General features: G+C 45.9%; 3 protein-coding genes, 1 non-coding gene and 1 pseudogene across 9 annotated transcripts; 3 read left to right on the top strand and 2 right to left on the bottom strand.

Moving 5' to 3' along the window:
• Positions 1 to 2,853: 2,853 nt before the first annotated feature.
• Positions 2,854 to 2,926, bottom strand: Trnaf-gaa. The gene has a single exon. It is a non-coding gene; the product is annotated as a tRNA-Phe (tRNA).
• A 12,272-nt stretch (positions 2,927 to 15,198) lies between these two features.
• On the top strand, positions 15,199 to 35,898 carry LOC8025457 (inorganic pyrophosphatase). 6 transcript variants are annotated; one of them, XM_029976521.3, is made up of 12 exons: positions 15,337 to 15,541; positions 16,058 to 16,382; positions 20,002 to 20,117; positions 21,516 to 21,635; positions 21,739 to 21,825; positions 22,243 to 22,369; positions 23,919 to 23,959; positions 27,000 to 27,086; positions 28,000 to 28,082; positions 29,924 to 30,033; positions 30,618 to 30,785; positions 35,788 to 35,898. In XM_029976521.3, the coding sequence occupies exons 1-12, from the start codon at positions 15,479 to 15,481 to the stop codon at positions 35,817 to 35,819; spliced, it is 1,359 nt and encodes a 452-aa protein (XP_029832381.3). In that variant the 5' UTR covers positions 15,337 to 15,478; the 3' UTR covers positions 35,820 to 35,898. The 6 variants fall into 6 exon arrangements, with proteins under 6 accessions (XP_040356138.2, XP_002409166.3, XP_029832382.4 ...); XM_029976523.4 differs by having other exon boundaries at positions 15,338 to 15,541; positions 16,058 to 16,232; XM_040500204.2 differs by lacking the exons at positions 15,337 to 15,541; positions 30,618 to 30,785 and adding an exon at positions 15,199 to 15,320 and having other exon boundaries at positions 16,058 to 16,232.
• Positions 35,899 to 36,839: 941 nt separating this feature from the next.
• On the bottom strand, positions 36,840 to 46,016 carry LOC8025454 (annotated as a pseudogene).
• Positions 46,017 to 46,349: 333 nt separating this feature from the next.
• On the top strand, positions 46,350 to 75,132 carry LOC8025455 (germ cell-less protein-like 1). Its single transcript, XM_029976520.4, has 14 exons — positions 46,350 to 46,684; positions 47,481 to 47,604; positions 48,553 to 48,649; positions 49,556 to 49,653; positions 50,290 to 50,336; positions 53,160 to 53,297; positions 53,987 to 54,071; positions 56,000 to 56,087; positions 56,848 to 56,979; positions 58,258 to 58,327; positions 59,539 to 59,614; positions 61,084 to 61,145; positions 66,369 to 66,543; positions 73,400 to 75,132. The coding sequence occupies exons 1-14, from the start codon at positions 46,395 to 46,397 to the stop codon at positions 73,529 to 73,531; spliced, it is 1,614 nt and encodes a 537-aa protein (XP_029832380.4). The 5' UTR covers positions 46,350 to 46,394; the 3' UTR covers positions 73,532 to 75,132.
• Positions 75,133 to 108,693: 33,561 nt separating this feature from the next.
• LOC115317376 (sulfotransferase ssu-1) lies at positions 108,694 to 112,480 on the top strand. The gene is made up of 2 exons (XM_042292726.1): positions 108,694 to 108,794; positions 111,359 to 112,480. The coding sequence occupies exons 1-2, from the start codon at positions 108,694 to 108,696 to the stop codon at positions 112,242 to 112,244; spliced, it is 987 nt and encodes a 328-aa protein (XP_042148660.1). The 3' UTR covers positions 112,245 to 112,480.
• The last annotated feature ends 7,454 nt before the right edge of the window (positions 112,481 to 119,934 follow it).

Here is a 119,934-nt window from a genome sequence, read left to right as displayed (position 1 = left end):
AGACACAGCCGGCCAATTTACGTCATTGGCGCTAGGTAAGTTACGGTCCAAGACATCGAGGTCGAAGTTTCCGACACATAGGGACAGCATTCCCGAAATTTGAAAGAAAGCTACCTGTAGCGAAATTTTAGCTCTAGAATACGGGGGAAAAAAAGAGAGAACAGTTTGGAACAGTAATTTAGATCAAACCTAAAGTAATAAAATAAATAAACGTTCACACTTTAACAAATCCAATAATGCATAATTGTCTTCTTTTGTATTAAAGATTTTTAAAAAAATAACACAAGCAAAAGAAGCCAGTGAAGAAACCTCGTCGTCGTCTCAACCAAGACACAAGACCAAGAGGCACAAAACTGAATGGACGTTATTTTAATATACGCCATTACCTGATTTTATACTCGAAAAAAGCCCGCTAATAAAACACAAGCTCCGCTGCCTCCCTGTTTTTCTTTGTTGATCGGCTTTAAAATCAAATGTTCTTTCTGGTCATATTAGGTCCTATTTACTTATTTTTAATGGGTTTAAACATGTTATACCGACTGGTGGTGCAGGTAGAGAGACAAGTTTTATTCTTTCTCATTTTAACTCTCGCTTAGAAAATGCAAAATGTAGCGAACCGGGGTGGCTAATTTGTTGCCCTCCTTGCTTTTCCGCGGTGCAATGCACTGCAGACATGCAAGAGGAGTGCGAAAAGAAGGCTCCTTGGCGACGCGTGGTGTCTGTTAAGTCGGAACCACGAGTCGGAACCACCGTGGTCGGAACTCAAGTTCCAATAAGACGTTTCCGGTCGTGAGCAAGACACCCAATGGTTACACAGCTGGACGGCATGTGCGTGCATGGGTTTAGTCGGAGCCAGTCTGAGCTTTTTGATATGCACGAGGACATGGGACACACATGCCTTGAAATGCCCGTGCCGTCTACTTTCTCGTAGAACAACTATTTATGTATTCTCTTTTTATTCTCTCGTACTCCATGTCCCTATCCTTTAATATTGATGCTTTTGTTTTGGTTTTATGAACGGCCGAATGGTGAGTTGAATGAAATAGCGCTGCGCAAATAGCCTCCCCAGTGCCAGACAAAACCATGACGGCCGGCACTCTTTGCATATTCGATTCAAAGCAATATTCGCACACCCGCATTATAGTTTTTTTTTAAAGGTTATTATAGTATCTTAGAGATAGGCGAATCGTCGTTTGAATCGAATGGCGCTACGTCATTCATAGTACTTCTGGTAGATAGCGATACCCATGACATGCCCAAAGAAATGTTATCGCATTTAGTATCGCATTTAAAGGATTACTTTCCATTGCCGAGATTTCTCGCGGCATCAGTGCGTATGTGACGGGTGCATGTGAAATGCCATCACCAACGCCTGACTAAACCTTTTTTTTTCGGGGGGGGGGGGGGGGGGGGGGGGGGGTAGGTGGAGCGTTTTTAGGGTCATTCCATGCCAAAGGAGACCCTGTAATTTTTTTCATGTCTGGGATATCTACGAAAAAATTAATTTTGATAAAGACGCCTCTAAAATCTAAGAAAAGTTTTTTTTTTTTCTTCTGAATAACATATTTTTTTTTTATTATGCTTTACATTTTTGAAATTTGTTTAGTTAAGAAAAACATTGTGAAAAACGGTTGGGTATCACACAAATTTAGGTGGACGCCTAATTACTTAATAGCATTCCCCATCTTACAGTAAAATACAGACATTGAAAGACGTCATTTTGAGTACGAAGAAGAGACTTTATAAGAGTTCTTTCTTTTTTTTTTTATTTTAGTCAACTTGGAGTTGGGTGCTAGCTACAATACTTTTTTAGGTTTTTCTCGTGGAACTAATAATTTAATTGCACGTGTTAAATTTTTAAATCCTCGTTTTGTTGCGTTTTCATGAAATGACAAATTGTCCTGTTTATGCAGAAACGGTCTTATTGAGAGCCAGAAAACGCAATGTGGGTGTCGGTGCCCGCAACTTTCGAAATAGCCAAAAGTTAAATCTATCTCATCTCTTGAACACACGAAAAAATTAGAAAATTACTTTTTGTTGTTGGTGAAAAAGTATTTTTTTTTTTTTTAAGTCTTTCCAACCATGCCTCCAGGCGCCCGCCTCAGAGGCGACGCCCCACTGGTGTTCGCGAGCGAAGCGTCAGCGGTATGAGACGCCGCCGCAAGGTCTTCAACGCTCTCCTGAAAACACGTTTTATTCAATTGAAGTGGACGTTATCCTCACTTGCATGCATCCGTGTCCTCTTTACGTTACGCACCTCAAGCGAGCAATATGGCAGCGCCCTGAAGCAGTGCTTGCAAATGTATATATGATTGCGGGCTGCCTCTGGAGTTTGAAGACTCGGAGCTTCCTCCTCTCGCGTGGAGTTTGACAGGACGCTGCTTTCCGGCGATGTTGCACAATGCCCAGAGTCACTTGCTTGGACCGGATACAGCTCTCGCCGCAGGCATGGATCAAACGTCATGGTGTCTGCGCTGACGCAGATTGATCATCAAGGTATCGAGGTAATGTCAGTATTGCACCTTAACTGTTTTTCATGAATGAAGTGGGACTTGGAGGAGGACTTGCTAAATGGCGGCGGCGGCGCGATTAGTGGACGTCACGGTGTGGTCGCTGAACACTTTAATGTGACAAAACCGTTTTTTTTTTTTAAATTATTATTTAGGTCTTTATTCAAGCTGTCGCGCGAGAATGGTGCCCCTGATGGAGAGAAGAAAAGAATGAAGAAATTCCGAGGACACCTAAGCACTTCTTATGACGAAATTAATCCCTGGAGAAGGGGAACAAGAGGGACAAAGGACAAACATAAATCTCCAAACACGGCTAGGTGACTGGTGAGCGACCGAAAAAATCCGCCTGGTCCTTGTATCGAACCAGGGACCTCTCCATTTTCAGTGGAGCGCTCTACCAACTGAGCTAACCAGGAATTAGACGTCAGTAGAGCAGACGGGGTTTATCAGCTGCCACCAGTCTTACACCAACAAGGGTGAAGCTTACAAATTTAAGGTTATAATTATAATGCAATTAAATGCAAAGGTGCAAGCGAGCGGGACAAGAATGACGAAATTAATCCCTGGAGAAGGGGAACAAGAGGGGAACAAGAACAAAATTATAACCTTAAATTTGCAAGCTTCACCCTTGTTGGTGTTAGACTGGTGGCAGCTGATAAAACCCGTTTGCTCTACTGACGTCTAACCCCTGCTTAGGTAGAGCGCTCCACCTGTAATGGAAAGGTCCCGGGTTCGAGACCCGGACCAGGCGGATTTTTTCGGTTGCTCACCAGTCACGTAGCTGTGTTTGGAGACTTATATTTGTCCTTTGTCCCTCCTGTTCCCCTTCTCCAGGGATTAATTTTGTCATTCTTGTCCAGCTCGCTTGCACTTTGCATTTAATTGCATTATAATTATAACTTCTTATGAGTTGTGAATGCGAAAGCATGAATGTCGTTCTTCCGCTCCCTTAGTTCGTCTGCGGTGTACTGGCTTGGACTGCTATGCTTCGCTATTGCCGAGGTTGCGGCCGATGACGACATAGATGTCTCAGGCGATGCGATGTTCTTCGGCGCCGAGAGGAGCAGAACCAAATGAAGAAGAAGCAAACCCACTTGAAGCCTAGCGCGTTCGTCAGGAAGACGCTGCGTGGCGATGAAAAGCACTAGATATTAGCCCGTCTGACCGGTGCATTTATCAGACGTTGGTCGTGCTATTCCACCATGTGCGTGCTGACCAGAAAGACTGGGACCAACGAATTCCGTATTGTATGTTTGCATAGAACACAGCTAAACATGAAGGTACCGATGGGACGCCTTATTTCCACTTATTACGTTAGGGAGTTGACGCTGATTTGCCGGATCTCTTATATGAGCCACCACCCATCAATTACGATACACCGTAGAATTACGGCCAAGAACTACGTCACAGACTTGGCTCATGAAACAGCACGAGAAGAGACAAGCTAAATCAGCTGGACACAGAAAGGATCTAAACGATCGAAATTCCCGAAGACAAAATTTACAATGCAGGTGATCTCGTGTACATTGAAGTAATGGCCGTTAAACGAGGAATCTCAAAAGAAGCTGTTTCCAATGTGGGAAGTGTCACGTGATTGAGAAGTTATCAGATGATCGTCTCTCGAGTGCCCGCACTGTGTAGCAGAAAGCGCTCCGTGTAGGCAGGCTGAAAAAACAAAGGCGGCAGGCGGAACGCGATTTTTAAAGTTAACGGACAACCACTATTCAAACGCCTTCAAGACAAGGGATGCTCTTTCTCCTCCAAAACGCCCCATTTGGTTCCACAAGGACCTGTCGAAAACCAAGGGCCATCTGTCGGGTACCCATGTAAGGAGCAGATCGTACTGTTGTTTTTTTTTTTGTTGTTTTTTTTTAGAAGAGCTTGAAGTGACTGGAAGAATACGACCCCGGTACTTTCTAGTATGTCCTATTCTTATGCCCTCCACAGTCGGGGGACCAGTGTGAACCGTGTTCTCTTACACTGTCAGATATTTATCCGTGGGTGTTTTAGGTTGTTTTTTTTTCTCCGTGAAATGGGCAACATACATATAGTGTTGAGTTCTTTCCGTGAAAGCTGGTTTCCCACTGAATCTAATTAAATATTTAGGTGATTAGCTGAAAGTACAGGGAAATTCTTATTTCTGGACCAGTAAATAGAATTTTACAACTTTTCTAGAAAAAAAAAACTTTTTTTAAAGATTGAGCAAGTGTGACAAAGCCGTTTCAAAAAAAGTTATTTAAGTTTCCATTAAAGGCCTTGTAAAAAAAAAACATGTTTTTAACAGTTGGGACACTCGTGTTAGAAAAAGAATTTTACGCGAAAAAAAAAAAAAAAAAAACTCAGCCTTTTTTACTCTGGTGAAGAAGGAAGAGCAGCAGAGCTGTAACTAATTCTGTTCTCGGCGGTGGCTTTCCAAGCGAACGATCTGCTCTTCTTTCGCAAGGGAATCTGAAGCGCTCGACGAAGTGGAACTTGAGGCAATAGCGGCGGTTGCGGAACCATTCGCGCTGCTGCGCACGTCGCCGTCCTTCGTAGATGATGACACCAGCCGGTTGTCTGGTTGCCACCGTCGTTCATAGATGGCGGCAGCTGTCCAGAGTTCGGTGTCATCATTTCTTTGCTGGTGGACACGATCCTGGAGAAACTAGCCCTTTAAAGGGCAACTCCGCTTCATTTTTGATATTTAGAAAACTATGTAGCCCTCTTCAGTATCATATAGGAAGACCCCATGTCAAATATTACGATCTAATTCCGTCTATATATTTAATAAACTGGCCAGCAAACCTTCAAGTGAGCCAAGTCGCCGAAATCTGCCAACTCTAGCGTGCGACGCGAGGCGCAATCGTCAGCGTAGTCAATGCGACGGAGTTGGAGCGGCAAACGTTGAGCCACTACGTCAGAGGCATGTGTAGGTCATTCTCACGTTTTGTTTGTTTTTACTTCTCAGAGCGAAATTGAACGATGACGTCATGAGTTTCTCCCCCCGGTGTTGGCTGACTGGGCGTTCACGTGGTCACTGCCCCGCGTGCTTATCGGTTTGTTTCTCTGCTCCCTTTCTCTTTCGTCTTCTCTTTTTCCCCCTCTCGCCCGGGCCGTCACCGTCCACGCCCAACTTCTAGGAGGTGTTGCCACGCCACGCGAAGCGACCTGCGCGCGTCGCGTGTCCTGTCCTTCGCCCCCCTCCCGAACGTCACAAGACCACGTGGTTCGACGTGACGTGCCCATGACTCTGACAACACGAGACCAATGTTGCCTGACGCAACCAAAGTTTCGGTTTCGGTATCAGCTGGTGTTTAAATTAGGATTACACAAATAATATTTCCCATTTCGCGAATTCGAAGACGTAGAGTTGTTTAGCTTAAATTTTTCGGAATTGAGCGGAGTTGCCCTTTAAAGCTCTGCTGTAAAAAAAAAAAAAAAAGTATATATATATATATATATATATATATATATTAGAGTAATATTGACGGCGCGAGACGCGAGGTTGTTCTGTCCTTTCCATTTGTTTTCTCTCTCGGCATTTAGGGCGCGTGGAGAAGGGTGGATCGGATCGGCTTCGCCTTTAGGTTGAGGTGGAAAGAGCGAATGACCATTTCATGACGTCATGGACTTTGAGCGCAGAATTTCAAATAAACCTCGCCGTCAATATTGCTCTAATTTTTTTTTTTTTTCGCGTAAAATTTATTTATCGACACGCGTGTCCGAACCAAACTGTTAAAAACAATGTTTTTATTCTTTTTATATTGAGGGGCCTTTTAAAGGCCGGTTCTCACATGCAGCGAAGCGCTGATGTAGCGCTCCTCACGTGCCATCAGCTACTTATCGTATGCCTTGAGCAACAATTTTGACGGTGCGATACAAAGCTGGTGAACGCTGCCGTCAGCACGCGCTTGGCGCGAGGTTAGCGCTATGCTTGTAGCGCTCCGCTGCATGTGTGAACGGGCCTTAAAGCTGTGTGTTGTGCGCGAGAATGGTGCAACTGTTGTGGATAAGAAGAGAAAGAAGAAAGAAGAAAAAAAACGAGCGAAAAGGCCGGTTGGGCAGAGCTACCTTCAGGAAGTCAGGACAGACGCCCTCCCCAACCCTGGAACTTCAAGGCGATCCAATCGACGTGGATTGGATACCCCATTCTTCCCAACGACGGGCGGTGTCGGCAAGAAGACGGCCGGCCGTGAGTGGTGCAGACGAGAACTACTTGAGTCACCTACCACTCCCGATATTCTCGGACTTTGACAGTCACTCTTGCCTCGTGCAAATAGCTTTTGCTCTTCATTTATACAAGTTTACTTTCTTATTTTTCCTACGTTTTTCTTTTCTTAATTAATACCGATCTCTAACATAAAACTCGTTAATTTCATACGGTCTCCCAATTTGAAATGACCCTCTACAACATATGAATAGTATGCAGGCGTTGTGACGGCTAGAGACGCGTCACACTAGTAAACACAAGGTGTAGCTTATTAAGCTCACGCTTCTTGAGTCGTTGTTCGCAGTCGACTGATGCCGCAACCCCATTGACTACGTAGCGATAATAAGATGCTTGGTTCTCGCCACACACTGCGTTTCTTAAGTTGTCAGTGACTCTAGTTATATCATTATATATAATTATTGGGGATGGAGACTGAACAGCTCCGCCTGTGCGGTCCACCGCAGCTATGTTAATTATGAGAGAAACAAAATTACACTATAGCTTAGTCATGCTGACAAAGACCGGGGACTACAGAATGTGTTGTGAATGATCTGGGCATATGCGATGTGTGTGACGTCACGTGACGTCATGAGGTAACATAAAAAAAGTCATGGTGTCACATGACGTCACGGCACAGCGCGAGGGCACGTAACATGTGTGACGTTACGTAGTATTATGACGTCGTACAGAGCGCGGTCACGAAACACCGCGATGTACGTGTCATCATGATCATGAGGCCACATTACTCTGTGACGTCACGGAGTCACGTGACCGAGATCTTTGACCAACGTTATTAGATTGACTCAGTTACGGAACTGCCCATAGACGCTGCTTGCAGGGGCAGTGACCCCTTCAGTCACCACGACTCGCCTCCCGTCGTTCGACGCGCCACACGGCTGCTATGATAACTGCAGCGTATTCTATGGAATACATAGGTTTCGAAGCACAGCGTCCAGAAGGCGCTCCCGCGGGAGTTCCAGACATTAGTGAACTAGGGGAAGGCTCCGAAATAATTATTATGGGAGACATGAATGCCCATATTGAGGGTCTGGATGGGTATACGGACTCAACTGGAAGCATATTACTAGAACTGGTGGAAAAACATGACTTAGTTTTATGTAATACCAGTCAGAAGTGTGACGGGCACATAACTTGGGAAACTGGCAATCTGCATTCAACTATAGATTACGTACTCATGTCACACAAAATATATGGTAAGTTACAAGTAATGAAAATAGATGAAGAAGGTTCTAAAAGTCTTGGTAGTGATCACAAACGTATTAAGCTGAATTTTGCCAGAGAAGTAAATGCTGAAACTACACTGTAAAAAATGGACCGTAAATTTTACGGTCAAATACCAGGCAGCTGATGCTGCCAAACTTGTACAGTAAAAATAACGGTGCACTGTAAATCTGGTTTACGATAAATTTAAACGGGGACCGTAGAAATCTACGGTCGGCCTTCAAATTTACGGTAAAAAGATTTACAGCGCGCCGTTATTTTTATGGTGCAATTTAAACGGCGACCGTAGATTTCTACGGTCACCGTTTAAATTTATCGTAAACCAGATTTACAGTGCACCGTTAGTTTTACTGCACAATTTTGGCAGCATCAGCTGCCTGGTATTTGACCGTAAATTTTACGGTCCATTTTTTGCAGCGTAGATAGTCCGCACAGTCAGAAATTTCAACTTTTAAACATGTATAGTCCGCGGACTATAGCCCGGAAAATAAGGTATTAGTTGTTGTTTTAATCTGAAATTTTTACTGAAAAGGAAGGGTTGGTTATGTCAACACTAACTTTATGCGACCGTAAAGTGTTAAAAACTATGATACTGGACCACGCCATTATAGTCATTTGAACAAAGTAAAACATAGAGCGTAAAAAAAAAAGGTCGGCCGAGTATTTTAAAGTTGTGTTGCACTGTTCAACTGACTTCAATCGCGCATATCTAAAGTGAATAAGCAGTTATGCACAGAAAATTTTGTCTGCGGCGAGGTCGGCTGCTCTTGCAGCACCCGATGCATTATTATTCGTGACCGTGCTGTCAAAGAAAAGTAAAAAGATGTTATATCTATTTGCATTTCCATTTATATTCCGACATGTCAATTAACTCAAGAACCTTTTTGTTTACGTATGTTTCCTTGTTTTTTATTCGGGTTCCTCGATCAGGGTTGATCCCAACGACATCTGTAAGAACAGATATACGAAGTATTTTTTTTACAATCTCAGCTTATAATACGCGTTAAAAAATAATGAGACAATAAATACCTAAATTGGCCAGTGACTAATGCTTTTGAAACACAGATCTTTTCAATATGCCTAAGTAGCCTGGCACTTAATCTTGCAAGTTAATAAAACTCCCCCATATGAACTTCTAAATTCACATAGACACTTTTTTACCAAACCCATACCAGGCTAAGGACCGAACAGCCATTCACCGAATTACATATTTTGTTGACTTGTAAAATGCAAATAAAGAACGAAAGGGAATATCTGCCAGTTCTCAACTATAGTCGTTTATAAAGCAACACATTATAACCTTTTACAATAGTAACTAAGGTTGCTATATAGGGAACCGCATTCAAAACTGTATAATAGATCATTGCTTTTTTTCCTCGTTCTGCGCTAATAAATTACTCTCAAATTAGTTGTTTTTATGTTAAGCAACTTGCCTATCTTGGAATATACACACTGCTATTATTATGTAACAACAATGTTCAATCGAGACACTTTTAACAAGACCTTTACATCTTCGGGATATTGAAAATGTTTAAGTTCAGAATATATATCTCTACTGGATCCAAAGCTGCAACAGCAGCTCTTGGAACTGATTTATATTTTTGTTCTGTAAAAATTAAAAGTGGAAATAAAAGCCTCGTTATTTTGAATAAACATTTTAAGTCTTTTTGAATGAAGACTAGTCGCCAGTGGCGTCGTGAGGCAGGTACAGTCATTTCTTAGAGTATAGCTCATCCTAAGTTATAACAGAGACAATTCTATGAAGAAAAAATTATATTTGAATTTTTTAAACGAAAAGTACCACTCATTAAAATATCGTTTGGTAGCATGTATTCGCACACTACGAAATATATTTGAGTAAGCGAAGGACAGGGAACACGAAATAAAATAATCAGACTTGCTTTTTATTCTACAATATCTCACCATAGCATGCCTCTAGCATTGATAAGAACTCTCGCTGCACAAGTTTTCATGCAAGCAATGGACATTCTAAAACAAGGAGCTCAGTCTGGAGCCGTTGCTGAAACATGTTAGATCAGATGAAGTTTACAAAGGAACAAAAAAAAAAAAAAAACACACCGAATGATGCCAAGAAGCACAAATGAGCTCAGTACCTTTGAATAAACTCCAAGGTGATGCAAATCTCTTCTGTGTACGCAACGTTGAAAACGTAGTACGCGCTGAATAGTACAGCCAGTGCGTGGTCGAACATGTGAATTTCGTCCATCACAGTTATCCCATCAATTGAGATCGAGTACATGCTGGCTGAGTAGATGCTTTCCCCTAGAAAGAGAAAGGATAAAACAAAGGGCGTGAAGGCAGATATAAATTGTAGTAAATTGCAGAACTATAATTGTCGTTCAAAATCATTATAAAATTATAGGTAATATTGATTACTTGGGGTTCGGAAAGTGATCAGTGAATGCTCACTGATCACTTTCCGATTGGTGGTGCATCTTGAATCATCTTAGTTACAGACTGGCCTTACTGACAGGCACCATCACAAAATACCTCCAAAACACCGGGTAAGTGGGACTCGCTGCGAGGCTCGGTAAATACCTGGCCCATAGATTTGTTTTCTAGGGGGTAATTTAGTGCCTCTTTAACGGGGACATACGGAGCAAACCGGTCCTTTTGACCACAACTACGTCCTATGTACATACTCACCGTTTCCACACAAGGAAAGTGCTTTCTCAAATATGCAGATTTCATGTGTTCTGGAAGAAAGGTGGTAGATTTTAGGTTCGTAACATCATTGTATAATGATGTTATGAACTCAATGATGTTATGAGCCTCGACTGAACCAAGCACGTTTTGAAGGCTTTCAGCAAGTGTGCCCAACAGGTATTGTTTGTACAAGAAATGCCGACGTTGAAATTCATAAATGATTTTTAGAACTGTTGATACCGGCATAAGAAGCTTTCCGTTGACTTCAGGCACAAAAAAAAAAACAACAAAAAACAAACAAGGTCGTATTTTACGGCCGTTCTTTTTTCTTCTGCAGACAGAGACATTAAAACATCGTAGTTATCATCAGGGGATTGCATCACGTTAACAGAACCGTCTTCATTAGAATCCGCACTAGTCGACTGAATCGAAGAGTCCTCAACCTGAAGCGGGTCTACAGGCGATGCGCTGTCGCCCAAGAAACCCGTCGCTCGTAAATGCGCCCAGTTCAAATGTGTCGTGAACTATGATTTCACACCTTCTGACAGTTGGAGCACGAACACGAAACCAAAATACCGTCGGTGATGTGGCCTTTTAGATGCTTTAGCAAAGCCTCCTTTGTGTGGCACTCCTCTAAGCATGCTGGCAAAGTGCATTGAAAGCTTTCCAAACTCTTCGAAGCAAACCGTACTTACCCTAGGCGTTCAAATGCCTATGTCTTCTCAAAATATGACACCTGAGAGCATCATACGTAGCAAACTAGCGACAGCATCCTTCGTCCACACACGGAAGAATTCGAGAGCTGAAAACGTGCTTATCGAATTGCGCAACCAGCAAGCGTGCTTGAACAGAAACTACAAATTCTGGAAGTAAACATATTTTGCGGTGTTGTATTTATGCCACCGTTACACTATCCTTGCCAAGCAAGCAGCAGATTGATAATGAAATACCTGTCTCGAGTATCCAGTTGCCTTCCGCTCCAAATTTTCAGGTGCACAAAAATCCGGGAATTCCACGAACGAACGAGGACAAAACGGCGCGGAGACGGGCGGGAAGGCGGGAAAATGAACCGAACGTTCGGTTCTTCCGCTTCTTCCCGCGTTGTCCCAACCAACGTTGCTTTCTTTTGTCGACGCTTCTAGCTCGTCGCATTGTTGCTCTACTGTTTGCTCTTCAATTTTTTTTTTTATTTTTTTTTTTTTTTTTTGTACATTTAAGGCAGTTACGTTTTGCGTTGGCGCGGACAAAGAAAGGAGGTGAAGGGGCGGGAGGAGGCTCTTTGGGTTCCCGCAGCTTCCGAAGGTCAAGCGTGGTGACCAATTAGCGGTGTGCGTCTTTTCTTTCTGTTTTCTTGCTCCATGAAGTTTTGCGTTTCCCTCTCGCTCTTTTTTGCTCGTTTACGGTGCATTTCAGGTAATTCCTCTTCACGGCGTTCTTGCAGTTTTTATTAGCGTATAGCGCCGTAAATTTGACGGTTATTTTTTACAGTGTAGACAACATAATTCAAAGCAAACTTTCTGCAGCGACAAAGAGTTGGAAATAGTTGTTGTTTCAGGGCAACGGCATACAGATTGGACCTATGAGAGCCTAACTAGGCTTTTTGCTCTAGAACTAGACAAAGTTAAGAGTAAACGAAAGGGGAAGCAAGGACATAGACCAAAAAGTTGGTGGGACAAAGAAGTGAAGCAAGCGATACAAAAACGTCAGGAAGCCTCTAGAGAACACAGGTATTCCAAGCGTAGTGGGGAGTCCGAAACGGAAGTAAAAAGAAAATGGGACAATTTTATAACATGTCGCCGAGAGGCATCCAGTTTGATCAATGCGAAAATTCAGAGAAAGGGTGAGGAATGGATGAGTAATGTAAGTAAGAAAGATAGAAACGCTGCCAAGAAGTTTTGGGAGCACTTGAACTCACTCGGTGAAACAACGCAAGCTAGACAGAGGTTCATACTCTCGCATCAGGGAGATCAATTAGAGGGAGATGATGCGATACAATATATAGGAGCAGTGATGGAGGAGAAATTTTGGGAACGGGTACATGTGGAAGATAGGAGAACCGAAGGAAGTAGCAGTCCAGTTTGTGACATCGCGGATTTTGGGCAAAGAGAATGGGAAAAGGCGGAACGAAGAGTCCCTAGTGGCACGTCGACAGGCACAGATGGTATCCCTATCAAGCTGGTGAAGAATTTGGGTCCTAAATCTAAGGCAAAACTAAGGGAGGTAGTGAGTACCATGATAACAAAAGGAAATATTCCAGATGAATGGAGGCTTAGTAGGATGAGTATGATATATAAGGGAAAGGGAGATAAGTCTGATATTAGAAATTATCGTCCTATAACCGTGACACCGGTTATTTACAGGTTGGTAATGTAGATTATAAAGAACAGACTGGAGGAATGGGTAGATTGGGAGGGCATACTGGGCGAGTTACAGAACGGGTTTCGAAAACAAAGAAGGTTGGAGGACAATTTATTTTCTCTAACACAGTGTATAGAAATAGCGCAAAAAGAAAACAGACAGCTCTGGCTGGCATTTCTGGATATCAAGGGTGCCTAATGACAATGTGAACTAAAGAAACCTGTGGGACATAATGGAGAACTTAAACCTAGATGAAGGACTAACAGCACTATTAAGGAACATTTACAAAGATAATAAGGTGATTATAACATGGGAAGGAAAGGCGACAGGGAAAATAGAGATAAGACGAGGCCTTAGGCAGGGGTGCCCGTTATCGCCTTTGCTGTTTATGTTGTATCTGAGAGGATTGGAGGATAGACTAGAGAAGAGTGGGCTTGGGTTCAACCTTTCTTACAGTAAGCTAGGCCAAAAAATTCAGCAATCCTTACCGGGATTGATGTATATGCGGATGATATTGTACTAATGGCTAACAACAGGACATAGTTGCAGGAATTAATGAGCATCTGTGGTAGGGAAGGAGAGGAATTAGGTTTAGAATTCAGTAGCGAAAAATCGGCAGTCATGATTTTTAACGAGGATGAAGTTGAGAGGCTGAAGATACAGAATATTACAGTTGAGAGAGCTAGTAAATACAAGTATCTAGGAGTATGGATATGTGATGGTGCAGAATATCTCAGAGACCATGAAAAGTATATAATAGGTAAGGGCAACAGAAATGCAGCTGTAATGAAAAATAGAGCACTTTGGAATTACAACAGGTATGAGGTGGTGAGAGAGATTTGGAAAGGGGTCATGGTGCCTGGCTTGACTTTTGGAAACGCAGTGCTATGCATGAAATCCGAAGTGCATGCGAGACTAGAAATAAAACAGCGCGGAGTAGGTAGACTGGCTTTGGGGGCACATTGCAAAACGCCAAACCAGGGAGTACAAGGAGACATGGGATGGGCATCATTTGAGAGCAGGGAAGCGGTGAGCAAGGTAGAATTTGAGGATAGGTTGAGGCAAACGGACGGGGAGCAATGGGCACGAAAGGTTTTCAGCTATTTATACATGAGGAGTGTAGACACAAAGTGGAGACAGCGCACTAGGAAATTAAGAGGAAAGTTTTTGAGCTATAGCGAAGATACGGAAGAGCAAGTCTCAGTTAAGAAGAAAGTTAAGGCCACAGAAAGAGATCGGTGGCTAGAGGGAATGCAGACAAAGACGGCTCTGGAAAGCTATAGATTAAACAAAAGAGTTATTGCCAAAGAAAGCATTTATGACAATTCTAGGGGAAGCTCATTGCTGTTTGAGGCAAGAACGGGTGTTCTGCGAACCAGAACATACAGAGTGAAGTACCAGGAAATTGATACAGTGTGCACTGCTTGTGGAGAGGAGGACGAGACGGCTGAGCACTTGATACTCTACTGTAAAGGGCTTCACCCTATGCCTACCGAAGACAACATAGATTTAATAAAGTCATTGGGTTTTAGAGACAGCGAAGGGAGAGTGGATTTCAAGACTGTAGAGATTACCAAGCAAAGATTAAGTGAATGGTGGCAGAAATCGAGAGAAAACTAGGTATTTTCTTATTCACTGATGGCAAGGGGGTTTCATAGCCTCACTTTCTTTGCACTGCGGAGTGAATATAGATTTCACATTTAAATATTCTAAGCTTAAATGGTAAAACAAAATGGCTAGGTGGCGTAAGCTGCCGCCCGATCCAAAGGGCTCAGCTGTATTCATCCATCCATCCATCCATCCAGAACTGACGTTGGCTTTGACATCACAGCGTCGTGCATGTTCTATAGTTCTACAACGCTCTTTCTGAGGTCGTAGGCGGCATTGATTCGTCCAGTGAACTTCACTCTATGGTCGCATATGGGCTGCTTGCGAAGCAGAGCACTTTGTCGATGGACTCGAGCGAACGAAGCCGAAGAATACGTTTTGTCACGTATAATGCGACCAGTGGCGTACCAACTTGTTTTTGACAATTTCTATTCAAGATAGAACAAAGGTGGACGAGAACCGACATTTAAAACAGCGCGGTCTAACGCCGCGCAAGCCGTATGTACCAGTATGTACGAGTTCCTGTACTTGCGTATGTAAACGGCTCTGCGTATGTAGACCATGAGGCGCCATCTCGTGAACATTATAAGAACTAACTTCAACTCTTTTTTTTTTTTTTTTTGAGAATGCATGCAAGCCTGCATGTCCAAGCCTGCATGCCATGTTCTGTGCAAGTGGTTCGGGGGTTCGGGTCTTCCAAAATCTACCGAACTGTCCCTCAAGCTACAGCGTGCGGCTCTCCTTCTGCAAGTGTAACAACGTAGTGTCTGTTTTTAATGACATATCTGATTCGTCCCAGCCGACGTTACTATGCAATTGTGCAGTTCCTGCTATGTGAATTTGAGCGCGGCTTCTAATTATTTCCAAAGCCAAGTTCTAGTGCGCTTCATTTATCGAAGAAGCCATGCTATCTTTGGGAGTCGCAGGAGGGCTAGCTGCAGTAGTTGGAATTTTATTGGGCTCACAAGTAAGTAGGTAGCATGTACTATTTCTCCATTCCGTTATCACGCCCATTCCATGACGCATATTTACGTGAAGCCCTGCCATTGAATGCTTTGCGCGCACACAAAAGCTCAGGGCCGCTGCTTACTTCGCATTATGTCGTAAGCATGTCGATTAATAACCCTGTGTCAGGGTCAGAGACATGCACACACACACACGCACATTAGTTGACACTGCGCTGTTCCTGACAAGCGCTTGTTGAGTCATATTTACGCTGCGTTTTTTTTTTTTTTTTTTTTTCTTCCCCGGTGTAGGATGGGTTGTAAACACACACTGGATTCTTTTTGTGCTGAGGCATAGCTGAGGCCTCCCTTTTACGGTCCACATAATTAATTTTCATGAAGCCCTTACCTATTTTCGTTTTCGCGATAAGCGGGACAGCAATGCGTGCGAGTGCGTTCCAATAATCCGCTACAGTCTAACCACTTTGTGCTGTCATGGCGGCCATTTAAAGCCGGCTGATTGACGTTTCTTCCGCCAGCTGGCGACACTTTGGGACTCGGCACCGATGCTTTCACACGTGGGAAAGATCTTTACGACCAGCTTCCTTCGAGGGACACCGGCCTCCACCGTCCTGGGACCAGTTTGTCGGACCATGGCGTTCTCGACGGTCGAGCGAGGCTCCCCCAACAGCCTGGACTACAGGGTTTACTTCCGTAAGTTCGCAGCGGCAAGGTATTTTTTCCTGGTCGTAGCGGTAGTGGCGGGACTTATGTCGTCCTCCGCTGCTCCGACTGCCGCTACTATGGCGTTCTCAACTGTTGAGCGGGGAAGCCCCAACAGTCTGAACTACAGCATTTACTTCCGTAAGTTTTTGGACACCGAATTTCTGGCTGCTTTTACAGACGTCCGTCTTTCCGGTGCGCTTCCGCTCGCCGTCGTCTTTTTTTTTTATTTTATCTGTCCCGCTTCGCTTGTCTCTGCAACAGCGGCAGGCAATGAAGATAAAATTGCGTGCTTCAATTTTTTTTTTGCTCTTTTTGTTTTGTGTGCACGACAGGTGAGCTTTGGGGTGGACGGTTTGACTTGTGACACGTTTAATAATGACCTTTGACTTGGTTTCTGACTTTTGGCACGTTGAGGAGAGCAACTGGATCAGTACTATATATTCTCCCAAAAATGCACAATGTTTAAATACACAATGTTTTTTTCTTTTGTTTTTGTTTTAAACTAATTTATGTGTGTACCAGGTCTGCCATTTTCACGATGTAGCTGTGATTTTCAGCTACGAACGTACCATATTATTTTCCTAACATTAATTGCCAGGTGTGGTGTAAATAACACTAAGAAAAAAAAAAGTCATTAAGGTTTTGAAAGAAAAAATAAATATTACATTATATTTTTGTCATTTTGTTGGTGACATTCCTCTTGACAGGGGGCAGGGATATGGATTGATACATTTTCTTTTTGTTTTTGAGCGATTTATTTGTTGCACAAGCATTCCTTGACTTTTTGAAGCAAGGCAAGCTGAGCTTGTACCATCTCATCTCACCAAATTAAAGATGTAGAAAATTAATTAAAAAAAGAAGTAAATCAGACCAAAGAAAGATCGGAATGTTGGTGGCCTGCCCTGAGTCGAGGCTTTTTATTAGTACTTTCAACAGTATTGAGGAATATCATGCCGGAGCCCTACACCAAATACATTATAGTTCTAAAGTGTAGCTTTTTTTCTTTTTTTTTTTTTCTGGATTTATAAAGTTTTTTTATGCTGCAGCTGCTGCTGACTAGTTGATGTAGAGGATGCGTGCAATTTTGCTCGGAGCACCTGCTCATCATACAAGCAACCTCTCCATTCTTTATTATTATTTTTTCGTTTTCTCTGTTACAGCTGCAAGCTTATCATATCATTTCCGTTCCTGCTGTGGCCACATCATGTTGCAACTGTAGACGGCCAAAGAGATTATATGTGGCAAAGGCGATTAATATATGGGTCTACACTTTGCTGGTCTTATCACATACATACCTTCGCTTGTTATCAGATTCATTGATTGCTTCCTCTTGCAAGTAACAGTCAGGTTCATTGCCTTCTCGATGGTTCTAGTAATAAGAGCCCTATGACCCCCATCCTACCAGAAAGTGCTCTGGAACCATAAAAAAGTTTATCTCAAGCAGGGAGGCCTTGAGTTCTTGGGCAGTTCCAGTTAGCCTGGAAAGGATCTGGGAATCAGGTGACAAGGCTGCTGGAGTGCAAGTCGCGTGTAAAGATGTGTTTTCTTTACAATACTTTTCTCAGCCCACATACACACATAACCAACAGTCTGCTTTTTAAATGTACAAATTATTCAAGACATATTTAACCTACCTATGTAATTATTGTTGTTAACAAGTTTTAATAAAACGGTCTGTAAATTTGGAAATGCACCTAAGTATACAAGCTGAAAAGCGATCTTACGTGTACAGGAACAGGAAATGTTGTAAGGAATATGGATCCTGTAATCAAAGTATATCTTGCAATGAGTTAATTCTCAAACATTTTGCATATGGAAAACAATTTTACAAAATTGATTATGAAACATATTGATAATGCATTGGATGCATATTCAAGTCTAGCCTTGGTTGTGCAATTCTGTCCTCGCAATATATTGTAATACGAGACATTTTGAAAAATTTGCAAACGCTTAGTTCTACAAAGTGGCTGCAGTTACAGTAACAAATGTTCCTTAAAAGTTTAGCCGTATAGAACCAATGCTCCTCAGCACTCATTTTAAAAAGGCACCACAGGGCAAGCCGTCATGACAGGATTATTTTGGGTGCCTGAAGATAGGCAGTGTGTAGGTGTCAATCAATATGGTGTGTCTTAATTTATCACATCTCCTAGCAACCAGCATTGTTTTTGGGTCATGGAAACGGCATGTCCTAGTTTTGTTTCTCGGAGAGCGTTGGAACCACCTGTGAAAATAGATCATAAAATGGGATTCAGATGTGACTTTTGTAGGAATATGGAGAATACTGCTGAAGTTAGATGAGAGCTAACGATTTTATTGTGGCAAAATAACTTGGAGCAATCATCTGGTGCCATTCGATGGTATGGCTCTTTCTGTGCCATTATAGTTAATTTTGCTTGTTGAACGGTAGTTACATTTGGCATAGTAATATGTAAATAAAAAAAAAAAAAAAAAACCTAGAAATGATTAAAGCAATATGTGTGGAACTCTTTTAGGTGTCTAGGCAATATCCTCTCAAATATGAGATATGCTATAGGGCAGTAGTTCTCAACCATTGGTGTTCTGCGAACCCCTTGTGGATCGGTGGAGATGATCCACAAGGGGAAGGGAAAAGTACAGGTTAGTTATGATGTGTTAATAAGTGGATGTAACTAAAGGCTAGTGTGAAGTGAAGTAGGCTTCTCCCATTGACATACACACGAGAAAACTCGTCCGAAAATTGGAACATTTCATCTCAGTCTGAAAAGGACAAATTTTTTTGCCGGGCTTGACTGACGAGGCAGGGCTTCGTGAACTCCCATTTGAGAGCCAGCGCTGTAGGATAAGATATTCTATCTGGCTGTGAGACCCAGAGAAACTGCTTAAAAACAATTAGTACGTTAGAGCTCTGGCGGGCATTTCCAGTCCATCGTGCATTTATTAGCTGTGATGCATGCACAAGTGCTTTGTCTCCTTGCCAATAACTGAAAATTAAATTCCCTAGGCGAATTGACTCGTGGGTAGTTTCTTTTAAATCTATTCCTAATGAATCTTGTTAGTAGCTTTCATGCTGCTTATCATGTTGAAATCCCAGTTTTTACAATATTCTATTGGATAGAGTCCTCGAGATTTATGCACATATGACTTGTTACTCTTGTGTGATTCCGTTCACAATAGTTGTAGTGACAACAAAATATGTACACATGTGGTGCATAGCAAGGTACCACAGCAGCTTTGGTGTATGCTTTGCATTGTTTGTGCTTGCTTCTGTCATTGTCACTTTGTTCAAGTTCTGGTTTTAAATAGCAGGGTCTTTGAGTTGTTTAAGTTCACATTTGGACATGCTCTGCTCGTCTTGAAAGTGCAGACGTTTATGTCTATGACATCTGGGGCATGACATGACTCAACTAGAGATCATTAGAAACAATTGCCTAGAGCTAAGTGCGGGAGGTTGTACAGTCATGGCAGGCCAGAGATAAGCACCCTTAATTGGTAGGCTGCCGTCAAGTGCTGCGGCATAGACATACCATTGTGACAGCTAGAGAATATATTGCTCGTTGGCCAAACTTTCGTACAGCAAGATTCTAGGCAGTGGTGTAGTCTTTTTCAGTTTAGAAATAGCTTAAAAACTATGTAGGGGAAGGTTTTTGAAGTAATTGATATTCTTTGAACCTGTGCTATGTGCCATTTTTTTGTTTGGTTTTCTGTCATCTGTGAATTTTGTATGTTGGATGAAATTGTGATAAAATGCTTGTGCTTGTCTGGTCAATCTTTACTACAGGGCAAGGAGGAAAGTACATCTCTCCCTTCCACGACATTCCCATGTTTGCGGACCCAGCCAAGCGGGTTTACAACATGGTTGTGGAGGTTCCTCGCTGGACCAATGCCAAGATGGAGGTCGCTTAACTTCTCTCTTTTCTTGTCTCTCTCGGACATAGCGAAACAGTAAACACAAATTTATTTATTTTTTATTTATTTACTTACAATATTGATAGCCCTTTTGGGTTGTCTAAGGACAGCATTTTCTTAACAAAATACAAGAGCGAAAAAGAACAAGAACTGTACAGCAACCGAGAACCACACATACAACTGTCATTTGGGTGATCTCCCGGCTAAACATGAGTGTACACCAAATCATCCCACCTTTTGAAATCATCCCATTTCCAAAGAACTCAACCTTCTTTGGGTACAGATCAAAAAACGCTTTTTTAAACTTCCCTGAATTATCGATCATAACAAAAAGGTTGCCATCCAGACTATTCCACTCCTCAATTATCTTTACTAAGAAGTACTTAAAATGTCAAGGTTTTGGAGTCCAGGGGTTCCCCCTGGACTCCAAACTGGTTGTTCATTTTTGGAGACCTTCTTCCAGTAAGGTGTATATAATCACTCGAACTGATGTTGGCAAATAAATCGGAGATGGGGTCTCATTACTTATAAAAGACCTCATTAATTAAGACAACTTGTTTTCCAGTATTTGAGTTCTTTTGACAAATTTAATGTTCACACGTTAATTTGATATATTTTTTATACACGCATCTTATTTATGGTTTGGACATACAAACTGTTTTGAAAGCAGAAAGTTTTGTTTTGTGCCCCATTTCTTCGAGACGTGCCAACAAAGTTAACATTATTGGGTGAGCAACGGTTTTAAAATGTTAAAAGTGAGATGGGACACTTGTGTTGCCTTTTGACCCTTGCTTTATTGGTGCCTGACATGAGGGCAGCTTAAGAAGCCTTTGTGTCATATTTTTATTCACTCTATAAATAGAATGATTCCAAACCCCACAGAAAAAATTGGCATGTCCAGTGATTTTTATATTCTGCCTTTTCACACTGCAGTGTAATAGAGAGCTTAGATACCAATGTTTAAAATATATTGTGCTGGTAGCATGGATCCTGTGCATTCAGCATTATATTCTTTCTGGTGACTTGCAAGAAGCATTCATAAATATTCAGGATAATACTTTTGCAGCGGCCATGCTGTCAACAAAGAAATCTAATTTGCGGACGAAAGGGCAGGGATATTCACACAATTACCTGGGAGACTGAAGCTACTAATACGAATTCTAGGCTTGGGAGTTTTAAATCAACATAAAGTGGTGGCTGAGCACACTGGTGCTCGTTAAACAAAGCCTGCAACCATTTCCACATCATATTTCAGCTCTTTCCAATGAGTGCTGTCGGCAATAAAAAGCAGAGCAGCTCTAGTTAGTGCGCGACATACGCAACTCGCGTTTTTCTCAACGAGACACTGAGTCCCATTTTCTGTTTGACTTGGTGTTTCCTGTGCAGATTGCCACCAAGGAACCGCTGAACCCAATCAAGCAAGACACCAAGAAGAACAAGCTGCGCTATGTCTCTAACTGCTTCCCTCACCACGGCTATATCTGGAATTATGGTGCCATCCCGCAGGTTGGCTCCAGCACCTTTCTTTCTGGGTGCAGTTCTGCACTAAGCGTCCAGTCCAATTGCTGCTGGCAATGGAGCATGATGTAGGACAAATTTTCTTTTATAGACCTGGGAGGATCCAGGCCACATCGACAACAACACTAACTGCAAGGGGGACAACGACCCCATCGACATCTGCGAGATTGGCTTCAGGGTGAGCTATGGCATCCAGGACATATATGGCACCAGGGTTGAAGAAACACGCGCACACATCTCGTCTGGGTTGAACCACATTCTGCTTGTCATCCGGTCAAGCATCAACTGAACTGTGCCATGTCCACTAAAACTTGGGCACTATGTTGAGAGGAGGAACATCAATATTAGCGAAATCATTTTATCGTAGTATGTGGTGTGCAGTCGCCTGCCATATGAAGCTTAGCCCATATTGGACATTCAATGATACGAAAGTTGTCAGTTAAGCTGCCACTTAGAGAGTGTGTGAAACTCCCGAATGATTAGGTGTACAATCATCTACCCTATCGAGCCTAGCCGATACTGGACATGCAAGGTTACACAAAGTTATGAGTCGAGCTGCCATTTAAAGAGAGCGCGGAACTTCTGAACCATGCAGGTTGCCAAGCGTGGTGAAGTGCTGCAGGTGAAGGTTTTGGGCGTGATGGCACTTGTGGATGAGGGAGAAACAGACTGGAAGCTGCTGGCCATCGACATCAGGGACCCTCTTGCCAACGAGCTCAACGGTACTTTACATTCTTTGTCTGCGTCAGTTGAAAGAGTCGTAGAAAGCTCCTTTCACAGTGCTGTGCTTCGTTGCATCTGCTGATGCCGAGAGTGGCACACACTGTTTTTTTTTTTTTTGGCTTTCTGAGGTTAGTTCAGGACAGTCAAGCCCAACAATATTAGTGAGTGGGGCATAGCTTAGCTGCAGGGATTCTTGGTGTGAGCTGAATGTGTTCATTTTATCGGGCATAATTTCTTCCAATTCGCACTCTTGTTGCTTTCAGCTTACTTTTTGGGGCTTCCTAATCTCCTAGAGTGAACATATGGCGAGCTATACAAAGGCCTTTGGAGGGCTGTTAGTCCTCGTTTCAAGAACTTACTCGCAACGCTCTTGCTTTGGCATTGCCGAGTAAGAACCAGGGAGCTTTAGTCTATTATGGCACGCTTGCTAAGGGTTAAGGATAGGCGCATATGGTACGGCAGAGCTATGTTCTACCGACAGCTTGTGAACCTGAGCAAGCTATTTCAGCTTTTCTCCTCTTGAACCTTTTAAAACATGGAATGCTTATTGGAACCCCCAATTCCAAAATTTTGTCCATCGGAGCATTTCCTGCTAAATTTAGTGGGGAAACTGAATTGGAGGTCAGGTCATGTAACATCGCTGATGTCACGTGACCTGATGCTACATGATCCATAGACAGATTCAGTTTCTCCACTAAGTTTAGCGAGAAAATTGACGTCCGATGACCCGACGTCACTTGACTTATACAGCAAATCAGTTTCGTTACTCAGTGTGCCGGGAACTTTGATATTAACAAAGGTTCTTCACTCCCCGAAATGACTTTTTAATGTCTTCTAAATATTTTTAAATGCTCATGCCTTAAGTGCTGAATTTCATGCACTATGGGACTTTAGAAATAAAGGCCACTGCCAATTTTTTTACATTGTTTAGTAGGTAAGACCACTCTGTTTACTGATAAAAAAAATTTGATTGTAAATAATTTTAGTGAGTGTGCAGGGGTCAGAAAGTCTGGCAAGAAACAACCCAGAGGAAAGAGACAAGGGAAGTTTATTATTGTGCTTTATCGTGTTCCTAGCTTACCAAAGCTCATATCGGTCTTCCAGCAACCATACAAAATGTCAGTTAATACTGCATGTGCAAATTTAAATTTGGTTTATCAGATTACTGTAGGCATGCAAAAGTATATTTCATTCGCGCCATCAGGCATCACCTTTTCGTCCTAGAATTCTTGTGACTTAGCCAGTAAAAATCCTACTCGAAAAAGTGTGAACGGGCTTACTGTTAGAATATTAAAGCGCACAATGACGAGGAAGGAAAAAAGAGGGAGACAAAAAAAAAAGCACTAACCATATCTGATGGCTTTTGTGCTCTAATATTCTAATATGTACAACCAACCAGCTCGCCAGATGATCGCAGGGCTTACTGTTCCATGCCTTATTCTTTAGAGATGCTATCTGACTTAACAACTGTGGCCACTAGATGCGGGTGACCGAACCGCGAAGATTGCTGGCTTTGAATGACCATTGATAATTGCTTCCCCCTCGCAGATGTTGGTGACATCGAAAAGCATATGCCTGGACTTCTCAAGGTAAGCCTTGAAAAATTTGGACTTGGTTGCATGGCATGCTGTGCCCCGTTTTCCCTTTATCTTGTTCTGCCCGACAAAGTGGTTTTAAGGAGGTCGGATGCCAGATTTACAAAAAGTTTCTTAGGTTACGACAAGTTAGCTAAGAAGTTTGTGAGTTAAGAACATTGTAAGAAGAGGAGAAATCGCTATTCACAAACACTTTCTTGTGTGAGAGGAGGAAAGCGACATTCTTGTAAAGAAAAAATAAGAACTTTCGGTGTCCCACAAGCTCCCAATCTCCACGAGAGTGGGCTATTGCTATGGCGAAGGTGTTTCCGACAACATGAGTAACCAATCGGAGAGCTCGGCATGGTCATACCGCTTTTGTATCCATCTCCATTTCAGTAAAACAAATCTACTTCATCCTTATTGAACAAAACTGCTCGCTTCAAAACATGCAGTTTTTTTGTTTTTTTTTTTGCAATGTTTACAAAAAATTTTCCCAATACCTGCTGATAATCTCTGAAAAAGAAAGTGATTCCGTGTTTGAGAATGCATTCGTCTTCGCGTCAACCAACGTCACCTTGCATTACCCTCAACTTTGACAACTGTCTGCTTTTTTTCTCCCTCCCCCTTTCCACTGGAGAGTAGCAATAAAGTTGAAAGTTAAAAGCTGTCCTCTGGAAGCCGCCAAGAGCTATCCCACTAACCTAAGTTCCTTTTTTTTTTTTTTTTTAAGACTAGGATTATGCGTTTATGATCCTTTCTTGTGGCTACCCATCTACATAGCTTTAGCAACAATTTCCCTAACTGTAAAAATAAAAAATAAAATAAAGCACTCTATAAAAAAAGTTGGTAAGGCTACAAAAGGATAGAATTGTGGTTAGGACGACTGCAAACATGCTAAATTTAGCGACTTTCTCGCTAAGTTAACAGCACTGAAAAGAAGTGAGCAGCCCCTGTTTTTACCTTTCATCACTTGGGAATCCAAAGAACTTAGCAGAGCTGTTACCACCGGAATTGGAGAACCATCAAGTCGAGCAATAGACAAGGTGCTGTTCGCTTGGCGAACTGGCAAACGAAATAGACTGATAAACAGGAGGCCAGCACCACTGCCCGCTGCTGCCAACGTAAAGCACCACTGCACCGCTGACACAGGCGCCGCCGACGCAGCACGCAGCCGCGGCAGCCGCTGTGAAACTGTTCTTAACGGTCAAAATAAAAAAACAAAACAAAAAAAAGACCAATGAGAGCAAAGAATGAGGGCGAAACTTTAGCTAACCAAAATATTTGTTTCACTTTTGCAGGGTAAACTTATCTGTAAACAGCAACAATATTATGTGTCTCGCCCTATTAAATAAATTTTAGGGCGAAAACGAGAGGTTCTTAATATAAAACCAACGAATAAGAGATGACGCTCAAATTGCTGACCGGAAGTTTCTTAAAGATTCCGGGTGTTGCCTATATACTGCTGAGCTCGCTGCTCGTTTACGTTTATTCGCCCCTGTATTGAATATGCAGCAGTTGTATGGGATCCCCACCACAATAACCTAATAGAAAAACTGGAAAAAATTCAAAATCAGTGTGCTAGATTTGTTCTGGATGATTACCAATGCGGGGCAAGTGTCACCACCATGAATAATTTAAAGTGGGAATCACTAGTTGAACGCAAAAAAATGTTTAGGTTGAAATTTTTACATGATATATATAACGGTCACCTTTTAATCGGTCGAGAAATGTTTTTACACAAACCTTTTTATATATTGGGAAGGGCGGACCACCAGAACAAAATCCGACCCTATACTTTGTTTCAGCTTCGGTCCGAGCGCGGCCGATGTTATGAGCCAAAGGGCCAATCGAACAGCGCAAAAAGCGCACCGTCATGGCGGGCTCTCTGCGCTTGATAGAACTAGCCGGCGGAGGAGCGCGCACAGAGAGACGGCGAATAGCGGCTGGTCCTATCAACTGCAGAGAGCACGCCATGACGTTGTGCCTCTTTCGCTGTTTGATTGGCCATTCGGCTCATAACATTGGCCGCGCTCGGACCGAAGCTGAAACGAAGTATAGTTTTGTCGTACTGATGTTTTTGCGTTTTCTTTTTTTTTTTAAACTATAGAAGAATAGAATAGGTTGGCTATTGAAGGATGTGTTTAACATATATACAAGTTTGTTTGTGTTTCAATGTTTTTGTTAGAATTTAATGTATTTCATGTACTGTAATGCCCTTCTGTAATGCCAAAAGGCGATGCAGGTCTCTATGTAAAAAAAAACTAGCCCTTGGCGGTTCCCTGGTCGGTGGGATCATTGCCGTTGTAGCTTTTCCCGGACGTTTGTGGATCCAGTGTTCATGTTCGTCATGGTCGGTTTCGAGTAGTATTTTTTTTCTTTCTTGCTGCTTGAAATTGAGACGCGTGAAAAGAGCGCGTAGGAAAATAAATATCCGTTGGTCGTCATGCCCAAATAACTGAGCATTGCTGTCAGGGTCTCTATTGTTTTGTTGAAACTCGTTTCATGGAATTACGTTTCGTAGACATCTCTTCATGGACACATGTCGTCGACACAAACATTTCGACATTTGTTATGCGTATTGCTCGCTGTAGGGACATTTGGTCACGCGTGTATCGCTGACGTGATACACCGCAAACTGACGCTGCTTCGCGGTGTCAGTTCGCGGCGGCTCATTACAAAAATGCTAACCCACCTGGCTGACCCATAAACACGCTGTTTCATGGCGACAGTCTTGTGCAGCTAATTAAAGAAAAAGGCTAATTTGCGCTGTCGATGAAACGATTTGTCAATGAAACATTGTTATGTTGATGAAACAATCTGTCGATGAAACGTCGTTCGATGAACTGATTGCCGCCAACGCTGTTGGCCATGTTGATTTCATCGTAAAAAAGTGCGCAAGACGGCAACGGAGCTGTGTAACCTGCGCAAAACTTGCGATAATTTCATTTCGTGAATACGAATTTGTTCTTATGTATTGTCGTATGCATATTTTTGGCATAAGATTGTTTTGTGAATCTGGCATCTGATTTTATTTTTATTTTCTTTTCTTCAGGCAACTACAGAATGGTTTCGGATTTACAAGATTCCTGACGGAAAGCCCGAGAACCAGTTTGCATTTAATGGCGAGGCCAAGAATAGGGTTAGTATCATCACTCTCCTAGTCGTAGTAATATCGAAACTTAAAATATACCTCTTGCATTCAAAAATAAGTTAAACATGATCAACTCCATCTCCTAATGACAATCATACGCTTGTATTTTGAATGGATGGCTATATTTTTCGTTCCAAAGGACTGATTGCAGCGAGCACTTGAAGATCAGCCGTTGGAGAGAGCAATGAATCGCAGGAAACGTGACGTCAACTGGCCCAGCACGGGCAAAGCTGCTTGGGGGCTGGGTTGTTTATAGTGTCATCAACACATTACAACGTGGCCATTTTAGTTGCCCCTCTCCGCTCCCTGCAGGAATTGAAAAGGGTGGGAGAGAAGGGGAAATCTGGTTCGATAGCCGCCGTACGTGCGCGGAGTGGCGCTGCTTTTTTAAGTTCAGAACGACGTAATGACAATCAGTTTATTCCTTTTAAACAACGTTTTGGTGTCTTTTCGAGAAAAAAAATTGGTGTCCCCATGGTGTGGCCAGAACGTGGTTGACATTTAGACATTAGAATAGGCGTTAGAATTTCGTTGCAGTATCCCTTTAAAGCTCATCCAGCAGTAGTGATACACGACCGCACGCCAATACAATGCTCATCCAGATCGAAACAATCAGGGGTGGGGTTTAAACCCTGGGATCTGCAGCGCAAACTTTCGCTCCACATGTTTTGAGCTGTGGCACGCTAGCACACTTGGACACCGACTCCCTTACAAAGGGATGAAGTAAGTGAAAACAGCCCGTGTTGTAGAACTTGGCTCGAAAGCACTTCTGCTGCGAGTAGTCGGGAAAGCGATATTGTGCCAGAGGATTATTTTGCATAGTTTTTAAACACAGTTGAATTCATGCAGCTGGCCAATTTCTCAATGCAGTTGAAACCCTACTTTTTTCTCTTCATGGCAGGAGTTTGCAGAGAAGATCATAGCAGAGACACACACATACTGGGAGGCCCTTATGCAGAGAGCAGACACAAGCCCTCTAAACTGGTAAGTTAATACCAGCAAGTACCAAAAAGGGAAATACTTCATACCACGTGTAATTCTCTCTGCTTTGGTAGTTCCAAGCGACTCGAGGGTTATCAGAAATTGCGTGCACTGAAGCAATATTGTTTTGGCGCGTGTTCAAGCTATGTGCTTTTATGAGCTGTTTCCGCCTTTCTGCTAATCCGAGACGAAAGCTTGGGACCCAATAAAACTAGTCACTCAGACAGTTCCCGTTTCCCTAGACTGATGACGTTGCTCGAGTCGTACACTTAAAACATTTTCTCTTTTTGTGCATGCAAATCATAGTTCCATAGCCGACGCACTCGCTACACTTCGTTTTACCTTACAATGGAGCGCACTGGACGCCACAAACCATTCCAGCCAACCCAGCACTGTGAAAACGCCACCTAACTATACGCATGCAGTGCATCGCTGCAGCCCTCCTGCTGAAGGTCACATGGCACTCGCATGGTTTGGGATCGTCCTCGCCGGCTCATAGCGGCCTCTGCGGTCTATCGTGAGGTGAAACAGAATCACTGTAAATAGACTTAAATTTTGCGACTCGATTAATGTTGTAAAAAGATGGATCTCGCGATTATAATCCTGAGGTAATGAATAGTCGCCGGCCAGTTTTCCAAACTTCGCAGGGACCGAAGAAACGCTTAAATAATGGAGCAGTCTGAAACTTTATTACGTCCGAGTGGCCTTAAAAAAAAGCCCTAAATAGTGCCTTGCTTCAGGTCATGCCTGCGCGCCTTGTTCCCCGATACGCCTCTGTTTGTGTTTGGGCGCTTTCTATTAGCTTGAGAATCGCCGCCTTCTTTTCTAGCCTTATGGTCGAGTACTTTTCGTGCTTAGCGACACTTTGCCACGGCGGAAGAACAGGTGGGGCCACGGCGTCCAAGCCAGCGTAATCCTTGAACACAATTCACTGAGACGAGACGAGAGGCGCAAGTCCACGACTGCAATGGCGAATGAACAAAGCAAAATGGTAGCGAGGGTGGTGATGACGCGCAGCTAGAGGAACACAAGCCGTATAGCGTTGCCTAGCAATAGGACTTAGCAGTACAGTCGAATCTCGTTAATTCAAACTCTCTTAATTTAATCTAACATGCAGGTCCCATCCTATGTCTCTCTATGGGAGGAAACTCCCAATAACTCAAACTTCGCTTCATTCAAACAAACTTTCGGTCCCCTTCGAGCTTGAATTAACGAGATTCGACTGTACTCGAGTAGCACTGCCAAACCCAGCCAATCTGCGTGCAGCCGACCTAGAATGTAAAATGGTGGCTTGTCGGCTCGCGATGACTTTGTACGAGAAATCAAACTTTCGGACTTCTAGCTGTCCGAAACACCACTCGTGAATATGCGCTATTTCTATCGGGTGGGTCACGGTTCCTTGTTTCAGTCCAAAATATTGAACAAGCCCGAATTGTCGGCGTCCGAAAAATAGGTCGGCGACTGTACGTGGCAGACCACTCCCAATTAGGAACTTACGTGCCTGCAAAAATAGTTGTTTACACAACAGTAAAACCTCGTTATAACAAAATGGGATATAACAAACTAATGGATATAACAAAGCAATCATAATTCCCCTTGCTTGCTAATAGTGGGAAGAAATGGACATTGGCTATAACAAACTAATGGATATAACAAAGCAATCATAATTCCCCTTGCTTGCTAATAGTGGGAAGAAATGGACATTGGCTATAACAAACTAATGGTTATAACGAAATAATTACGACCGCTCCTTCAACTTTGTTATAACGAGGTTTTACTGTATATAAAGAGCGAGGATGAGCAGGTATGGCAGGCTAGTCATGTGGCTGTTTTGGAACCTTCAGCTCGACAGTGACGCTCGAAGGGAACGCCCACCAGATCAGCGACGATGAGGCCAATTCAATCGTCGCTTCAACCCCAGAGTTCGGTCCGGACGCTGGCAGGGAGGCCATAGGTATGTCCAAGTTCTTTCTCCAATCCGAGGTGTCTCTACGGCAGTGGCGCAAATGTGAAACAAATTGCAGAAATGCATGTTTCCATGGGGAAGGTACAGTGCTGCACGCATTGCCAAAATGAAATGTTTGTGACAAAATAAGGAAAGCATTACATCAATGCTTTCCTTATTAGTTGGCGCACCTAGTTCCTACGGAATATCATTAGCTTCTTTTTTTATTTTGAATATGCACTTTGAGTGCAATAATCTTCCGAATTCTGGTACCACAATAGGCCACCCCGTGATACTGGGTAGAGGTCCTGCTAAGCCAAGCAATTTGTCCAGCGTCGAGGCAAAGACTCGTATTCTCTTAAATACATATTCCCGCTTCCTCCGTACTCCAATTTGTTTAGAACAGGAGCAGGCCTACGGCATGTTTATGTGAAACGCCACCCCGACAAGCTTGGCGGAAAAAATATTATGCGAGGGACATAGTTTCTATATCGGGCGGTCGGTCTTCCTAGCATTTGAGATTAAGGGTGTCACAATGAATGATTGCGAAGCATGATGTCTCAAGTCTAAAAGTGGAACTCTACCTGTGCAAGTACCAATACGTGATGAGAGGTGGCTATCTCTGAGAGCCAAGTGCCGCCAAGCACAGCGCCGCTTCAATCGCACCGCTGCAACTGAAGACAAGAAGCTTTGCAACGCGTTGCACTCTCAATATCGGAGGCATACAAATAAACTCCGGCGACAGCAAGGCAGGAGTCCCCGTGAGTTCTTCACCACCTTCTCGCCTGAAACCAAATTTTAGAGAGGGGTCTCCAAACCTCGTTTCGTAGACCAAATCCGGCCTTCGGAGGTCTTCCGACCAGCCCATGGCTGGCCGTGGTCCTTCAACTGAAGCCGGCCCGCTGCTACTGGTGCAAAAATAAGCGCGCTTAAAAAAATGGCGCCGCAACGCTCGCCACCTATGTAAACGAAGATACCAGAAAAAGCTGAGAGAAAACTGCCATCGTAATGCATGTCCTCTCGTTATATTATTCATTGGACAGTGTCATACCTGCCAAGACAGCAGTGTAATTTGGGGAGCTCCTGAACTTTGACCATTTTGTATGGTTGTATGGTTGACAGGAAGATCTTTCAGAGAATGCAAATTGCCCCCCCCCCCCCCCCCCCCCCTCTCCCGCCTGCACTAAAACAAACAAGGAATTTTTGCTATTGCAGCAGGTGGCAGCAATTATATAATGAGACCCTGCTGTATCTCGCTAGCATGAGCAGTGCAGTACAAAGAGAGAGAGAGAGAGAGATAAGTTCTTTGTTATGGAGAAAAGTAACGAAGTCGTCTTCATGTCAATTCATTTTTTTTTTTTAATTTGGTTTTTTTGATAATGAAATTTTTTTTTTTTTTTTTTCGTTTCTCCAAATTTGGTAGGTATGCATTGTCATCACTAGAGCCCTGCATGGGTAACAGTTTGAGCATCTGCATCCGATCCGCAGGCTTTGTATCTGTACCTGAATCGCATCTGCAATATTTTTAAATTGTTGCATTCGCATCCGCATACTTTGTATCTGCATCCTAACCGCATTTGCAAAATTCGGAACTGGATTCGACCCAGAGTCTGCCCTTGCACGTTACATCATAAAATGAAGCATGAAAAAAAAAAAAAAAAAGAAGTTTTTGGATGTCATTTTACGAACCGCTTGCTCATCGTTGTACAAGAACTCGTCGAGTTGGAATATGGGAAGTAATTTTATTGTATTTGTTTTATAAGCGATCGTCCTTCCAGAGACACTTCACGTCGCCAAATCTGATTACTTTTTATCCGCATCCACCAGTTGACTTTAGATATCCGTGGATGATCTGCAGGTAATCCGTGGATAATCTGCAGGTAATCTGCGGATATGCAGGGCTGTAGTTATCTGCAGCATCATTATTTTTAGTCTCCTATTTTCCTTCCATTCCCACGTATATTGTGATTGGTATTGTCCTGTGTCTTACTTAGAGCCACTGTATAGGTTCCCAGAGTAACGCATTCCTTTTCTTTTTGCATTTTGCCGACAACATACTCACTCTAGCCGATCATGTTTTGGCTTGGTGAGAATCATTGGACGGTAGCGATCACATGAAACAAGCACTGCTAGACTCACCTCCACCAGTGCTTCAAATGGCACTAATCGCCACCATCTTGGGTCCTGCAAACAACTGCACACATGCACGCTCTACTGCTCATCGAACGCGCGTTTATGCGCAGTCTTTTCCACGCGGTTACCGACATCAAAAACAAGGAGGTTACGTACTTAGTGGCACAATGCCTGCTTGTTGTGCTTTTGGGTGCAGCAGCAGGTCGGAGGATGGAAAGAGACTTTTCCGAATTCCATTTGGATAGAATGCAACTGCAAGACGGAGGAAGAAGGCTTGGCTGCCCATAGTAAAATGGAAAAATTTCGAGCCCACTGCAACAAGCAAGCTTTGTGGGTTGAGTGACGATTACAGCTGGTTCATTCCGTGTATCGCAGAATGAACCAGCTCCTTCAACACGCTCTGGTGCACGTCGCTATCGCCTTCATACCCCCGTCGATGCGTAGACCCAAGATGGCGGCGCCATGGTTTCGGTTTCAGCGCCGCGCCGCAATCCCAGAATGAACCTTTGGAGTTTAGTTACTCTGGGAACCCATGCAGTGACTCTAGTCTTACCTTTTGCACGGTGTCAGAATTAGTTCCATTATTCTTTTAGTCTATTCCCCTGTGTGAACAGGCCAAAGTTCCTGTGTGCATCAATTTACGTCTGACAAGTTTTCTGGGTCCCAATTATTGTGTAATATTATAACTAGCTAAATATTTTTTTTAAAATAAAGTATGTGTACTGTCTACCTTAGATTTGTTTTTTTTTACTGTAACTTTTAATTTGTATTTGTCTGCTTATCTATGATTAATACTTTAGTTTTTAGTCATTTCTTTACCAGCCCTCGAAACAGCAAGAGATCCCCAATCTGGCCTCTTGGCCAAAGAGTTTGGAGACCCCTGGTTTAGAGCAGGGGTCCCCATACTTTTTGGCTATGGGGCTGGATCTCGGATCTGGGATCTGTTGCTGTCTCAAGGGCCGGGACAAAAAAGTAATTATAAATGAAAAAAAAAAAAAAAAAAAAAGTTAAACCGAGATAAGCATTTAAACACAAATAAATTTTAGAGTATGTATTAAAAAGTATCTAAGTGGATTAATATATATATGCTCGAATTTGAAATTTAGTATTCAGCGAATTATGACATTGCATAACAGGTGTGGTCAAGAAAACTCACCAGTTATTAATCAGAGTGCATAGGAACTTTGGCACATTTGCGCAGTGGAAAAACACTAATTAGAATGTTCAGAATAATTAGGAACCTTAATTTGCGCATTTGGAGCGGGTCGCTGGAAGCAAGCAGCAGGCTGGGCTTCGTCGGAAAAAGGTCGTGGCCAGCCGAGGGCCAGTCAGAAAACTTCCTTATGCCGGATCTGGTTTAGAGCATTGTCAAGGTCATATTAGAGTCTTCCGAGCACACCGCAGCACTGGGCGGGGAATCCCGGAAACTTCTTGGGAAGTTTAAAATATTTTCGTATTATGTGGCAGAGTCCCTGCGAGTTCAGTAATGTGTAGTAATGAAGTCTGATGATGTCTGGGCACATCGATATATCTTTGTAGCTCTACAGTGTGCTGCAGGTTGAGAAAAGCAGGACAAGCCCTTTCCACAAAGCCCTCCGCTCTCCAGCAAATGCTTGAGAGGAGGCAAGTGTAGGAGTTTGTCCTGCTTTCTTTAACCTGCAACAGACTATAGCAATGGCTGGCACCTCGGCATGCTTCAGATTATATCTTGTTCTGCACTGGCAAGCCCATGAATGGTAGTTTCGGTGCGCCATCGCTATAGTTTGTCGCCGGTGAAGAAAGGAGCCAAGTAAACTCTGCTCCTCTCCAGCATCCACTTTCCCAAAGTGGAAAGGGGGATGGGCTTTGCAGTAGGAGCTTGTATTGATTTTCTTAATTTGCAACAAGGTATGGTGTTGCGTTCAGGTTTCATGTTATTGCATGACGACTGTTCTTCATGCAACGTCTTGTAGACATCTGTGGCTCAGGCACGATTCTGCATGGACACACTGTATGACAGTGAGGCTAGCTACGATTTTTGCTAACTGTGGTGCCATTGGCAATAATGTTGCTCAGTCCTTTGCAAGCTGGAGCCCCAGTTGTCCTATTGGCTGACGTGGAGATTTCACCTTCCATCCTGTGCTGTCAATTCAAACACTTGTTTGGGCAGAGTAGTATTCTGCATCTGGAGTGCCTGTACTGCTCTTATCTGCCAACTACTTGGCATGTTGGACCATGTTTGCACATGGGCCTTGATCTTACAGACTGGACTAAAATCTCTTTGGTTACCCTGCAAAGACAACCTACCTCGGGCCATTGAGAAGATTGCGAATTGAACACCTGCAAGCTTGAGACGTTGCTGCATGCAAAGGCTTTCTTCAGAATTAAGTCCTTTGCATTTAAAGGGACCGCATTACGAATTTTCAGGCTTGGATGAATGCATTTAGATTTTACTAATAGCATATCGTTTCATGAGTCAAGAGAAAGAAGGTAGAAAGTCAAAAGCCCGATTTTCGGTACAAGAGTTTTTAAACAGCGGACTATTTCGTACCGCCTTCCCTTCAAAAGCTCTCTGCCTTTTCACTGAGATACATCTGAAGTACCCAAAGCATGGCACCCGGCCCCAACGCGTGTCACATGACACCTGACCTCACTATGTTCCCTTTACCCGCAAGCTGACAGTGCAATAAGAGCTATGCGCTTGCCAGACCAATCTGCTGTCTCCCTTTCATCACCTGACCCCTTTTTTTGCACGTAGGTATGTGCAAGGGAGCGTGATCCCTTGGCGAACGATAGAAGTGTGGCTGACCCAATGAGCACGTAGCTTCCACCGCACTGTCAGCTTAGGGGTGGGGAAAGCAACTCGTCTGAATTTAGAGCGACAGGCTGGCGATGTCTGGGTACACAAACAAGGGTCCGAACAAGAGGGGTGTTCCTTTTTTCTTGAACTGTTTAGTATGATTTGAGTTAAGGAGGAAAGGTGAATACGAAAAAGTTGAAAAATTGTTTCTTGGCCCCTCAAAAAAGCCCTAAACATAAAGATTTTTATTTATTTTTTCTGCCTGGTGAGGACAGGCATGTCTCAAAATAAATGTTCGTCGAAAAATATTTTTTTTCCCAATATTTATGCTACAATACCAATTTTTCGATTTGCGGGCAAGACCGATATTGTACTCTTGTGGGATGATGATGATAGCGTTTGTACCCAACTAGTGTGCGCTCGAGGTCCAGCGAACTCAAGTGCACACACTAATTGGGTAAAAACGTCATCATTGCACAGGGTAAACATTTATTTTGAAATGTGCCCATTTTCATCAGGTAGAAAAAATTTAATTTTCTCTAGGTTCAGTATTTTTGCAAGTGCCTGCGTCGCCACTACAGAATTACGCAGGATAGTCCTTTGCTTCTGGTCCATTTTCTCCACATTAGTGAGCCTGAAAGATCTGCTCGAGAAATGTTAACCTTAGAAGTGTTCTGAAGTTATTGGTGGCAACCGACAAGGTGTCTGCATCTGCGTGTTATTGAAACACTGGAATGTCGTACGTGCCAACACTAAGGTCACATGAGTTGCAAATAGTGTTGAAATAGTTGCTAGGCAGGATCTGTTTTAAAGGCTCTGTCATTCATGCACATTTTGAATTTTCTCTGCAGTGGACAAGTGGCACTTCGTCTGTCTCAAGTGAGAAGACTCCATACGTCCAGATCTCTGCGCACCTCGAGGTTCTTTGATGGAGATAATAAATTTGATCATAGAAATTTTTATTTTTTCGTGAGCATGGCTAATGCCTGTTGTCACTGCTGCCATTGGCACTTCTTACCATGCGTGATGTTGACTTCGTGGAACCTCTACATGTGGCATATCGCATGCCATAGACAGCCGAGTCCACATCTTATATACTGATTGTGGAAATGCTTTACGGTAGGATGCTAGCTTGGTGTTTACCCATTCATTGCTTGTTTCTTTTATTACTCCTACCTTGGCTTGCAAACATTGGAAACAGTTGCATCAGATCTTTGCAAGGATAGCCTTTTTCCTACGTACGAGAATTACCCATTCTTTTAACGTTCTTTGGCTAGGTGTTCGGTATTTTGTGAAACCCAAAAGTGGAGCCTGGATAAGCGCATGGCCGCAAGGCTCGACACCAATTGGTTTTGAGCAAAAGTAAGGAGGCCATTGCAGTAAAACAAAAAATGTTCATGCCGGGCAGGAATAGAACCTGGACCATTTAGATTATTAGGCAAGTGTCTTTCCGGCACAGTGCAACGCATCTCCCCAAGTTCAGATGCCGCTCGGTGGGAAAGCCCTACGGGGCGTCTGTTGTGCTTCTGGCAGACAGCAACTTGACACCCCATAGCACGTTTCTAAAACCCAGGTTCGAGCCAGTATCTCCATTCCAGGAATAGCTATAGAGAGTACATGCCATGCATTAGGCCAGCCGCTAAACTAACTGATGCTGAAAATGTGTGCGCCACATGTTTCACGTGCAACACAATTTCCCAAAATTTGATACTCGTTTTCAGGTATACTTCCACCTCATAAGCTAGCAATGCAAGCGAAGTGGCATAAATATTTTTTTTGGCACACTCCAATGCATGTGGCATTCCCACCCAATTTTTTTTTTAAATGATGCAATATCCTCAAACACCAGTTTCAATGGCTCGCTGTGTTTGTCTAACCTCTACTCTCAGAGACTTACGGTTGGTGACTGCATAAATCTGCATCCTTTACCGAAGGGGAGCCCCTTGACAATCTTTATTTTTACATGCCAACATCTTGTAGATTTCTAATGCATATGCACACTCTTGGTATATAAACATCTTAGGAAAAGCCCCAAACATAGCCCATTAATGAGCTGCGTGGGCCCAAAACTCCCCCTTTCCCTCGTCATATGCACAGTTGAGTTCCAAACACACAAAATTAAACCGAAATGAGACCGCGTCAGTAGGCGGAATTTCGCCAGCCGGGCGGAAAGCGGCCCATTGCAGCCACGCCATACTTTCCGCGACAGTCCCATGCTGGCCTCTCTTGGCGCCAGTTATTGTTCGCATTCTTTTTACGCGCGCGGTTTTTTCCTGCGTGCAACTGCTCCAGGTTACGCATTTGAGATGCCACCGACGTTTCGATCTTTCGCAGCAACTTCGACTTCTTGTTCTTTTTCCTCTTTTTCGAGCCTCCGCCGTTGCTCACAGAAGCTTTGTTGTCGTAGCCGCCGTCGTCGTTTTGGTGCTGGTGATTCATATTGTGGCGAGGTCGTTTCCTTGGTTGTCTGCCTGCCGACGCGTTTTCGCTGTGCACCCGTTTGCGGCTGCCCTTGCCTCCTTTCTGCTTGTTCGGTGGCGCTTGCCAGTGTCCTTCTGCAATGGACGAAGACAATCAACATTGTTACCGTACAGCAGCATGGCGCACGCTCTGTTTCTGCCTGGAAATGCTATACACCATTGCAGGATGCCGACTCTTTTCTTTAATTTATCCGTTTGAACAGCTTCTTTGTTTTGGGATGTTACTTTGGTATTGCTGCATTTGATTAGAATAAAAAAAGGTACAAAAGGGGACAAGGAGAAGAGACACAAACACTTTGCTGACTATCGACTGTCTTTTTCAATAAAATACATCTACCTACACAAAAGGAGAAACTTGGGAAACCAGACAGTGCATCAAATTATTGAACATCTTTGATGTATATTGTTGTGAAAGGAAAAGGCTGCCAATTTTTAGTTACCACTGTGTTTGTGTCGTCTACTTTTCAATGTCTTTTTTTTGCGCCGTTTTATTTATTCCGACAATGCACCAATTCGCCGAACTACAGACCTTGCTGCGTAATAATTTTGGGGGACAAACGATATCAGCTTAGATGGTACAATTGAGAGAACACAAGTTGTCTTTGGCACCTGCTTACGACAGCTGCAAAGTCTCTCACCTGACTGTCTACCATGATGTTGAGGGTCGTCGTAAGAAATGATGTAGGGCGTACCTGGATTGCCCCTCTTCTTCATGTGGCATTGCTGTCGCAGAAGAAACCCTCTTGAAAAACATGCTCCCTTTGCTTTTTTCGCTTCAGTTGCACACCACAATATCTCCAAACACACATTCAATCCGTAAGATATTGTAAGAATGCTTACCCAAAACGAAAAGATAAATGGTGAAAAACATGGGCATAACACATCTCCAAACAATTGACAGCAAAATTTCATGCACCCGCCACAAACCATGCGAACAAACGCCGCAAATCGCGGACATGGCGAATTTCCACTTTACGGTACAAAAAACGCGCGGGAATTTGCTACGAACTACCGTGCCACGATTGCGCACGCAGCAGATGCGCGTTTTGCGGCGTGAAGAACGCGCGGGAACTTCACACGAACTTGCGCATCACGGAAACCGACATCGCGTGCGCAGATCGTGGATTAGAATCGCAGGAACAGACACCTCGGATCGTGGACACAGCGGATTTGCATTTCATGGTGCGATCAACACACGGGAACCCACTACAAACTTGCGTGTCATGGGAACAGCTGTTGTGCACACAGATTGCAGACAAAAACGCGGGGACCCGCTAATACCCGTGTCCCGCTAGAGCGACATACAGAAACAAAAGACAAAGACAAGCCTCAAACCAGAGTCTTTCGCGATTTGAGACGCTTTGTAGAGTAACGGAGGCTATGCTCAAACACAAGCATCATGCACGTGAGGGTATCTTTGGCAGGCTTGCAATCGCTCGTGCTTACTTCGCGAGCACCGAACGAGTGAACGCCTGAATATCACTTTCCAAGATCCTTTTGAGCAAGCAGCTATGATCACCTAAATTTAGTTAAGAGAATTTTAAAGTTCGCAAATCTCCTATCATGCTTTTTTTTTCTGCTGTAGACAGGACAGACCACTTTGTAATGTTGGCCTCCACAGGCTTAACTACGAAAAGTTATCTTCCATAGAAATCCAATGTGAGGGGTTACAAGACAGATCTTCCTCATATAAAAAAAAAAGTTTACACAACTGTTGATGTAACTTACTATGCACTGTTCATTTTGAGCAGAAAGAACCTGTCAAAGGCCCATCCTTTAAAGGGCAACTCCGCTCAATTCCGAAGATTTCGGGATAATGAGTGATTTCGAATTAAAAAGCCCTAGTAAAAGACACTACGTCGTTTGCTTTGCGAAAAATGGGATATATATTTTTAAATTTAATTTTAAATACGAGCGGAAACCGAAACTTCGGCTCCGTCCGGCAACATTGGCCTCGGGCCGCCAAGTACATGGCCATCACGTGATCCTCGGCCCAACGACGGGCGGGATGGGGCGGGCATGCGGCAGGTGCGAGTGTCGTCTGCACCGCACTCTTCGCCACGTTTTGGTGTCTACGGCATTCGACGACGTCTGCACAACTGCGGCATAAGTCTGCGACTCTGCGCACGTGGTGTCCATAGCGCGGACGAAACTCCGAGAGGCAATAATCACAAACGGTGAGACGACGACGGTGGCTGTGACGCGGAAGACGGCGATAACGGCGGGCGGTTAGTCTGCTCCCAAGAAGTGCGCTGCGCAGGCGCGTACGCCAATCACGTGGACACCGCTGAGCGCCGAGAGGCAACGTTGCTGACGTCATGCGCTACGCTCGATCGGAGAAGTAAAAAGAAGCAAAAGGGGGCCATGATGATGACAATTAGCTCAATGTTGGCTCCGCCCATGTCGTAGCCTTGACTGCACTGTTGGTTGCGCCTGAATTCGCCCGCTCGAGTCAGCCGATTTCGGCAACTTGGCGAGTTGCAAAGTTTGCTGGACCGTTTAAGAAACATTTAGACAGAACTGTGTCGTAATATTTGACGTGTGGTCTTCCTAGGCGATACTGAAGAGGACTGCATTTTTTTTTCAAAACCAAAAATGAAGCGGAGTTGCCCTTTAAAGTTTTTACGGCTTTTCGTTTATGCCTGCCAGCTTAGTCATGTTCTCGGAAAGGGTTGCATTTGCCTCAAAGCAGCACCTGCGCCAGTTGACAGCACAGCTGCTAGGTGTCCTTCACTTTGCCACGGCTCAGGTTGTGTGTGGCTAAGATAGGTGACACAAGTCACCAACTAATTGGGCCAGCCACGCAATTTGGTGAATCTTTATCAGAATGGCGCAAGACATTGCCTCTGGTGTAAAATGGCGCATTTTGTGCAGGAGTGGAATCACAACCAGCTTTTGTTACTGATTTAGTACTCTTACCATGATAACCCCTTTGATGTACCAGTCCCTCTATATTTACTAACCTCAAATTAGATGAAATTACAGCACACTGTGGAATAGAGACACTCTGGCAGTTTCTTCAACTGCCTTCTCGTATGGTCGCGCAAAAATTGCATGCCTGAGCCCAAAGTGCCGTGTGAAAACTTAAGCATTAAGCACTGACACTGGAAAAGGAACTTGACTATGCATTCACATAGAGGCCTTCAATGTTGTAGCATGCTATCAAACTGAACAGGTAGCAAAGCAGTAGTAAGATGAACTGGTCGTATGGTCATTTGTGAAAGATGAGCGTTGCTTTTATAATCAACTTATTTACGGGAGGAACCTGCATTGTCGCTAGGACAGTTCTCCACTTAGAATAGCAACTATAGTAAAATACCGGGGAAGCGCCCGCCCGACTTTCACTGAAAACTGGATTAATCTAAACATGATCGCCTGCCCATTCAAATCGGTAAAAACCAAGATGTCTGCCAATGAAGAGCTTCGAAGGCAAGGTGAACAGAATCAAAGAAAGCATATATATTTTCCTACGACATCTATGCCATCACCTCTGGTAGTTTCGTGGCTGCCGCGACGAGGTGAATATTTTCGGCTGATGCCAGCGCTTTGGAGGGGGTGCATACTTAATGTATAATGCGCATAATTCCCAAGTTTGGGAAATGTGGCGTTTGTACGAAGCGGGCGCTTCCACGGTATTTTACGGTATATTCCAAAACGTCCAATAAACAACAATGAGCAATAAAAGCCAGCTTAAAGTGTTGGTTTTGTAATCACTTGCATCGATGAACACAGCATGGCTATCCTATTTACAAGGTTCCAGGTCCCAAGGTAATGAATTCTATTAGAACTAGGTGATGAGAACAAACACTCACGTGACCAAAGTGGCCTTGTCCTGCGCAGTTGTAGCAGTAGCGTTCCTCAATTGGCCGCGTCTTAAAAGGCGCTCGCACAATAGGACCGTCCTCTGTCTGGTAAAAGGAACCAATTGAGAGCTCGTGTTTGGCAAGAGGCTGCTTGTAATGCTAGTATTTTGGGGGTGTGCTGTAGCTACTGCATGACAGAAACCGCATTTAATAGTTGCAATAGTCTCCAAATGACAGTGTTGTTGATGTAAACTTGAGGGTTAGTAGTTCTACTTTTTAAACATGAACAATGAAACATTGGACCACGGGAGGCATCCAACTTTGATCTCAGCAAAACTTTTTATAAACATACTGAAGCAGCCATTGCAATTTTAAAACGAGAGCACTACAAGATAATAAAAATTACAATTAAAAGACCAATGAAACAAGCATTTTTTGAGGCAGTTGTGCAGGCTACAAGGAGAAATGAAGATTACAAATAACTATCTTGCACGAAACAAAATAGGATAAGACACTTACTGTAAGGTGGTATCTCCTCCACAGATCAGGGCAGAGCTAGAAAAAAAAAAATTGGAAAGAGCAGTCAGTTAACAGCTGAGTTAATGTCAGAGAGAGCATAGAAGTGGGGCAGTTGGTTAACCCAATAGCACATAGAACAAACAACAATGTCAGAGATATTCATGGGTGGGCAACATTGGCCAAGTTCCACAGAGGAGATAAAAGACTCTAGGGAGAATTGAATGATGTACAACTAACTAACACAGCTGGGGACATGCGGGACAAAGAAAAATTGGGACTCCTTCCGCACAAAGTTTTAACCCCATTTCCCAGTGGGCCCGGTGCTGAGGTAACGCCGACTAGGTTTGAACAAAGGAAAAGTGGTGACTCCCTCGCCGGGGTAAGAGGCAGGAGGTGATGTTTCTAGCATTTTTGCCCGACCCCCCAAGGGTCATCCTGATGATATCCCACACCGCCTGGTGATAGTTACAAAAGTGCAGAGGGGAAGCAAATTGGCTTAGAAGGGCGAAGGTTTTTAGTTTCTAAGCCAGGTGGTGCAAGCTACCGCCCAATATCATGGGTACAGCTGTTAGCATCCATCCAACCAGCAAAAAAATGTACTTCATTCAGAAAGGGGGTTGTGGGGCTGAGAGCTAGAAGGAAACAAAAGGAGAAAGCTTGCAAGATAAAACGAGCATACATTACACTCGTTACTATACTCTTATCGAAACAATGGCAGCCACATTGAGGCTTTTGGAAGGTTCCTTTGTAAGCTCTTCCCACTCTCTTAGAGTAATGTAGTGTTTTGTCTGTACAAAGGCTTAAATGGCCCTTTCAACTTACGCCCCTCAAAATCGAGTTTCTAGATTCAAACTCCGTCGCCTTTTGAAAGGAATACAAACAAAAACAGGCTTCCGGCCAGGTTGACGAGCCTGGCGAACAACGTGGGCCTTCCGGGCGTCCAGGAAAACTGCTGGGTGTACCTACCCTGCTGGGGTGACCCCAGGCCTGGCAGATGTCACAGGAGTCGCAGTAGCTCTGCTGGCACTCCACCATGGCGTGCCCAGTCTCGTAGCAGCGGGCGCAGATACGCTGGGGGCAGCGGTGCCCCTGGTGACCGGGTTCGGCACACAGGTGGCACACCTGCACCTGGAGCCACGAAGGCAAAGGTAGGGGCAGAACGCAGCAAATCGTAAGCGCTGGCACTGGTAGTCCCGTGAGAAAGGACGAGAATGAGAGTGGCGGAAGAGCAGACAAAGAAAGCAGACGTTAGGTTGGGCACATTCATTTGGCCGCGACGAGTAGACGGTGTTTTTGCGCTTGTAGACTTCTTTTTTTCCATAGAATGTGCGACGCCAGTGTTCTTCTACAAAAATAAAGCTAGAAAAACACTAAATACACACCTTATGAAGATGTCTTCTCACTTCTTTGTGTATATTAAAGCGTCACCAGCAATCTGGGCCTATGGGGCCAGCGATGTGTGCGTCTATGGCCCGCCGTTCCAAAGCGGATAAATGCCTGGGAAGTTTCCCTCTAGATTATTGTACAAACCCTACCCCTGGCGCCAGACAAAAGACTGGTTGGTGACGTGTCCGAAGGGGGTGGCACTTCCTCGTGAAGGAAGCTCTGGCGCAAACACCGTGGGCGAGAATGGAGCAACAACGACGACAAGTCTAGACAGTTTTCGTTGCTGACATGATTCTTTATGAAGGCGAGCTTCCCTATACTTCGTTTCACGATAACTGTAAAGGCTGTGGCCCCAGCGACCCAATAAGAGCGTCGGAGCGAGGCACATGATAATGCTCCATGGTCGAGGCCATGCTACCGCCACAGCAACAGCGCCATCCACATGTGTAATGCTGCCATAACTTCAGTTCAGAGGAGGCAGGCGGCAGTTCTCGAGATGCTTGGTGCTGTGTCGTGCTCGGCACGCGCAGTGCTTTAGCGAGGTTGTCCCACATGCAAAAATACAAACGTTCCCTCAATGCATCGCGACAGTGGCGGCGTAACGAAACTGCATGGTGACATCGGTTCATTCCATCTTTATCGATAATAAGTAAAAAATAAGGATTAAATAGTCAGAAATTTATTAGTTTCAATTATATTTAAACCAAAAAAGTGACGCCCCACATCTATATCCGCTCCCGTTTTTTTCTTCTCATTCTTGTAGCGTTGTGGCCGCTGGCGATCGCAGCCGTGTAATTGACTGCTTCCACTTAAAAAACATAGCCCTGGCATTAGCACCCGTCACACATTCATGGGTAAATTGAGCGTATGGTTGTATTATGACCTGTTCCCCAAGGACACGCTAGTCTAGCGGACGGCAATGTTGCCGCGGTGAACATTCATCCCAAGTTGGCTGGATTTGCAGCAGACGACAGCAGGTTCCTCCATGCTCACATTTGGCGCAGTGACACCCACACTCCCATGATGCAGTGTCCCATGCCTCGCTCAGACGCTTTTATTGGGTCGCAGGGGCATAGCCTCCACAGTTTGCCAAGTTAATGTGAAACAGGGTATGGTTCTTTTGCCAATCTTAGCAGCCTATAAATGCGAGTTCAAACCGAGCATCCGCGGTGAAGAGCGCATTCAAATATGGCGTCCAGTGAATATCCCACAACAGACGTGACCAGCAAGACAACTCTATGGCCAACATACTTTGCACTGTGATGTATGCCATAATTAAAGACAATCATACTAAATGGACCCCTCAACAGCTAAGTCAAGTGGATATCCATTCACCTTAGGCTGGGGGCAGAACTTGGAGAGATGCCCAGACTCGTTGCAATTGCGGCAGCGCACGCCCGAGAATTGGTTGTGGTACCGGAAACCCCGATTGATGCGGTAACGGTCCTCGACATCCACGCGCCACAGGTCACCTGTCGATTGGAATGTACAAGGATGACCCAACAACGTTCCCACACAGACGACAGTCGCCAAGGCATGCCAGCAACACTTCCACTCCCAGTGGGAATGTGAAATTCATGTATTGTAGCATAGAAAGAGGTCATCATTCACACTAAACCAGCATATGTGTCGGGTTGGCGGTGGACTGCATTAAGCCACTGCAGTTTGATGTATATTGAACACAAGCTTGCATTTGTACGCCTAAAAATTGTGCGCTAGTTTGTCTCGTTATGATGCTGCTGGGCAGTGTTGGGCACATCAGACGGATGATGCAGCATACACTGTAAAAAGGATGCCTTGCAGGGGTCGTTTCCACACACTGTTTTTTTTTAAAATGTGGAACAACATAAGAGGTCTTATAAGGCACACAAAAAGGCGTCAATGCATCATATAGACAGTGTAATATCGCATGCGGGACCTGTATTAGGAATCGCATCCAACTTTGCATGACAGGCTCTGCGCTGAATTCCTTCTTAGAAAGCAATGCACTCCGCTTACCTTGGCTTTTGTTGGTCTCGGTCGTCCCTTCCACATTGAGGGAGATGTCCTGGCTGCTCTCTTCGCTGAACACGATCAACTCGTCGTCGCTGCTTAGCACGATCGTGTCGACCGCGTCGACCGACGACGCATCGCGATCTTCGGCGGAGCCGTCGCCACCGTCTTCTTCCACGATGACCTCGAGTTTCCTCTTCTTTTTCCGCTTGGCCGCCGAGGCGCCCTCGAGGACCTTGAGTCGCTCGGCATCACCCCGTTCTCGCCGTTTCGAGGAAGCCTTGCCCTTAGCGACCGCCGACGCCAAACCAGACGCCAGGTCTCCCGTCAGAAGCGCCGGAGCTTGGGCCGCTTCCGTCGCCCCTAAATCTTCGGCTTCGTAGTGGACCTTAGAATAAAGAAGTGCCTCTATATCGCTGTCGGGTTCGTCGCTGTTCCCCGCGTCGGAAAGCTCGTCGTCGTATTGTTGGTCCCACATCCCGACGGTCGGATGTGCTCATAACCCGAAGAGCGTCCCTCGGTTTCCACGGAGACTCCCAGCAACGACGTGCCGGTGGCAACAGCGGGGTGGATCTAGCCTTTGTTCCTCGGGCCAACGAACCGCTTGGATCCAGCAGGTAGGTAGCAGTTGCCCAACACCAAGGTTCACGGGGGACCATGAACCACCACGCGTTGCCTTGAAAGCTAGCACCACGTTCTTGATCCGACAACGGCTATAACGGGGAGCAATCCTCTGGGGGGATGTTGCCAACTTCAGCAAGATGACAGGATTACGATACGTTACTAGCAGGTGTTGTTACCTGTTTGTACTGTTGAACCAGAGGAAAAAGAAAAAAAATAGGAATAGAATCAACTTAGAAGCAATCGGCCGTTCCCGTTGTCGTCGTCACTTCTAGCGATGACGATAGGCCAGCCAGGCCAGCGCGGAATGGGCACGAGGATGCGTAGGTGTGTTTTTGCTTTTGCAAGATAAAGAGGAGTAAGAAGAGGCATTTTTTGTCTATATTAATTTTTGTAAATAATTTGACAAATAGATTCTGATCTTTGCCTACTTTTTTATTATTTTTATGTTTCTTCCTTACCTTCATCATACCAAAGATACCAAATGAAACATTTCACTCAACTAGGCCGAATAAAATCAAGCGACCAAGCTTAATTATGTCGCTGTTCTTTATGTGCTATCTTAGTGCTTGGAAAACGCGATTTCGCCGCGGTTTCGCCAGTTTCACTTTCGGTAAAAAAAAAAAGTCGACGTTTGTATGCTTTGTACGTTATTGTATGTTTGTTGACATCGCCCCACCTGGTGGGTGGTTCGTGCGCGGATTCGGATGGGGCTTTGCCAGGCTTGTTTTTCGCTTGGCTTGCTGCTGTGACAGAAAACAACGAAAGAACCCCAACAACGGGCGGAAGCGAGCGGGACAGCTGAAACTGAGAAATCCGATAAGCATGGGAAACTTGCTGCCAACGTCGTCCCTGCGGACAGCGAGGACATTCGGCAAAAGAAAGCGCGGTTCGGACGACACCGAGGACGACGAACAGGACGCCCAGCGGGCCGCGGCCCCCAAAAGGTGCGGTTTTTCATCTCGTTCTGCCGTCCATCCGGCTGCGCGGGCCCTGCTGCCTGCACGTTCGGTGATTTGTCTTTTATCGCTGCTTATTTCGATCCTCTCATAAACCCGCTTCATCGGCACCTTTGCAACGACTATCGTTGGCGGGCGAGGATCCGATGCAATTTCGATTTCACGTAGAGGTGTGCCTCCTTATTGATTATGATTCGAATTGGCCCGTTGATTCTTGCTCAAAATCTGTGCTCTGGTGTGACTCTGATCGAGTGTGGATTTGTTTAATGTTTTAAGGGCGATCCGCCTTAAGAAAGTGAACTGCCATTGTTCGCTCGCTGCTCGACGTTTCGGTGCTGCGGATGCGACCCACTTAAAAGCTTGTCCCGCTCCCCGCGCGCTCAACGCGTTCAGGAAGTGTTTTCACTGTCCTCAATATATAGGGGAGAGGATTAGCTTGCGCATACGCGCTCCGCTTTACGTATAAATATCTAGAAAAATTGCAGCAACAAACCGAAGTTGCAAGTACGTGGTCCAGTGGTGCGTGACCCGATACTTGCAGGCTTTGTTCCCTCGGCACAAATTTCAAATTTAAAGGAAAAGAGAAGAAAGAAAAAAAAAAAATATCCCATGAACGGGTTGGTTCTTCTTTCCAACTCGAAGAGCCAGCCTTCTGGTAGTTCACGGCTTTCGAAATCGCGGTCTCGCAACGAGCGCGTCGTCGACGACGACGAATGCGGTCGGATATCATGAACGGCGGGTGTACGACGGCGGCCCTGATCGGGAGCGTGTCTCGCTCGAACAGGAAGAAACTGATGACAACGTCGCAGTACATCTACCGGACGTTGTTCCTCGAGGGCCAAAACAGCGACGTCACCATCGTGGCCTTGGGTGTGGACTGGTGCCTTCACAAGGTCTATCTCTGCCAGGTGAGACGAGTCAGCACCCAGCCTGGTGTGTGTAGCTGGGCTTCACGAAACCAATCAGGGGCTGAATCTGCTTGTGGGCATGTTAAAAGGATGCACCTGGCTGTTCCGGTCACAGTTCAGTGTCTCGCACATGTCACATTGTGGGTCTGCAATCAGAAAGACCAGGTTAAACGACTAGGGGAAAGGTCTAAAGAAGTGTGGAATTATGCACAGAATAGACAGTTCAATGGGAGGTAGGATTTTGGACAAACCTGGGTGGTGTAACTGTTTCTAGTCTAGGTGGTGCAAGCTGCTGCTTGAGAATCACAAATGGTATACTTTGTTCCATCATAAATGTGAGTGAAGCTGAGGCTTCGAGCGTGAGCCTGGTGCATAATGATCCTTCTTCTACTCGAGTGTCCGTGCACAGCTGACACACTCAAACCGTCGTGCTTGCATAGCTTTTGCTTTGGTCGTGGTTATCGAAAATAAGTATAGTTCTATATTTGAAACCAACAGTATCGATCAGGAGGTTTTTCCGGCATACATTGCACTGAAGTAATCTACCCAGATCTCGTACTCTCACTGGGTGTTGCTAGTTTGGTTAAAATCTGGAACATTTGTCAGATTATTTAATGCATTCGCTCGGTAAGTGTCTGGTTGGCCATTTGTTCGTAACATTTGGTTTCCAGCCTTGCATATTGTCAAGACTGGTACACATTCATCAGGTTGTAGTACATGCACACTTTATTTGAAGAAAACTTAGCTTCTTTTTGTGGTAAAATTGGATGCAGAGTCTCCTCCTCTCGTGGCTTCATCGTAGCACTGCTGCTAGAGGCCCCGTTTTAAGTTCAGTAACATAGAGCTCTCTCCCCTTCGCCACAAAGCTGCAAACGTCTAATGACAAACCTTGCGAGCATGGTTGCACAAATCGTCGACTATGCATTATTTTTTTCCTTCCCCCTGCAGTCGCCTTACTTCGCCAGCATGTTCTGTGGCAGCTGGAAGGAGAGGGAAGAGGGCATTGTGGAAGTGGGCATTGAAGACCCAAGGGTTACGTGCGAGGGTGAGTCTCTCTCTTTCTGTTATCTCCCTCTCTCTCTCTATTTCAGGCCTTTTAGGCATGTTCGCAGTTCTCTCGTCGTCTCTCACGAACCAGTGAGCATGAAATGAGAACAGTTTCTCCATGTGTAACCCTTCATATCACAAGTGCAGACTAGGTGCAGGTGCATGAGCCTAGCTCGGTGGAATGCCTTGCCTCTATGAAGACTTGAGCATAGGAGGCACTTTCCAAGGCCATGTGTTAATATTCTTTTCAGCACTACAGCTGCTTGTTACAGGAAGTGTAGTTTCGCACAAACTCTTAAACGGCAATTTTATACATTCCGTGACTGGGCGATTTCACATTAAAAAGCACTAATACCTGGCCATTTGTCACACAAACAAAAGGCAGCTATATCTCTAGCTTATTGTCATTTTAGCACAGCCTCCACTGGTCTACTGACTCAAGCATTCATTGCACTACATGTCACCCACTAGAGTTAACAAATTTTGGTGATTTGGTGCTTATCAGATTTTGCTGGCTTTGAAAAACTTTCACATGTCTTCCTAAGTGGTGCTAAAAAAAACTGTACTGTTTCTCTATAACAAAAATGGAATGGAATTGCCCTTTACTAACGACTAACGTTTATAAGGAACTGACTCGTTGATAACTTTTATCATATTTAGTAAGCTGGTACTCATACCTCGTTGAAATTTTGAACATGCAGTGGCACTAGAACTGTCTTCGTCCTGTCAGCTAGCGGCACCCTTGTCAGATGCTTTATGTTGAACATGAATGATGTCAATGGTTGGTGCACTTTTCAAAAGAATGGGTGGGCTTCACACTTTATATGTACTAGTGAATGTTCTATTGTGTGTTAAATTACACTTTTTCAGCATCTTTCATTGGTATATTAATGTCCCTTTTCAGCCCTCAAGATTGTCTTTGGCTCACTCTATTTGGACGAGATTGTTATAGATCCTGAGAACGCAATTCCTGTTCTGGCAACGGCCACACTCTTCCAGCTGGTATGTTACTTCATCCTTTGGGCTTTTGCTTTTTTATTTACTATTACTGTACTTGTTAAAACTGAAACTAAAAATAAAGTTTCTGGTATCATATTGTATTAACTCCTGACTTTGAGGAAACAAACCGATTTTTAACATTCATGATGTGTCGGTAGAAACATGGCATTTCATAAGTGTTTGTATATGTTTTAAGGAGCAACAACTGTTTTTAAGTGTTTATGTTTCATCACTACTCTCATCCCTTTTATTTCAAAAAGTGTATTGTTGCTCTCATTTCTTCAAGCATGTTTGTATTTTGTTTATTGCTGTCTAGGGCACCAACATGAATGCTTAAAATGTTATTGGAGATGTTAAATAAACAAATGGTACAAATAATGCTCACAGTTTTATTTCTGGTGGTATACTGCAGTTCGATGGCAAATTTTAATGCAGTGCTACGAGATGACTGAAGGTTTTTGGTACCACTATTTGATCTAAAAAATTGAATGTTACACATTATCTTGATCAATCTTTAATGCTTAAAATATTTGTTTGTCTAGATTTTTTTATAGTACTGCTGCTCAAAGTAATTGGCAAAACATTTGTTGCACGCAGTGTTTATAAGCCGTGCTGTAATGGGATTTCATTTTCTGGTAGGACGAGCTCATTCAACTTTGTTCGGAGACCATGGAGGAAACCATCAAGTGAGTCCTAGCTGCTAAGCACTTTGTTTAGCTTCTGGTGCCAATTGCAACTCATCTAGAACTTGGTTTCTCGTTCTAGCAAGCCTCTACACACAGAACAAGCTATACAATCAACAAATACGGTACACACAAATACTTGATTTTGCTGCATTTCTCGTGCATCAAATGGTGACAGGAGGTGAAGGGACATCATTGTATATTGGCTATGTGGATTCAGCCACTGCAGAAATTTTGTGTGTGTTTGTAATTCTCTCTTTTATGACAAGTTTGGGTGTGCTGTTTTGTAATGGTGCATCTGTCAGTAGGGAAGACGGCATAAACCTGATCTGTTAGGTAACTTGTTTACTTCGGAAGGTAAAAAAATTTGACCAAAAAATAAGAACAGTCTTTTTGAGCACTCTTTCATTCCTTATGCAGTACTCCCGTTATCGTATGCATGGTGAAGTCCTCACTTCTGCCTCCCGAGTTTAGTAAATTACTTTATTTTTACGGACTCAATCTTTTGCAAATGTTGAGAAATTGAGTTTCGGGAAGGTTTCGCTGGCACAGTTTTTTTGCACTTTTGAAAGATATGCTACGTCAGTGGCGTACCAACTTGTTTTTGAGTTGGGAGGGGGGAGGCAAACGAGACCCCCTCCCCCCTAGGGTTGGGGGGCGGTGCCCTTGGTATTCCTTGGGCGCCGCCGGACATTGTTTGCCCTGTCCTGTGGTGGCTGTTTCAGGGGGGCAAAACACATGCCTTGCCCCCTTCCACTCTGAGCACTGGGGGGGCAAGTGCCCCCCTTGGCCCCCGGTTGGCACGCCCATGTGCTACGTGTATTTGCGTGATAAGTTTTTCCCAATCTTTTCGACGTTGCAAAAATAAGGTCCTCGCGAAAGTTGAGTCGTTTACAGAATGCCACAACTACTTTCAATCAGTCAAGAATCATTGGAGATCAATAAATGCTTTGAATCTGTATCCAGACTGACTTTACGTCGAAAGCAGTTCCCATAAAAGATTTTTGCGAGCCAGTATGGGCCTTTATTTGCATCTTTGTGGACCTAAATTTTCTGGGAAGCGATGCTAAACAATGAAAATAGAACAGTGCAAATAGTTCAAGGACAAGCAAGCGAGACAGGGCAGATGCTAGATGCTCTGGGGACAAAAGCCAGGTGAGGCTGGAAAATTAGGAGATAAAAGGCTGGTTTACACACTTGTGACGGCTTACGACTGAGCACCTTAAAACCTCTTGTGATGTCTTACGGCTTGAGCATGCACTGCTGCCACCTACAGTCTCCGACGGATTTTTTGGACACATCCGACTATTTGGACATTTTCGCCGATTCGCATGGGCGTTTCATGCAATACAAGACCTGTCAGAGCCCTACTCATATGTGAATGTGCTCAATCGCTTAGGATTGGTTGAGTTAAAAACAAGATGCGGCAGATGTGATCTCATATTTTTGTTCAAGTGTCTGCATGAGTATTATGACTGTCCTTTTATTGTGTCTTGCATCAATCTAAATGTGCCTGCTAGACATTTTTGCAATAACTGCACGTTTGCCGTTAATCCCATGCATTGTTTCTCTCCTGTAGTTTGCATACAGAACTCTTTTAATCATCTAGATACGCGCCTTTACGTTTTTAATGATGACATCACATCATTCAAGAAAAACGTTGACAATCTGATTTAGTGCATTGTCGTCGGGTCGTTTTCTGGATCTATTTGTTTTGTCGTTTCCACCTTTGTAATATGACTTGGTGCTCTACCGTCCTAGGCTTCTGGCCGTTGGGAAGCACTAAAAAAAAATGCATAACACTGATTGAAACTTCGGACACCATAAAGCTTATTGCTCGCGGACATAATGTGCGTGATTTCCTCAGTTAACAGCCACTGCGATAGTGCCGCAAGTTGAGTCGCCGCCATTTTGATTCTTTTGATTTTGCCTTGTAGCCTTGATACCACGTCGTACGCTATTTACAAGCTGGGTTGAGGCTATAGTTGGGTTTTCCGATCCTGCTATAGCCCACATGGCTGCCATCTGCCCATTTTAGTGGTTCTTCCAGTTCTTCTTGTAGTCCGTGTTTTTCGAGAGCGGCCCTCTGCCGTTCTTGTGGTCTTTGAGCACAAAGGTTTTTTTTTGCCGATAGGCTTCGTATTGAAACGAGCTTGGTAGACTAAACGTTGTCATAGTGCCAAGTGGAGCCAACTTCGCTCTTTGTGCCAGCGAAGGCGTTGACGAAGCGCAGCACCGTGATCAAACAGATCAGCAAACAAGTGAAAAGGGAATAATATAAAACGGAAGTTGCACGAGAACTTAAAATTGATATCAAGCAAGTGGAGAGTGGTCAATGCGCAGCGGAATATGTGCGAAAATTTGATATTTTGGGGGGGGGGGGGGGGGGGTGAAATTCATTTTTCGGACTCGAGGTCCCCTCCGAGTCTGAAAAATCAGTCGGCGACTGGCTGACTGTGGAGCGCTTGCAATTTCCGTATATTTTCTATTTTTTTCGCTCATCGTTCTTCGTTTATTGGCTCGCAGAACTTTTGACAATTACGTAAACAACCGTTTCTCACGGATGGTACATAAATTTGACCCCGCAAATATTGCAAAATCTTTTGCTCTAGTGAAATGCAGTTCCAGGGCCACCTCATTGATGGCACCAGTAGGCAGCTGTTTCCTCATTGTAAGAGATCATGGGAGCTCGGTCGTAAGCAAACGCAAGTTTGTGAACCAGCGTTCCAAGCACACTTGTATTTCGAAAGCAGCAGAATTGGAAAAAAAGAAAGCAGATCTTAGCCGTGTTTAGCTTGGAAAAAACCAGTACGGGTGCGTCTGCAGGCTGGATACGGTGCTGCCGTATCACGAAGTAGCCGAGCAGTATGCCCTGGCCCACTTGGGAAGCAAGTGCCTCGAGTGGTTGGAGCGAAACCTCATGTTCCTGGTCAACGACTCGGCCGACACACTGCGACAAATTGGGTCAGTGCCGGGAAGCCATTTGGCGCCTTCAACAACGGGCTGTGCACTTTTGAATGACCGAAACCGGGAGGTCCTCTTTTTTTTTCTTTATTGTCACGAATGTCTTCCATGCTTGTCATCCGTGCTCGTGATATTCGGGAAGGACGGGCATTCTCTGAACCCGCAGTTTGTGGTTTCAGCTGTTTGTGGAAGTGGATAGTTTTTTTTGGTGCGCTTCAAGAAGATCACTTGTCCTGAAATGTGAGTTCGCATGTCAAAATTGTTGTGCCCAATATGTGCCAGGGGCAATGTTTCGGTGATAGGCTTTGGAGTCTCTAACGAACAAAGCTCTCAATGTTACTTCCCTGCGAAGCACACAAGAACCTTTTGCCAATTATTCCTCTTTACAGAATGACAGCAAGGAAGGGCAAGACACTGATAACTTTGGGATTTAAGCATGTAATTTGTTGTTGAGTTTCATATTGAGGTGTCTCAGTGCAGCCTGCTTTTATTGGTCTAAACATGATCTTTGCATCATTATTTTTGCTAGGCTCCTTTTGTAATTAACAGTGATCATCCATACCCACGCTTCATAGAAAAATAGAAGTGTAGCCTTTGTGTGTAGAACGCTCAAAGTAAAAAAAGATGACGGAAATGTTCCTAATTGCTTTTATTGCAAAATTAAGTGTTCATTTTGTATTTTTGTGCAGTCCAGATTTGATGCAGAGGCTGGTGGCTTCCCCAAGTTTGGTGGTGGTCCAGACAGAATTCTCCCTCTACCTCTTGCTTTCCATCGTGAGTCTGGGTTTCTGCTAATTGGGCTGTTGGTTTTTCAAGCTGGACTTTTAATAAACTGAATGTCCACTCTCTATTACCCTCACCGCCAGCGCTGCACTATATTTTTCAAGCTATAATTTAATTTAACAAGCATTTGCTAAATCCCTTTCATAAGGCTGCTCGGCTGTCTACAAAATCATCACGAAGAATCTGGTTTTAATTTTTTTATATAAAGGGGGTGCAATACAAAGAGGGTTTACCATTGTGCTGCTATCCTGTGGAGCAAAATAAAATTTATTTTAAGCCCTGTAAAGTAACTAGCTGATACCTCGTGGATGCTGTGTGTTATGCACTTCATAGCTGACTTTCTTGGAGTTTGCAATGCTGAGTACCGTATTTACACGATTGTAAGTCGACCCCCCCCCCCCCCCCCACATTGCCCATCGGCATAAAAAGATAAAAAAAATCGTTAGAGGCGCATTTTTTGGCAAACACGTGAGAGCGGCAGGGTATCTCTTGCGAAAGCCCAGCCTCCAGCACGCGATCAATGCCTTCTGGCGTGCTCTGAATGCCTGGGCATCTCATGCGCGAGGCGCATGAGATGCCCAGGCGTTATTGAAACTAGGAAGCTCACGCTGGAGGCAGGACAACTGAAGCTGCTTCCTGTCATTCTCACTGTCTGCGACTAGATACTACGATTCGTTCGCACTGGTGATGTCGGTCCCGTCGTCAGCACTGCTACGTTCTCAAAGTATGTCGTCCAACAAAATCTCACACTTCACAAATGACAGCATCAACCGCATCTTCCGCGCTTGCTCGGTGATCGCCTTGCACATCACGGGTATGGACCGATTGCACACTTCTGCGGCGTACGTTGCAAGCCTGACCTAACTTTGGAAGGCATCCTCACCTATCCAGACTTTGGCCTGCGGAAGCCTCTTTGTTTACCGTCACAATTAAGATGTTGCGCCGTTGCAGACTCCATTGGAGCACCACCCGCTCTGACGGGTCGAACTTGCATCCAGCAGTGCAGTTGTTGGTTTCTTCTGGATGAAGAGTGGCCATAAACGAGCACTGAAAACCTAGACTGCCCTGATCACGCATCTCAATAAAAAAATACTTAGTTAGCGCTCCAGCATGATCTCGACACTCGATCAAACGACGTACGACTTGACCGTGAATCATGCGAAAAGAAGCCGCGGGGAGTGAGGCATGAGGCTGTTCCAGCAGCCTTTCTGGTGTGGCTCTTACAAGAAGTGCCGCCACCCCTGGGATTCGGGCGCGCTGTGCGCTGTTCACCACCATACATTTGGGCTAATTTGCGTATTGCTATCAATAATACTCGTTTGTGCAAATAAAGAAAAAATATCTTGTAAAATGAGCGCACAGAATAGCGCAATGCTACAGGTACAGCCGGCTGAATTCGTAACAAGGCGAGATGTTCTTGATATCGCGATTGTTTCGTTTTTGTCGGCGGTGGAATGTTTTGGTTCGATTATAAATCGACCCCTTCCACTTCAGATTTTCAAAAATTGAAATATGGGTCGACCTATAAATTCATGTAAATACGGTACTTCGTTGGGAGAGATGTCCAGATACCGCTTTATTCGTATTTTGGGTATAGGAGAGCCGCGCAGAATGCGGTAGCATAAGTTGTAGGAAGAAGAAGAAGAGAATGTGTCGCTTGTCAAAAGTCACACACCCACCGTGAATCGGTGACATTTTCTGGCGGCCGAGCTCTTACACCCAGAGTGTTTTTAAGACTAGTGGCACCCTTTGGCAGGTACACAAGATTATGCAAACACACTCGTCGCAAACAATGACAAGTTGCATTTCTGCTAAGGCCTCTTTTTTATTTTTATTTTGCTGTATATTTTTATGCATGCAAGTACAGCAAGTGTCTGTATGTTGACCTGACTATGGCATAATTTTCATGTCCCTCACAGTGGGCATACCTCAGGGAACATGCCTGCTGGAAAGGGGATCAGAAGGAGGCCTGCCAGCAAGCCCACAAGTACTTCAAGGAAAGAGAGCGTAAGCCTTGTCTGATCCGCCTCTTTAAAGCTCTCTGCGGATCTCACTGTTGCTCGTGTGGTGTTTTATGAAGCCACCTTTTTCTGTCTTGACGCATGAAGTTGACACGGCTTTTGTGGCCATGTAGCATAAGATGGGCGCCTACGAATCACTGCAGTCATTGCTAATGTCAATCACAACCACCGTTTTTACAACTATTTTGATGTGCCATTACCTGTAGGATGATCTTGTGTTCAGCTCTAAGATATTTTCCAATTTTCATTTGAAAGTGCTTTTGGTCTTCCCCTGTATCTCTCATTTGTCTGACTTTTAGTTATTTTTTTAAACTCTGCTCACTAAGTAGAACCCGAAAATGCTCGAAAACAGGGGATTTTTGTGGGTGTTATATCTTGTTGAATGGATAACATCACAGTGTGCACATTATTCACGTTTCTGTCTGTGAAATATCCTTTTTAACGTGACATATAATTGCATATTTTGCCCTAACCGCCCGTGTTTCAAAGATATTCGACGTGCACAGACTTTGATTCAGAAAAGGATTGGAATAGCGTTTCTCACTGCGTTTGGCTTTCAGGTGTTACATGATTTACATTTCTGCAGATGAAATAGCCCCTTCGCATTATACATAATTGCACATTTTGCTCTAACTGTCGCTTTTGAGATATTTTGCATGCACAGACTATGATTCAGAAAGGGATTGAAACAATGTTTTTTTACTGCATTTGGCTTTCGGTGATAAAAGGTCCTTTTCATGTTCCAGAGAGTGGGAGCTTCGTTGCAAGCTTAGAGGGTGAGGAGTACGCCGGAGCGTTCGAGGCACTCCGAATAGAGCACCTCATCAATCATCCTCTCGACGTCGAAATGTTGGAGTTGGACAACATCATCTCAAAAGGTGACATATTCTCCCGACCAATTTGTACTCGCTTGTTCGCTGGTTCTGCCCTCATGTCCGCCACGCGTGAAAGAATTTTACAGCATTCGTTTGAATGGCATACGGGCTGGTAGCCTGCACGGGGGCACAAAATTCTTTAGTGCTGATTGCTCATGATGTGCTACTGCTTCACTGTGTGCCATTGCGTCATGGGAAGCATCCTTTTGTGCGGGGAATTTCCCAAAGGGTCAAAAATGGACATCGATGCAGACGACTGAGTTGGGGACGGTTGTTTGTGTATGCCGTCTCCCAACAGGCGCAGCGAGCAGACAGTATGCTGGGTCACAAACAGGTGACCTGGTCGTCATGCTTGTCGGGAGGTGGCGCTGTAGGAACAGTTGTTGCTCACTCGGTCACCTGCGTCAAACGTCTGCCGTCGAAAACAGACTGTTTGTCTGCTTGTCGTGCTAGTTGGGAGATGGCGCCACAAAAACAACCGTTACCAACTCTGTCGCCTGCATCAAACGTCTGCCGTTAACCCTGGAAACTATTTTTATCTTGTTTTTTTTTGCAGGAAGGGAGCTATGCCTTGAGATTTCATAGAAAAAAAATCCACCGTAAAATGCACCTTTGACGAAAGTCTTGGTATGCAACGTTCAGGCGCCGATTTTTCTGGCCCATTTTTAAAGCCAGGCCGGGGAATTATGCTACCTTATAGATTGGAACTTTTGTGCCTGGCTGCCTTAGATAATGCTCTGTTGCCATTTTACTGGCATATGCACTAGCTAGTTTATTTTTGCTTATAGTTTAGTTTTGTGACAGGGTAACTATAATGTTCGAGTTCTGAAGGGTAGCCATAATGTTCTGCAAGTGGTTCTGAAGAGCTTTAAAGTAAGGCCAAATCTGTAACAGAAACTAAGAATTCATTGTTGGACGAATAAGCTACACTTTCTCCACAATGTCAGGAATCGTATGGTCATAGTTTCAAGTCAGGTCAAAACATGTTTTAATTTTCCAACAAGATAATTATTCAGGCAGGGGTCCCAAAGTTAGAGTTCGGTGTCATAATTTATAATTTGCGGACACGATACTGGGGAAACTAGCCCTTAACAGCTCTGCTGTAAAAAAGAACATGATACAATTCCAAGTGAGGAAGAGAAAGTACAGAAACAGTTAATAACGAGATAAGGCTGCCTAATTTGGATAAGCAGGTCAACACAAGTGAGACTTATCAAGGAATAGCTGGGGAATGGTGCCGTTGACTGGTCGTCCAACGTTTTTTCATGTGGCTAACTGCAGAATCCTTGTACCCGGTGTTCCGTAACCAGTGGTACTCCATGCTCAAAGTGGACCAAGGCCTGGACAAGGGGTGAGATTCTCTATTCATTCATTTTGTCTCATTTATTTGTATACATTGATCTCTCCTAAGTCGCTTAGGGTGGAGGGATAACAGTCTCTAACAAATGTGTAATTAAGAAAAGGATAGTAGCACCAATGTATGATTTATTTATTTATTTATTTATTTACATACCCTCAAGGCCCTGGGGGCATTACAGAGGGGAGTGAGTGAAAAAAACAACAACAAACAGTAATAGAAGACATGGAATAGGTCACGGGTCACTTTCGCAAAAATAATTAGTAGCAGCACTTTTAAACACATTTAACGAGGGTAATAATATTAATGACGCCGGAAGGTGGTTCCACTCTGGTGATGTCCTAGGAATGAAAGAATCGTGATAGGCTGAGGTTCGAGAATGAGGAATGCTGACAGTCCCAGGCAATTCTTAGAATTTAGTCTTCTTGAGCTCTTTTGATGGGATACGATAAAAAAAAATTGTATGCTTTTAGCTTGGTTTCGGCAATTTTGGGGGGACTGAACCCCTTGCAAACAGTTGGTGAGCGGCCGCTGAGCAGTGCTAACTTCTGAGACCAAAAGAAAATGATTATTTCTTGGTGGAACTGGGGATGGATTAAGGGGCTGTATTGGCTCAGGAGTACCAAAATAGGAAGTGCAAAAAAAAAAAAAAACACTAGAGCCAACAGCCACTTGCGGCATTGGATGTGTCATGGAAACTTTGTAATGACATAATTCTTTTCATGAGTGACAGTATTGTCTGGTTTTCTAGTATTAGCATCTGTTTCGTGGTCCCAGTGAAATTCATCATGTGACTGCAACTTCGAGGAGTTAGAATTAAGAAAAGTAATCAGTTCGTCGTCTTTTTTAGAGCAGAGCCTTTAGGCGCCCGTTTCTGGCTTGAGCGGCGTCGCAGTCGCCATCGGTGTAACCGTGCGTTGCATTATGGGACGCTCCCCTTGATGATGTCACACGTGACATCACGAGGGACGTCACAATATTCACTCGTGAAGGGCACGACCTTCACGAGGCCTTCACAAGTGGCGTCACGAAGGTCACTAGGGTCACGAGTGACGTTGAGAGGAAGGAGGAGAGTGTTCAGAGGAGGAAGAAGGGCATACCTTCATCTCTGCACCCTACCCTCCTCCTCCTTAAGAGCTGCACTCTAATTTGGCATTACAGGAAATTGTAAATGTCTTTCTTTTTCTTTTCTTTTTTTTTTTCAGGCCCAAAAGTATCAATGAGGATGAGTTCAACCGGTGTTGCCTGCGCTGTGGTCGCATTCTTAATACAGATGCACAGGTGAGTAACTTTGCATCAAATGCTCACCTGTGAGTGGAGAATGCTGGCAGAATGAAGCAGGAATGAATGGTGGTGGTCATTGTATTCTGTACCCAGTTCTGTGTCCTCTGGCACTTGTTGTGGCCCCCATTGCACATATAACTTCGTATGCGCAATGGATGCATCAGACTTGATTGATGCCTTAAATTAGTTTGAGCACAGACCTTTGCCACATTCCTTATATGTGGGACTCTGCATTTTGTGAGTTTCTTCCTTGTGAAATTCGGAGCGTGTGTTTTGAAGTTTATTTTTTGACACAACAATGCAATCCAAGATACAATAATGAAAACAGTCCAAGAAAAAAAGAAAGACAAAGTTATGGATATGGTGGGGTATCTTAACCAGGGGTCTCAGACTTATTGAGGTATGGGAGGCCAGGCAGCCCACCCTGAAATGGTCAAGGGCCGTCGCAGGACCAGGTGTGGTGGAAAGGGGTTACGTTTTAGCAGGAGAAAAACAACAACAAAGAAAATAGCGAAAATAATCCCTGGAGAGGGGGAACAAGGGGGACAAGGGACAAACACAAAACTCCAAACACAGCTAGGTGACTGGTGCACGGCCGAAAAAATCCGCCTGGTTCCAGTGGAGCACTCTACCAACTTTGCTAACCAGGATTTAGGTGTGAGTAGAGCAAACAGGTTTTATGCCTCATAAATAATGAGAACATTATTTATGGTGCACATAGCACTCAAGACATGAAAACGGTTGTTCGCAGCCACTTGGCGCTTGAGGGCAGTGTCCCAGGGAGCCGCATGCTGGCCACGTGTTTGAGACCCTTAATCTAAACGGACACTTTTTAATATTGGAAATAAAAAGCACACACAGTAACAAAGAAACAATAAAATGAAAGTGGTTTTGAGTTTGTTTTGACTAACATGGGGATGGGGGGGGGGGGGGTTCCAAAACCAGGGGCGCTACAAGAATGGACAGCACAACACAAAGCTTTTGTGTTGTGCAGTTTGATTTTGTCCCGAGTTCTAGAATTTTGGACGATGTTAATACAGTGGCAACCCACTTATAACAATAATGAGAAAACCCGTAATTTCAATCATTATTACCGATTATCATTGTATCTTGACTAGAAACTGATCGTTTCCAGTCTAAAAACTCTAGAAACTGATCAAAATTAGTAATACATCGTTATATGTGGCATTGTTATAAGTGGATTGCACTGTACAATGATCTAGTTTTGCCACACAGAGAACCTGACTGTAGAGAGGTCTGACTGTAAGATCTTGGACGAATTGGCGGTAAAGTTGAACAGAAAGACGAGTACAGAGGAGTGGCGGCTCGTTTTAGCTTACAATGCTTGCATCTAGATAAGAAGCATACCAGACTTATATGATGCAAGACAGAACAAGTGTGAGACAGTTTGAGTTTCATGTGTTCACCCCTTGGTAATGATCTGTAATGGTGCCTGTCATTCGCAGCATATATGGAGGTGGACGGGCTACAACTTTGGAGTTGATCTGATAGTCACCTATCAGGGGAGGTAAGAAAGCCCACTTTTTAGTGTGTGTACGAGCTCTGGTGTCCAAACAATTGTCTGGCTGCTCGGAGAGTTACTAAACTTTTGTAACAGTTTACGGTGCAAAAGTTGCTTTAGCTTGATAGTTCCTGCACTGTGGTGGTTCCCGCAATTTGGTAGTTTCCCAGCATTGGTGATATGTTGTCGAACAGTTGTAGGAGAATCTAATTAGTTTGTTCCTTTTCTTTTTACTCAGTTGCTCCATCCAAAAACTGCCACCCAATCTGGCACTAGTATAAAAATAAGTGCATCTTAATCCTACAGATAAAATAGAGAAACATACCAAATAGGGACAAAATAGGAAATTGAGCGTTTCTGGTTTCAGAAGACAAGCTGCACACAGTAGACTCTCATTAATTCAAACTCCACGAAGCCACGGATTTTGTTTTAATTATCACAAATTCATCTAAATATGACGCAAAATAAAATTATGATATGCCATATGAATGGCTACACATACAAAGCAGATATTTGATGATACATAGGCCACACATGAAACATTTGTGAAATGTATGACATAAATTTGTCCCTCTAAAGTGTTGTTTATTGCGGACTGCTTAGACAGCACATGACAACTCAAAACAAAATTAAGTTTGTTCACCTGGCCAAGAAGTTGTCTAATGTGAACTATTAAGCAGGGAACACATGAGCAATGGATACGGGCACCGCGCAGCAGTTTTTATTGCAACTTGTGCGGATGCTGTGACGTGGACTTATGCCATGTCACTGCGTCCGCGCAAGTTGATATGGCGATTTCCACGCGGTGCCCGTTTCCATAACTCGTGTGCGCCCTGGTTGAGCCCCGTTGAGTGCGCTTCTCAATGAGCACTGGTACACTGCGGAGAAGCAACACCCGCGGAAGCAAATTCCGCTGGTGTTGCCTCCCTGCAGTGCACCGGTGCTCGGAAAGAAGCACACTCAACGGGGCCGCAAGAACAATAAGTATGAATTACATGAAAATACCGTTGGAATTAAGCGGCTTATAAATACATTAAAAACAGCAGGACAACCAAAATTTTGAAATTAGTTTGAATTAACCAGAAGTATGAAATATCCGAGTTTGAATTATTGTGAGCCTACAGTACAATGTCTCCCGGTTTTATTCATGAATTTGAGATACATTTAAATATATTTTGGTGCTGAAGGGACAAACTTGTCGGTTTTTATGCGAGGAATTAATTGCATTAGTTTTGGTAGCGATTATTGCTTGACACCTCATTTTAGAGAAAAGTTTAAACAGGTCAAGCTGCATTTGAACAAATATGGTAGTTTTCTGCAGCCATATACAGGGTGCGGCCGTAAAAACTTTCGCATTTGGCACGCCTAGCAAAAATCGAATTTCAAACATACATACCTGAAACTGAGCACACAAACGTCGCTTATACCAAAGTTTTTTGCCTATTTTTTTCAGACGTCAACTCGGAGGCAGCGAATTATTAGAAAAATAACAAAAATGTCAGACGTGCATTTCCTATGGCCTATACCGGCCCGTTCGCCGCCTGCTATCTGGTTCGCGACGCCGCTCCTAGGTGGCGCAGTGAACACAAAAACGCGGGAAACGCCACACGAAAGGCTGGTGTCGGGCGAGATAATCGCGATAAAAAGTGATTTAAACGAAATATATGAACGATTGTTGAAATTACCTGTTTCAAGTCAAGTTTTGACAGATCGTCATGCAAGCAAGAAGACACCATGATGCGACGAGATCATTTATTTACAGCCTGGAATAGCAAGCGGTGCTGCTACCGTTGCAGACAAGTTCGTTTTAAGTTATCATTTCATTCTGATTTTTACAGGGCCGCCGTAGCACATAAAGTAATTTTTTTTCCATACAGTTTGGGTATAATTAACACATATGTCGCAAGACATTTTTGTAAAAAAAAAGAAATCATATTAATTGGAGCAATATTTACGGCGCTGGAGTCATTTCGGATGACCGGTGATAAAATGGCTGGTATTTGAGAAAGATAGTCGTCCTTTTGCTGGTTTCCCATTGGTACCTCTATCAGAGACCTCTACTTTGCTCTTCGCGTTCGGCAAGCAGCACGAGAGAAAGTAAGAGGGAAACTATAGTTTAAATTCCGTCAGGTAGTGGAAGTTGTGCGTTCATTCAATTGTTTATTCTTGAAAAATACATCCTCTGATACGCCTCTTCTGTCACGGCGATTTGAAATAATGTTGACGCTTCAGCGGCCCTTTAAACGACTAGGGTTCGGCCGATCCGGTGTGTCCGCCGTTTACAGACACGCAAAGCCGAAGTCGAGCTTCGTACTCCAGGAAAGCCCTTTCGCGCATCCCATCGTCGATCTCGAGGAACGCGCCCTCAATTTTTTCTTTCAGCTCTTCGATGCTGGGGATCCTCTTCTTGTAGACAAGTCCTTTTATAAATCCCCATACGAAAAAGTCGCACATATTTAAGTCGGGGGATCGTGGAGGCCAGTCCATATAATCTGATCCCCGACCCATCCACCGCCGAGGGAACGTGTTATGGAGCCATGCCCTCACACTCTTTGCGTAATGGGGAGCCGCCCCATCCTGCATGAATATACAGTTTTCTTTTGTCATGTGGTACCTTTCAAGCTCAGGGAGCATTTCCGTTTTCAGCATGTCCAAGTAGGCATCTGCGTTAACGGTGCCATCGAAAAAAAAGGGGCCCACTATGCCTTCACGCCAAATCCCACTCCACACTGTCACCTTCGGTGAATGGAGATGCCGTTCGTCCACTGCATGAGGGTTATCGCGAGCCCATATCCTGCTGTTTTGGCGATTCACACGTCCATCTAGGTGAAAGTTTGCTTCGTCACTAAATAAAAGAAAATGCAGGTGCCCCGGGTTGCTCTTAATTCGCAACAACTCGGCCTTGCAAAATTCTAAACGTCGGACGTTGTCGCCGTCGTGCAGGGCTTGGACAACTTGCATCTTGTACGGGCGCAAATTATTTTTCGCAGAATCTGTCGTACGCTTTTTTTCCGAAATTTCAAACAACCTGGCTGCTCGTCTTGTTGACAATTGCGGGTCGCTCTCGAAGACAGCAAGCACCGCTTCAATGAGCTCCTCATTTTTCAGCAGGCTCTCACGTTCACTGACTGGATTCTTCTTTTTAAAGTCTTCTCCACTCATAAAACGATTCGCCCAAGTCAAAATAGTCGGGCGTGAAGGCGGGCGTTTATGAAATGCAGTGCGAAATTTTCGCTGTGCTGTGGTCACCGAGTTCCGCTCCACGTACCACTTGACTGCCTGGGCACACTCACTTGCCGAGTATTGCGGCATCGCAGGGCGGCGCGGAAAATATCTTGATAATAACTGCAAAAGATAGTGCAACAAAAACAATAAATGGGAACAATCAAGATGCCTCAGCAGCGGCACTCTTGATTCCAAAGTTGAGCTTTCACCGGGAACGGACCCGTCAACAGATAAGCAGACGACAAAGGAAGACACACGTTGGTCTGCTTTAGAACATACTTTTATTAAACGAGGGCGGCCGCCAGTTTCTAAATTTCAAGTAAAAGTGCATAATCATTCACATATTTCGGTAAAATCACTTTCTATCACGATTATCTCGCTTGACACCAGCCTTTCGTGCGGCGTTTCCTGCGTTTTTGCGTTGAGTGCGCCACCTGGGAGCGGCGTCGCGAATTAGATAGCAGACGGCGAACGGGCGGGTATAGGCCATAGGAAATGCACGTCTGCCATTTTTGTTATCTTTCTAATAATTCGCTACTCTCGAGTTGACGTCTGAAAAAAAGTGGCAAAAAACTTTGGTATAAACGACGTTCGTGTGCCCAGTTTCAGGTATGTATGTTTGAAATTCGATTTTTGCTAGGCGTGCCAAATGTGAAAGTTTTTACGGCCGCACCCTGTATGTCTAAGCGAAATATAGTGTGAGAGTTGCTTCCTGTCTTATTTCCCTCTCCAAAGAGCACTATCAGTGACATTTTCTGGTATCAAACATATCTTTACTGTGGTCTCCTGCAAAGCATATCGGCAGAATCTTACTGTGTACTAACAGGGTGCCACTAGGCTCCTCCTCCTGCCCTTTCGTTGTCTCTAATGTGACATAGAAATTCATATTTCACTTAACACTGGCTTGTTCGTATTTATGTAAAAGGGGCCAAGTGATCCACTTGGATCCTCCATTCTTTGGTTGGCTGCACTTTCAATACCACCTAGAAGAGAAGGCCTGTGCCTTTTAATGTGAAAGCATTAACTTTCCCATGGAGCGAGCCGACGTCATCAGCTTTGAAGTTACGCCAAACGGCACCTAAACTCCCTTCTCCAAGTGAAGCCGAGATCTGACGGCTCCCAGCCTTGAAGCTGCGCGAAAAGCCTAGCTAAACAGCACCTAGTTTCCCCGCTCCCAATGGAGTGCAGTGAAGCTGAAATCTGATGGATTTCGGCTTTGGTCCCATTGGCTGGCGTGCATCATAGTTTCAAGGAACAAGGCTCCCACTGGCTGCTGCATGTCAGTTTAAACAACTGCCACTCCATGGTGCTGCGTGTCCGTGCCGCCAGCGCACCGGTTACACGAAGCGTCTGTTCGCCGAGCGAGGCAGTGGCTTCACGCCCAAGGTCAGCGCGGCGAAGAGAGCGCGCGCTCGGCCGTCGACGCAAGTAAGCCACAGACGAAATAACGGAGTGGAAGAATGACATGTATGCTTTCGCATTCACAACTCATAGGAAGTGCTTAGGTGTACCTCTAACGTTTCTTCTGGTGGATCCACGCGGTGCTGCCTATCTTGCATCCGCGTTGCCACAAGCAGCTCTTGTAGCTTCATGCATTGAAGCGGGTGCTAGCACTCGGCGACGCCAAGATGCAAGCGTCTGCCACTTTGCCACATGCTCTCGTTGAATTTCAGCGTGTTTACTGCTCGGGGCGGGTCAGAAATCCACCAACGATGACATCATGTGCAAGCGTTGTCTTCTACTTTGCGTTTCACCCTACGACAAACTGCGGCTGAAGCTACAGGTCATTCCAGCCAATCCGGCGTTGTGTACGTATCATGTGACTTTGCACCCCGTGCATCGTTGCCTTTGGGCCGCGTGACGTTCACGCTGCGTTGGATTGGCTTCGACGGCTCGTAGTGCTCTCTACGTTGCATCTGAACGAAGTATAGGTGGTATCATTCCTGCACACGCTTTGGGGGTTTGGGGGACGCGATCTCCTGCAATCTGGTACTCTCCGTGCAGGAGCATCAAGTTCCGGCGGAACGACCGCTCCGAACCCGACGTCCTACGGTCGGCGGTGGTGGGTGGCCGCAGGCACCTCCTCTACCGATTGGCCGTCTTCTCGGTCGGCCCCAACGGGGATGCCCACCCGCTGGCCTCCACGGGTCTGCGGTCGGCCACTCTGGCGCGGAACGCGGTGAGCGCCCCGTCCTTCGACGTAAAAGCATCTTAGGCCGCGACACGAGAGTAAACAGGGTGTCCACCAACCTGGAAAACCGGGAACTATAGGGTAATTTCGCGGGACTGAAAGTCTCGGGGAATTTCTGCTGCATTGGTCAGAGAGAACGAGCTTCCCTTTCTCTGAGTGTAAGCAAAAGACGCATGCGTTGCATGACATACACTACAATTCGCTTTGGCCGGCGTGCCGACACAAATCTTCTCAGAAAATAAGTCTTGGGCCAAATCGTCTCACCTTTGAACGAGCCCGCCAAGACTAACTTCTTTCTTGCCATTATTGCGTCCTTAAATGGACCTTTAAAGGGAAGCTACGGAGCTTCTTGAAAAAAATGAGTTAGAAGTGAATTCTAGTGTATTTTTACCCCGTGAACCCGAATACCCAAACCATTTTCTGCGCAAGTATTGTTAAATGCGAGGAAAACGCGAAAGACAGTCGCTGTACGTGACGTCATCGACGGATCTTTTGGCTGCCCAAGGCTAGGGAGGCGGGGCTTCAGCCCTATTTCGAAATTGCTCATATGGCTCTCCGGCGCGTCGCATATGTTATTTTATTTTAGCATCTGTTATTTTAAAGGCCAAATGAACGCAATTCAAGCGTTTTTTTCTCAAATTTAGAAGTGCCCATCTTCCCTTTAACGGACGAACCCTTTGCCGAATAGCTTTGCGCCGCGAGAGCTCGTCTTTTGAGCTTCCCCGCTCACTCCTCCATGGAGAGCTGTGGCATAGTTTCGGTTTCGATTGCCCCTTTGACAAAGTAGTGCATCTCGGCACTGCATGTAAATAAAGTCAACGCTCTCTTTGCACCCATTCGTCTTCGTGAGAGACCCCATTGAAACACAGACCTCCAATGGCCTTAAAAGGGCACTGACCTCCCAAAGGTCATATTTTTTGTTTTCTAAAACGATGGAAGTTTAGTCATAGACACGCAAAAAAAAATACCACAACGTGAAAAAAAAGTTTCCCATGCGCGCGCGCACCTTTTTATTTTTATTGCTTTTCTCTTCCTCATTTCACCTCCTCGCTTTATATTTGTGACGTAGTCGATTATGAAATTTGTAAGCTTTGTAAACGACATTCCTATAATATTTAATAGCGGCATTCGTAAAGCATGTATTTTAAAGCAATTGCGAGCGCACTATGGCCCTTCTTTTTGAAATACCGAAAATGAGGGTCCGGAGTGATGTCGCCTCCTAGCTTTTTATCTTCTTTTGGGAACCATGGCAGTGCTCAGCGCATGCGCTGAGGATGATAGGAATCGGACGAAGTTCCCTTTTTAGGAACTTCTCGGACTGCGAAAAGGAAATCGTCAAATGGTCAAAACAACTGGGTTTGGTGTTTGCGTACCATAGTTTCGGTTGCGACTCCACCGGGGCAGCCTTTCATGCAGAACCGGCGCAACATGGCCCCTCACACCGCTCACAAGAGTCCACCATGCATTCTCTTCGAACTCACACCGTTTCAAAGAATTTGAGATTGCTTTAAACTTCAAACTCGGTCTCAAACTCGAGATTGCTTCAAACTTCAAACTCGAAAGTGAAGTGTCGTCTGCTCACAGCGATAGGCGGCACGCACAAAGGAGAGTGGTTGATCAAGGGACGTCTACGAACACGGCACTTCGGGTCTGGATGGTTTGGAGGCTTGAGAGAGACTCGAGTTGCAGGGGTACTCAATCTTTGACGTCACTGCACTGGCGTGGATCGCGCGAGAACTTCAATTTTGGCTTTGGGGAATTGTCTTTTTACTTCACAAATACCGAGTTCCCAAGTTTCGAATTTTGAGGGTAATGTCCAGGCATCGTTTTTTATCATTTCGGATAATAAAAGAAATGGGATTTTGACTTGTCGGCGCCCTTTTTCAAGGACCTGGCTAGGCTTAGCAAGAAGTGTTAGTACGTCTAGCCGCATCCCATACCTTTCTGGCGGCTTGGCTAACACTCCAGAGTGCAGCGTTAGCCTCGCGGCTCACGGATAATTTAAGAAGTCCACTGAGGAGACGATGGAACAGGATGACCGGCCCTGTACACTTCTTCTGTACGCTGTCATAGTCCTGCGTTTATCTGTGCACAAGCTCTGGCACGTCGGGAGCCCCCAAAATTTGCCCCAGCACTCTATGCATATTGGTAGGCAATGCCTGGAGTATTATGAATGTCACATACAGTAGACCGCATATAACGTATGTCGCGGGAGTCGCGAAAATCCGCACTATAAGCGGTACCGCGCTATTCGTCTCGAGATCGAACCGTGTCGCCACCGTGCGGCCGAAATTGGAAACGCGCGAAAGCGGGGATACCGCCGTGCGTCGTCTGCTACGGGCGCACGTTTAGAAGCATGGATCTCGACGAGGCAAGCCCGTTTCAGGCTGAGCTTGACATTCCTTATTAAATGTTTTCTTTTTCTTGCCGTTTCTTCTTACTAAAGGTTGTGTTCTATCGTTTCCCATGCGTAGAAATTCAGCAAAGCTATTATTAATAAGTCGGAAGCTTCCATAACCTTAGTGTGTTGGTTTGTATACAATCGCTGGTCCCACATATTTTTGTTTACTCGCACAAACCGTGGCTTTCATAAAGTATTGAATGTTGAGTGGATCTGTGGTTTGATTAGAAAATTAACCCGACTGATCGTTATCCTTTAATGGACTAATCAATCAATAAATCCGTATGTTGATTTTTCGCCGGTCATATCGTGTCAAAGACGTTAAAACTACACATTTGTTACTGGTTTTACTATGTCATGAGTGGCATATTGCAATTTCATCCTAAACTTCACGTTGTGAGTCCTACATAAATATGAACACGGAAGCCTTCTAAATGAAATATTTTTAAAGTTATTATTTAAACAGTATAATCACCCTCGGTGGAATGACAAGCACTCTGAAGTGGTTTACCGTGCAAGCCAGTGTCACAAAAGAAATAAAGACGCCAAAAATAATAAAGCAGGCATTTTTTACTCCTTCTTGACTTTCTCGAGCACAAGACTCCAATTAACCGGCAGAAAAAAAAGTGCAGTTAAAGCAGGGTGTCGAACCGGAACCGAACCGAACCGAAAACCTGAACCGAACCGGTATTTTTTCCGGAACTGAACCCGAACCGTTATATTGTTATTGCGATGAACCCAAACCGGAACTGAACCGGAAAAAAAAAACGGTTACCGGCTCATCTCAAAACGGCTCAGCCACGCGCTGTTGACAATGAATGTGCTATCAATGCCATTTGTTTTTTAAGTGCCGTCAACTGACACACACCTCGCTTACATATTTTTCTTCTCCACTCAGTCTTAGGAATATAAACGCTGCATCCATGAATCTTGACAAACGCTGCATCCATGAATCTTGACATAGGAACCAGTATTGCGCTGGTCGCGGCTTGCACGAAAAAAAAAAATTGAAAAGCTGTGCAAAAAAAAAAAAAAAATTGCGTCACGGGATTTCATTTTCCTACAATCTCGTAAATCCTAAATGCTGCTGTGTGCTCATTTCATAACACGTTTCTAGAACGCGCGAGTTCTTGAAGCTTGCTTCCATCGGAATGAGAAAAGAAAAGGCTGTGGAGTTTGATAATAATGCATCCGGTTTCGTATAGGCACTTAAAAGCTAACGTATTTGTGAGACAGCGAAGTCTTCTGTTTTAATATTTATCCTATTACGTCCTTCTGGCGTTGCGTTCGGTGAAGTGTTTTTCATATTCCGTATCTTGTTTAATGAAAACTTCTTTAAGGGTCTAATTTGAGGTACGAAGGCTAGTTCAAATAAAGAAAGCTGTATTTTCTCCCCACTGTTCCTTCAATTGCTTACACGCCGAGGTGGCGGGATAGTTAGCGAGTTCTACTTGTAAGTGGGTTTGTAAGGAGGTCGCGGATTTTACAGCTACTGCGTCGGACCCAATTAGATGAAGTCCGAATGCGTAAACGTCGGTGAGGTTACCTTTGAGTGCACATAAAGAAACAATTCCAGGTAGAAATCCCTGAGCCTTACACTACGATGTATCCCGTTTCGTATGTGCTGATTTCAGATGTTTTATTTGTAATTTATTTTGATGTTGCAATTTATCATTTAAAATTTCCGAACCGGTTCGCGAACCGGTTCAGCGCCCCGAACCGGTTCGCAGATCGAATTAATCGAACCGGAACTGAACCGGAACAAAATAAATTTACCTGAACCTGAACCATAACCGAACCCGTATTTTTTTCGGTTCGACACACTGAATTAAAGCATTACTTGAATAATCTGAAAGTTCATCGATGAACTGCCCAGTCTCACGTTAGGTGAGGGCGGAGGGTGATCGGAAATTCTCGTGAAGCCTCGCTAGCCCTTATCAGTAAAAGAGTATCAGTGCGGCCAATGCTGTCTGTGTTGTGGTGCGCGTCGTTTGTTGGGTTTGCAGAGTCTACTGTGTTTGAATACAAGATTATTTAGCCAGAAATTTATAGTAGTAGCCTCTTGACATCCGCGGCCCTCACCAAGAAAATTGAAGCGGGTGAAACCACGCTACCGAGAAAAGCATTTAATAACAGAAACACTGCTGCGTTGCTCGGTCACATCCCTTTATTACAGCCACGGCAGATATATTAGAACAGTTTGTTTCACTTGTTTCAGTTGTCCTGCCAACCGTGCAGTATGCAGATCTTAACTAGAAGAGACTCTCTCCTCATCGCAACGCAGTCGATTTGTTCAGACTCCACAAAACTTATCCACACTATGGCACAGTAAAAGGGCAGAGGAACTCAATAGCATGGTAATTTCCAATACGGCGCTAACTTATCTTCATTATAAATATTTATATTACTGCAAAATCTAGAAGTTAAAAAAAAGCATAGAAGCTGCGATTTCACAGCCCACAGTACCAGTATTATGTTATCTGGGTTAGAATTACTGTTTTTTTTTTAATTGCCACGTTGATGAGCCAATACATCCATTTAAGAAAGAAAAAAAAAATATTTAACATAAATATTCCAGTTCAGCCGGAGACAGGCATCAGTCGTGGTGATCCATGCTTTCCAACGTCTGCCTAGAGCAGACGACGCACCCACAGAAGCGATTATATAAATTTAGGCCGCACGCTTGCAACACGATTTGATCTTCACTGAAGCACCGAACAGTACCGCATCCTTTTCCGCTAGAATTGTTTTCCCACCGATAGTATGCGACAAAATAAATGCAAGAATATCCGCCGTCTCGCGCGCGAACGTGGAGCGCCTATGGGGCGGCCGTTCTCCTATCCCCGCTTTGATGATGATGATAGCGCGACCGTAGCGCCACCTCTAGGTCGATCTCGAGGCCAATAAAAACATCAATTTTTCAGGCCAAAATACATGCCATGAGACAACTTACCTTTGTAAAACAATTTATTTTATATTAGATGAAAAATAAAGCTTAGTTTGAGGAAAGTCTTTATTTCACCAGACTAGTACACTTCTCTCTCAAGTGTGTCACCTATTTTGAAAGAAATGAGTGACTTTTGCCTGACGCAGCCTTTTAACGGCGTCGCGGGTTGCGGACGGACGTTGCGAGCGTTCAGGATTGCTAACCCTAATCACTTTTCTCCGGCGATGAAAACGCGTGAAAATTCGCATCCTTTATACAGTACGCGCCAGTAATACCTTCAACTTGAGCACAGGCATGAAATGCTCCAAATAAGAAATCCAGGCGATGTTTGAAAACACAAATGCTTAGAAAGCACAACTGTAGTCGAAGTAAACAAACACGATGACACGGGCGTTTCTGCCATCTTGAGAGCGCCGCCACAACATTGCCGCACGAGTAGGTGGATCTTCCCTTCTAGTACATGCTGGGTTATCATAGCGACACACAGCGAAAATTCACAGTCAAGGATAGCGCTTTTACGCGGAACGATGAGCTTCCACCATGCCGTCTACGTCGATGATCACAACCGACGCCATGTTCGCGGATAAAAGCAGCCGGCCCGCGACCGGCGTGCAACGCGCGCGAACACTTCTCTTCGACTTGCGATTGGTCTGTCGTTGCGGTTGTTTGTTTCCAACGCAGCGGAGGGACGCACGTATAATAATAACTCTATGGACGCACGCACGTGAACGACACGTGCGTTCGTCCCTCCATTGCTATGGCAACTGAAGCCTCTCTCTTCGCTTCTCCCCGCTTCTTCAAACAACCTCCTTGGCCCGCGAGTGCCGCTTGCGGCTCGCGCCGTTATCTTGTGTCACACAGGGAAGCATGCTCGCTGCACCGGTCAATCGGCGCGCTGTTCCCAAAACCGCACTATAACCGGTATTTCCCTTCGCGCGCCGGCATTTTAAGCGGTATGTAAATACATGGAGTTCTATGGGAGGCGAACCGGTGGTTTAAAAAAAGACGCGTTATACCCGGTCCTGCACTATAAGCGGTTACGTTGTAAGTGGTCTATACTGTATTCGAAAATGCGAGCACTGTATTTGGTCGTGACAGGATGTCATGAAATGAGGTTCACAAATCATGACCAAAACTTGGTGACCAATGGGTTTCCAAGATGCTTTGCACGTCACTACGCCACTAGGATCGCTTCGATTTTGCAAAAGGCCTATTCATGCACAAGTCTGTTTGCCTTATGAAATTGTACCTGATAAGTCATGTTTGCAAAAAGAAATATAAAAAAACTTTTCAAAAATTCTTTTTTTTTATGCAAAAGCTAGGCATGGTACAGAATTACTACATGTTTTCTAGGAGATAAAAAAGGAAATCCACCAAAACGTGGCAACGAAATACGAGAATAAAAATGCCCAGGTTTCTTTATCATAGGTGATACTGGCCACCATACCCTCTATTGTTCTAGTTGCAATACTAATGACCTTTTTTTTTCTTTCTAGGAGACTAAGGTGTTGACCATAGAGAAGGAGTTTAAGTTTCCACTCATCATCAGTGCAAACTTCCTGGTGACTACTCCCCTATCCACGTCTGCAGCCAGCGAAGCAACGGCGGCAGAACTGTCTCGGAGCTAAACGCCACCTCCTTGCTTTTCTCGCATTGTGTCTTCAAACTATGGACAAATTTTTCACCACTGCCAACACGAGGATGGAACCGGATGCCTGTCTGCCCACCCGCAGCAGCTCTAGTCATCTGCTAGATGTGTGCTCTAGCCAACTTTACTGTGCATTCATGGGTTCAATGATTACATTTGGTTCTTTGTAATGGTGTCTGCAATATTGCTTCATGGCATGGCTCCTGTATAAACATAATTAGATTGTGTGCAATATTTCTCTACATCAGAACACAACTCATACTTTATGCGGGTTCAGTTTTATCATTTCGAAATTTTCTTCACTAATGGGGTATCACGTTGATGATTATAGCCGTGATTCAAAATGGTTACTGACAAGCGGTGTGACCACCTAAGCAGACATGTGAATCGACATAGATCCTTTGTGGTTGGTGATGTGTTACAATGGTGAAAATAATGTTTGATATTTGTTATGTTGCTGAGCTGATGAATCTATGATGTCTCATGTTAAAAGAGCCCTGCTGAGCTGATGAATCTATGATGTCTCATGTTAAAAGAGCCCTGCAAAATTCATTGTGCCTAGAGGTTGTTTCGGGTGACATTAGCATGCTGCTCTTCGTGATGTGTACTTTAGCCGTCCAAGTTGGTCTTGTTGGAGGGAACCAAAATGAAACAGTCTAGCTATGTACTAACCAGACAATGTACATTAATTATATATACAGTGGAACCTCGATCATGCAACCCGGTTTATGCGACATCCCGCATTTATGATGAATTTGCCCAATCCCGACAACCTCCCCATAGAAATACCTACGGTAATGTATTAAAAGTTTGGTTTTCATGACACGTGATTCTATGCGTCTTACGACGTTCCGGTGGGAAATGCGCGAGGCATTAAATGGCTGCTTGAGGAGGGGGGCGGCGGCACGGCAACGCGGAAGAGTTCTGTGCGCCGTTTTAGAGGGTCCAAAAGCACGCCACCGGCAGCCCAAGGCAGCTGCTGCGTTGGGTGGGAACAGTAGACGGCGCTTTCCCTTCTCCTCCCTGGGTTATGAAATGCCTCGGCGTTTTCACATTCCGTCCTTGCTCCGCTCATCCCATCATTCTCTCGTCTCTCATTCCGACGGTTTTTTACTTCATCAAAGTACAGCAGATTATTAGCTTGGACATAATTTAAAACCTCCGCTTGTTTTTTTTTTCGCGTGAGGCCGATCACTGTGTTTGTAATTATTGTTCTTTCGGATGATACAGCTCGCGGAATGTACGACGATTTCGCCCGGTCCTGCAAAAGTCGTGTAATCGGGGTTCCACTGTATATATATATATATCTGTATATAGTACTTACTATATTTTGTTATGCAGCAGTAACGGCATGCGCTCATCACGCTTGTTAGTTTTTATTTTGACGCTCTCTCTTGTTGTCTCGGTCAAGTTGGTTCGGCGGAGTGGAAGATAAAAAATATTAATATTGGCTGGTATTTTATTATTCTGTTTTATAGATTTGATAGCTTTAGAATTTATGTGAAATTCAATGAACCTTTCCTCGTATTTAGACCTTAAATAAATAACAGACTATGCCATTCATAGCTCTGTTCCTGCTTTTATGTTGGCTCTTTATTGCTGAATTTTGGAAGTGATCAGTCTTGAAATGCCGCGGTGGCTTACTGAAGGTCGCTTTTTTTCAACTTTGCCAGCATTACTTTATTAATTTATATTTGGTCAGAATATCATTTAGGGCAGAGATGTAGTGATGAACTAATCAGTTAATTAGTCTAGTGTGGAGTCCGAGTGTAGCAAACAATGAATATAGCCATGTGAGCAACACAATTTCAGAGATTTATTGTGACGCAGAAATAGTATATTTAATGAACTTTACTGACCCTCCTTCAGAATTATAATAAATAACAATACAGACAGCAGGACATAGATTTAAGCTAGAAATTTGCTTGTGTTTGATTCTGCTGCCTGTGCAAACATGGCAATTTATCTATTTACCTAGGTTTACCAGATGCAGTGAGTTATTTGTTCAACAACAGCGAGCCGCGCTGCACTGAACACTCTTTCAAACAGATGGAGGCGTGACAGGTGCACATTAAATCCGTGACAAGCTCATAAAAGGGTCCACCTTGGACCGATTAATGGGTTAAGAAATTAGTCGTCAATTAGGTTATTAATTGGTTCATTAAGCTAATTTATTAATTTCGCTGCCCTAATTGAAATTTATAGGGTGTTCACACTGAATCCTAGCACCGTGAAACAAATCACAAAAATCGGCACCTGCACATACAAATCTAAAATTTTCACAAAACATGCATTTCTAAAAAAATTTGGTTGTGTGTATGATTATACAGCCTAGAACTTGGTCTGCGTCAACAGGTGAGGGGTGTTCTAGCTGTGGATGAGAAGTGTAGCCAGTGTAGTACAACCACTAGCCATTAGGTCTTTAACGTGCATTACGCAGTAGTGATACATGACCGCATGCCGGTACAATGCTCATCCAGATCGAAACGGGCAGGGGTGGGGATTGAACCCAAGATACCTGGGATGCCAAAGCAGTGGGTAGATGCAAAGCCCAGCCGCCTTTGGTCTCTATCCGCAAGAGCGTCGTCCGCTCCTCGCGCAAGCTCTGGCGTTCGGCGTTCGAACCATGGCGTGTTTTGTGTGCATTTATTAGGAGCAGTCGGAATATTACGACAGTGCATTAAAAAAAAAAATTATGCACTCACCATACAATTTTTTAAGGACTGGCTGCAACGTGCTTTTCGGATATTCTGATGAAACAAAAGTGCGTTGGCCGGAAATAAGGAGAAATTTAAGCGACTGTATAGTAGTGTGTTGCGGGGTAAGAATAACGGGTCGCGCCCCTCCCCCGAAGCTTTCTGCTTACCACGATTGGTGGTTTCCTCCTCTCTGCTTGCCTCCTCTCCAGCATTCACTCTGCTAAAGTGGAACGAGTGGAGGGCTTTGTGGGAGGAGCTTGTTTTGTTGTTCTTAATTTAACCTCTAACAGACCATAAGCAAAGTGAACTTCCCGTCTTTTGAAGCAAAATGCAAGGGGAGTTACGTAATCGCCGACAAACCACCTGCCTACAACACCATAGCCATAGCATATGCCATCCAACTTTGTTTATTTACAAATACTCTTCGGGCCCCAAGGAGTATTTGCATTAAAGAGGAGTGGTTGGTTAGTGCTTGACGACTCACCACCCCCCTCAATTTCCTCCTCGCCGTTTTTCCGCAAGACGAAAGGGGGAAAGAAGCCCTCCTTTTACGTCGCCATTTAGGATAACAAAATATTAGTCTAGCGGCCAGTTAGTAATCGCACAAAGAAACGCAGAAGCCGCACCACCGTTCTTCCCCACCTCCCCCTTCTTGACACTACACTTCACTCTCTGACCCTTGAACTTCAAGTACCAAAAGTGCCGTGGATACCACGTGCTCGTCGGACCAGTCATACGCTTATCTCTCCCCACGTGGTTCCGGTTCTGCCCACACTTACGTGCAAAGAGCGGGGTCGGGCGATGAAGGGAAGCAGTTGAATGGTCCAGCCAGCACGTAGCTCCCACCGAAACGTCGGCTTTCGGTCGAACAAAGTAGAAACTAAAACTGACGAAAGTCATGACGTGGCAACACGTCTTGGCTTGCGTCACGTGGACATCACCAGGATGTCCACGTAACAGTGAGACCCTTTTTTTTTTTTTAAATCTGTTTCGGTTAAAAAAATATCACTCGGTACGTCGGCCTAACTTTCTTACCATACAACATATTTGCGCAGTCCATAGTGAAGCCAAATACCCCACTGCCTTTGCTGCTGGCTCCCAGCAAACTGGCAATGCCATGGGTGAAATGGTTCTCACTCTCCGACAGCTTCTTTGTGGCTAGATGATTTTATATTTTTCTTGAAGCAGCAGTGAATTTTTTGTCATCAAGCAAAGCCCCACCATCCAGATGATCTTAGGAACACTGTTTCTGAGTGCAAATTAATGACGGCTTTGTGAACAATTTGTTTACAAAGTTGCCATTGTACTACAGTCAAACCCACTTATAACGAACGTGATAGTTCCGCGAAAAGTGGTCGTTTTATCAGTAGTTCGTTATATCTGGAGTTCCCTTTAAAACATTATAAATAAGGAAAATGAAGCTAGTTTTGGTAGTTTCACTCTGCCAGCTCTTTATTTAAAGAAACAGTTTGCACGATTCTAACGGGCCCCCAATTCTAACGCGATTGCAGATTTAGCTTTCAGATAAATAAAAAGTAAATTGCTGCCGATTCTACCGGGCTTGTAAAATAATGAAGATTGACCACATGCCTCATAGAACAAATTTTATGAATCGCACTCCACCACAAAAATAAATGCCGAGCACTAGCCCGACGATGGTTCTTCGCTGTCCACAGAGATAATGAATACTTGCTTTGGTCTAAAGCGTTTTAAGTGCCGCGCTTCCTGCGCATGTACGAGTGCGCGGCCGTCGCCTCTGGCAGGTTCGTCTTTCAAACAACACTTTGCGATCTCGTCGGGTGACTGGGATTGCGAGCCACGCAGTGCTGCTCCGTTGTCATCTTTTTCCGCCAGCGTGATGCCCTTTAAAGCCTCTTGGTGGATTCTTTTTTTTTTTTACCCCTATCTTAAAACGACAGACACGAGTCCGTAGGCGCGAGAGAACGTGCATAATACCAAAATGGTGAACGTAAAAAACTCACGATGGCGATGGGGCTAGCCAACTTGTACCGAGCATTCAGCTCTTCTTGAGCTGCACACAGTTTGCATTGAACCCATTGAACGAACGCAAACAAACGAACGCAGCACGGCAGGAGAGTCGTGAGGAGAGTTGACCCTCGTCCTCTTCTCCTTCCCGCGCACGCACAATGAGCAGACTACGAGACCCAGGAGGACGTTTTTGCTTTTGTAGTTTTGTTTTTCCCCGCCGCGATGCTATGAAAATGACCTTGAGCGTCTCGCGGACCGCCGCGCCTGGGATCTCTTCCCTTTTTTTTTTTTCTTTTTTTTTTTTTTTGAAAGCGGACTTTGTGTTCGTTGTAACAGTATGATGCTTTGAAAAACGGTCGTTTTATCTGGACCAATTTTAATGGGTATGGCCTTGAATTCGTATATTTTCTGAAAGTTGGTCGTTATAACCGATAGGTCGTTATATGTGGGATCGTTATAAGTGGGTTTGACTGTATGTGAAACGAAGATAGGGGGTAAAAGGAACATTGTTTGGTTTGGGTCGGTTTAGGTCAGGCACATGTTGAAAAGATAATTCGGGCTCTGGCCATGTATGCATCCAGCTATTTTTCACTCTGGTCGGGGTTGCAAATTCCTGGGAAACTAGCGCAATGTGGGGGAAGAGGTGTACTTGTGTAGGAAATTCTGGGGGTGCGTCAGACTCCACCTTTCAGGGTGTTAGGGTGTTTTGGGGGCATGTTTATACCGTGAGATGTTGGCATGCCACAGGCATGCCAACATCTTACGAGTTCTGCAGCTTTCAATGACCAGAAAGGTTGGAATACATGGCACAAGGAATGCAAGTTCTATTGCAGTCACTTTCCCAGGTGCTCCTGCTGGCTGCAGTGAAAACGTTTCAGTTTGGATGTTTCACCAGAGTTTGAATCAAGATCATCCCCTGTGCATGCTCCTCACTCTGTTTGACTGGGACCAAAAGCTTCAGAAATATCAAGAGGGTGTCACAAGTTCTTAAGAATATATTTTTTTCCCAGCATGTTTTAGTTCAAAAGTTAAAATAATTCAACAGGGGACAATAATACAAGGCATGCTCACTGGTTGGTATGTAAACCTTTCTTTCAGCTCATCTCTGGAGTACTGTTCTTTCTTCTCTGCAGAAAAATAACCAACAGGTGAGCATTTTGTCTGCTGCTTTTTTTTTTTTTTTTGCATTGATGTTTATTTGTGCACATTTTCGTCCAGCTTGGCTACTTCAAACGTCAAGATCAGGATACAGTGAAGTATGCAAAAGATTTTTGGAAATATTTATTTACTGTAGGGGCATTTTGGCTCCAGTCGAACTTGAAATAGAGCTGAACACTGCGTAAAAAATGTGGAAAGAACCCATTTACAAGCATGGTGCTGCATCTGCACAAGCGGTGCTGTATGCCCCTAATATAACTGGCAGGCTTCCACTTGCATTTGCCTATTTACTGCTCAAGCAAAGATGTGCCCTGCAATTTATTTCTTCATTGAACAAATATAAGGGAGGCTGAGGAAAAAGGCCGATCAGCTTTACGTGGCCCCAGCTCCCACCTCTACAAAGGAAGTGGCGATGTTAAAGGAAAATATACAGTAAAGTGTTGTGTGATAAGAGGGCTAGTAATAAAATACAAAGGAGCATGTTGTGAGCAGTAGGTATCAAGAATAGTACCAACTAGCTCTCAGCTTTCACCTTATAGTACAAAATTTTCAGTAAAGGGCCTGAAACTTCCGCAAGCAAACATCAACCCAAACTTCAAAACCAAAACATAGACATTCCAAAAAATTCTACACAACACTGATGCACATTAACTATTTAGGCAAAATATGTAATAACAAAGAAAAGGTGATGCACAATAAAATATTCAGTAACCAGCAAAATCTGACATGCACTGAGCAGACATGTGATGACATACACTGTGATGTAATGTAGAACACAGCATTAATATACAAAATAGGCAGTGGTCGATGCCAGGCACACATCTTGTATCGGTATAAAGCACTGTAATTGTTGTGTTCTGTATATTGCCACGCGCAAGGCTGAGAAAGCAACGCTCGGTCACGGTCCTCCAGAAAGTTCCCGTTTATTCATGTACCGCACGTAACTTCTGTCATTTATCCCTGCTTTTGTTTTCTAGAAAGTGCGTGTTCATTCTCGCCCCGATCACGCGACGCTCGAACCGCTTTCGCCGAATCTTCGAGATAGCGGCGCACTCTAGATAAGAGGCCGCCCGCGACCTTGTCGAGTCAGTCTCGCCCTAGCGCTCGATTCTGCTGACACGCCGACTTCGACGCCCGCGACGCTCTGCTTTCTTCTGTTTCCTTCTTTATTTTTGGCACAAGTTCGCCACATTAAACGTTTATTTATTTCTGTTTATTTCTTGTTTATTGGTCACGACTCACCACCCGTGACATTCTGGTGGAGGTGCGGGGTACCGCATGTTCGTGCAGCGCAGCCCTCCGAGTTCCCGCAGTACAAGTCCGAATCCAAGCTCCCGAGGACCCAACGAAGACCAGATCGAGACTCGATCAAGTCGCCGCACCCAAGGGCTAAACCCGGAATACGGACTTCTACCACCCAGGACCAGGCAGCCGACGATGGCCAACCAGTCGCAGACCCCCGCCGCTCCTGCCGTCGTCTACCTACCCGTCGCTCCTCGGACACCGGCTCCGTTCCACGGCGAACTCCACGAAGACGTTGAAGATTGGATCGACCAATTCGAACGCGTCGCCCGCCACAATAGCTGGACCAACGAGCAACGGCTGCAAAACGTGTATTTCTCGCTCGAGGGGACTGCCAGAAGCTGGTACGAAAATCACGAGTCTTCATTGACATCCTGGGACATTTTCAAGAGCCAGCTGAAGGCGACATTTGTCAACCAGCACCGCCGAGAGAGAGCCGAAGACTTACTGCGTACCAGGACTCAAGGCCCCAACGAGAGCATCACCGGCTTCGTGGAGGATGTTCTCCGCCTAAGCGCCCGCGCCGATCCTCAGGCTACCGAGGAGAAGAAGCTGCACCACCTGATGAGGGGTGTGAAAAGCGAGATTTTCGGCGGTCTCATCCGGAATCCCCCAACAACAGTCAACGAGTTCATCACGGAGGCGACAAATATGGAACGGGCCTTGCTAGCCCGCGCCAGACACTACCAACGACACCCTGGCGTAACTACTCTAGCGACATCTGGATCCGACCTGGGCACCACCCTCCCCGACATCCGTGACCTTATCCGTGAAGCCATCCAGGAGGAGTTGAAGAAGTTGCTACCTGCTGCCACAAGCCTGGCTACGCCCTCAGTCGCCGAGATTGTCCGGGAAGAACTTCAGCAGGCGCTGCAGCCAGAAGTTCTCGCCAGCGCCGCTCCTGAACCACCGAAGCTGAGCTACGCCGCAGCTACCCGACGACCACCGCCCCCTGCTCACCCGTATACGGCGCCACCTCGACGTGAACCTCTAGCGCCGCAGTATTCACGACGCCATGAAGATCGGGCGTACGTCCGCCCAGAACAAGCTGCTCCACGAAAGACCGACGTGTGGAGGACGGCCGATCGACGCCCGTTGTGCTACCACTGCGGGGAGGCCGACCATATCTACCGTCGTTGTCCCTACCGGCAAATGGGCCTGCGTGGGTTCCACCCGAACGACCCACGCCCGAGGTACGGCGAACGCCCTCACGACATCGAGGAGTACCTCCGACGTTCGCCCTCCCCAGTGTCGTCTCTCCGCCGTGAAGCCCGCTCCCCTTCGCCACGACGTTCAGCCTCCCCAGCGCCACGATCCCGCCGAGAGAGCCTGTCTCCCCTGCGTCGTCGGGAAAACTGAGTGCGGCAACGCCTGGAGGTGACGTTGCCGAAAACGACGGAAGCAAACAGCCTCCAAGAACGCCGGAGCGCTCCCACTCTCTCGACGCCCCGCATTGCACCGACGCGCCTGCAACGGTGTCCAACAACCTAAACGTTGTTATCGATGGCCAAAACGCATCGGCACTCGTTGACACCGGGGCAGACTACTCAGTATTGAGTGGGAGGCTCTCTCGCCACCTTCGAAAGTCACGACGCCGTGGGATGGACCGCAGATACGAACCGCCGGAGGACACCTCATCACGCCTGTCGGAAGGTGCACCGCTCGCGTCGAAATTCACGGCGAGACGTGTCCTGTGAAATTCGTCATTCTACAAGACTGTTCCAGAGACGTCATTCTCGGCATGGACTTTTTGTGTGAATACGGCGCCGTCATCGACCTTGGAGAAAACAGATTGACGCTGCGGACACCTGTTCCGCCTTCAGAGAAACTCCAAACTGCGTCAGCCGCCGTCCGAGTCGCTGCCGACCACGTGAATCTGCCACCGCGATCAAGTGTTGTCGTACCTGTCGTGACCGATGCAGCTACCCGTAGCGAAGCTCTTCTGGAAGGTAACCTCCAGTTGCTCCTGGGAAGAGGAATAGGCGTCGCACGAGGAGTAGCTGAACTTCAGGATGGCCGCACTGTGGTCCTCGTGACGAACTTCCGGAATGAAACGCAACACCTCACAAAAGGTGCAGCCGTTGGCCACGTCGAGGATCTCCGAAACTCCGCCGAAATCGCCGCCATTACTGATGAATCCTCGCCACCTCAGCAAGACGGTACGTCGCCAGCGCAACTCGACATCGACCCTAAGCTTCCGGACCCGAAACGACGGCAGCTGATTAACCTCCTCGCCGAATACCGTGACTGCTTTGCGACGTCGTCGAAGGTACGCCAAACAGCCGTTGCGAAGCACCGCATCATTACCGAGGACGACGCGCGCCCTGTGCATCGATCACCGTACAGAGTCTCTGTTAAAGAAAGGGAGGTGATCCAGGAGCAAGTTCAAGAGATGCTGAACGACGACATAATCCAACCATCAAGCAGTCCGTGGGCCTCTCCAGTCGTACTGGTTAAGAAGAAGGACGGAACGCTTCGGTTCTGCGTGGACTACCGGCAGCTGAACGCGGTGACGAAGAAAGACGTCTACCCACTCCCCCGAATCGACGACACGTTAGACCGGCTGCGCCACTCTCGATACTTCTCATCGATGGACCTGAAGAGCGGCTACTGGCAGATCGAAGTCGACGAACGGGACCGAGAGAAGACAGCTTTCGTCACGCCGGATGGGCTGTACGAGTTCAAGGTAATGCCCTTCGGACTATGTACGGCGCCAGCAACTTTCCAGCGTGTTATGGACACCGTACTGGCAGGACTGAAGTGGCAGAGCTGTCTGGTCTACCTCGATGACGTCGTGGTGTTTTCCAGCGACTTCGACGAGCACTTGCGACGACTCCGAGCTGTTCTTCAAGCCATACGGACCGCTGGACTCACCCTCAAGCCGTCGAAGTGTCGGTTCGCCTATGACGAACTGAAGTTTCTAGGTCACGTGGTTAGCAACGAAGGCGTACGCCCAGACCCTGAGAAGACTCGCGCCGTCGCGTCATTTCCAGTGCCGACAGACAAAAAGGTCGTGCGAAGATTCCTTGGACTTTGCGCCTACTATCGTCGCTTCGTTCGGGATTTCGCACGGATTTCCGCACCGCTCACAAACCTCACGAAGGACGCCGAGAGGTTCGAATGGGCCGAGAAACAACAGCGGGCATTCGACGAGCTGAAGCGACGACTCCAGACGCCTCCGGTTCTTGGACATTTCGATCAGGATGCGGACACCGAGATTCACACTGACGCAAGTAACGCAGGACTTGGCGCGGTACTAGTTCAAATACAAGAAGGCACCGAACGAGTCATCGCCTACGCAAGTCGTACACTGTCCAAGGCAGAAAGAAATTACTCCACGACTGAGAAAGAATGCCTTGCGGTCGTCTGGGCAATCACGAAGTTTCGTCCGTACTTGTACGGAAGCCCGTTCCGCGTAGTCACGGACCACCACTCGCTCTGCTGGCTTGCGAACCTCAAGGACCCGTCAGGACGCCTCGCTCGGTGGAGCCTCCGGCTACAAGAGTTCAACATGACTGTGGTTTACAAGTCAGGACACAAGCACAGCGACGCTGACTGCCTGTCCAGGGCCCCTGTCGAAACACCTTCCGGCAGCAGCGACGACGATGATGACGAGTGCTTTCTAGGGGCAGTGAACACCGATGACATGGCACGACGTCAACGAGACGATCCGGAGCTGCGAGCCTTAATCGAGCACCTGGAAGGGCGCGGCGGTACCGTACCCCGTGTTTTCTCACGAGCCGTGCCGACCTTCACCATTCGACAAGGTGTACTCTACAAAGAGAACTTCGTGAACAACAACTCGCCGTGGCTGCTGGTAATCCCGACCGACCTTCGAGGGGAGATCTTTCAAGCATGTCACGACGACCCGACGTCCGGACACCTTGGATACAGCCGGACACTGGCCCGTATTCGTGAAAAGTATTACTGGCCCAAGCTCCCCAAGACCGTCCACCTGTACACACGATCATGCCACGAGTGCCAGCGACGCAAGAAACCTCCGACGAGGCCGGCCGGACTTCTGCAGCCCATTTTTCCTCCAACTACACCCTTCCAGCAGATCGGAATGGATCTACTTGGTCCTTTTCCGCCTTCGACGTCGGGGAACCGCTGGATCATCGTCGCCACAGATTATCTCACGCGGTACGCCGAAACGAAAGCTCTTCCTTCAGGGACTGCTGTGGAAGTTGCCAAGTTTTTCATTGAGTCCATCGTCCTCCGGCACGGCGCTCCAGAAGTTCTGATTACAGATCGCGGATCATCGTTCATGGCACAACTGACCCAAGAAATCCTCCGACTCAGTCACACCAGCCATCGTCGTACAACTGCGTACCACCCGCAGACCAACGGGCTGACGGAGCGACTCAACAAGACAATCGCCGATATGATCTCTATGTACGTCGACGTAGAGCACAAGACGTGGGACGAGGTGCTGCCCTACGTCACGTTCGCCTACAATACGGCGGTTCAAGAGACCACGGGATTCACCCCTTTCCAGCTGGTACATGGTCGGAAGGTAACGACCATGCTGGACGCCATGCTGCCCCATGATCCATCTGACAACGAGAGCGACGACGCCCAGGCGGTTGCTCAACGCGCCGAAGAAGTTCGCCAGCTCGCCCGACTCCTGATTCAAGACCAGCAACGCGTCGACGCCGGCCGCTACAACCTTCGTCGCAGGGACGTCCACTTCCAGCCCGGAGATAGGGTGTGGGTATGGACGCCCATCCGTCGCCGCGGCCTCAGTGAGAAACTGCTGAAACGGTACTTTGGACCATACAAGGTACTTCGTCGCCTCGGCGAGCTGAACTACGAGGTGATGCCCGACGGAACACGAACATCGTCACGCCGCCCACCACGACCTGAGGTCGTCCACGTCGTGCGCCTGAAGCCGTACGCTCGATAGGACTGTGGACCTTTTGTGCTCCAAAAGACTCTTTAGTTCATCGTTCTTTTTTATTTTGATTTGTTTTACACTGCATCGGGGCGATGCACTTTTAAAGGGGGGAGTAATGCCACGCGCAAGGCTGAGAAAGCAACGCTCGGTCACGGTCCTCCAGAAAGTTCCCGTTTATTCATGTACCGCACGTAACTTCTGTCATTTATCCCTGCTTTTGTTTTCTAGAAAGTGCGTGTTCATTCTCGCCCCGATCACGCGACGCTCGAACCGCTTTCGCCGAATCTTCGAGATAGCGGCGCACTCTAGATAAGAGGCCGCCCGCGACCTTGTCGAGTCAGTCTCGCCCTAGCGCTCGATTCTGCTGACACGCCGACTTCGACGCCCGCGACGCTCTGCTTTCTTCTGTTTCCTTCTTTATTTTTGGCACAAGTTCGCCACATTAAACGTTTATTTATTTCTGTTTATTTCTTGTTTATTGGTCACGACTCACCACCCGTGACAATATCTAGGTCCTCACTTGTCAAATGGTTTAGCAGTTTTGACAAACCGTAGTTCTGGTCTCCATGAGTACTTCTATTAGTAATCAGCCACGGGCATTCCATCCTTTGAGTTTCATACCCAAATACTGGAGTGCAATGGATTACGAAACAGAGCTTAACACTTCAAAATGTTCACAGTGATCGATTGACAAGGCAGATGGTTAATTTTGACCGACTAGTAGAATCGAGAGGGTTATGGATCTGCCAAGCTGATTTTGGCCCAAGTGGCCAAAATCTTGGCCATGGGCGTGCCTGTGCAAGATGCCAGTACCATGATCTCTGTGGTCGTTGCCCACTCCCCCATTTTGTTGCATGGCTTACAAACCATGTGGCTCTTCTGGCTTCCTGTTAGGACTATGCTCATGGAGCAAAAGAAGCAATTCCCATCTGGCTTGATCTGGACAACTGCTGTTGGTGACTCGTCAGTTCTCATTTGTGCACCCCGGCTTGTGTACTTGCATGGTGTTATGGCCGCCTTGATGCCAAGGTTACAGCACTGCTGCTCCTGCCATGTCTTTTTCGCTGGAGTAATGTCAGCGTTTTTGCCTCTTGAACGGACAAGATGATGAGGTCCTCGTTCCCGTCGTCAATCTCGGTCGTGAGCTCATGGGTGGCGTCCTTGCGTGGCGGTGTGATTGGTGCTTGAATGGTAGTCTGCTGGGTTGTTGCCAAATCGTGTCGTTTACGGTCCAGCGTCTTCAGTACAAATGATGATGTAGTAATGCTGACTCTGATCATCATGTCCCTCCGTTTTGTGGGTACCATCGTCACATGATGCTGTGGTAGGGGCCTCAATGTCAAGGTTGTGAATTGCTTGCCATATCGAGTCTGGCCGGCTCCCAGTTGACCTTTCCTTCCCTTGCGGGGAATGCATGACGAAGTTCTCGCTGTCGTTGGCAGATTCTTTCTGCAGATTCACACCACATTTATTTCTTCGTTGTACGACTTTCCCCGACTTCGGCATGTACCGAGTTGGTACATGCCGTCGCCATACGATGTGATGGGGGCATGGATGCCAGGGTTTTTATGGTGTTGCCGGGTCTTGTCTGGAATTGCTCGCGTAGGAGAGAGGTGGGAGTTCTCATTGCCATCAACATTTCTTGAGGCCCTCTCATTCCATGGCTTCAAGTTACATTCATGCGCCTTTTGTTTCAGGATCTTTCCTTGCATCGTTTGGAGCTGGTAAGTGCCATTTTCTTTTATGGACTCGTCTATGAAAGGACCCTCCCAAGGATCACTGCATTTTCCTCCCTTCTGGTCAGCCCTCCTGATTCCACAGGAGCACTTTGCTCCCAACAGGGTGTATGACTCTGTTGCCATGTATCTTTTTGTAGTCCCTCTTCTGAGTATCTTGAGATTTCTTGATGTTCTTGCCAGTCTCTGCGAAAACTTCGCTTGTCATAAATTGAAAAGATCTTATTCTTTGTGAAACTTGGGTAGTGTTGGCAGTGTCTTCTGCCTCTTCTTGCAACAGCTAATCTTCTGGAGCTGAAGCCCGGATGTCAATGGGATGAACCGGGTGCCGGCCATAGATTGTGTAGAATGGCAGTGACTTCTGCAAACCTCTCCAATAGGCAAACAATGTTCCCTGGAGCACAAGGGGCCAGGCATCCTGTTCCCCATCTAACGGCTTGAGCATCGCAGCCTGGATTGCCCGATTATTGCACTTGACAAGCCCTTTACCCTGCATGAAAATTATAGGCATGAATATCATAGGAAGCATGCACGTGAGAAAAAAAGAGGTGCTCGTTTTGGTGTGCTATTTTACAACCGCTCTATGCTGCTATGCCCTTTGCAGTATGTATCGCTGTCACCCCCTTCATAAACAGAAGAAGCATGAAATTAGTGCAGCTGGTGGAAAGACCTTGAAAGAAATCTTGTGGAAGCTTCACAAGGTAGCCAATATTTCAGGACTGCACACAAGGAGGTTATAATGGGCAGGGGATGGTCTCCCTATGTACAATGCACGGAGCGAGGTGTAACGAAAGCAGGCGGAGCCACAAACTCCTTTTAACCAATGGGGAGCTCGCCAATGGGCGCGTTCAGTAGCGCCTCCCTTGCCTCCGAACGGAGTGCCTCGAGTCGGAGTCATCGGAGCGCCTACTGAACGGCAAAAAAAACCCGTGGCTCCAAACCTGCTTCTACGCAACTTCCGCTTCTTCCCCTGTGCCAGACGGTCTCCGAATAAACTGGAAGCAGACAATGGCGAGCACGATCGCTTTTATTTGACGCCGGTATTGAAGAAGTCTTTATAAGGTCGTTGAAGAAAAAGCGGGTGATTGTACACATCAGCGCTGCTGTTCGAAGCGATGCAACGCGATCGAGCCCTTCGCTTGGCGGTGCAAACGCAGCTACTGTTATAAAAGCCGACAAAAATCGTCGTCAGTACATGCAAAATACAGAGCTCAGCGAATCTACCCCGCCGGTTGCGATACTTTTATACGGCCATAAGTTTGTTCTGCCCTTCGTAACGAACTTTCTATAAAATGTATTCGTATACACACGGGAAGTTCGGCCGCGCTCTGCGATCAAGGTTTTGTCGGCCGAAGCGAGCCTCAGCCAACGTGCACCCCGATTTAGCTACGCAAACAAATCATTAATCGGTATCATGCTCTGCGTGAGTGTCCAACCGGCTTCCAAAGTCGCGTTCATACCCTGTTTTGCTCTGTTGAGCGCGGACAGGACTATCGTCAATATTACCGAGTCTCCGTGCAACGGTGATCAAGACACGGCGTTACATGAACGTTTACACTGTTTATTAGCATATTCAAACTAGGGAGCCTTCATGTGCGCTTTGCTAGGGTGGTGCCACCCTTTGTAATACCACTCGCCGACAAACCAGCAGCCATTTTGGTCTCGGCGATAATCCGTGGGGCTTATAACCCTCCCGGAAACGAGCACCTTATCTCACAAGTTCGGAGCAGCGTTGTGGAACCCACGGAGGGAGGATTAGCATTTCCCTTCTCGGATGGGGGGACCGATGGACACAAAGGCCACTTTCCGGCGCACGGGAAACGCACAGGGAAACAATGAGGAACAAAATGGCGGCGGGGGAAAGGGAAACAGGCAGTTGGCATCACTCTATGCGAAGCGCACATGAAGGCACCAATGCATTTTCCGAAAGAGCCTTACCTCAAAAAAAGATATTCGAACGCGTTATTCGTCTTACCTTGAGCACTTTTCATTAACAAAAGCGAGCAAACCGCGCACCCGCGACAAAACTGAAGCAGCTTATCCCGCCATATTGTTTGTTTTTTTCCTCTTTTAGCGCCGGAAATCGTCACCAGTCAGGAAATGACGTCATTTTAGCTCCTTTGACTCTACGTGCACCATCTCCGGACTCGGTGCTTCGGAGCTTGACTCCGAAGCCCCGGAGTTACGTGCACCGGAAGTGACTTTTGGCCGTCCAGTGGAAGGAGTCAGTGACTCCTTGACTCCGGGGCCGCTACTGCATAGAGGTCATACATACTAACTCTAGAGGAAAAGGTCCGCCATTTTCCCATGCATTCTGGCTGCCGCAAGCGGCGGAGTATGCAGGCAGACCCAACGTTACTAGATACGTTGGGCAGACCCTCGGGGTCCCACATGGTTACCAACTGCCTTCGATTTCACAAATATATCATCAGAGCAGTGTCATGAACTTCAACAATCCACGAACTTACTGGTGGAAAGATATTCGCGTTCCTTTCGAAGCTTTCTTTTTGCATAGCACACAGATGTACGGCCTCCCGTCATCACTAAACTAAACCAGATAATCGGCTTCCGTTGTCTGGTTTAGTTTCGTATTTCCGGGCGTGGATGGCCGCCAAGGAGGATAGAAGGGTAGGGGCATGACGTCGGCCGCGTAGCCTCCACAAGCCATGCTCCCTTGACTCCTCGCCTCTTTCTCATTTTCCTCCTTACTCTCCTCACTTACCATGCCAACGTGACCACATCACGTGACCGTAGCTAGCCTTCGTCTTGCTATGGGGTACTGGAATACACCATAGTCTAGACTTCGATCTGATAAAACCTACCGGACGGAGCGCGCGCAAGCCTGCAAGGAGTCCTTCTACAATCAACCATCCATCTCACACGTGACATGTCACGCGCACCAATCGCCAGAGAGATCTGCGGTCACGCTGGGCACAAAATCGTTTAAACTTTTTATGACGAGGCTTCACCAATATTGCAACGTGCCCCCTCCTAGTACTTCTAACCTCCTTGATGGCCGCGCCCGGAAATACGAAACCGCGCAATTACCAGATTTTTGAGATTTCGACAGAAGGGAAGTTAATGCAGCGTAATGAGTATGTTGCTTTTTATAAACCTTAGAATAGCTCAGAATTTAGTTTGCAACGTTAAATTATCACTGTTTATATTGCTGAGAGTTTTCAGTCTTCGCGATGACCATTGCGACTGTCGTCCTTCAGCTGGCAACATTGGTTTCTTTCTCTCGTGTTCTGTCGATCTCTTTCGGGATCTTTCACTCGGGACCCAGGATGTCGGCGCGCGGGATTTGCCACTCCTTCTCACCCACCCTTACCCCCCTGCGCTACTGAACGCGCCCAATGGGTGCCGCCATTGATTTTTGGGGCAAACAACCCTCGTTGCTATGGCATTTCCGTGGCAACCCGCTTTGTTTGCCCTAAATATCAATGGCGGCGTACACAGAATCGGTGTCAAACAGGCGAGATTTGGAGCCCAACACTTGCCCGACCAGTAGGAAGTCGGCGTGCGGTGGACGCTCTCGACACCACGCGTGGAGCGTCGTCTAGAACGAGTCGTCAGAGCGGCTTTGGAAAGTCGTCGTACGCACGAACACTGAGAATGGCACCGCGGGTTGAGAAAGCCGTACGAACCCTGCGCCCAGAAGGTGTTGGTTTCACTCCGCCGCCGTGATAAGAATGCGGGTTCGCATCGAAACATATCTTTTGGTGCGCCGATCAAATCGAAAACCAGCCGCGACGGCGAGCATACAAAGCAGACCGCAGGCACGGGGCAGACTTGCGTGATGGTGAAGATCTTAGGAAGCGAATGGGCAGCGCACAGCGAAAGAAATAACTGAATAACGCTATTTTGTTCTTACGGATTGTGCTTCGTCATTCGTTACACTTTTACGACCTCTTAAAACTGGGTTCCCTTAGGACACACTGGCGCCATCTATTGGGTAGCAGTGCAAACTTGGCGGCCCGGCATATTGTCTATTTTTCTCGCGCATTATCCTTTCTTTTTTTAGCTCGAAGAACTTTTGTGAACGTTATAAACGAGCCTTTCTTATGGGTATTACGCACATTTGACCTCGGAAATCCCGGAAAACCTTCGCTCTTGTGAAATGCAGTTCCCCGGGTCACCGCATAGATGGCGCCACAATGCCAGTGTGTTTGGAGGGGCTTTAAGTGTGTTCCCTCGTCCTAAAGTTTTAACAGATCTCGTCTCTCTCGGCTGCCGTTCGTACTCGCTTGCAAGAGTGTGAACGGGCCTTTAAGCCTAACGCAGTCGACCGAGCGGCGAGCAGGCACTCGGTAGTTTGGACCGCTTGGACGTAAACTATGGTGCCTCGATCGCGTCTTCGACTGGTGTGTTTAGCGCCCTATCCCGCCCATACATCAAAAGTGGTCCCAAGGTGGCAACAAATGACGCGAGTGTCATGCTGTTGCCTGTCGCGATCCTGGCGGTTGGCCGTAGAAATGCTGGCGAAAAGCACGAGCGAACGCGAGTGTCGCTGTCGTCACGACGTCGCTTTAGGCGTCTCAACTTCCGGCTGCTCTAGCTTCCGTGAACTGTCACAGTGAAAAGCGACCTGCAGCAGAACAGGCGTCTGCCACATTTACCACAACTATTGGAACGCCGCCAGGGTCGCGACCGGCGACAGCATGACACTTTTATGACGTCATCAGGCGGAAATCGAGGGACCACTTTTTTGGCCGCGGTAAACACACCAGTTGGAGACGCGTTCCAGGCACCATAACGTAAACTCTACAGGGTGAAACAAGGAGACGCTAGGCTCTTTAAATCGACCGGAAAATTCGGTTTCTTAAACTATCGCACTACGACTTTGTGCAGCGTTGCCCACAGATGGTGCATTTTTTTTTGTAAAATTTGCAAAGAGCGAATTTACCTGAGGAAAAAGTAAAGAAAGAGAAAGGCTTAACTCCTATGGAAACGCAGCGACGCCACCGGTCTGCAAACAACACGGTGCCGTTTCGCACGGAAGACAAGAGATGGCGCAACAAACGCCGCCAACGCGCCAACGAACGAGCATACGGCGCCGAGAGCAGGCCTTTTTAGCAGACGATCTTTTCGACTCAAAAGCGGCGCGCGTTCCGCAGGCGTCGACAGTCACAGAAACAAAAAAGACAGGCGCGGTGACAGCAAGGAACTGCAGTTCCTTGTCTGCAAAAGGGCCGGCTCTCGGCGTCGTCTGCTCGTTCGTCGGCGGCAGTTGGCGTCGCGACTGCTTGCGCCATCTCTTGTCTCCCGTGCGAAACGGCGCCGTGTTGTTTGCAGACCGGTGGCGTCGCTGCGTTTCCATCGGAGCTAAGCCTTTTTCTCTCTTTACTTTTTCCTCAGGTAAATTCGCTCTTCGCAAATTTTACAAAAAAAAAAAAAAAAATGCACCATCTGTGGGCAACGCTGCACAAAGTCGTAGCGCGATAGGCGCGATAGGTCAAGAAACCGAATTTTCCGGTCGATTTAAAGAGCCTGGCGTCTCCTTGTTTCACCCTGTAGTTTGGATGAGGGCGCGTCGGTGCGCAAGGCAGTCTGGGATTGGGTTATTTTTCCGACGTCGCTGGGCATGACGCCATGCCGGGCACAGCTGAAAAATGGTTAAACGTCCCGGATATCCTAAGTTTGGAGTAGTGGAAGTAAAAACTCTGAGAACTATAACCGAAAATGTAAAATCTAAATATAAATATATCTTGTTGATGGAAATGAGGTCAACATTAAATCGCCCATTCCTGCTTTGGTTCAAAATAGGATGCTCTTTGTACTTTCAGAATTACTGGCCAATAGCCAACGTTTCGCTAAGAAACGTGTCCTTTCCTCTTAGCAGAGAGAATTGTCTTATCCACTGTTTTTGAAACCATGGCTGCCACATTAGGTCCTTCTAGGACAATCCTTTTTGATTTCTTATTACCCCTTCGACTACTTTTACATTTTGACTTAGCTTAAACTGCCAGTGTTAGTTAGTAGGAGCTCATTTTCTTTGGTGCTAGCATGGAGACCGGGCAAAGTTCCAACATATCGTGCATACGAAAGAATTCCTGGCACAAGTGACAATTATTAACACAAAAAAATTGTTGATAGGTTTTTCGACTTATCCTTGAATAATACTTGAACATAGAGAAGGAGGCGACCGACGGCTCTTGACATGTCTAGTTTTTAACAGATCCTAAAGGGGCTATGCAACGATTTTCTCACGTTTGCTAAGTATATTGTACGGAAAGAATCCTTGGGGCTCATAATAAACGAAAAGCGCGTTAGTTTTTTCTTTCCGCGTACTAGCAGCAGTTGAAAATAAAGAAAACGGGCAGTTTTCACCCCCTCAACTCGCAAGCCGAAAAAGCAGTCGTGTGATCAGGCTATGAATCAACATTGAGGGCTTAGAAGCGTGGCGCTTTTATGCCCTCAATGTTGATTCATAGCCACGTGCTAGAGTTGGCAATGTAGAAGACACATGCTCTGCCCGGATATTATTGGAGTACGTGATTTTTCCAAGCATGTTTCCAAGTCTCATTCGGCTAACGTAATATTGGGTGACCCTCATGGCTGCGAAAGCTAGAGGTACGAGATTGTGGCTTTGAAGCAGGCTTCTGTTGTACGAGTGCTCGCTCTAGAAATATTTGTCTCAAAGCAAGGAGCGCGGGCTAACTGCACTGTCATCTGAAGGGCGAACGAAGTACCCTGTGACTACGTAACCCTGCAGCCCTAAACTACATCACCAAGTCCTGCGAAAGCGAAAAGAAAAAAGAAATTAGTCCGCTTTTTCTTTGAGATTTACGCAGCAATAATGAAGCTTGTGGCTCAGTGCATTACGTACGAGCATACATGTGTGCGGCTTGTGTCAGTATGCTCGCGAAAATTGCGTTAAATTTGAACTTAAAATCGTTGCATAGCCGGGCAGCTGTTCTGAAATGCAGAAGCAGGTTTGACTCTAGTTGTAACCCTTTTGCTGACATTGTAGTAATTATTGCATCGAGACCAGGGTCTCGAGCAAAGAAAGAAATCAGATTTATCTCGTTCGATAAGATATTTATGATTAAAATCAGATTTATTTGATTTAAATTGCTTTCCCTCAAAATAATATTTTGTTTGTCACCAATTGTCCTTTTAAACATAGCAGGTTCCCTTTCTAACAGTTTCAAGCACATAAAACAGTCTGGGAAGGGTGATTCACTGCAAATTTAATGAAGAATACATTTTTCGCTATATAAAGCACGCATTACCTTCAAATATGAGTAGTGGCTGCTTGATTTGCTTTTCATTTGGGGAATGAATTTTATTTGCAGCGATGTATAAAAGATAATTACACAACTTACTGCGCACGCTACATTTTATTAAAGAGGCACCGAATTTGTGGAACTAGACGTAATGGCTCCAGTGGGTCGGCCCATTATTATTTCTTCTCTTGAAAGCTCCCAGTTGAGTTGGTTTCCGTCAGCTTCCCGCATACGCTGCCACTGTGGCTTGTCTCTGCGGCTGGCTCGTCACGAAATATTAACTGTCTCTAGGCCACACCGAAAATCCAAAACAATAAAAAAAATTATGTTTACGACATATACAACCTTGACTTTTGAGCTCGAGCATATTTTGGAGGTCCATCCCTTTCTATGGCTTTGCTTTTTGTATAATATATGAAAGTCGGCGGTATAGTCTCACAAATGAGATGGCAAGATCATGTAAGACAAGTCGGATACACTAGCATATGCAAGATCAACCAGAGACATATACTTTTAGTCTGCCTTCCTCTTCCTGCTTCTACCTCTATGCTGGTACATGGATGTGTATGCTTCTTTATGCACACATATTTTCCTTGTTCTCCTTTCTACATTTCCCAATGTTTTGCTGTACCGTAGATAGATGGCGCGAAATACGGGAACTCCTGTGTAATGAGACTGAGATTTGGGTGCAGGTCAAAGAACCCAGGGTACCCTTGTACTGAGGGACAGATTATAGCCTGGGTTAAGTCTCTGCATGCAAGATCCTGGGTATCATTACACACCATTGCGCGAGAGCTGTATATACAGCCTGTTGTTGCCCGTAAGATCATGCTGTATTGCTGTTATACTAGAAATTATTCAGCTTATATTTAACTTCTTTTTTTTTTTTTGTACACGAGCTTGCTTAGGGTGTCCCAAATTACTCTTTTCAAATTCCCTGACCTTTCCAGGTTTTGTGTGAGCCGAGAGTAAAAGACGAGGCAGAGGGCATGTGACAGGCGGTCGGCGGAGAAGACACGAGCTGGCTCGAGACAGTGCGAGCTGAGCGAGGCTGAAGCTGGACAAGAACGTCGGAGCCGGGCTGCCTGGCCTGGCCCATGGCGAACCCCGGAGCGGGTCACCAGCGAGGTCTGGAGCAAGACCGGTGGAAACGGCGAGCCTTGGCCAGATGACCTGGGCTATGACGATCCCGGGGTGGTTCCGCAGCAAGACTCGGGCATTGATAGCCCGGGACAGCCAGCCTACGCAGCGCTGGCGTGGGAAAAGCGATCCGCAGGCGTGACACGGACTCCGACTGTGAGCTCTGATTGACGGGCGACAACGAGGGTCGGCGTGCCTGGACTGCCGGTTCTCGACGACGGGCAACCGAGAGGTACAGTAAACCCATTCGCTGTCTTCTCGTTGCAGTGTGTAACTCCCTGGGTGACGGGCGGAGCGCATACCGATCGGGCGGCGATTATTAGTAGAGGGAGCTCCGTAAAGAACCCCACAGTTTTCATTGACTATTTTGATCGAATTCTCTGACCATAACACAAGCGTCGAAATGTGACAACTAGTGCTAAAGATATGATATATGAAGACCGTTCACAACTTTAAGAAGCATATTGAAATTGTTCTTTATGCTGCTCAAGGAGAAATCGTCATGCTGGACACGGTGGCCACTAACTCGAGGGTGACTGGAAGGATCACAAGGACTGCAGAGTGGACATGATTTGGTTTCTGGGCTCCGGTTTCCTTAAGAGCAAGGAGGTTGGCCATTTTGGGCGCCTGCACAAGACAAAGAGACCGTCTGCAACCTTTGAAATTGAGGCAAAAACTCCCTATGAGGGTGCACAGAAATTATCACGAGCTCCTAGACCAGAGGTCTGAAACACGCGGCCCGCAGGCAACCGGCTACGAGTCCCGGTTCCCATGTCTCGAGCGCTAGGAATGGCATGCGCTATAGTGATCTCATCTCGTCGGTTAATTTTCGCTCGAAAAGTAGCTCTGCTGTTTTAACGTGTTCCCATAGTCTATACATATCTGTGTTCATTTGCCCTTTGTTTTGATTTATAGTTCGCTTCCCCGGTTTCGTAACGTACAACAATTCCGCTACTAGGCTGCAAGCGCGAGCTATTCGTTGAAGGGTGCACCTCGGGCTGCGCGAACTTTCGATCAGCAGGAGCACTGCCAAAGATAAAGCTACGAGCTCGGGATTCTCGCCTTAGAAAAGATATCACCATTAAATCGTCAAAAATAGTCAGGAGAGCAACAACTTTCCTATTAACTGATTGTTTTTTTAGAGACACGTAGAGCTTAGTTAATTCCTGCGTGAATTGAGCAACGGGAACGACAGTGCACTTGCTATATTAAAATACTGTAACTTGTTCCATTACAAATGTTCATTTATTAAAATCACCAGCAAGTTGGCGGGGCGGTGTCATTTTAATTCTTTTCACATCCGGTCAGGGCCCAAAGCAGTCTATAATCTCGTTCTGCGGACGCAGCTTGTGATACGCTTTCCGCACGTCGCGGTGCCTCCTCTCTAAGGTCACGTGACACTCACACGGCCTTGGATTGGCTCCGATGGCTCGTAGCATCCGCTGCGCTCGGACGTAAGGTGAAACGGAGTATAGTAGATACCTTTCACTTCGTAAGCATATTTTTTTCCGACTTCTCTTTCTTCACGTGACGATTTCAAACAGAGGAAAGAAAATGAAGTTTATTGAGCTTTTTAAGGGACTAAAGAAGGAACCGCCTGATATACACACACATATATATATATATATATATATATATATATATATATATATATATATATATATATATATATATATATATATATATATATATATATATATATATATATATATATATATATAATTTTACCACGTAAGTTGGCGCCAAGGCTGAGCATATTCCGCCAGTCTAGAGGCAATTAATGACAGTCCTTGAGTTTTAAAAGAAAACATAACCGATGGTTGTTTGTCTGATCTGAGTCTTGCTGAGTACACAGCTGCGAGTATATTATTGGGACCCGAGGTTGCGTCGCACACGGGCAATCACCGGAAGAGCGTCAGAGCAAAATGTGAAAGAACGTTTCACTGCACGCAAGCTGTGTGCAAGCAGCGCGATTGCGATCGACTGTAGCCCTGGGGCGGCTGAAAACATCCTGTGTGCATTTCTAATTGCCGGATGGAGGGTTGAACATACTGTCTAGGTAGATGTTTGTAGACCTGCGTTTCACATAAAACCATACTAACCAAAAAGCTATCAAATTACTGTCGACCGTGCCGTCCTTTATAATATATTCTGCGGGACATAAAACGGATACTTAACAACACACATCAGTGAAAACGTTCCTCTCAACCGGATGAAGCAAAGGAAAGGATACTGAATGTTGTTGTGAATGTTCATATACAATATTCATATGTTTGTTCAACACAGTCCAGTCAGTGTAGTACGGCTTTGTCTCTAACCTAATGCCATATAGCTGATCGCCTTTTTTTAAATTGTACGCTAGAGGAACTGGGCTGGTTCTGTGTAAGGCTGGTTTTGTTGTATTTATATTCAGATTTGTTTTGAAATATTTTCAATCGTGGGACTATTTTCAAGCTCGACTCTGTACGCAAGAAACCGGTTTCAGAGGAGAGAATTCTCGCAACGATTCTTTAAAGGGACAATGAAGGCAATTTCGGATATCTTTTTGGCGATTGAACTGGGTTCCAGGCACGTCTCAGGCCACGTTGCCCAAATTTCTGCCGAAACCGGCGCTTGTGTGCCGCGCAAATCAATTAAACAGTCGCGGTAATAATCGTACCGGGATCGACTGGGGCGACGCCCCAAGAGTTGCGGGAGAAGCCAGGAGAAGCGGAGCTCACGTGACCGATGCGGGGCCAAGGAACACGACGTCACAAGAGACGCGTCAGCGATTGGTCGAAACGAGAAACCTGCCCTCGGTCACGTTTTAGTTCGCGATTTTTAGAAATACTGTTCTAATTTCCGCTTGAATAACCATCAATCGGATCGGAAATGATTACTAAACCGTAAATAAAGCAGCATCATTGTTTTTTTCTCTGCTACGCTGGACGCGAAACCGGCAACGAGCAACTATGGGCCAACAAAATAAAATTAAAAAAGAACACGGTACTCGAAAGATTTTGCAAAATGGTAGCTGTAGATGGCTGTTCTAACGGTAGACTGAAGACCAGTATTCGTTTGGGCGACGCTACTTTTCACGTGTGGGTAGCTGTTCGTGTTCTTTGACGACAAAAAGAGGACGTCCGCGGAGGAACCGGATCCCGGAACGGCGGGATCGCTGCCGCTTTCCCTTCGGCATCTCCCCCGCGTCCGTCCTTCGGCATGCTGGCCGCTCGTCGCCGGCTGGCCGGTCTCCGTCGGGTGATGGCAGTGGCCGCCACACACGTACTCCCGTTCCGTTGGTGTTCGGTCACTGAATGGAAGCCCGAACTCGCTCGCGAGAGCGGCATTCGTCCATGTTGACAGAGTCGGCGCAACGACCGCGCCACCGCGCTGCTATAACCCACCGCGGTAACCAGAGTCTCGATCTCCTAAATACTACCGATACCGACTATTGACACCTGACGTCACTCCCTACGTCACCTCCGTTTTCGGAGGCCCAGAAACGAGACTGGAGATGGTTCGGTTTCGGTTTCTTTACTTCTTTCGTCGGCACATAAATACGCGTCATAAATGTCTACAAAAAATTGGGCGGCATGCTATGTTCCCAAGAAGCCTTAAAACACCATTTAAAAAAATTAAATAAAATCGTCTTCATTGTCCCTTTAAGGTCTGTTCACACGATGCATCTTTTAGGCGCGCAACAGTTTCGCGACACTCAAGTTTCGCGAAATGTGCTTGTTCACACGTACCGCTTCACGTGCAACAACGATGACGTTTAGACTCGCAAAAATAGTTTGGGTGTTGACCATAAAGTGGCGCTTCAGTTGAAAGCCAACATCATCATCATCACAATTAGCCATTCAGCGTCGTGTCATTTACTTCCATTTACTTAATTTACTCTTAAATTGTCATTTACTAGTTGTTGAATTGTCATTTACTGCCATTTAATTTATTTACTGTTGAACATGTATAATTTGGATGGAGGTTGACAAAGAAGAAGACTGTAGTGGAAGTAAATGAGAGCTGTCGCTGTGCTGGTTTAGAGACGGTACTGTGTACGTCCCTTTTAGTTTCCTTGTCTCAAGGTTTTATTTCTTAATTATGACTAAAAATAGACGCGAATTATCATCACCACCAATTACGTCTTCGTCCATCGCTGGATTTTTTTCCGATATGCTACTCACTTTTCCTTCAGTGGTGCTTGACGTGCTTGCGGAAGCGCTGGCAGTTTCCACCGTTCGTGGTTTCGGTTTTTTTCGGATTTGGCTCGGCTACAACACCGGCAGTGAAGTGGTCTTCTCAAACAGCTCGCTCCCCCCTCAAAGGCCACGTGAGAGCGTTTCTGAGCGGCCATTGGCGGCGCCCTCAGAGTGATTGACAGTACTCGGCAAAGTTTCAGCAAAAGCTCGCTCCAGAAACGAGGTGTGCGCGCAACTTTTTTTAGATGCGCGTGTCCTTTTCGGACTCGTTCAGACGGCGCAACCATTTCGCGAAACTACGTTTCGCGACACTAGATGCGCGAGAAAAATGCATCGTGTGAACGGGCCTTAAATAAAATCAATTTCTATGATTGTAATTTTTATTGAATCATACCAATTGTTTTAAATATTTAAAAAGAACATATTTTGTAGCAGACGGCGCGCACTTGCGCTATCTTTTGACAAGTGGCCGAAATGTGAGGTTGAGTAGTTCAGGAAAAGTGTTGTTGATTCTGTCCCTGACGCAGAGGATTCTCGTCTCAAATATTTCCTCACGCTTCTTCCTCGTTCTTGCAGGGAACCAGTTCGTCTGGAGAGAAAAAAGAAGAAAAAACAACAACAACAAGAAACGCGTTACAAAGCAAGGGTCACGAGCAAGTTCTCGAAAACATATAATGCCTATAAATGAGCTGTCCAATGCTGCCCGCCATGTTCCGACACCACGAAAGGTGCAAATATTGAACTACATATGATAGTGACGACGTAGGGCAATTTTGTAGCGTGAGCTACACTGGCCGAGGTTGAGCAGTTTTGCGTGGCTCATGGAGAGCCGTGCTGCGCATGCGCGAGGAGCAGTGACGTCACACGGCGCACAGCTGGCGCGCCGGAGCTCCGCCGCCGCCGCGCGCGCCTCGCCGGTCTGCGCGTTCCAGAGGAGTGACGTCATAGCCGCGGCAGACGCACTGGCGCCGCCGCGCGCCCAGCTGTGCGCCTCCGTTGCGCAGTAGCCAAGTCTGACGCTGCACCAGAGCCGCTTATAGCGCCTCTCATGTTTTTTTTTGTTTTTTTTTTTTGGGGGGGGGGGGGGGGGGGGGAGGTGGGGGGGAGTGTCTACATCCACGCGCGGGGATGTAACCAAGTCGAAAGGAGATAGGGCTCCATCCACGCACTACGTCACTTCCGGCGCCCTACGTCACTTCTTGCGTGGACGGAGGCAGTTCTCCTTTCGTCTTCTCTCATTTTTTTCCTTGTTTTTTTGGTCAAGGAGTTTGGCCCTTCGTGTATTAGCACGGTCGCGCTTCTAAAATGCCTCGAGTTTTGGTTGCCGGGGATTCGATGGTGAAATACTTGTCCCAGTATTTCCCATCGAATAACCGGGTGGCTGTCGAAGCGCGGGCGTTTAGTGGCATTAGGATCGAGGCTTCCTGCTCGATTTTGATGCTGCATGTCAATTTGCACGTAGGCACAAAAAACACCAGTGTTTGTGCCAGCGCGTACATTGACGAGTACCATCGGCTGGCCGCTCAGATCTTGGAATGCAATCCGACGATGCAGATCGTCTTTTCTTCCGTCCTTCCGAGGCGGGAGAACATGCAGGTTCTCTTCGTTGAAGTGTCAGAATGCCGAGATCCAGGCGTTGAATGATCGGCACAGAGACGTGAACTGGCTCCTGCAGGAGTTCTGCCGCACGAAGGGCTTCGTGTTCATCGGTGATCTTGTGGACGAGTAGCATCGGCTCTGTTTTATTTGTTATGGAATAAACTGTTTCTGGAATATCCTACCCAGTTTCCTCGATTGAAGGCTCTCAGTATGTTTGTTATTACTGGCCGGGCCTAATGCATGTTTCCCCTTCTCTCGCAATCTTTGTGAGATTGCGAGCGTGCGCGCAAGTCAAGAACGTATGGAGCGGTGTGCTCGCACTTGTCCCCTTTGGTGCGCATAAGCTTGCACTAAAACGTCTCGAACCAAGCCAACCGCACACACGGCGAAGCCTCACTGCCTCGCCTCGGCAGCGATGCACACATGGGCGAAGGCCCCGGAGGCCGCACCCGCACCAAGCCAACCAACCCCGCACCACATTGCTGCACGCCCAAACGCACGGATGGCACGCACGCTGCCCCACACGTGTGTGTGACTCCTGGACAACATAACTATAAAGATATCTATTGATACTATTGTTATGACGCATGATATTTGCTATTAGTCCTAGAAAACAGTAAAAAAATTGATAAATTGTCTAAAAATTTGCACGGTCACGTGACATATTAATTTTAATACAACAATAAAATCTAACCTCTTTATTTTTATATCCTATATTTACTCATAAGAATGCATAATATGTACATAAAAACAAATTGTGTTCTTATATCACAAGTCACGTGACCTTTTGCGTGGATGGAGCCTTATGTCCTCCCGACTTGGCAACGTCCCCGCACGTGGATGTAGCCTCGGCCAATTTTTCTTTTAACTTTAAGATAAACGGACATTTTTTTTCTTCTAAGGTTCCAGCTTTCCAATTGCGTCGGTTCTGTTTTGTTCGCCATCGTGCAGGGATTTGATATTTTCAGTTTAAGCGTTACTCTACTCGCAGACAACTTACGGAGAGTGTTATGTCCAAAACGCAGTGACTGGGCCTCACGGTAAGGCAACAAACAGCTGGTCATCGTGGCTCAAATCTGAGGCTCAGAAAAAAGGTTTAATAAGCACCTTTCCCGCGAAGCGCGCTATCAAAAGCGTTGCACATGGGCGAAACCTTCACTAGGTCGTCTTTCTTCGGATTACTTTTTATTTCATTTATTGAAATAAGAATAATGTCAGACGATCAACTTTCACGGTGTTGGTTCAATAATGCAACGACTCCAATCTTCCACTTTGCGCTTCACACCAACCATGACTCTTGCCTTTGCAACTTATGATATGCAGCCAGCCGGTCCAGGATCACAACTCGTGAAGTTTCCCCGCGCTTCCCTTTCGTTTTTGGGAGTCCACACAATCAGTATTGCGATATAAAATCAAGCCAGATGCTTAGTGCTGCCCTGCCGTGTTCTTCTATGACCAGGCTAGAGAGCGGTTTTCCCTGAGCAATAATGGGACTTCTTTAGCCGCGTGGGGGTGCGACCGTGTACCATGCCCAACACCGCCTGAGCCATCCTGAACAACTGTTCTCCGACCACTGCGATTGAAGATGTGTGCAATTATACTTGCTTGAAATAACTGTAGAGAGCCGATTGAAATAAGTTTCGGCTTGCGATAGTTACATGCTTGTCAATACAAACTCGTTTCTTGAGGAGACGAAGATAAATAGATGTTCCGCATAAGTCCCCGCGGGCAGACGGCCTCATAACCTGCGGGTCTAATAACTCTAGAACCTTCTCCAACTACCCCGGAGCAAAGAGGAGGACACGGTGAGGAGGGGGTGTCTCTCAGAAGGAATTTAAGCGCTGTAGGTGCGGGAGGGTTACAGCGACCGATCGAGCTCCCGTCGCAGGGAACAACAACTCTCCGTGGAAAGGCCGTAAGAGATCGCGCCTGTTCACTCTACCCGGCCATTGTTCTTCTAACTGCTGAAGGAGGCAAGCGCATGTTCATAAGCACATTTGCCTTTTGCCTTCAAACCTAAACACTTCAGGAGAATGACGCGGAGGGAAAACTTGCGCTGCAGAACCCAGGAATCATAGACTCAAACCACGCCGCCGCCCATTTCGATCTGGATGAGCATCGTACCGGCGTGCTAAATTTCCCACCCACGTCGAAGAAACTAGGTGCCTCTTAGGATAGTTTAACTTTCCACTGCCTAAGCATTTAACAGGAAATTACTTACGGTGTATTTGCAGAAACGTTTTCTAAACAAAAATATGCAGAAGTTATCGCGTTTCGAAGTCACGCGTGTCAGATCACGAATCCTTGCTAATCTTCGCACTACGCCACTTCGCCGAGGACTGGGGACTGTAACGCCGTTCCGACAAGGAAATAATATGGCATCGAACGAAAATTTGATGTTGTGTATAAAGAGAATGGTGGAATTTTGAAGTTGTCACCCTGTTGCACCAACAGCGACCAGGTTGACAATCTGATATTGGGATTAATTTTTCCTTCGTTGACGTAAATAGGAGCACCATCGGACTGTCAACTTCGACGTTGTTTATTGAAAATGCAGCGACTTTAAGCATCCACCATGCTTTTCAAAAGCATATCAACAAACTATAATCGAACGCATCGTTCGACGCCATCTTCCTTTACATGCCGCCGCCATGTTTCGGAACATGCTGCCGCCATGTTCCGAAACCACGAATAGTGCAAACCTTGAACTACATATAATAGCAACGATGAAGTGGAATTTTTTTCCCTTCACTTCAAGATAAATAAACAGACTCTTTTTTTTTTTTAAAGGTTCCAGCTTCCCAACCACGCCGGGTCTTTTCTGTCCGCATCGTGCAGGAATTCCTCAGCTTTCATCCTTACTCTACTCGTAGACGACTCGCGGAGAGTGTTATGTCTAAAACACTGTAACTGGGCGTCACGGTGAGGCAAAAAAAGCCAGTCATCGTGGCTCATATTTGCCACTCAGAAAAAGGGTAGAATGAACCGCTTTCCCGCGACGTCCGCTAACGATAGATCAAACGCTCATTGTGCCGTTTTCCTGCTGATTAATTTTTCTTTCTTTGATTTAAATAACCGCAGTATCGCTTTTATGACAGCAATTGCTCTAGGTCTTGCGAGCGCTGCTTGGTGCTCCCGAACATTCAATTAAAAAGAAACATCTCGCTGTATACCTGGGTGACTAATTCAATACACGTTTTCTGAAACTGAACCTCACAGGCATGCCGGTTTGGTGGCTCTAATAGACCAATATTTATTTGAGTTTAGAAACCTCAGCTAAAGTGAAACAAGTAATGGATTACTAGTAACTAATCACTCAATAAAGTTTGAACTACAGAATCGTTACAACTGAAGAAATGTAATGCAGGCGTTAAAAAAAAAAGTATATAAAACGTGATTGACTACATGTAACTTGTAACGCGTTAGGAACAAGTCTGCCCGCAATCCGCACTGCGCGATCTACGAAAAGGCCTTAATAGAGCCTTCTCGTAGATCCTAAACTGCGGAATGGGGGCCTAGCAAACGTGTGCTCAATCTGCACCCGATGTTATGGCACGAGCTCCAACTGGTTCCTGCTAGCATCGCATAGCTTTTGTGAATGGCCTAAAGATTCCTAATGGTGATTCTGTTCGCTCTTATCAGTCGCGAAACCTCTCGTGCTTCAAAATAATTGTAGACGCAAACTGTGGTGCTTGACGTCGAAATTGATCATTTCAGGCAGAATCGGATTATGTAAATCAGACATAACAAGTCGGCGTTTTCTACCAGTTACAATACCCAACATCACCTTATATCTCCTGTTTCCACTGAGACAATTGAGCATGAATACCCATTAAGTTTATAAGTCTTTGGAGGCTTCTTATTATTTTATATCGCAATTATTATGAAGACAGCGTGCATAGACCTTCATCTGGTCTACGGTTCGTTGTCATTTGGAAAGAGAAGACGGTCTACGGTGTTTTGTCATTTTAACTTGGATGGATGTACGCGGATGTACGTGGCGGCGCTGCGGTCGTATACTGGCTCGAGGATTCGAACGGTTCCGAGCCGTTCCAAAGGCCTCCGCGAGCAGGTTTGGCTTGCGGTTTGGACGTTTGGAGGTATGGCAGCGCAAAGTGGCTCCCGTTCTGAACTGATCTCTACCCCGTGTTTGCTGTCGTTTGTGGCCAATAAAGCGTCATGCCGAATTGCTGTTTAATCGCGCAGCAAATGCAATGCGAGCCGCCCTGGCTGCCCGCTTCATACAGCCTATCCAGAACATGCTTTAGCGGCGCCCTCTCGAGCCGTCGACACGGAGTGCGGCAGCCGTGACCGCTCGCTGAGCTCACTACCCCTCCTCTAGTTCACGGCCACTCAAGCAACCAAGGACTTAACGAAGGAGGTTATAATTTTCGATATAACGACACAGGTCAAGGTGATATGGGCAATATAGTCCCTTAGGGGCTATATTGCATTTTTTATAATTTTGACGTCAGAGGTAACATCAAAACACCACGTCACGGCGGCGTGACGTTACGACAACGCCACGGCATCATCGCCGACTAGAACGTTACGCGACGCCAAGATGCTTCGTCGTGACATCGCGTCGACGACGACGCCGTTTCGCGACATCAAGTCGCCGTTGTAACGCGGTCGTGACATCGCGTTGCGTCGACGACGACGCCGTTTCGCGACATCAAGTCGCCGTTGTAACGCGGTCGTGACATCGCGTCGCGTCGACGACGACGCCGTTTCGCGACATCAAGTCGCCGTTGTAACGCGGTCGTGACATCGCGTTGCGTCGACGACGACGCCGTTTCGCGACATCAAGTCGCCGTTGTAACGCGGTCGTGACATCGCGTCGCGTCGACGACGACGCCGTTTCGCGACATCAAGTCGCCGTTGTAACGCGATCGTGACATCGCGTCGCGTCGACGACGACGCCGTTTCGCGACATCAAGTCGCCGTTGTAACGCGGTCGTGACATCGCGTCGCGTCGACGACGACGCCGTTTCGCGACATCAAGTCGCCGTTGTAACGCGGTCGTGACATCGCGTCGCGTCGACGACGACGCCGTTTCGCGACATCAAGTCGCCGTTGTAACGCGGTCGTGACATCGCGTCGCGTCGACGACGACGCCGTTTCGCGACATCAAGTCGCCGTTGTAACGCGGTCGTGACATCGCGTTGCGTCGACGACGACGCCGTTTCGCGACATCAAGTCGCCGTTGTAACGCGGTCGTGACATCGCGTCGCGTCGACGACGACGCCGTTTCGCGACATCAAGTCGCCGTTGTAACGCGGTCGTGACATCGCGTCGCGTCGACGACGACGCCGTTTCGCGACATCAAGTCGCCGTTGTAACGCGGTCGTGACATCGCGTCGCGTCGACGACGACGCCGTTTCGCGACATCAAGTCGCCGTTGTAACGCGATCGTGACATCGCGTCGCGTCGACGACGACGCCGTTTCGCGACATCAAGTCGCCGTTGTAACGCGGTCGTGACATCGCGTCGCGTCGACGACGACGCCGTTTCGCGACATCAAGTCGTCGTTGTAACGCGGTCGTGACATCGCGTCGCGTCGACGACGACGCCGTTTCGCGACATCAAGTCGCCGTTGTAACGCGGTCGTGACATCGCGTCGCGTCGACGACGACGCCGTTTCGCGACATCAAGTCGCCGTTGTAACGCGGTCGTGACATCGCGTCGCGTCGACGACGACGCCGTTTCGCGACATCAAGCCGCCGTTGTAACGCGGTCGTGACATCGCGTCGCGTCGACGACGACGCCGTTTCGCGACATCAAGTCGCCGTTGTAACGCGGTCGTGACATCGCGTCGCGTCGACGACGACGCCGTTTCGCGACATCAAGCCGCCGTTGTAACGTGGTCGTGACATCGCGTCGCGTCGAGGACGACGCCGTTACGCGACATCCACTCGCCATTGAAACGCGGTCCGTCGCGCTTCGTCGAGGGCGACGTGGACGTGGTCGAGTCGTCTCTATAATCACTCATTGCACACATCTCTGCAACGTATATTTCGTGATTGATGGCCGTGTCTCCTAGTTTATCTGGATTTCTTTTTTTCTTTCATTCTTTATTTTATTGCATCTGTCACTATACGTTTTTAGTGTTGAACCGCTGTAGGAAATCGAAAACAGAGCCCCCTTTTTTTGATTGATGATGCAATTAAATGCAAAGGTACAAGCGAGCAGGAAAATAATGAAGAAAATAGTCCCTGGAGAAGGGGAACAAAGTACAAACACAAATCCCCAAATACAACTAAGTGACTGGTGCGCGACCGAAAAAACAAAAAAACAAAAACGAAAATTCTGAGGAAATCTAAGCACTTTTTATGAGTTGTGAATGCGAAAGTATGAATGTCGTTCTTTTGCTCCCTTAGTTCGTCAGCGGTGTACGGGCGTGGATGCTGGACGGCCACGTTTTGCTACTGCGCAGGTTGAGGCCGCCGACACTATATAGATGCTTCAAGCGCCGTCATGCTCCTCGGCGCGATTCAAATCCGCCTGGCCACGGTATCGAACCAGCGACCTCTACATTTCCAGTAAAGCGCTCTACCAACTGAGCTAACCAGGATTTCGACGTCAGTAGAGTAGCAGTCACCTAGCTGTGTTTGGAGATTTGCGTTTGAACTTTGTCCCACTTGTTCCCCTTCTCCAGAGATTGTTTCCCCTTTTTTTTTGTTTGTTTTTGGTTTGGTCTTGTTTTATCGTGAAGTACTAAGCACTTTTAGCATAACCTTCCCGCAGGCTACCGTGCGGAGCGGCATTGTTACCGGAAGCTCGCGCTGCCGCTTCAAAGCGTATACACTGGCGCGCGTGCCAGGAGCCGTACCATACCCACCTGCTGTAAAGCTCTGTTAAAACTCCACATTAATGGTTCAGTACAGGTCATGCTATGTTCATACTACGGATGCAACCCGCCGGTTTTTCATAACACACGCAAATTTTAGTGCAACAAGCGAAAGAAGTTCGTTCAGACAACAATTGCTTGTAGTCCGAATGATATCGTTCCGCTTCTTGCGCCTACGTTTGCGTGCGTTTTGAAAGATCGCGAATTGCGTTTGCAGAATAAAAATAGCATTACGCTAAAAAAACAAAAAAAAAAAAACCTACAAAAACTTTAGTTGGTTTTCGAGTGTCTGTTCATTGTAGTTAGATATCTCATAAATCCCACACCGGATGCAGCTGAACAGCGCCGCACAGCTGTGAATTATGCCTCGTGGAAAGAGCTCCCTTTGCGAGTCAACACAGAGACAAGCCAGCACTGCTAACGACGAAGCCCTCTTGGACATATTTTTCTTCGACCCCAAAAGGTAAGCTGCGTTTCGGTTTTTCGGTGGTTGTGTTTTGCCGCGGATCAGCACAAACGTGATGTTACGCCAACATGCAATTGACAAAAAAAAAAAAAAAACGCGTTTTTTTAGCGGAAGGTCTAGGTCCGCTTGTTCAGAGCAGGAAAGCCATCGGAAGGTCCGCTTATTACTGTACTTACTGACAGCTTGTTCCTGTGGTTATTGTAGTTCGTGACATCTTTTGTGCCTGTATTCTTTGTGGTTCGACTGTTCCTGTGCGGCATGTTTACGCTTCTTGCTTCGCGATTCGTTCTTTGGAGTTTTTACATGGCAATACTAGAATATCATAGGGCGCGAAGCTATAATAAGATGTTCGGGTCTGTCCACGTTTTCTTCAGTTGTCATTGACTAAAATTGGTCCGATATCAGAGATTGTGACTGGCTCCAAGGGATGATTAAGGCACTTTGAAAATTTTGTTTTTTATAGGGGCGTGGCAGCGGTTTTTGACCTTTCACTGAATACTCTACAAAAATTAACCCTCGACCTTAAAATGGTGCCGATTATAATGCCGCCAATGCTCACCCTGACCACGAGCCCGTGTTGACAAGCCACAGGGTGCGTGCTGAGCTCCGAGCATCGAGGGGGAAAGGGGGGGGGGGGGGGGCGCTGCTCCCGTTACCGCGACCATTTGATTCAAGCCCAAACACTCGTCGAGGCATTCTTGTATTTATTGATCCTGTTATCCTGTTTTCGGGCTGTCCCGGGGGTGTAAAGCCGAGGTCACACTGCTCATACCCCCATAATACAAAAGATAGTCTGCAAACAGAAGTCACCGCAATATCCGTGGTTCGAACGCCGCGTGCCAAGTTTCCTCCTTGAACTCATTGCCTTGCGGCATTCGAAGCACGGATCTCGCGGTGACTCGCGTTCGAATCTGTATGCAGACTGTCTTTTGTATGATGTATAAGCAGTGTGATCCTGGCTTAAGGGCACACATTGATAAAAGACGAGATCCAACCGTCCGTCCTCCCCTTAGATCCAACGCGTCTAGTAATAAGCAAACAAAAAAACAAAAAACAAACAAAAACAGTGCAGTAAATGTACGCTGGAATACGAAATGAAAGCAAACAATTGCGGTAACGGTACACATGAACACAAACAACTTCACAGCGCATAAACGCTGTGAAGTCTTAAGATGGAAAACCAACTAGCCCAAGTTGCTGTATGAACACAAAGCAAAAGCAAGACACTTTCTAACACACCGTGTAATAAAAAAACAAAAACAAACAAACAAAACAAAACAAGAAATAAATAAAAAGAAAACAACAGCGACATGAGTAACACAGGACCAGGTTCACTGAACTTGTTCAAATAGCATATACTTTTATTTTGACAAGTTTGGTGAAGGTAATAAGTGCCACTCTTGGAGTTCCTTAAACTGTCGGTGGCTACATTGCTAATTGCATCGCGATGCATTCGCAACACCAATCACTTTTTATGTCAATTTCGCCAGTGAAAAAGAAGATTGGTGTCAGGCTCCAATGACGTGCACTCTCGGTGACAAATGTCTGAACCCCTTTGCTACCACAGACACTGCAGTGTACGACCATTGATTGGCTAGACTGATTCAAGAAAAGCACCGATCCAGGATTCCGTTTCGCGAGGCAGAAGACAGGTGGGAGCGTCTAAGATTGTATAGCCAGCGACTGCTTAAAGGAGCTGTGCAACGATATTAAATTGGAATGTTTTTCTCTCTAGACGAGCTTACCGGCACACCTGGGACTCAAGGATACTCACACGCAACGCCATTGGCCAAGAAACTCCTTTGTTGCGGTGTAATTTCAAGGACAAAAGCGATCATTTTCATTCAATCTCTCCTTTGCAAAATTTGATGACGTAACTCGGGGATCGCAGTACACCCAAGTGACGATATCTGAATGCGGTTCATAGATTGGACCCGAGCATTACGTGGGCACTCGACTTGGGCTCGTGACAATTGCTAGCTCGAGGAGCATTCGGGTTGTGACCCGTGTCCAATCGCTGCAACGACGACAACAGCCGAGCCATAACAATGTCTGGAACTCAGCGCGTGTCCTGCGCTTTGCCAACCCCAGCGCGTGGCTATGATCCACACTGGCGGCATATAATCGGCTCCAGATCACGTGGCCGCCTGTTCTGGCTGCGAGTTGAGGGGGTGAACGCTGCTCGTTTTTCTTAAATTTTTTTCTGGGACTTCTATTGCGTGGGGTGAAAAACGAACGCGTGTTTCATAGGTCATTAACGTTAGGGATCCGTTTTAAGCGGTATTTGTGCACAGTACAAAAATTGTTGCACAGCTCCTTTAAGACACGCAGGGTGCGCCCATTATGATCACGCTCCTTGCTTCGTGGTCCCTTCTTTTAGGATATCAACTGATGCCGCAACTTAGTTGGTCATGTGCAGCGAAAATAAAATGTACAGGATTCGCCACGCCATGCTTTCATTAGGCTGCCACTAATTAATGTCGCAACCTATATGTTGTCTGCGCAGGACACGCCATGGCAGAAGAGGTTTACAGGGACATTGAAGGTGTCCTCCTTTGCAGACCTCTAGGCGACGCACACCATGTTCGTTCGGCCCTGGCCTACGAGCCGACAGCTGAAGACGTCTTCCTCGTCAGCTACCCAAAATGCGGATCAACGTGGCTGATGAACATCCTCTACAACATCCTCAACGATCGCCCGCCTCCGACCAACTTTGCGGACTGGTCTAGGGAGCTGCCCTTGCTGGAGTTCCAGGGCGCAGAGTCTGTAAGAGAAATGCCCAGGCCCGGAGTCATCAGATCCCACCTGCCTTTCTACATCAAACCGGTCTCAGAGGACGCGAGGTACATCTACATCTGCAGGAACCCGTTCGACTGCTGCGTGTCCTTTTTCTACCACTGCAAGAGCTTTCCGAGGTACAAGTTTCAAGACGGAACTTTCGACGAGTTTTTCGAAATGTTCATGACCGGAAAGTTAGATTTTGGTGACTACTTTGATCACCTGCAGTCCGGCTACGAGCACCGAAATAACAAAAACGTGCTCTTTGTGACTTACGAAAATCTTCGGAAGGACGTTGCCGCGGGAGTGCTGATGATAGCCGATTTTCTGGGCGAAGAGCACGGTAGAAACCTGCGGGAGGATAAAGGACGCCTTGACAGGGTACTGCTCGCGACGAGTGTGAAAACGATGCAAGAACGCATGAATGGACTGTTCAAGGCGTTTCAGAGGGACGAAAAAAAATATATGGGTGAGACAACTGTACAAATCAGCGAGGACCTGCTTGGGAAACAGCCAGAAGCCAGTGGCTTTGTGAGGAAAGGAGCGGTTGGAGACTGGAGGAACCACTTCTCCGCTGACCAGGCGGAACGTCTCAAGAAGAAATTTGCATCTAAGACTGCTGGTAGCGGCACGGCAAACTTGTGGAAAAACGTTGACATTCCCCTATAGGCCCGTGTGTCTAACTAGGCCGCGGAGCACGATTACATTAGAATGACGAATTAGTCAAGACCATATGTAATCGCACTCCAAAGATCCGGAAATCCCCACAGGGTAGATTGCATCATGATGCATTGGGAGCAATAACCATTGGTTTATTTTTGTCAGTTCACACCCAACGGTAACAAAGATCTGTATTATTGTGCGCGTGAAGTGGCAACCTGAGTAAAGAAATGTTAAACACTGAGGCCACCGGCTTATTTTTTCTCTTTAACGTGAAAGCGAGGCAATATACAGGTAGCGGTGTTTGTGAACGTCATGCGCTTTGTTTTTTTCTTTGTACCTCAGTCTTTGCTTCATTTTTTTCCTGTAGAAATCGACCGCGGTCTCAAAAATCGACAAATGGAAGACCAAGTGATACCTCCTTCCCGTGTCATGAGAAGTTTGCTGGCTTTATGTACATCTCTAGAGATATTCAATATTCCGTCTTCAATTTTGTTTGACCCTCAATATGTGCCACGCGGTTCGTTGAATTTATCATAAAGTGACTTGATTTTCAAAACTGCTAGCCACAGGGGCCTGTTACTTCCTTTTTTTTTTGCGATTCTGGTACACTCAGGGAAAATATAAGATCTTAAATTGCTTGGTCTGTAAACTATTTAGTAACGTTCACAAGGTACACGCTTGATCTTCATTCATTTTTGTAACCTGATTTGCATTTATGTAAGCAAATATATGTAAATATTTTAGGGATGCTATTTCCCATATGAACATTATATTCATTTTTTTACATATGAAGCTTATTATACCTAGTTTTCATTCTTCTGGAGCATTATTTTAATGCTTTCTTAGATTTTGAGTCTAACTATACTCTACCATCGCTATTTAAATGTCACCTTAAATGGTTTATGATGCACTTGAAGCGCTTTGTTTCGTCCTTTCCGATAGCAGCAATCTCACTGACTCAACTATGGGCTCTTATCGGCCCCGATTGGAAGGATAGCATAGAGTAATATAGTAAACGTAAAGAGAGGACACAGGAGCCAATTCGCGGCCCAGATAGTGCGTTTCATACCCTCCGCTACGTGGCGCTTTTCTACAATTTGGTTAAAATTAATTAAAACTCTTTCTGTGAAAAGTATTTATTTTTTAAATGGCAATGCTTTAAAATTGTTTAAAGTACTTAAAACGACTAAATAGATTAAATCAAATACGTCACAAAAACCACGTGATGAATGGCGCCTGCCATGGCCTGCCTGCCTGCACGCCGTCGCCTCTGCATCATTCTGCATGGCCTCTGCTCGTCCCTGCGTCGTTCGTCCGTGCCGTGCGTGCCGTCCATCTGTGCTTTCTGCTGCATCATGTTCGGTCGACTTTGCATCAATCAAGGTGACGCATGACCGCCCGCGTGCTCGCATGCTCGGCGTAAATTCGTGGAGCCGATCGGTTCGAGCTTCTCGCGCTGTTTTTTCTGCCGGGCTGTCTGGCTGCACTTGAACGTGTGTGCATGTTGATTTTCGATGAGATTGTTTTAAAAAAAGAATTTAAGTTACGACCTTGCACACGACATTGACCATGGGTTTACAGATGACGGTGTTGAACGAACCTCTAACATTGCAGATAGACCCTTGGTTGTTATGCTGTCTGAAATTTCCAGGAGGTGCGTTTGCACACACTGTTGTGCACACTGCAACAACGTCTTCTGTTTAACGCAGTCTCCTCATTTCTCTCATTCGGGAGCTTAAAGGGGCGGTGCAATGATATTCAATTGGAATGTTTTTCACTTTTGACGAGCTTACTGGCACAAGAGGGACTCAAGGATACTCGCACGCAACGCCACTGACCAAGAAACTCCTCTGTTGCGCTGTAATTTCGAGGACAAAACCCAGTGTTTTTATTCAATCTCTCCTTCGAAAAACCTGATGACATAGCTGGACGGTAGCAGTACCGCCCAGTGACGATATTTGAATACGGCTCATAGATTGGACCCGAGCATGGCGTGGACACTCGATTTGGGCTCGTGATAATCGATAGCTCGAGAAACATTCGGGTAGTGTCCTGTGTCAAATCGCTGCAATGACGACAACAGCCGAACCATAACAATGTCTGGAACTCAGCGCGTGTCCTGTGCCTTGCCAACCCCAGCGCATGACTATGATCAACATTGGCGGCATATAATCGGCTCCAGATCACGGGGCCCCTTGTTCTGGGTGCGAGTTGAGGGAGTGAACTCTGCTCGTTTTTCTTTATTTTTTTTTTCTGCGACTTCGATTGCGTGTGGTGAAAACGAACGGGTATATTTTACAAATCATTAACGTCAGGGATTCGTTCTCAGCGGTATTTGCGCAAAAAACAAATATCAATGCATCGCCCCTTTAAGACTGTTGGCTTCACAGTAAAGGCTGTGGTCTGTGGTTAGGAGGCTTCAAACGTAAGCTTGGTGTGTGTGGTGATAAGCCATTTTTAGAGCGCAGCTCTTAGGGGCCCGTTCCCGGCTTGAGCGGCGTCGGCGTCGCCGTTGGCGTCGCCGTCGGCGTCGGCGTAAGCAAGGTCATCCCAAGGTCACTTGACTCCCAAGGTCACTCCAAGGTCACGTGACCCCCAGAGGTCACGTGACCCCTCCCCCAGGGTCACGTGACCCCCAAGGTCACGTGACACCCAAAGTCACGTGACCCCCCGGTCACGTGACACCCCCAGGTCACGTGACCACCCCCAGGGTCATGTGACCCCCGCCCCAGGGTCACGTGACCACCCCCAGGGTCATGTGACCCCAGGGTCACGTGACCCCCCGGTCACGTGACACCCCCAGGTCACGTGACCACCCCTAGGGTCATGTGACCCCCGCCGAGGTCACGTGACCTCCCCGATGACGTCATCGTCACTGATGACGTCACCGGCATCCGCATCGTCATCGTCATCATCACAGATGACGTCATCAGTGACGTCACTGATGACGTCACCGACATCCGCATCGTCATCGTCATCATCGCTGATGACGTCATCGGAGTCCGCATCGTCACTGATGACGTCATCAGTGACGTCACTGATGACATCATCGGCATCGTCACGTGACCACGTGACCCCCCCCCCCAGGTCACTTCACCCCCCCAGTACCCTTCCCTCCTCCTCAAGAGCTGCGCTCTAATTCGGTGTTACAGGGAGTTGTAAACGGCTTTCACTTTTTGAAGTTGACAACGAACACGTTTACTTTGTCTTTGATGTTCCGCACCTTCCCAAAACAACCAAGAGCAATCTCCAAGCCCACAAACTTTGCATTGGAAATGAGGTCATTGAGCGGTCTTCTATTGTTGAACTTCATTGTTCTATCCATGAGATTAGCTTGCAATTGACTCCGAAACTTACTGAGAGACACATTTATTCAAAAACCTTTCTGTAACATGGAAGAAAATAGTGCCGCACAGGTACTGAGTGCCCCAATCTTTCTTGTAATCATATCTCTTGTTTATGCAAAAGAACTTCCTGAGGCAGCCATGGCTACAGCCTATTTCTGTGATAGGATGTGCATACTTTTTGATTGTCTAAATAGCTAAAAAATTCAAGAAGGCAGGGCAGAAGTTGCGTCATGCCATTCTGAAGGGAGAATCTGAAATACTTGATTTTTTCCACCAGTAACTCGGATGGATTTCAGCATGGCAGTTCCAAAGTAGAAGGCAGCCATAAGCCATCATTGGGTGGCAAGCTACTATAAAAAGTGTCCTCATGCTCTGGGATGAGCTTTCAAGCAGCCATGACTTTAAGTTCTTACTTACACGACGCCTGCAGCAAGACACACTTGAGAACGTTTTTGGAGCTATATACGACAAATGCTGGGCTGCAACACAAACCCAAATGTGCATCAGTTCACCTCAGGACTAAAACGCCTCTGGATAAAGAAACTGTTCAAACTGTCGGACAATGAAAACGTAGAAGATTGCAAGGCTGACCTCCTAAAGGAGTTGCAAATATCTTCGCACCATGAAAGTTTAATTTCAGACATTGTGGAATGTCTTCCAATTGATAACTTCCCGCCACTAGAGGATATTTCTGAGCTGGCATCAGACATCGGGTCTAACATAATTGATGACTCGTCCACGTTTTTATTACGTTTGGGGCTATTTGATCAAGATTTTGCTTGAACAGACAACTTACAGCTGTGGCTGTTCTGAGCTGCTATCGGATGAGTCTAATAACTTGACCAGGCCTCACCAGTACTGTCTTGTTCCTAAAGCCTACCACGTGCCTGGAAAATTCTTCGGGAACTTATAGACCTTTTCTGTGTACTCTCGTCTCCAGCCACCTAATAGGCGTATCCGGTATGGGCGACGAAAAAATAATCCAACGTTTCTATCTGAAAATAGTAAAAAAATAAAGGGGAGTCAAAATGACAAAGTGTGGCGGTTACGCTTATATCCTAAATGCCTTCTATTGGCGTGGCAAAGGCAAAACAATGTTTTCGCCCATACTGGAAGTGACGTCAATTCAAGATGGCGGCACACTTGCGGAAAAGGTCTATAGTCGGTTACAAGTCAAGAAGGTAGGAGAAGCTCCTCCCACAAGCGTGATGCGCCCGTTTATAATCCCTCCGCAGTCGAAAGAAAAGTTCACTCGAAACGCTCCTTGTTCCGCTTCAATGGATTCCAACTTGTCTCCGATCCCACTTTTTAAGAAAGCGATCTTTGTATTCATCGGAGAAAGGACCGAGCCCCTAAAAAGCAGCCTTTGTATCCATCGGAGGGAAGCTAATCCCCGAAAGTCGTATTTGTTTCCATCAGAGGGGGAGAACTCTAATCTCCCTCTCGTGGCTTCCACAATGCTAACTCAAAGTCGAAAGATAAAGCAAATATGTACAGAAAGGCAAGACCCTCCTCGCGCGCTGGCCGCGACGTCACGGAAACGGTGGGACGCTATTGGATGCGGAGGTGGCGGAGGGATATCTGATTCCCTTTGAGGGGCATTTGCCGCTACCTTCTTAACCTGTAACTGACTATTAGCCCCGAGAAGTTCGCGTGGCGCCCCCTTGCGGCGAACCGGGGTGACGTCACGGCCAGGAGAGAATTTTTCCCCGACTCGCCCCGCTCGCCCTGTGGAGGCTGTGACGGCGCTAGCTGTCGGCGCGCTCGTTTCTATTTAATCTTTTTTTGGCGTATTTTTCGTAGGAAGTGTAAATTTTTATATGTGCCTTTAATGAGGTATATGACCTGTAGCTACAGGCGAAACTTCAACCAACATTTGAAGCATGGTTGAGAGGGCAGGCAACGCATGAATCGCAGCTGGTATATGAAAATGAAGAAATATAGCCACAATTGCAGGAGCATCACTATAGATTTACATTTCGCACAATACATGCTGATGATGGTCTGAATAAATTAGCAGGTTATGTATACTATTTTTTTTTGTATCTCTGTTTTTAAACAAGATGTCCGAAACAGAAAAGCTGCATGTTGTTCGAGCGACATACTAAATACAGTCTGGGCCATGGGGAGAGAATCACAAGTACGACAGCCCAATTGCGGGGGCAAAGTAAATAAACAAGAAACATTTATAATATACATTGCTCGCATTTGACCTTGGTTGGATTCGGATAGTATTTCAATGGACTACATGGGTGGTATCTGTAAACTTGTTTATATCAAACCTTGAGTAATGTATAACAAATGTAAGCGAAGGTGTCTAGCTTGTTATTAGTCCCTTAAGCCCTAAAATTGAGATTTTACTTAAATCGAATTGTCCTGAAGCTAAAATATCAGAAGCTTTTCTCACGCAGACTGTCGCCCTTCACAGGTTCCACATTTCCTGCTACTAGTGCCGCACCTATCACTGGACAGCCGTTCGAATGCTTGCTTTTACTCCTGTTTTCCTCTGCTGTCAGAGAGTCCAGCTGTAGGGAGTGTGGAGGCTGAGGAAGCTTTTGGGGACCCGCAGCAGTGTCTCTTTTAATTGGAAATGACAATTCAGACTCAACGCTGTATTTTCCGAATACCAAAGGCTGGAATAAAGAATGTCAGGAAAAAGTATAACCATTCCAAATTACGTCACTATTGCTGTGCATATTTTTGGCAGTTCAATACATATCATACAGGCAACTGGGGGCAATTCAGCCGTTTTTGCTGCTACCATACAAACTAATTTCCAGTGATTGTGCATCTTCTAAGAAATATGCCTGCATACGTGTATAAGGTATATAATTAATTCACGAAGAAGCTACATTTCTGTAAAACAACCCTGTTCCACGAGCACTTCAAAGATCATCAGACGCAGGGCCTTTAGAACATCTGCGAACCAGCGCATACAGAGTGGCAGCGCAGAGTCGGGGTCGCGAGCTAATTTGCCGACCACCCAAAGGCCCATGATATAAATGCCACTTCAAATGCCTTGAAAGCGGGATGTAATATCGTCCTAAATCATGAACATGCAAAGAACAGAATTCCAGCGTCCGAAACACTTGCGCCACCGCTTCACCGACCCCTCGCAAGATCGCCGTGTGTCTGGACGGACGAGGAGGTTCATCGGCGGAATTGCCTCTGCCGATAGCTTTCGAGATTTGTAACCCAATTTTAAAGGTAAAAGGGACGAGCAGGCTTATAAAATGTACGGAAGCACGTCAATATCGGCCTAACTCAACGCCTTGTACACCGGGTAAACAAAGTCGAGCTCCTCGAAGAGCTTGCGGCACGCAACGCCAAACCAGGAAACCGGTGCTGGGAAGCGAGCCTATGCGAGATCGCGGAGCGGAGTACTCCCCCTGACGTCACGGTACACCTCACCCAATCAGGGCGCGGCGACCGCAGCGACGCTTGTGCTCGCTCTCGGGGCTAATAGTAGTACCATCACAGGCTGCCTTTCATTTCACTTAGCAACTAGAAAATCACTTTCTTCCCATAATAGAGAGTGTGACACATGTTCGAGGAGTGTGTGCCGCCTTGTATAGCACACTTTGAGGTCTGGGTGGTTTTCGCCTTTGCCCAGAGGAGTACCACAAAGGGTTTTTAAAATTGTTTTGCAGAATACGCTCGTGTTGACATGTTTGATTTCTTAACCGGAATTCGGACAAAGTTCGGTTGCACTCTTCAGTGGCTAGTAAGAACGAGACAAGTTTAACTGTTAATAGCGTATTAACAGAGGCGGTTGCCAAACCAAAAACAAAAAGTGATTAAGTGGGCGGTGCTGCTTGCTCTCCAAATATTTGTTTCCCCTTTTTCCAGCGAATGTGTATCACGGCTCCCTAACAAAAATATTTGTCCACTTTCTAAAAAAAATTCGATAGAAAATAGTGTATAGAGGCTAACAATATCTGAAAGAAAATATATCCACTTTTGTATCCACTGTCCATAGTTTTTTAGCCGCTTTTTTCTGATGCCATATTTCTTTTCTGAACAATTTCGGGAAATATTTAGGGACGTTGAATCTTGTCAGATTTCGAATAGAGTTCTCATTGTTTGGTAATGGCTCGCCCGCAGTGAGTTTGAGGCTATGCAAATTGGTGTTATTTTTTTTTTTTTATATTTGCCGGAAATCGGGAATTTGTACTATCCGGCGTGGGCTTCGCACTGTTGTTATACTCTTATGACTGGTAATGATAGCGATGTCTTATTTATGTTTGCACTTACTTCCCGTACCCGAGTCGGCGTGAAAGTGAAAGTATCATACAGCATGCTCTCCGTGGAAGGGTTTTGTTAACTTAGTTCCACTAAGAATCTATTAC

This window comes from Ixodes scapularis, unplaced genomic scaffold, assembly GCF_016920785.2.
Source record: "Ixodes scapularis isolate PalLabHiFi unplaced genomic scaffold, ASM1692078v2 PGA_scaffold3__209_contigs__length_174095766, whole genome shotgun sequence".
NCBI classification, from domain to species: Eukaryota; Metazoa; Arthropoda; class Arachnida; order Ixodida; family Ixodidae; genus Ixodes; species Ixodes scapularis.
Note: the sequence above shows the minus strand (reverse complement) of the source record. Positions and strands in the feature narration are given on the sequence as shown.

What these genes read in the sequence shown, in the direction of transcription:
- LOC8025457 (XM_029976521.3), top strand. Translation starts at nt 15,479, where the DNA reads ATGCTATCTTTGGGAGTCGCAGGAGGGCTAGCTGCAGTAGTTGGAATT. An exon ending in GAATTTTATTGGGCTCACAA is followed by an intron (nt 15,542 to 16,057) that starts GTAAGTAGGTAG and finishes TTCTTCCGCCAG; the next exon opens with CTGGCGACACTTTGGGACTC. An exon ending in GGACCAATGCCAAGATGGAG is followed by an intron (nt 20,118 to 21,515) that starts GTCGCTTAACTT and finishes TTTCCTGTGCAG; the next exon opens with ATTGCCACCAAGGAACCGCT.
- LOC8025455 (XM_029976520.4), top strand. Translation starts at nt 46,395, where the DNA reads ATGTTTGTTGACATCGCCCCACCTGGTGGGTGGTTCGTGCGCGGATTC. An exon ending in CGGCCACACTCTTCCAGCTG is followed by an intron (nt 49,654 to 50,289) that starts GTATGTTACTTC and finishes ATTTTCTGGTAG; the next exon opens with GACGAGCTCATTCAACTTTG. An exon ending in TCTACCTCTTGCTTTCCATC is followed by an intron (nt 54,072 to 55,999) that starts GTGAGTCTGGGT and finishes TGTCCCTCACAG; the next exon opens with TGGGCATACCTCAGGGAACA.
- LOC115317376 (XM_042292726.1), top strand. Translation starts at nt 108,694, where the DNA reads ATGCCTCGTGGAAAGAGCTCCCTTTGCGAGTCAACACAGAGACAAGCC. An exon ending in TTTTTCTTCGACCCCAAAAG is followed by an intron (nt 108,795 to 111,358) that starts GTAAGCTGCGTT and finishes CCTCCTTTGCAG; the next exon opens with ACCTCTAGGCGACGCACACC.